The sequence below is a fragment of the Podarcis vaucheri genome (assembly GCF_965113315.1).
Source record: "Podarcis vaucheri genome assembly, chromosome: 13".
Lineage (NCBI taxonomy): Eukaryota > Metazoa > Chordata > Lepidosauria > Squamata > Lacertidae > Podarcis > Podarcis vaucheri.
Genome location: NC_138751.1, coordinates 11,165,928 through 11,277,443, shown reverse-complemented (window position 1 = coordinate 11,277,443; position 111,516 = coordinate 11,165,928). Strand labels below are relative to the sequence as shown.

General features: G+C 47.3%; 5 protein-coding genes and 1 pseudogene across 12 annotated transcripts; 3 read left to right on the top strand and 3 right to left on the bottom strand.

Moving 5' to 3' along the window:
• Positions 1-2,107: 2,107 nt before the first annotated feature.
• On the top strand, positions 2,108-12,753 carry SLC25A35 (solute carrier family 25 member 35). Of its 2 annotated transcripts, none has more exons than XM_082195859.1 (5): positions 2,108-3,531; positions 5,234-5,299; positions 7,113-7,265; positions 9,470-9,599; positions 11,123-11,284. In XM_082195859.1, the coding sequence occupies exons 1-5, from the start codon at positions 3,157-3,159 to the stop codon at positions 11,146-11,148; spliced, it is 750 nt and encodes a 249-aa protein (XP_082051985.1). In that variant the 5' UTR covers positions 2,108-3,156; the 3' UTR covers positions 11,149-11,284. The 2 variants fall into 2 exon arrangements, with proteins under 2 accessions (XP_082051985.1, XP_082051984.1); XM_082195858.1 differs by having other exon boundaries at positions 2,109-3,531; positions 9,470-9,604; positions 11,123-12,753.
• RANGRF (RAN guanine nucleotide release factor) lies at positions 12,656-27,328 on the bottom strand. 2 transcript variants are annotated; one of them, XM_082195870.1, is made up of 7 exons: positions 27,216-27,321; positions 25,512-25,663; positions 25,266-25,367; positions 23,457-23,573; positions 15,511-15,658; positions 14,331-14,425; positions 12,656-13,335 (listed from the first exon to the last, which is right to left on the bottom strand). In XM_082195870.1, exons 3-7 carry the CDS (start codon positions 25,355-25,357, stop codon positions 13,206-13,208), a joined length of 582 nt encoding a protein of 193 aa, XP_082051996.1. In that variant the 5' UTR covers positions 25,358-25,367; positions 25,512-25,663; positions 27,216-27,321; the 3' UTR covers positions 12,656-13,205. The 2 variants fall into 2 exon arrangements, with proteins under 2 accessions (XP_082051996.1, XP_082051995.1); XM_082195869.1 differs by lacking the exon at positions 25,512-25,663 and having other exon boundaries at positions 27,216-27,328.
• Positions 27,329-28,898: 1,570 nt separating this feature from the next.
• LOC309516834 (uncharacterized protein) lies at positions 28,899-52,191 on the top strand. Of its 4 annotated transcripts, none has more exons than XM_082195780.1 (19): positions 28,899-28,998; positions 33,665-33,723; positions 34,408-34,500; positions 35,474-35,601; positions 37,367-37,510; positions 38,388-38,462; positions 39,140-39,310; positions 40,459-40,555; positions 41,593-41,816; positions 42,321-42,474; positions 44,211-44,419; positions 46,772-46,889; positions 47,734-47,939; positions 48,048-48,165; positions 48,764-48,933; positions 49,615-49,712; positions 49,834-49,940; positions 51,218-51,283; positions 52,043-52,191. In XM_082195780.1, the coding sequence occupies exons 2-19, from the start codon at positions 33,681-33,683 to the stop codon at positions 52,129-52,131; spliced, it is 2,310 nt and encodes a 769-aa protein (XP_082051906.1). In that variant the 5' UTR covers positions 28,899-28,998; positions 33,665-33,680; the 3' UTR covers positions 52,132-52,191. The 4 variants fall into 4 exon arrangements, with proteins under 4 accessions (XP_082051906.1, XP_082051905.1, XP_082051908.1 ...); XM_082195779.1 differs by lacking the exon at positions 28,899-28,998 and adding an exon at positions 29,028-29,145; XM_082195782.1 differs by lacking the exons at positions 28,899-28,998; positions 33,665-33,723; positions 34,408-34,500; positions 35,474-35,601 and adding an exon at positions 36,088-36,181.
• A 3,209-nt stretch (positions 52,192-55,400) lies between these two features.
• Positions 55,401-102,683, top strand: PFAS (phosphoribosylformylglycinamidine synthase). Of its 2 annotated transcripts, XM_082195735.1 has the most exons (30): positions 57,323-57,480; positions 60,216-60,363; positions 60,590-60,725; positions 61,559-61,664; positions 61,793-61,979; positions 62,681-62,786; positions 66,452-66,592; positions 67,663-67,787; positions 68,008-68,136; positions 69,269-69,400; positions 69,601-69,729; positions 70,381-70,454; positions 71,020-71,176; positions 72,377-72,438; positions 73,220-73,381; positions 74,464-74,589; positions 75,783-75,914; positions 76,048-76,278; positions 77,754-77,934; positions 78,936-79,019; positions 79,765-79,920; positions 81,219-81,338; positions 83,790-83,935; positions 87,257-87,467; positions 88,296-88,387; positions 89,938-90,052; positions 91,018-91,176; positions 92,900-93,052; positions 93,872-94,082; positions 102,223-102,683. In XM_082195735.1, exons 2-30 carry the CDS (start codon positions 60,225-60,227, stop codon positions 102,605-102,607), a joined length of 4,287 nt encoding a protein of 1,428 aa, XP_082051861.1. In that variant the 5' UTR covers positions 57,323-57,480; positions 60,216-60,224; the 3' UTR covers positions 102,608-102,683. The 2 variants fall into 2 exon arrangements, with proteins under 2 accessions (XP_082051860.1, XP_082051861.1); XM_082195734.1 differs by lacking the exons at positions 57,323-57,480; positions 102,223-102,683 and adding an exon at positions 55,401-55,465 and having other exon boundaries at positions 93,872-94,556.
• Positions 99,580-100,087, bottom strand: LOC309515952 (histone H3.2; the record flags this gene model as incomplete). Its single annotated transcript, XM_082194278.1, has 1 exon — positions 99,580-100,087. The coding sequence occupies one exon, from the start codon at positions 100,085-100,087 to the stop codon at positions 99,677-99,679; it is 411 nt and encodes a 136-aa protein (XP_082050404.1). The 3' UTR covers positions 99,580-99,676.
• LOC309517894 (histone H2A type 2-C pseudogene) lies at positions 101,333-101,968 on the bottom strand (annotated as a pseudogene). Its single transcript has one exon. The product of its transcript is annotated as a histone H2A type 2-C pseudogene (transcript).
• Positions 102,684-111,516: the final 8,833 nt, after the last annotated feature.

Here is a 111,516-nt window from a genome sequence, read left to right as displayed (position 1 = left end):
AGGTTACCCTCACAAAAACCCAAAGGTAAAAGATGCAGGCAGTGGCGTAGCGTGGGGGGTGCAGGGGGGCCGGCCGCACCGGGCGCAACATCTGGGGGTTAGGGTTAGGGGGTGCAAATCCACGGGTTAGGGGGCGCAAATTCACTGGTTAGGGGGCGCAAATTACTTGCCTTGCCCTGGGTGCTGACAACCCACGCTACGCCACTGGATGCAGGCTCCAAGTGAAAAGAGAAGCCTTTATTGAAATACAAATGCACACAGGGACAAAATATTTTTTTCGATGTTCTCAGAACAGACGTTTACTACATACACTACCTAAAAGCAGGTAGTTCTGTACTGCAAAAGGTAGGAATGCACAGAAACCTTAGCATTTTCCATTGAAAACTTTATCCAGGAGAAAAACTAAATTATGACCAAACCTGCCACTCCCTTTAAAGTTTGGGAACAGAGTATGCAGGGAAGAACTAAGATAACTGATGCCAAGGGATTTGTTTAAAGCAGCCGGGCTAAGCCCACTTTCGCCATTTGTTTAGCAAAGCAGCAGCTGGGTTGCTCATACGCTGCCAGCGTGGATCGCTGTCCTAAGCAAAACATGATCCACTTCCTGCCAAAGACTAGTCAGAGTAGCGGGCAGCGACCCTCCACTGTTCCAGCCCAGTCTGGAAAGTGAACCTGCGAACTTCTGCATTCAAAGAAGATGCTCTAACAGAGCTAATGGCCTTTCCCAAAAACGTTCCCTGGCCCGTACGGGGATCGAACCCGCGACCTTGGCGTTATTAGCACCACGCTCTAACCAACTGAGCTAACCGGCCGGCCGCTGAGCTTTGGAAAGTGGGTGAGAAATTGTGCGTGCGGTACCCAAAAATGACAAATTAGATCAGCCCCCGCATTTAGAACAAAGATGAGAAACGTTTCCAACAGAAGAGGATCTTGAGTGGAGCCGAGTTCAGATCCTGATGTCATCCATGAAACAGCCACGTTTCTTACTAGGCGGCTTAAGTCTGGGGATTTCTTTCGTATCTCGTTACGCGAAGTCCGGGGTGGGACACATCGGGGGGTACGCTTCTCTGAGCGAGGTGCCCGCAAGCCGGTTCCTGCCACACGTGCCCCCGGGCCCTGTGCGGTAGAAGGCGCTCAAGTCGGCTCTGCAGGCATTGAGCACACCATCTCTTGGATCTGTGGATAAACCCCAATTCCCATCAGCCTCAGCCCCCATGGCCAATGATCAGGGATGATGGGAGTTGTAGTTCAGCAATGCCCAGAGGGCTGCGCAGCCTCCCCGTCCCTGCTTTAAATGCTTTGCATGCGTGCGCGTGTTTTGTATTTCGCCCAGCCCTCGGGGAATCACCGGGAGAGCGATTGCGAAGGGAGCCAATGCGGCGCCAGCAACTCCCATCAGCCCCAGCCAGCATGGCCAATCGCCAGGGATGATGGGAAGTGTGGTCCAAACCATCTGGAGGGCACCACGTTGGCTACCCCTGGCGGATCTCGGTTCCACCTTTCCGCCGCGGGGATTCAGGCCCCGGCATTTCCTGTCCATCGCTCCGGAACTCCAAAGGGCATGTGCCGTATGCAAGCGCGCCTTGCAAACTTAATCCAGTTTTAATTACTCACGCCCACCAATGCCCTTGAAAGCGACGCCGATAGGTGTACACTCGGGCCGTTTGCAGCATTCAGCCCTCCTGCATCGTCACTCGCCCCAACGAAAAATTTAGCATTTTGATTTAAAGGTCTGATCCTACGCGCTAAGAATTCAGTTTATTAAGGCCCATTGGACGCGGCACTGGGCTGACTCCCGGAGCAAGTCTGCCTGTCCTCATACCCGCATCGCTTCTGCAGAAACTGAGTTTGGCACAGTAGCTTCTACTATCGAGATGATCGCGGAAAGATAGACAGACCCGCCCCCACCCCCACCCCCAAGAAAAATCGCATTCCCCCCCCCCCCGCGCCTGTCCTGGTTTAACCCGCCAGGTTTTCATTCATAAGCCCTTGGAGCGCCCAGGTCAGGCTGGGCTAAACAGGCCCCGCCCACCACGGCTGTGCAGAGAAGGAAAAAGGAGGGGGCGCGTCAGGCATCGCTTCCCCGATTGGTGCACCAGAGGAGCGACGTCGTGGGAAGTGGCCGGCCGTTGGACAACTGCGCCGGTTGGGGGCGTGGCCCATCGCTGCCGCTGCGGGTATTACCTCCCGGCAAAGCCGGCGCCGGCTCAGATGGAGAGGAGGAGGCGAAGGGCGAAGGTGTTTGGTGGGAGCGCCGCCTTTGCGCACTGGCCACGTGAGGAACCGGGGATCCCGCTTCCCATCTGACAGCGGACCCCACCCCGAATTTCCCCAGATTTCTCACCCAATGCCCCCCACCCTGTCCTTAATTTTGTGATTTCCCTGGAAGGTTGCTCCCCAACACCACCCCTGGCTTTTCTGCAGTCCTCCATCCCGGCTCCCATTACTGGTGCAGAAGTCCTGCTCCTTTCTCTCCATCCATCACCATATTCTCTTTTAACTCCCACCCCCCAAAAAAGAACCCCCTGTGCAGCAGAATCCTCCCCAGAGACTGGATCCCAAATAGCCTGGGATCCGTTGGCCACCGATCAGCTGCTTTGAAAATAACATTTCCCCCTGCTAGCCTCGCCAAACCCAAATTATGCCCCTATTTGGACCCCTTTCAAATTAGCACCTCTCAAACCAGTACCTGTTTCCTCCAGCCCTTAATTCCCCAGTTCCTTGAATATCATTTTTCCCCACCTGGCCCCCAACCTGGAAAAAAGGAAAATCTAAAATCGCCAGTCACCCCGCTGCCTCCCACCCCTTCTGAACCCTCAGCGCCTGAAAGTTTCTGGGACCTTTTAGATTGCCTGTTTCCTCCTTTCTCAAAGCTGACCCTTCCATAAATGTATCTACTCCATCCTTCACAGCATCTGTTTCCCTCCATTTCTTATCTGCTAATGCCAGCACTAGTGCTGTTTTGGCCTTCTGGAGACCTATAACCAAGGTCCAGTGTTTTTTTGGGGGGGTATATCCCCCTAATCCATCCAGGTCCCTTGTCCCCCCTCTCCCCAACTCCTTATAACACCTGGTCTTCTTCCATAGAAAACCCACATCGCCTGCCTTCCCCATACCCACCCCAACCGTATTTCTTTCTCCCTCGGCTCCCCAACAATGGACTTCCTCCTCAGTGGGGTGGCAGCCTGTGGGGCTTGCCTGTTTACCAACCCACTGGAGGTGGTGAAGACCCGCATGCAGCTGCAAGGAGAGCTACGGGCTCCGGGGACCTACACCCGCCATTACCGCAACGTCTTCCATGCCTTCTACACCATTGGACGGGTGGATGGCCTGTCAGCTCTCCAGCGGGGCCTCATGCCCGCCTTGTTTTACCAGTTTGGCTTTAACGGACTCCGCTTGGGCCTCTACGGGATCGCCGACACGGCGGGCTACATTCACGCCTCCGACGGGAGCATCAGCCTGCTGCGCACCACCGTGGCTGGGGCATTGTCTGGGGTGGTCAGCGCCACCGTGAGCAGCCCCATCTATATGGTGGGTCACAAAGCGTGGGGAATCAGTACAGGGATGGATGGGGAGGGGTTGCAAGCCGTTGGGTAGGTGGGTGGAATTCCATCCTCCCAAATCTGGAATTCTGCAATCTGAGTGGCAAGAAAGTCAGGTTTGTGTGCTGTGTAGAACTGGGAGGGGTTGCAAGCCGTTGGGTAGGTGGGTGGAATTCCATCCTCCCAAATCCAGAATTCTGCAATCTGAGTGGCAAGAAAGTCAGGTTTGTGTGCTGTGTAGAACTGGGTGGTACATGAAACTTTGCATGTGTCTGTCCTGATGCGCAATGGAGACTGGTAGGGTGCAAGGCAAGGAGACCAGTAGTAGGTTCACCACCACAACCAATGGCAAACAGAGCCCACTGATTCTAGTTTTCTCCCCATCTGCCCCTCAGCAACACTGAGACTCAGGAGGAAGCTGATGGGCAATGCCACGCCTTGGGCTGGTTGTAAGGAATAATAGGCCAGTGGGGTTGGTGGCACAGTGCCCAATTTGCTCGAATGGACCAGCAGCCTCTGTTGCTGGAATGGCATGTATGTATATATATATATATATATATTTATCACTGAGTTCCAACTTGAAGTTCTTCTGTGGCTTTCTGTCAACGCAATCATTCATAGGAAAAGTCCCAGTTTCCCTTCAAGACGTACGTCTTGATTTGTCTCACTGGTCTTAAGGCTAGTTTAAGTTCATGGACAGTCTTGTCAAAAATGACTTTCCAATTACTCCCTTTTTATCCATCTGACAGCACCCACTGCTGCTAGCTGTTGGGGATTTGGCCAAGAGGGGATGTGGTGCCTAGGCTGAAAAGATCCTCCTTTAAATGCTACATACACCACACTAGTCCTCAGCATTTAAAACACAGAGAGGGACAGACACACACAGCTGTTATTTTTCTCTCATTTACAACCAACTGGGTCTTAAAGTCCCTGAGATCAAAACACTGTCATTATCTGTCACACAGTGTCAGATGTTGACTTTCTGGACATCTTGTCATTGTGGTCCATCCATTTCTGCATCCTCCTCCCTGCCAACACTGGCCAACAGCAAGATGCTACAGGACAGCCTTTGTGTGCGTTTGTGTAAGTGTTAAGTAACACACTCTGTTTTCCTATACTTGGAAATATTGGACAGCCTTGAATGTAGGCGTTTGAATGCCCTGGTTCATGGAACAAAGTTCCACCTGAGAAACACTTCCCTGCCCTGGAACGGAAGTGTCGTTTCTAGTTTTCGGAGATGGCATTTCTCTATAGGGAGGCATATCCTTATTTTTATTAATAGGCCCCTTATGTTGTGACAGGGATGTGGGTGGCGCTGTGAGTTAAACCACAGAGCCTAGGGCTTGCCGATCAGAAGGTCGGCGGTTCGAATCCCCGCGACGGGGTGAGCTCCCGTTGCTCGGTCCCAGCTCCTGCCAGCCTAGCAGTTTGAAAGCACATCAAAGTGCAAGTAGATAAATAGGTACCGCTCCGGCGGGAAGGTAAACTGCGTTTCCGTGCGCTGCTCTGGTTCGCCAGAAGTGGCTTAGTCATGCTGGCCACATGACCCGAAGCTGTACGCCGGCTCCCTCGGCCAATGAAGCGAGATGAGCGCCGCAACCCCAGAGTCGGCCACGACTGGACCTAATAGTCAGGGGTCCCTTTACCTTTACCTATGTTGTGACAAGATGTTTCTTTCATTTCCACTGCAGGTGAAGACCCACATCCAGGCTCAGTCCGCTGCTGAGATAGCTGTAGGGCACCAATACCAGCACCAGGTATGTGGGGCTCGCTCAGTTTTTTACATTGTCCAGAGTCAACTACTGGTCCATCTAGCTGAGCATTGTCTACACTGGCTTGCAGTGGCTTTCCTGGATTGAACATGGAACCTTCTGCATGCAGAGCTCTGCTCCTGAGCTAAGGCCCTTCCTTAAGAGCATTGATGATAGTTTTCAGGGGTCTAGCCAGGCATGCTGGCCCTTTAAGAACTCCCAGCTTGCTTGTACCAAGGGGACAGTATCTCCCATGAAAAGATTTCATTACCCTGGCAACCCTCAGGGTTGCCCAGCATCCAGGCCTCCCCGTGGGGGTCACTACCAGGAACAGCCAGCAACACTGTTGATGAAGTGTACTCAGTGGCCACAGAGGATGGCTGGGTTCCAGAGAGACAAGGTGATGTTCTCTTTTCACATTCACATACTTCAGGTAATCATGTGGAAATGGTTAGGGGACCTGCAGCGCTCTGTATGTTGCTGGACTCCCAGCTCCCATAGTTCTTGGCCATTTGCTCTATGGACATGGGCCATAGGCGCCGACTCCATGGGGCTTGAGGGGGCTTGAGCCCCCTCAAAAAATTTTTTTGGGGGGCTCAGCCCCCCCAATAATCTCGGGCGCCCTTCCAGCAGAGCGCCGCCGCCGTCCCCCGCCTCCTCCCCACCTGCTCCCTCGCCAGCCAGCCAGCCAGCCGCGCGCCCTAGCCGGAGAGCCCCGGCCGTCCCCCGCGAGATTAGGGAATCCCCGGGGGCGGGGGCTCCTGCCTCTAGCCCCAGGTTTCCCGCATATCAGCTGTTCCGGAGCTGATTAATAGGCGCAGCACGCTCTCCCCTATTCGCTCACGAGGGGGCGGCGCCACTTTATTTGCATATTCATGAGCTTATTTGCATATTCATGAGCTTATTTACATTTCACGAGCTTTCCCGGGCCCCCCCAATATTTTTTATAAGTCCGCGTCCCTGACATGGGCTGACGGGTGTTGGTGCTCAAAAATGTGAAAGGCCACAGGTTGCCCACCTGTGTCTTGTTCTCAGTGGGCTGCCCCCAATGGCAAAAATGTGTATTGCAGGATGGGGTTGTGTTACACCAGAGCAGGCTTCTTCAAACTCGGCTCTTCAGATGTTTTTGGCCTACAGCTCCCATAATCCCTAGCTAGCAGGACCAGTGAGCAGGGATGATGGGAATTGTAATCTCAAAACATCTGGAGGGCCAAGTTTGGGAAACTGTGCATTTCACACTCAACGACGGAATGTGTATGCCTTTTATAAGACATTTAGACTGTGTGCCCGCCAAACATTTAAGGGACATTTCAAGGACATGATTTCTTCTGAGAAGTGTAGTTTACCCCCTTAGAACTACAATTCCTAGCACCCTTAAACTACAGTTCCCATGATTTTTTTTGGGGGGGAAGTCATGTGCTTTAAATGGATGCTGTTCCTTCAGCCTTACAAGTGTAACAGAATAAGTCTCTGTATTCCCATGCTGGAAATGTCTTGGCCAGTGGTGGGAGCTTCTGGGATTCCAGATGTTAGACTGCTGTTCCCATCATCCTTAACCATTGGCCATATTGGCTGGGGCTGATGGGAGTTGGAGTCCAGAAGTACGAGACCTTGTATTGCGAACCATTAAACCAGGTGCCCAATTAATTGCAGCTCCCGTCGCAATATATCACAATATCTTCAACTGATTCCCCAGGGCGTTGGCCTGATGTAGCAAGCTCTTTATACGATCTAACTGGCTGCACGTTTCAGTCCTAACTGACCAATGACATTTCAGGAGGACATTTGGTTCTCGTTTTCTCTCTCTTCCCATGCTCAGGGGATGCTCCATGCTCTGGCCATGATCCACAAAGAGCACGGCGTGCTGGGACTGTGGCGCGGGTCCCTCTCAGCTGCACCTCGTGTCATGGTTGGCTCTTCTACACAACTTGCTACCTTCTCTTCTTCCAAAGAACTCTTTAGCCGACTTGAGGTAAAGAGGGTGCAGAGATGTAGAGGTGACTGGGCTTTGGTGTGTTACCATAGCAACTGCAACAGCATCCTGGGTTTGGATTGCAATGGTGCTGGTGGGATTTGGGGATCCACTCTGCTCTGATGGATATAGATGCTAGTTGTCGTATAGGTTCAATATAGCAGCCCACACCTGGCAAAGTTAGGTTGGTATGCATCTTTGGTTTATTTTGAACTCACACTCCCTAAGTCAGGTGTGGAGGAACTTTGAGTGCTCCAGATGTTGCTAAACTACAACTCCCATCATCCCTGACCATTGGCTGTTTTTCTGCTGGGGCTGATGGGAAATGTAGTTCATCAACATTTGGAGGGGCAAAGGTTCTTCATAACTGCCCTAAGTAAGTCATGGTGACATTGCTCTTTGCCCTCGCACCTCTGAGCATTCAAGCCCAAATAGTGTATTTCAGAATCTATCCATACAAGTGTGTGTTTTTGTTTGTTTGGTGGTTTTGTTGTACGTATGATGTCAACCTGCTAACCTTTCCTAGAGGGCTTAATTGTGTTTGCATTGTGATTTGCATTACGAGTTGGGCTTGATTTGTGCCAGGAGAGCAGCTTGCAAGTGGATTCTCTATTGCGTTCAGGACGGCTGAGGCCAGGATTGTGTGTGTGCTGCTGCCCATTTTTAAGATAATTAATACATTGGTTCAAATCTTATACCAACCTCCCCCTGCAAACTGAATACATAATGCAGACAAAAGAAATGTGCATCTGTGTGATTGCTTTGTGTAAATTTATTCTACTTTTGCCTGTTGTGGGGAAGAAAAAAATGGCTCTGGTGCCAAAGAGCAGAGTAAGATGCTGAAACTCTTCCTCCCTCATCTACTGGAAGTTTTTCTCTGCTTTTGAGATGCCACCAGGTACTTTGCACTTGGTGCTCAGGTCCAAAAGGGTTTGCATGTTTCATTTCAAAATAAAAACACGTGGTTCTCAGAATGCTCATTCTCTGCTCAGTTTAAATCCCTGAGCTTATGGGCTGCAAACCCATAAAGCATTCAGTTGATGGTTCCTGCACTATTCAGTCTTCTAGAGCTCATGACCACATTGGTCAGACCATTGGTCCTTGTAGCTCAGCACTGTCTACACCAGGGAAGGGGAATCTTTTGGTCTTGGTGGGCCAGATCTTTATATCCCCCTTCCACCCATTACGTAGGTGGGCCACCCACCTACTAATAATCTAGCAGCATAAAGGTAAAGGTAAAGGGACCCCTGACCATTAGGTCCAGTTGTGGCCGACTCTGGGGTTGTGGTGCTCATCTCGCTTTATTGGCCGAGGGAGCCGGTGTACAACTTCCGGGTCATTTGGACAGCATGACTAAGCCACTCCGCCGGAGCGGTACCTATTTATCTACTTGCACTTTGATGTGCTTTCGAACTGCTAGGTTGGCAGGAGGAGGGACCAAGCAACGGGAGCTCACCCTGTCCCAGGGATTCAAACTGCCGACCTTCTGATCAGCAAGTCCTAGGCTCCGTGGTTTAACCCACAGCGCCAACCGCGTCCCCTATCTGGCAGCATAGAATCATATAATTATAGAGTTGGACGTGCCCCTCGGAGGGTCATGTAGTCGAATCCGCTGCAATGCAAGTATCTCAACTAAAGCATCCGTCACAGATGGCCACCCAACCTCTGCTTAAAAGATTAAAAAGGAGAGTCCACCACCTCCCATGGGAGACCATTCCACCATTGAACAGCTCTTATTGTGTGATGTCAAGTGATTGACACATGGTGGACCTGCCTAGAGTTGGCCAACATGGTGGAGGAGATAGCGGCTAAGCAGGGCTGAACTATCTGCCCATCAGCAGATGTATGGAGAGCTCAATCCTCCATTCTGCAGGGCAGGACCAGCTGCATGAGCAGCCAATCAGCCCACATCTCTACCTGCCACACACCTGTCATCACATATAATGGCAGGTTGGCACAGTTTTGTGGAAATGGCCTGGTGGGCCACATCTGGCCTGGTTGCTGGGTTCCTCACCTCTGGTCTACACTGACTAGCAGTGGGTCACCAGAGTTTCACACAAGTGACTTTCTCAGCCCTGGCTGGAGATTCCAGGGATTGATTTTGGGACCTCCTGCTTGCCAAGAGCTCTGCCTCTGAGCTATGGCCCTTCCACCTGCTCCTTCTTGATCACTCACCCCATATCCTTCCCATCTCCCATCCCCAGATCTTCCCTAAGGACAGTTGGCTGCTGGCATTGAGTGCTGGAATGACGAGCAGTGTCACTGTGGCTGTCGCCATGACACCCTTTGATGTGGCCAGCACCCGCCTCTACAATCAGCCTGTAGGACCCCGAGGTGAGGTAAGCATGGCTTGGGAGAAACATGGTGAGAAAGCATGAGCTATTGGTATGTTTTAGTGGCAGGGTGGACAAGGGCGAAGATGGAAACCATGGGAAGGATCCAGGTTAAATTAGTTGCACTTGTGCACCATTGAAATCAGTGGGGCTTAAGTGTGTGTCATGAGTCACCTGGCCCATTGATTTCAATGGGACCTAAGTGCAACTAACTTGGTCTGGATCCCACCTTGCCCCCAGATCTACTGTTAACTCACCCCACTCATTCTCTGTCCATCTCAGATTTCCCAGTCGATTCCCGGAAGTTGGAAGCTTTCATTAACATTTTAGAATAAGGTTACAAATAAGATTTAAAAACTGGATTTCACTGAAAGCAAAAATCAGTTTGCAGGCCAATCCTATGCATGTTTATTTGGAAGTAAATCCCTCTGTGGGGAAATGTGCATATAGTTACATCTTTTAGGAAGCTGACTGTATCTCGAATCAAATCACTGATACAGTGGTACCTCAGGTTAAGTACTTAATTCGTTCCAGAGGTCTGTATTTAACCTGAAGCTGTTCTTAACTTGAAGCACCACTTCAGCTAATGAGGCCTCCTGCTGCTGCTGTGCCGCCAGAGCCTGATTTCTGTTCTCATCCTGAAGCAAAGTTCTTAACCTGAAGCACTATTTCTGGGTTAGCGGAGTCTGCAACCTGAAGCGTATGTAACCCAAGGTACCACTGTATTGTCATCGCTGATTTCCACGGTTTTAGACTGGGGACATTCTTAGCCCCCCACATGAAACCTTCTGCCTGCAAAGCAGATGTTCTACCGCTGAGCTGCAACCCTTCCTAAAAAGAATTCACAGCCTATACAGGGATCAAATTCAGAGTTTTGGTGTCATTAGCATGGAGCGCTAACCAATTGAGCAATTCAAACATTCACTCATCAGAAACTGAAGTCCAGCCTCTCAAAAATAGTGTGAAAGTTCTCCCCTTCTGAATTTGTAAACCAAATCCATCTAAATTTAGATAAACAAGTTTCTGGTAAATCAGTGTCAAAACTGCTTTTGTTTGAAAATCCCCCTTCTGATATTATAAACTACCAATATTTGCCTGTTATCTATACACAATCAATTCCTTCCGTCTCCAGTACTCTCTTTTTGCCTTTAAATACATCCCTGGTTGTTGTCTTGATCAGTTTCCTGGTGCCCACGGTTTCTTTGCAAGTGCCACTACGGTAACTTCCAAACCGTACCTTTAAACCACAAGGCTTCACCCAAAGAATCTCAGGAACTATAGTTTACTCCTCGCAGAGCTACCATTCCAAGCAACTTTAACAAAGTACAGTTCCCAAAATCCTTTTTGGGGGGTGGAGGTGGGGGAGAAACCCAATTGATGTTTCCTGCAGTTCAGCTGTAAAGATTGGGTTTCCCCGGGGAAAAGTGGGAGAACGCAAGCTGAAGTCTGGATTGAGACCCCTTTTATAAGAATGGGGGGAAATAAAAACAGAGCTTGATTTTCTTCTCTCTCTCTCTGCTGCAGGGTCTGATGTACAAGGGCCTTTTTGACTGCCTCTCCAAAATCATCCGTTCGGAAGGTTTCTTTGGGATCTACAAAGGCCTAGGCGCTTCCTATTTCCGTATCGGTCCTCACACCATTCTGAGCCTCCTCTTTTGGGACCAGCTACGCCGGTCCTACAGCGGCTGGACACAGCAGAAGCGATGATGTCAGCTGCGGCGGCCGCTGCCGGCTGCCTACTTGAACTCCCCTCGCATCTGCAAGGCCAGGGTCGTCCTCCTGCGATGTTTCTGACCTTGGCTCCGGGGCCATGGTGAGCATTGCAACCCATCACGGGGCAGCTGAATTTGCCCGTGATTGTTCTCACCAGCTTGGACCTTTCTCTCTTTCGCTGGCTGCACATTTGGGAAGATGCTTTATATACATACATATAAATATATATATATACATATATGCCCACAAAACCCTTCCCCAAATAGCAAAGCTTGCGGCCGTAGCTTATCAACCGAGGAGACGCTTGTGTGAGGCGAGTGGATGGCAAGCGTGTTTTAGGATTTTTGCACCCAAAGCAGCCCCCTTTCCCCAGGCCAGCCCACCAAGGTGAAGGTAGCCTTCTGTCAGTTGCTTATTATGATATGCGGCTAAGTCCATGGCCAGCTGCCCAACAGCCCCAAGCAAGAAGCAATCAAAGAAAGATTTGTGGCTGGCCACGTTTTAGACAAAGAGGCCTGCTGAGCCTCACAAGGCGTTTCCATAGCAACCATTGTAGTAGGTAGGCCTCATAGGCTTCCTGTGTCCATGAGAATCCATTTGCAATAGGCCAGCCCCTGGGTGGCGCTAGAATGCAATATTTCTCCTTCCACTACTCCCAGTCTCAGCTAAAATTAAAATTCAATTGTCGGAAGATGGCAATTCAGGTTACTTTTTGATTCCATCCTCTCAAATCTGAGGAGAAGGGAGGAGAGTAACGGCTGTCCAAAGATGTAGGAGATCCAGGGTTTTATCACGATGGTGACTAAATCACGTTGTATAGCAACAAACCACACAAACGCTAAGAAAAGTGCTTTTACCACAGGTGTGGGAAACCTCTGGCCTGCCAGATGTTGCCAAACTGCAGCTCCCATCAGCCCCAGCAAGCATGGCTAATGGCGAGGCAGGGTGTGTAAATCTAGCTCAACTCATGCTCTGATAGCTGCAGCCCCAGGAAGAAGAGGTGGCAAGGTCTTTATTCCAGTTATCATTGGAGTAACATTTATTTGCAATCCATACACATCATTCCTTAAAAATGGACCTATGAATTCCAGTTAGCACTGAGCAATATATATGACTGGGTTTTTAATGCAAGACTAAGAAGTATATCTTTTTTTATATATTTTCAAAGGATGGTCAGTTACTGCCTTTTCCCAGCATGCCTCTGTGCAACTTGACACTCTAGCCCAGGGCAATATATAACCTGAAGAAGTCTGAAAGAACCACCTTAGTTGAAATATCGACAACAACAGGGGGATGAGGATGTGTAGGAAAGAAAAATAAAAGAAACGCCTCATAAACATCTGCTTTTGGTCCTCAAACCCAAGAATTTACTATGTATGACTTTAAAAGCTTATATTATAAACATTGGTTGGTCCAAATAAAAGGCATCTTGTATTTTTTAATTGACTCTGAATTTTGTTCTAACGGACTGATACACCAAAACACCCTTGTTGCAGGAAATTTAAAAGGCAGGTTGGAGAAGGTGGTTGATACATTGGCAAACAGGTGCAGCAACCTGGAAGGACAAGTCCAGCTTCCCTCCCTGAACTGGGTGGGGTACATAGTTGGAGCAGAGAGGAATAGACCCCCTTCCAAAGGCAAACGGAAGCATAGCAAGCCAATATCGTCCAAAGGCAGGGGGGAGACCTGAAACCACCTTCTGGGAGCGGAGGTACCACGAAACCGCCCTCTGCCATGCAAATGTCCTTTGGGCAATCGGAGTCCATGTCCAGAGAGCCGAAGCAGCAGATGGATGATCCAGACATTTAACCAGAAGTAGCCTCCTTAAGAGTCTTCACCCAAACAATTCTGGGATTGCAGAACAGATGGTATGCAGCTGCATCCTAGAGATGTCCTAACCAAAGATGCCGGGGTCGAGGAGCCGCACGCTGCGTACGAAGGTGTGGAAATGCTCCACTGTCCATGGAGGCTGAGAAGGAGAAGCTGGAACCTCTGTTCCTGGGGCTGCGCTGCTGCTTAGAGGACTGGCACCGGAGGGAAAAAGGGAAGGGGGTGTGTTACTGTAGGAGTACTCAAAATTCTCTCTCTCTCTCTCTCTCTCACACACACACACAGCCAGCCTCTGCCTCTTTACCACCACCTCTGCAAAGTGCCTTTCTGCTGTGCCCGTGTGTTCAAGAAGCAATGCAGAATTCCTCCATGAGGACTGGCACCTTTCCTTTAAGATGTTAAAAAGCCCTGCACCAGGAGCATAGCTGTCAACTTACAGATTTGAAAATAAGGGACCAGCAGCCTTGAAAATAAGGGATCAGCAGCCAAAATAAGGGATTTCCCAAGCGCAGGTATGTTCAACTTCTGAGCCCCTCCGAGCCAAAGGCAGGAAGCCCAGCCAGCAGCCAAACGAAGCCTCAAGCGGTGGTTCCCACAGCGCAGCAACCCAGCAAAGGGGATGCAGCAAGGGAAACCACCGTCACCTCTCCGCTGGGAAGCACTGAGCAAAGGTGAGTCCCCAGGCAACGTAGCCAATTTGATCGGCACAAGGCATGCAAGCTCCACCCCCCAGTCGTTCTTAGACTCCTTATTGGGTGAGCAACGCAGCCAAGCAACACAGTTGGAGCCTCCCTCCTCCCTGGCCGGCAGGGAGGGAGGGAGAGGAGCTGCTTCCTTTGAAACCCGGGAAATTTAAGGGACAGCATCAATAAGGGACAGCAGCGGGACACGGGGCTGGGATAAGGGACTTTCCCGCCAAACAAGGGACGGTTGACAGCTATGACCAGGAACCTACCTAGCAGAGCTCTTACTGTATCTATTTTAAAGCAGGAATGGGGAACTTCAGCCCTCCTTAGAGCCAAATGTTGCCCTTCCAGCCTCTCTTTCTGGCTCTTGAGACTCTTCCCCAATCACACCCTCCTCGAATATTTCTGCCCGGCTGGTCAATGCATCCTTGCTTGCCTGGATGAAGAAAAGGGAGAAGCGAATGTGGTCCTCAGTCTGCAAACAATTCTTCAAGTATACTCACTGGATATAGGTGGGGTTGTTGAAGGTGAGAAGCAGGTCTGTCCCGTACTGGGGCAGGCGCAGCAAGACCAAATGTAGAGTCACCTCGTTCTTGGCCTGTAAGCGAAAAGGGAGTCATCAAAGCCCTTGGGAACTGTTTTCTTGGCCTTCTATTTTCTGATCTCCTAGCATCCTCCCCCCCCCTCCAAATGCAAAGACACTACTCAAGAAAATGAGAGTGTAAAAAAAAAACCACCATGAGAAACGTAGTTTACCCATCACAGAGCTACAATTCCCTGTACCCGTAACAAACTGCAGGTAGAATTGGAAGAGGAATGTTGAAAAGAGAAGGCACTCTCTCCCGGCTTTTAAAAACTGGTCCTTCCAAATCCTAGCCTTCTCTGGCAGTCCTGGGGATTGAACTCAGCCACAAAAATGGGTAACGCCCAAGCAGGGACTTGAACCCTGGACCCTCAGATTAAAAGTCTGATGCTCTACCAACTGAGCTACCTAGGCTCTGGCTGAGGGGCAGGGAACCTGTGGCCTTCCAGCTGCTGTTTGGACTCCCATCAGCCATAGCCAGTGTGGCAAGTGATCTGGGATGGGGGTCTTGCAGTGTCTGGAAGGCCACAAGTTCGCTTTCCTACCTCTAGTGAAAAGAGAAAGAGAAAGGGGAAAGAGGAGGAAACGGAGTTTGGAGTCCCTCTTCCAGAAAGAATTCTAAGCAGACACCTTCTGTTTTAACCACTGAATGCCTGCTGGAAATTTTTCTATGCCATCGAATTTATGTAGGCAATTTAAAAGCATAGTTGATGAACTATGTTTTTTGATTGCCTATGTAAGTTGGATGGCATAGAAAAAAATTCAGCAGGCATTTAATTTTAACTTGTTGCATGTTTTTTATTTATTATATTGTATATAAATACTCTTGCTGTAAACCAGTTTGGTTTCCCCCCTCCCCTAATGTCGAAGCAGGATATATTTTTATAAATAAATAAGCAACCCCTCTGCCCCCCCCCCTGAGCAGACCGTGGAGAAAACCTGAGCAATCCTTGGGAGAAAAATTCCCAACTGATAACCAGGCAACACTGCTAGGGTAATTTATGCCTGAATTGGGGTGGGAAACCCCTGTCTCTATTTATGCCTATACTGATAGAATCAAAGTTCCTGATAAGTTCTATTCAGGCAGCCCTGATACCCACCTCCTCATCAAACTTGGCCACCAGCTGGCGGGCGATGAGGCCCCAGGCGCTGCTGCAGCCTTCCAGAGCTAGGAGATGGGGAGCAAACGTTTCCTGGCTCAAAATCTCAGCGCTGGCAGAAGCACCAGCTATGTCCTCAAAGTGATATCTGGTTGGAAAAGGGGAGGGGGGAAAGATGTGAACACCAGAGACCAACAGGTGACCTCCAGTATCTTATAGGTAAGCAGAAATCAAGCCTCACACTCCATCCAGCATTTCCCAGGCAGAGATTCGGCAAAACTGGAGATGCTGGGGATCGAACCCAGGACCTCATACATGCAAAGCATGCGCTCTACCACTGAGCTACATCCCCACTTCCTGTTCTTGCAGGCTGGAAGCGCTCTCATGGTTTGTCCCATTTGTTCCTCACCTTACACAAGAGAGTCAAGGTGAAATGAAAAATTGCACAGGAACAAACTAAATCGTTAAGTCTTTCATAATATGGCAACAGTGTGTTATTGCCCTAATGGGTATAGAGGGAAGAGTTCTGAGCAGTGACGATCAAAGGGCGATAAAATGCAGAAAGAACAATCCGATTAAAGATAAAACGTACGCAAAGTACCACAAACAACAGCAGCCATTTTGGTAATAACACAGTCACCCTAAGATGGTTAATACTTATAGTGAGACCATTGTCTCAATTCATGCCCATATTATGAAATCAAACTTCCTGTTATGTTCTATTTCAGCTGTTCCGCAGTGGAGTCTCCCTTTAAAGGTCCTTCACTGAAGAGCAGCAATTGAAAACTAGGAGCTTGAAATATTCTTCCACTGGTCCCTGGATGTTAAATGTCCACACATTGAAAACGGGGGTTTGCTCTTCCTCATTCTGTCTCTTTAGATGTTATCTAGAACAGGAGTGGGGAGCAGGGTGGCTTGCCACAGATCAGCAAGGATGCCTGACTCCCAATTGTTTTAAAAGGGCAGGAACAAATGGCAGCGCCCAACCCCACCCACCTTTTTTCAGATTAGGTTGCTCTTGAAAAGAAGAAAGAATAACCAGGAATGGGGTTATTCTGTGAAGGGACTGTGAGCTCAGCTCAGTTCTAGTTCTCAAAACAAATCCTGGTGTGTGTGTTTTTAAGGCTATGTCTTATCCACCCGGTTGACGGATCTTGGGGTTTTTGTAAAACACTTAGTAGAGCCTGCAAGCTTGAAGGCATAAAATCATAGAAGTGTGGAGCTGAAAGGGGATTCAAAGGGCCATCTAGTCCAACCACCATCCTCTTTGTACCCCATGTTAAGAACTCTGTGCAAACCCCCAAATTGTAGGAGGAAAGCCCCTAAAACTAAAGTTGTACTTTTCTATGCCCGTGAGACAAAGACTGCCCACAAATCTGGGACTTTGTCATTGCTATCTGGTTCATTTGTACGCTGCCAACCATTTGCTGTTTTTTCCATACTGCAATTTGGATAATTGTGTCTGGAGAAGTTATAGTTTTCTGTGTTTTGTAATTGTTCTTTTTTTGGGGGGGGGGACACCAGTTTTTTAAAAGGAAAGAAGAACATGGAGATGCTGGGGATTGAACCCAGGACCTCATACATGCGAAGCATGCGCTCTACCACTGAGCTACATCCCCTTCCTGATTCTATGAGGCCTCCACCAAAGCATCTATTGTTCAAGGAACTAAATGTGTCTCTGAGAACCCATTGTTGCCAGCTGGGTGAGGAAGGGATCATTAAGCCTCAGGTTACATTAAAACAGGAAGCTAGAAATTAGCATCTGTCTCTTATCAAAGCAGAAGGAGCATATTTATCTATGTGCCTGCCTGCCTGCGCAGTGGGACATACCCAGCTACAAACAGATCCAGAAACTCATTTATGCTTGACATTCATTTACCCTCTTAGGTTTCAACAAATCTGGATTCCACCAACTGAATGCAGTGTTCGAAACTCCCATTGTTCTAGGCACGTTTTGCGACAGGGAATCTCTTTAGTGCGAGCAGTTTCTGAGCTCTGGGTGCAGTACTGCGCCTAAGATTTCAGATTAAAACTGCAGAGTGGAAGGAAAGGAGGAGCTTTTTCCTGCCTCCCCACTTCCAGCTACTCTCTGAGGACTGGAGAAGAGACCCTCTTAAGAATATCAGGAGGGGTAGGCAGGGGAAGGACTAGAGACCATGGGTAGGCAAACGAAGGCTGGATCCGGCCCAATCGCCTTCTAAATCCGGCCCATGGACAGTCCGGGAATCAGCATGTTTTTACATGAGTAGAATGTGTCCCTTTATTTAAAATGCATTTCTGGGTTATTTGTGGGGCCTGACTGGTGTTTTTATATGAGTAGAATGTGTGCTTTTATTTAAAATGCATCTCTGGGTTATTTGTGGTGAGGCAAGGAAGAAAGGGCTACCCCTATGCTATCCATATAACCCGTTATCAATAATCAATATATTCAATATATATTCATATATGCTTACACAAATCAAGGATTACAGTATTTTATAATCCAGTTTGAATCAAAAGGGAAGCTGTGCCTTAGCTAACTGCAAACTGCTTGGAACAGCAAAGTTAGGAACCGACCTTTCCCCTACAAACATCCTTGTACCCTTACAGGGGAAGACATGAATCAGAGATTCTGGTACAAATTCCCCTCAGATACAGGCTAAATTAATCCACAGAACAGGAAGAGCAAAACCACAAAATGTCCAAGCTCCCTGTCCTGTCATAACTAGGGGAAAGGTTAGACAGAGCGTCACTACAAGCATCGGAAAGCAGAACTAGAATCCAGTGCTTGACCAGGAGCTGGTAGCGTGACAACAGCTTGCTGATTGGCTGATTCTTGCTGACAATATTATGAGTCCCTCATGATTGTCTTATGATCTATGATTTGCTGTGATTTGCTCAGGTATAAAGACCCCTGTATTTCTGTCGATCGGGGTCCCAGTTCTTTGGAAGATATTCCAACTGGGTCCTTATTGCCTGGCAATAAACGTCACCTTCTTATTCTCCATTGCTGCGTCTGTTTGAGCCTTATATTTGCACTTTGCCATAACCACTAACTTTCACGTGCAACAGTGGGGCATAGGAATTAATTCATTATTATTTTTTCAAAATATAGTCCGGCCCCCCACAAGGTCTGAGGGACAGTGGACTGGCCCCCTGCTGAAAAAGTTTGCTGACCCCTGGACTAGACCATGTGAAAAATGAACATAATATTTCAGCTGCAGTTGGTTCATTTTCAGCTTTGTATTCTTGTTATATATAAAAAGTGTGCTTAGACATTCCATTGTTGCGCCCATAACCTAGGTTTAAAGTGCCAATTATCTCCTAGCTTTCATATCTCAGTTTCTAACGCTGACTGAATGGTTCACATGAAGGTTCTTGTGCGGTTCCTTCCTTACGTTTCTCATCTGCCTGCAGAGCAAGGAGTAAAAAGTGGAGATGGAAGCCAGAACCGCATACATGCGCAGCATGCGCTCTCCCACTGAGCCACATCCCCTGGCTCCACAGTTGCTGAGTACTCTCTGGTTATTATTATTATAAATTATTAGATTTATATATTGCCCTTCATCAGAAGATGTCAGGGTGGTTCACAGAGACAAAAGCACAAATAGTTAAAACAAAAACAACTGAACTGTAAACCCCCACCCACCCACAAACACATTTAAAAGGCATTTAAAAGCATTACTGCCTCTGAGCATGGAGGCAGAATGTAGCCTCCAGGATCTATGGAAGCAGAGAAAGAGCCTCCATCCTGGCTGTGTTCAATTCTAGCATTAAGGACCTCTAGGGCAGTTCTAAGGATCACATCAATTCAAGCACCACAGTTCAAGAAGGACACTGACAAACTGGAACGTGTCCAGAGGAGGGCAACCAAAATGGTCAAAGGCCTGGAAACGATGCCTTATGAGGAACGGCTAAGGGAGCTGGGCATGTTTAGCCTGGAGAAGAGGAGGTTAAGGGGTGATATGATAGCCATGTTCAAATATATAAAAGGATGTCACATAGAGGAGGGAGAAAGGTTGTTTTCTGCTGCTCCAGAGAAGCGGACACGGAGCAATGGATCCAAACTACAAGAAAGAAGATTCCACCTAAACATTAGGAAGAACTTCCTGACAGTAAGAGCTGTTCGACAGTGGAATTTGCTGCCAAGGAGTGTGGTGGAGTCTCCTACTTTGGAGGTCTTTAAGCAGAGGCTTGACAACCATATGTCAGGAGTGCTCTGATGGTGTTTCCTGCTTGGCAGGGGGTTGGACTCGATGGCCCTTGTGGTCTATTCCAACTCTATGATTCTATGATTCTATGATCTCCTTCCATGTGTTTTAGGCTTTTCTCCCTGCACACGACACATTTAAGGCTGGAGTCCTGCATAGGGTCACTTCCCCTGGGGAAAAGCACCCCAAACGCAGTCTGGCGTACGCCCCAGAAAACCTGCCAAGGACCGCACTGTAAATCCTTTCTTAATTCTGCAATTTGAAGGCAGCACATATTTGCTAGAAGCTGTTAAAAATCAGATCGCTTTCTGTCCTGTCTTAACGGCCACCACTCCAGGGGTGCAGAGAAAGAACAAGGGAATGCTAACTGTGTATGCATGGGAATAGCCAGGATTTATGTTTCCGGGGGGGGGGGGGATGGCAGGGACAGAACACTCACCTGTCATCATCCTCTGCCTGGCTCTGTCTAGCAGATTCAGAATAAAATGTCTCGGCAAAATTACCTTTCTCTGGACCCCAAGTGCTCAGAAAAATCTGTCAAAACCTTTCTACAATTTCTGCTTTTAGTTAAGTATTTTTATTTGTTTACTTGATTTTCGCTACACCCATGTGTGTATGTGCTAAAGCGTTTATTTTTTTTAAAAAAATACAGTGGTACCTCGGGTTAAGAACTTAATTCGTTCTGGAGGTCTGTTCTTAACCTGAAACTGTTCTTAACCTGAGGTACCACTTTAGCTAATGGGGCCTCCCACTGCTGTGCTTCCGCTGCCGCGCAATTTCTGTTCTCGTCCTGAAGCAAAGTTCTTAACCCAAGGTACTATTTTTGGGTTAGCGGAGTCTGTAACCTGAAGCGTCTGTAACCTGAAGCATCTGTAACCCGAGGTACCACTGTAGTGTGTAAGAGTGTCTTCTTTAAAAAAAGAAAGAAGATTCTTGTGTTCCAGTTGCACTGGATGCACACAAAGCCACCCAGCAACAGGGGAAAAAAAACCACCCTGGAGATGCTGGGGATTGAACCCAGGACCTCATACATGCGAAGCATGCGCTCTACCACTGAGCTACATCCCCTTCCTGGGTCTGCAGTATCTGCACTAAAATATCTACCACTAAAGGAAATGAAAGAGAACCTCTGACAACACACTGCTGCCAACAAGGTGAGGAAAGGAATTATTTTTTTTTAAGCTTCAGCTTGTATTAAAAAGGAAACTATAGTTTAAAACTTGTCACTTATCAAAACATACCTATTGTTGCAATCATAGAATTTTAGAGTCATCTAGTCCAACTCCCTGCAATGCAGGCGATGATAGATAGATAGATAGATAGATAGATAGATAGATAGATAGATAGATGTTAGATATTTGTTTGGGGTGTGTGTGTTAAAGGATAGCGAAGAGCCTGGATGATATCTGTGGGTCACTTCCAGGCCTTTGATTCTGTAGCTGGTGAGGTTTGGAATCTAGTAGAAGCAGCTGCTGAACCCGTCAGACCAGTTCCCTTTGTTAGGCTGATCTCCTTAACAGCCCCTCAGTCATTTCCCTTGGACTACTGCAATGTGCTCTACGTGGGGCTACCTTTGAAGGTGACCCGGAAACTACAACTAATCCAGAATGCGGCAGCTAGACTGGTGACTGGGAGCAGCCGCCGAGACCATATAACACCGGTCCTGAAAGACCTACATTGGCTCCCAGTATGTTTTCGAGCACAATTCAAAGTGTTGGTGCTGACCTTTAAAGCCCTAAACGGCCTCGGTCCAGTATACCTGAAGGAGCGTCTCCACCCCCATCGTTCTGCCCGGACGCTGAGGTCCAGCTCCAAAGCCTTCTGGCGGTTCCCTCACTGCAAGAAGCCAAGTTACAGGGAACCAGGCAGAGGGCCTTCTCGGTAGTGGCACCTGCCCTGTGGAACACCCTCCCACCAGATGTCAAAGAAATAAACAACTAGTTGACTTTTAGAAGACATCTGAAGGCAGCCCTGTTTAGGGAAGTTTTTAATGTTTGATCTTTTACCGTGTTTTTAATATCCTGTTGGAAGCCGCCCAGAGTGGTTGGGGAAACCCAGCCAGATGGGCGGGGTATAAATAATAAATTATTATTATTCCCTGCTCAGAAAGGAGTAACAAAAAGTGGAGATGCTGGGGATCGAACCCAGGACCTCATACATGCAAAGCATGCGCTCTACCACTGAGCTACATCCCCTGGCTCACCCCCTGCTGACCATTCTCAGGTTGGTTGATCTATGCCACCACGTGGTCACTTTTCTCATTATTGGTCTGTTAGGGGCGCTAAGGTGTCGTAAGGATACCCTTTGCAGAGCTAAAATTCCCAGAACCCTCAACAAACTAGCAGTCCCAGGATTCCTTGGGAGGAAGCCACAACAATTAAAACGGCATTAGAGTGCTTTAAATCTATGGTGTGGATGTCACCTATACTTCCCTGCTGGTGGGATGTTTTCACAATCATTCTCTTCTCTCCCCCAGTTCAAATAAATTGCTAGAAGAGCGTAAGATGCCACGGACAACCTCCACTTTTGTCCTGCCTTAATAACCATCCAAAGGTGCAGAGAAAAAGGAAGGGAAATGTTTTAGCATTTCCAAAACAGCACGTTAAGAGCAGGGATGGGAAGATTGGTCTAGTTCGGATCTTTCCGTTTCTCATTTTCCCAATCTGTTTTTGTATGCAGTTCTAATGGAAACATTTTTGAGAGCAACTTTCCCTAACGGAATGCGTTTCTGTACACAATTCTCTCTATTGCATGGCTCTGTATGCACACACATTCCCCGTATATATGCATTTTCCATAAACGACGGTTGGTTAGAGGACTACATCACAAAGTGCAGATAAAATGGCTGTGTTCGGTTCTCAAATTGTTTCAGATTTGATAAGATTCAGCTTTAAACGTAAAGTGAATCAAACCACGCAGCCCTAGTAAAGTCTTAAAAGGGGATTTAGAAAAAGAAAAAGCAGCACACTTCAGGGAAGCTGTGCTGAAGAACAGATGTTTCTTCCCTCCTCAAAATATCTGGAGATGCTGGGGGTTGAACCCAGGACCTCGTACATGCGAAGCACGCGCTCTCCCACTGAGCTACATCCCCTTCTCCCGTCTTTGTTACTGCAGGCTAAGAGTGGCCTTGCATGGTGATCTGCCCGACATATTATTGCAGTTATTATTGCAAAATTGCTTTGAGACGGTTTCTGGGAAGCGATTCCTGCATGGAATGAAATAAACAGGCTTCCCTGCTTGTTTTTTTAAACTCATGCAGAACTACATCAGATAAATGCCCAAAGGAAGAAAACGTTTTATGAAGGTCTGGAGGGAGATATACAAGTACAAAACTCATGATTTCCCCCCCACCAGTGTTGGGAATCAGCCCTCTCTACGTGTGATGATAAGAGCGATTACTCTGAGCAGGTGAAGTTGTACAGTGGTACCTCGGGTTAAGTACTTAATTCATTTTGGAGGTCTGTTCTTAACCTGAAACTGTTCTTAACCTGAAGCACCACTTTAGCTAATGGGGCCTCCTGCTGCCGCCGCGCCACCACTGCACGATTTCTGTTCTCATCCTGAAGCAAAGTTCTTAACCTGAAGCACTATTTCTGGGTTAGTGGAGTATGTAACCTGAAGCATATGTAACCTGAAGCGTATGTAACCTGAGGTACCACTGTATTTAAATCTCAGTTAGTCAGTTTAGGATTAGGGTTCTTCCTGCAAAACTTTACTCCATTTCGCAACAAAAGGACTGCAATTCCCATCACAAACCTGGCAGCATTTTCGTCGGGGACATCTGCCTGGTACTCCAGAAGTTCTACGATGAAGCTCTGATCCGTGCTGGGGTGAACAAAGACTTCCTGGTTATCAGGGACCTGGCGCATCTCACTGGAAGGGGAAAAGTTGGGTCAGATGGGAGAATCAAGTAAGACTGGCCTGACTTTGCTAAGGTTGGGCAGGTGGGCTAAAGGTATCAGCACCCTTTATGAGGCTTCCCCATCGCTCAGCCTGGACACTGAGGTCCTCCTCCGAGGGTCTTCTGCTGGTTCCCTCACTGCGAGAAGCAAAGTTACAGGGAGCCAGGCAGAAGGCCTTCTCGGTAGTGGCGCTCTCCCTGTGGATGTCAGGTAGATAAAGAACTGCTCCAACAGAGCCTAACCAGATGGCCCCAAACAGACCCCAATGATAACAGCCACACTTTGCCACTTCCTCCCAGCACCTGGTAATCTGAGGTATATTGTGCCTGCTTATGGATGCTACATTTATCATAATCATGGCTGATAGCCATTGATAAGCCCATCAAGGCAGAGGGCCTTCTCAGTTGTGGAACACCTTCCCTTCAGATGTGAAGGAGATAAAGGACTACACAACATTCAGAAGACATCTGAAAGGCAGCCCTCTGTACTGGGAAGCTTTTTTATACTTGATGTTTTACTATGTTTTATATATGCTGTCAGCTGCCCAGAGTGGCTGGGGAAACCCATCCAGGTGGGCAGGGTATAAATAAAATCCTCCTCCTCATAATCTTCCATGATTGCATCCAATCCTTTTTTTTAATTAAAAAGATGGCAAGGGGAGGGGGAGACATATAAGCTATAAGTTCGCACAATCTCTTAGGCCAATTAAATCCACAAGCTAATTGTGTATTGTATTTTTTAAAAAATGCAAGGGATTGCAGGAAAGACTTTACTTCCCTCTATCACCCTCTCTTGATGGCAGAAAGTGAGGAGGAATTAAAGAACCTTTTATTGAGGGTGAAAGAGGAGAGCGCAAAATATGGTCTGAGGCTCAACATCAAAAAAACAAAGATCATGGCCACTGGTCCCATCACCTCCTGGCAAATAGAAGGGGAAGAAATGGAGGCAGTGAGAGATTTTACTTTCTTGGGCTCCATGATCACTGCAGATGGTGACAGCAGTCACGAAATTAAAGGACGCCTGCTCCTTGGGAGAAAGGCAATGGCAAACCTAGACAGCATCTTAAGAAGCAGAGACATCACCTTGCCGACAAAGGTCTGTATAGTTAAAGCTATGCTTTTCCCAGTAGTGATGTATGGAAGTGAGAGCTGGACCACAAAGAAGGCTGATTGCAGAAGAATTGATGCTTTTGAATTATGGTGTTGGAGGAGACTCTTGATAGCCCCATGGACTGCAAGAAGATCAAACCTTTCAATTCTGAATGAAATCAGCCCTGAGTGCTCACTGGAAGGACAGATCCTGAAGCTGAGGCTCCAGTACTTTGGCCACCTCATGAGAAGAGAAGACTCCCTGGAAAAGACCCTGATGTTGGGAAAGATGGAGGGCACAAGGAGAAGGGGGCAACAGAGGATGAGATGATTGGATAGTGTTCTTGAAGCTACCAGCATGAGTTTGACCAAACTGCGGGAGGCAGTGGAAGACAGAAGTGCCTGGCGTGCTCTGGTCCATGGAGTCACGAAGAGTCGGACACGACTAAACGACTGAACAACAACATCACCCTCTTTTCTTAGCTTAGGGACAAAGCAAAGGGGAACTCCCTGTTGGAAGAACTTAGGTGTGAGGATACCCTCCATCAAACTGCTGCCCCCAGGGTCTGACGTACCTGACATCCAGGCTTCCAGGAGGGAGGAAAGCAGAAAAGGCTCCCCCAAAGAGCGGGTGGCCTTGCGGCTGTGGACCCACCTCATTGTCCATGGCCTTCTGCCTGCAAGAAAAGTGGGGGGGGGGGAGATTCATTTGAGTGCACCGATATTTTGGAAAGAATTTGAAGCTGAACATTACAGGTGTCATCACCTCCAATACCCCAGCTTAATTTCTTCAGAGAATATGTAATTATTTGATTTCTTACCTGCCCTTCACAAGATCCCAGGGCGCGATACAACAATATTGAAAACAGTTTAAAACAAATCACTGTCACAGGAAAAGCTGAGTCCTAATATATAACTCAGGCATCCAAGGTCAGGATATAGAGGTGCCTCTTCAGCATACGAAGGACAAAAGCTGTACGATGATGCGACACACGAGGAAAAGGGGAAAGGGAGGGAAGAGGAAGAAAAATCAAACTCAGGCACCTGTTCTTAAGCAATGTATATGCTGACAGCCACGGATTCACTTCTTACATATTCTCGCTCTTTTACACACACAACCTACAGCAGATGCCTACAGAAATGTACACAGGGAAGGGCCATAGTTTGGGGAATGTCTGTGGCTCAGGGGCTGAGCATCTGCTTTGAACGCACTGAGCATCTGCTTTGAACGCGGAAGGTCACAGGTTCAATCCCCGGCATTTCCAGCTGAAACCCTGGAGAACTATTGCCAGGCAGTGTAGGCAGCTCTGAGCTAAGTGATGGGACTTGGTAAAGAACACAAGGATGTTCCTAAGAACATGAGGATGGCATCAAGATAAACACGGGTGTGGCCCTTGATTCTGACAGCTTGGAAAGAGAGTTAGACAAATCCATCATGGACAGGTTTTTTTAAACCATTTCTTCAACCTGGGGTACCCAGATGTTGCTGAACTACAACTCCAATCACCACCAATTAGCCATTGGCTAAGCAAACATCTGGAGATCCAAGGTTGAAGAGTCACCCTTGGGACGCGGGTGGCACTGTGGTCTAAACCACAGAGCCTAGGGCTTGCCGATCACAAGATCAGCGGTTTGAATCCCAGCGACGGGGTGAGCTCCCGTTGCTTGGTCCCTGCTCCTGCCAACCTAGCAGTTCAAAAGCATGTCAGAGTGCAAGTAGATAAATAGGTACCATTTCCGTGCGCTGCTCTGGTTCGCCAGAAGCAGCTTAGTCATGCTGGCCACATGACCCGGAAGCTGTACACTGGCTCCCTAGGCCAATAAAGCGAGATGAGCGCCGCAACCCCAAAGTCGGCCACGACTGGACCTAATGGTCAGGGGTCCCTTTACCTTTACCGTAAGCAAACATCTGGAGATCCAAGGTTGAAGAGTTAATAGACCCTCTAGGTTCAGGAGGGTACCCCTGAATCTGGAGGGTCTACAGTATTAACTAGTAGCTTATTGATCCTCCAAAACAGGGATGGCCAATGTGGTGCCCTCCCAGAGCTTGTGAGACTACAACTCCCATCATCCCTGACAATTGGCCACACTGGCTGGGGCTGGCGGAGCTGGAACTGAACAATGTGGCGGGCACCACTCTAGCTACTCCTGAAAGGCGGTGGGAGGGCTGTTGCTTTTAATCGTGTCCAGCATCATCTGACCAGTCACAGTTGGAAACAGGAGACCGGGGCTAGATGGCCTTTTGGCCTGATCTAAAAGGGCAGTGCTCATATCAAACGGGAGAAGAGATGGGCAAGGCGGGCCGATGGGGACAAACGACGAAGAGTCCAGTGGCACCTGGAAGAGTGACGACTTTAATAGGGCGCAAGCTTCCGTGGACCACAGGTCGCTTCGTAGCTACGTCATGGGAAAAGGGGAATTCCTGGAAATCGCACGGGGGGTGGGAAAGAAGTAATTCCTTTTATTATTTTAAAGGCTCCCTGCTTGATTATTAGGATGGCCCACTCTCCCTGGGCCAGGCTCACCTTCGAGTCACGTTCGTTTCTAGGGCTCCGGCTGCTGCTTCCCCTTTAAATCGTACCCCGCGAATGAATTGCCCGCCCAAAGGCGGAAGGTTTCGCATGCAAACCAACCAATCAGAAACTACGGATTGGACTCTGCCGCGCCTTCGCTCCGTGCATTCGATTGTGACGTCCTCAGAAGGTGGTGTGATTGACATGCGCTTCGTCCAATCGCGTAGGCCGATGTAGCCGACTGGTTTCGAGCGACTGGCTCTAGCAATCTAAGCCCCCGCCTAACTCCAGTGACGCTCTGAAAGGCGGTGAATGATACGCGTAGCAGCGAATGAATGAGCTTCCCCTTGTGCCTGCATGAGAAGCGCTCTGTGTGACTCAGAAGCTGACACATTTCCTGCCCAATCCTATCTCTTACGATACTTTCCCTTTTTTTTACTATTTCATTTAAAAATAATTAATTCTGATAAAACTGTGGCTGCAATGCTCTACCCTTTTACCTGGATCAATGGGACTAACTTCTGAGTAGCCACATAGAGGATTGCTCTGCGTATTTAACGGGGAAGCGATTGCTTTGACGTATTAAACATAATTCTATATCGTAGAATCATATCCACGATTATAATTTCATTTCCGTATCATTCCCCACCCCCACTCCAGTAGCTACGCACAATGTGGCTTCTTTGGTTTAACTTTAACTGAATGGGGTGATTTGTTTTTTTTAAATGCCAGGGCTATTGCACCTTTAACAGTCATGCAGAAGCTGGAATTAGTAAATGTAGCGTGTCACCTGTTGGAATTTCTTCTTCTGGACAACTATTAAAGAAGCAGGTTCCCTGCCCTTATTTCTTTTTCTTTCTTGTTTTTCCACCTGGCCAGTGTAATTTTTATTGTGACGGGTCATTTAATTTTTAAATTGTTGCTGTTTTAAAGACGCTATGTGTTGTTGCTATTTTTACCCACTGGTTTTATATTATAAACCAGGTTGCAATTATAAGCTGAAGCACAGTTGAAAAACACCATACATAAATTAATTAATATTTATTGCATGTGATATACAGTATAGAAGGGTCAAGCTGGAGCTGGTTTTTTGCCATCACAGAGATAACAAAACTGCACCTGTTGGATGTCTGTCTGCATTGCCACTATTCAAGGCACAGACCTGCTGACAGAGCTGATGCCTCCTTATACTACCCTAATATTTTTAAGCATCTTACGGATTTATTGTAGCAATTTATATGCTGCTTAACACCATAGTCAGTACAGTAAAGTTTAAAAGCCACAATAAAGATAAAATCAGTTAGAAGTACTGTAAACTTTTTTTGACATTACTGTTTTATCTTCTGTAAGCCAACTTCTTTTCCTCGTAAGCGCTCCCATGCATTTAATAGACAGAAATTCAGCAGCAGAAGCTTTTCCTGAGCTGCATCTCAATGCAGGGGGAAAGCTTTACCTGCTGAATTCCTGTCTGTGAAAGGCACAGGGCAGGAGGTTCCCCAGGGAGAGGGAAAAGAAGAAGTCACAAGCCTATAAGCAGAAGTTTTGTAAATTCCTGAAGAATAAAAGAAGTAGAGAATGTGGGAACAGGAGAAGGCAATTACTACTTTTACCACTGAAAGTCAAAATAGACACCTAAGCTGTTCGCAAGGTATAAAACCCAATTACACAACATGTAAAAATGTAAATCCGTACATATCTCCTCTTGAGTCACAGCATGCTGTTAGTCCATTTAGTTCAAAAGGTATGAAATTAGGACAACCTCCCTAACAGCTCCTGATGGTGTGACTAGGAGCAGGTGAGATACGCTGTTTGGAACCAGGAAACAATATAAAGTGTTCTCATCATTTGCAAGTGAGAGGCAACTTGGGTGGGAGGCTGCTTGGGGAAACTCTCAGGGGAGAGAGTAGAGTAATAGAATCATGTCTTCCCCATTCTTTGTAGGGTAAGTCAATTTTATTTTTCTTAGTACATCTTTGGGCATGGGGGCAGTGTTGTTTGTTTTCTGTAAGAGAGGTCTTCATCGTAAAAAAAATCAGGTTGTGTTCTAGATTAGAAAGGTTATGTAAATAATTATCTGGTGTAACAGCATTTTGCCCTACTGGTACTTGATCTATTGGTAGGGAGAGGACACTTAGGGACTTTTTATGCTCATGTAGTCTTTTAACTGCCTAACTAGGGGAGAGTTCCTGTCCCCCTGGAATTTGTGGGTGCTATAGTATAGTGGCTATCATGCCTGTTTTACATGTGGGTTTGGGGTGTGAGCCCAATGGAAGCCAGTTTCATTTTATGAGGAAAGGGTAGAGCATCAATTTCTGGCACCTCCAGGTAGGTTTTGGGAGAGGCTCCTACCTGAAACCCGGGAGAGCTGCTGCCAGTCAGAGTGGACGCTACAGAGCTGGATGGACCAAGGTTTTGACTCTGCATAATGCAGCTTTGGGACGCGGGTGGTGCTGTGGGTTAACCCGCAGAGCCTAGGACTTGCTGATCAGAAGGTCAGCGGTTCAAATCCCCGCGACGGGGTGAGCTTCCGTTGCTCGGTCCCTGATCCTGCCAACCTAGCAGTTCGAAAGCACGTCAAAGTGCAAGTAGATAAATAGGTACCATTCTGGGAAGGTGAATGGCGTTTCCGTGCGCTGCTCTGGTTCGCCAGAAGCAGCTTAGTTAACACGACCCGGAAGCTGTACGCAGGCTCCCTTGGCCAATAAAGCGAGATGAGCGCCGCAGCCCCAGAGTCGGCCACGACTGGACCTAATGGCCAGGGGTCCCTTTACCTTTACTTTACTGCAGCTTCATGTGTTTCCTATGGAGTTTGAAAATCTGCTCACTTGACCCCCAAAGTTTTCTAGTTCCTCCTTGGAGACAGCCATACTTGTTAAGTAAACAATCACGTCACTTAATCGGGGAGAGAGAGAGAACGGGTCTGTAATAAAAAGGTTGTGCTGTGGATCAGAGCATTCTTGCGCTGCATTTCCTAGTCATAGAATCTTACAACTGTAGAGCTGGAAGGGACCCCGGAGGGTCATCTAGTTCAACCCCCTGCAATGCAGAAATCTTTTGCCCAATGGTCAACATCCTGAGACCCCGAGCATGCTCAGTGCCTGTTGGGTTGTTATTAGGGGTGTGTGTGTGTGTGTGTGTGTGTGTGTGTGTGTGTGTGTGTATATATATATATGAGTATTTCTGCAAACCTTAAGGTAAGGTTGCCATATTTCAGAAACTGAAAATCCAGACACAATAGTTGAGTTTTTTTTAGCCAAAGTTGTTGAGTTTTGGGGGTTTTTTTTTGGAAAATTGCAAAAAAAAGATGTTTCTGAGCTATTTTCACTGGCGTAGCGTGGGGGGGTGTAGGGGGGGCCGGCCGCACCGGGCGCAACATGGGGTTAGGGGGCGCAAATCCACGGGTTAGGGGGCACAAATTACTTGCCTTGCCCTGGGTGCTGACAACCCACGCTACGCCACTGGCTATTTTTAAGGAAAACCAGCAAAAACAACATTGCTGACATGGGTTGCCGTATGTCCTGATTTGCCCAGACATTTTGCCGATTTCTGCCCGGACACTGCTTCCAACTACAGTATTCTGTGTATGTATGGGAATTTCTGGAAGTATGGCAAGCCCACGTCGGTGTAGACATCACTGAGCTAGCTGCACCAATGGTCTGACTCAGTATAAGAAATGCACGTAACAATCATTTTATTCAGCAAAGCTGAAATCATGAAATATACCCTCCTACTGACATGCACACTTGTCATATGACTTCAGCTGACTCTCTTAGAGAGGGCTTTTCATTATGAGGCGGGCGTGTTCTCTAACTCTCTAGCAGCTTTAAAAATAGAAATAACACAGGAAATTCAGAGTGCATGTGAAGACTTGTATTTGCAATACAAAGAGGGGCTTCTGCAAATCGCATTTCAAGCTGTACACTTCATAAAGGCAATAAAAGAAGCCACTGAGACTGCAAATCTATACTGTATTCATTTGGGAATTATTCCTACTGAGTTTCTTGTATTTATATCCCGTATGTACATGGTTCTCTATTTCCCTCCCTGCCCTTTCTAACTCCTGCCATCACAGCTGACTCTCTCAATGGGATTTTATTCTAAGGCTGTGTACACACAATAACTTTAAAGCACATTACTTTCCTCAAAGAACTGAGCACTGTAGTTAGCCTCTTAGTATTGCAATTCCCAACAAACTGCAGTGCTCGGAATTATTTGAGAGGGGAAATGGGCTTCAAATGGGCTTTAAAGGTGTAGCGTGTACAAACTTGGGGTTCTGATGTTAGCCCAGGTCTTGAAATTTCAAAATGTTGCTTACAGTCTTTCTCTTCTTTGAATACTCTGAGATTTGGACACCTGGCATTTTCAATACTGTGCTCAACTCTTCCTCTAGAGAAGGAACATTAGAAATACTGTAAACTGTTGGGTTGGGTGGTTTTTTTAAAAAAAGGTTTCTTTCTTCAAGCTTGAATGCCTTTTTGAACCTTAAACCTGAAAGTTTCCCAGCCTGAGGTGTGATTTTTGCTTTGGACTACAACTCCCATCAGCCACAAGCAGCAGTATGGCTGCAGCTGATGGAACTTGTAGTCCAAAACATCAACATCTGCGAGACACCAGGTTGGAAGAAGTCAGTTTTATAGGATTTTGTCCTCTTCCCTTCTGCTGTCCTTCACCCCAGAATTGGCCCTACTAAACATCTTCCAAGACAATATTTACATTTCCATTTACAGCACAAAGAACTCATAGCCCACCTACTTTCAGCAGCCAGAAACATCATAACCAGACACTGGAGAGACCTGTCAGGAGTAAGCATGGACCAATGGTACCAGATAGTATGGGAAAGAGCCCTACTAGAAAAATTAACCAATAAACTGAAACTGACACGGGGACAAATAGAAGAAGACTCCTTCACCCCGGTATGGCTCCCCTTTATCACATACACAGCCCAACAAGACAATGATAACAACCACCTGACATTCAGAAGACATCTGAAGGCAGCCCTCTTCAGCGAAGTTTTTAATGTGTGACATTTTAGTGTATTTTTGGTCTTTCTTGGAAGCCGCCCAAAGTGGTTGGGGAAACCCAGCCAGATGGGCGGGGTACAAATAAATCATCATCATCATCATCATCAATATGGCTAACCTGATCCAAAACAGCCACCCACCCCAATCACACATGATGATCACCACAGCCAATCACAAATGAACAACCACACCCTAGGCCAGGGGTCAGCAAACTTTTTCAGCAGGGGGCCGGTCCACTGTCCCTCAGACCTTGTGGGGGGCTGGACTATATTTTGGGGGCAGGGGGAAATGAACGAATTCCTATGCCCCACAAATAACCCAGAGATGCATTTTAAATAAAAGGACACATTCTACTCATGTAACACGCTGATTTCCGGATAGTCCGCGGGCTGGATTGAGAAGGTGATTGGGCCGGATTCGGCCCCTAGGCCTTAGTTTGCCTACCCATGCCCTAGGCCAGGGGTCTGCAACCTTTAAGACAAAAAGAGCCACTTGGACCCGTTTCCGAAGAAAAAAAACCTGGGAGTCGCAAAACTCGTCATTATAAAAATAACTTTTTTGTCACTTTTTATTATTTCTTTGTTTGACCCCTCAGAATTACTCCTCCTCATAGAAATAAACGTTAAATTAACAAGTTACCTTTGTGTGTGTGTGTGTGTTCTTCACTCCCCTTCAAAACAGTGACCAGCGTACATGCCCCCTTTCAATGCAGTGACCAGCGTACATGCCCCTTACAATGTAGCGGGTGGGTGGGCGGGCGGGAAGGTGACGTCGGGACAGTGCGTGACTAACGCACGCACCACCCCATGCGACGTCACAGCCAGTACAGCGCCCGCCACAGTGGGGAGTGTCGGGGCACACAATGCGCCTCCTCCCCTCGCTAGTATCCGCCCCGGAGCCGCAGCAAAGGTGTAAAAGAGCCACATGCGGCTCCAGAGCCGCGGGTTGCAGACCCCTGCCCTAAGCGAATCCCAACCTCTCTCACCACCAAAGGAACACAAGTGAATAGCAGAGAATCTGCACAAGCGACACTGACACAAAACCCCACATATATTAAGTAAAATAGAAACATCGCCACCCGACCCCACCCCCACTCACCTTTCCCCCTTTTCTTCCTAATGTCTCAACAAATGAAACTGATCTGTAAAAAATGTTACTTGAAAAAGAAAAAAGAAAAAGAGAGACATTGCGCATACTTTTCTAAACCAAGAAAATCTTTAATAAAAATACCTTCTGCCGTCCTAAGATCCTTGGATCTTTCCATAGGTTAGAGGGGGCTACGCATGCATACAGCTAGAGATCATATTACTCAGTTGCTGATTTTGCACCCTTCCCTACTCAAATGGGGCTGTGGTGTGTGATGCTCTCATAACCTCTGTCCTGTGTCTTAAAGTAAAAGCCAAACTGATTCAATTTCTGTCTCTTGGTTTCCTTATTTAGGTTAGCCCTGCTTTGTATGTGTCTGTCCCAAGCGGTGGAGTCGATACCCTTCCCCCCAGGTGAGCATCAGGTCTTTCTGCCAATGCGCTTGAGAGTAAAACGAAGAGGGAAGGGTGTGGGTGGGTTGGCAAATGTTCTTCATTCTCACCATCTCCTTTGTGTGGTGCAAATATCGGCTTCAGTATTCAGTGTTTCTCAAACTTGGGTCCCCAGCTATGGTCGGACTACAAATCCCATCACTCCTAGCTAGCAGAACCAGTGGTCAGGGATAATGGGACTTGTAGTCCAACAGCAGCTGGGGACCCAAGTTTGAGAAACACGGGCTGTATTTTGGGAAAAAGCTACTTTGGGCATCTCCCCAACATGTCTGCTCAGAGTTTCTTGAACAGCACAGCTCCCTAATGCAACAATTAGCATTAGTCAGTGGAATTCAGTACCCTTTGATACTGTTTTGTCAACCCGTATGCACTTGGATCTGCTGGTCTGTGACTGGATTCCTGTGTGTATAGCCCTGGCGGTAGTGTCTAAAGCAGAGATGAGAGACCTGCGGCTTTGTCGAAGTGGTCTGTGGAGGGCGGGGGGCGGGGATCAGGATCCAGCCTACTGACCAGATCCAGAACTCCACTCCTAAAGCGGATGTGAGGGAGGAGTGTGTTTGCCTGCTTGTTGGGGCAGAAGGGCAGCTGGAATAAGTAGTGTCTGTGGGCCTTTCCTTGATAGAGAAACATTTTCTTTCCCGGAAGGTGCCGCGCGGACAGAATGTCGGGGCCGTTATTTCTGGATATGGATGGACAAGGCTGCCTTGGGCCAGAATTTGTGGCATTACAGCGTCTTCAGTAAGTGCGGAGTGTTTCCCTTGAAAGGGAGAAGTGCTAAGGCAGCCGCCTCTTGATATCGTGCTTTTGGGTCCTTTGGACTACAACTCCCATCAGCCTGAGCCAGCATGCCTGCTGGGAGTTGTAGTCCAAAAACATCTGGAGTGAATATCGGGGAAGGCTGTGGTCAAAGGTTCACTCCTGATCCCAGGCACACGAAGGCTGGCTGTGATTTCCCTGTGGTAGGAAAGGAGTTCTCTGCACATGCTCAGAGGCACTCTTTACTTCCCCCCCCCAAGCTAACTAGTGGCTGAAACTGAACCCTGGAAATCACAAGTAAGTGGTATCTTGGGGTACCAGAGTAACTTCTGCCATATGGAATCAGCCCCTCCCCCAGTGGATTGCCAAGAGACTGAATCGGCTGGTTAGCGGCACAAGAGGAGGAAATTCTGCCAGTGCAAATTTTCTTGCTGAAAACCGTGTCAACTGGGGCTGGCGAACCTCAGGCTCAGGGAATTGGATGTGGCCCATTGGGCATCCCTGCCTGGCCCTTGGGGCTCTCTTCGGACCCCCTCCCCTCTGTTGTACCCTCCTTGAGTGTTTATTGCCTGGCGCTGAATTCTGACGATGCCTCTTGCCTTCCTGGATGGAGCATAGGGAAGTGTGTGTGTGTGTGTGTGTGTGTGTGTGTGTGTGTGTAGAAATTCACCTACCATTCAGAGCTAAAATGTGCATTCTTTACTCCACCCACCCATACCTCTGGCCCTGCCCACCACTCACATGTGGCCCTTGGAAGGCAGCCCTGAGGCTTCCCTCAGACTCAAAATGTTTACCCATCCCTGTTGGATGCCTGAAACAGGGTACTCTGTTCATGCACCCCTGCTGAGGCATGACGCAGGGAGGTCTATTGGGAGGGTGTTTGTGTGGTGTGTGTGTGTGTGTGTCCTGATTTTTTTTTACCCGATAGAATTAACCTCCTTCCTCTTCTCCATAGATGAGCAGAGACAGCACGTCCCCGTGACGGGGCATGTTGCCTCTCAGTGTGGCTTCACCAGTGGCACCGACTTGTATGGCAACCCTGAGATAAGAGTTTCCTTCCTGGCCTGTTCGGTCCGCAATTCGGTAAGCAGGTGGTTCACTTTCGTGTTAATGGTGTCTTTGTAAACTTGTTTAAAAAGCAAACTGGCATGCTTAAATCGTGCGACAGCTGGGGCACAACTAATGGTGCGGGATACATAATGCACTTTATTTTTATTTTTTAAATCTTACTCTGCTGCTTCCCAGGCAGGTAGTCTCAAATTCAGTCTGGCCCTGGCAGGCAGGAAAACTCTGTTACAGGATCGGCTATGCTGCTAAACCCTTCGGAAGGGGCAGGGGTCAGGCTGTAGGACCTACAATGTGATCATGGCAAAATAGGAGTGGGGAACAGAGGGAGCGGCCTTATTCCAAGTCAAACCATTGGTCCATCTAACACAGTGTTGTCGACACTGACTGACAGCAGGAAATGGGCAGGACTTGGGTTTCATCCTATTGCCATCGTCTCTCTTTGTGCAGCCTGATAAGTACTGGTACTTTGCTGGGTGCGGCTAAAGTTAACCCTGGTCTAGTGTTGCTGGTGTCAAATGCCAGCAGGCAGGAGAGAATCTGTGCACCTCTGAACCTGCCATGTGATTTGTCCCCCTTTCCCATCTGTTAAGCCAAGGTGAGGCCCAGGATCCAAATGCGGCTCTCTAATCCTCTTTAGGGATGCGGGTGGTGCTGTGGGTTAAACCACAGCGCCTAGGACTTGCCCATCAGAAGGTCGGCGGTTCGAATCCCTGTGATGGGGTGAGCTCCTGTTGCTCAGTCCCTGCTCCTGCCAACCTAGCAGTTCAAAAGCACGTCAAAGTGCAAGTAGATCAATAGGTACCACTCCAGCAGGAAGGTAAATGGCGTTTCCGTGCGCTGCTCTGGTTCGCCAGAAGTGGCTTAGTCATGCTGGCCACATGACCCGGAAGCTGTACGCCGGCTCCCTCAGCCAGTAAAGTGAGATGAGCGCCGCAACCCCAGAGTCGGCCACGACTGGACCTAATGGTCAGGGGTCCCTTTACCCTTTACCTTTAATCCTCTTTATCTGCCCCAGAGCACCACCACAGATCGGCCATTTTTAAGGAGCATTCTCGCCTGGCTGAAATGTGCTTAAACTTTGTAATGTTTCTTCCTGGATGGAGGAACCAGAGTATGGGTCTTTGTGGCCTGCTGAAGAAAGGTGAAATTTACATTTGTAACCAGGGCTTTTTTCAGGTGGAACTCACCGGAACTCAGTTTTGGCACTTCTCAGGTAGGCGCCATTGCCATTCAAAGAGAAAGAGGTGTTCATGGTGAGTTTTGGCACCTCTTTCTCTAGAAAAATAGCACTGTTTGTAACACAGAAACTTAATAACAACAAAACAACAAACAAAAAAACCCCAAAACATGGCAGTGCCCACAATGGTGATTTTGTCGTTCATGCGGAGATAAAAAGTTCAAGAGTGTTAGGCCACGTTCACACCGTACAAGCTGAGCACTATAATACCGCTTTAAATAGTCATGATTTCACCCACAGGATTCTTAGAGTTGTAGTTCCCTTCACAGAACTACCACTCCCAGAGTTTCCTGTGAAGAGGTTCTGACTGTTAAACCGCTTTGGGAATTGTAGTACTTGGAGGGGATGAGGGGTCCCCTAAAAACTCTCAGCACCCTTAACAAACTACAGCTCCCAGAATTATTTGGGGGAAATCGTGGCCATTTAAAATGGTATCAGCGTGCTTTGAATGTTATGGTATGGATGCAGCCTAGGGCAGGCAATTGCTACTGAGGGGACGAACTTGAAAAGTGGGGGAGAAAATGAGATTTCCTTTCTGTCCAGTTTGACCAGGAGTTCAGCCTCCAGCTCCAGGTGGAGGTAACCAGTCCAGCGAACTTGACGGCCACTTACGACGTCTTTATGAACTGCCCCCTTGGTGCCCCATGGAGCCCCCGCGAGATCGTCTGTGAGGAAAACTACATGGAGGTGAGTGGAGGTGGAAGGAAGACTGATTTTGAGTGGCAAACTATTGAGCTGGCTCCCTTGCTCCTATCTATTTTTATTGATAGTTTTAAGTATTGCAAGGACAAAGCTCTTGCATAAGGTAATTAGAAATGCAGTATATTGCATTTCAATAAACAATCATTTAAAGCAGCAGCTTAAGCGCAGCGCACAGACTTGCAACATACCACTGTGAGCTTCCTGCTGCCATTTTAAGAAAAAAGCATTTCAAAAAAGGTTCCCCCTTCCCAAGACCCTTTTGAAAGCCGGTAGCGAAGTAACAGTGTGCAAATCACTTGAGAGGAAGTTCATGCTCTTTAGTCTGTATAGCCCTTGTACAACTCAGAGAATGAAACTGGATGGCTTGGCTGGTTAGCGTGGTGCTAATAATGGCAAGGTTGCAGGTTTCATCCCCTTATGGGGCAACTGCATGTTCCTGCACTGCGGGGGGGGGGGGGCTGGACAAGCTGGTTCTCAGCCCCCCTTCCAACTCTACAATTCTATGAAAACTGGAATTGGTTGGCTCTTCTATCATTGGTTCTGGATTCTCCTATTCTTGGCCTCCCTGCTTTCTGCCCTACTGGTTCCAAATGGGCACCAGCAACCACTGAAAATGGGGCCACCACCGAGAAGGCCCCATCTCCTGCCTGCACAGCTGCTTGATCTTGCAATTGAGCTTATGAGCAGGGTGGAGCTATTCATAAAAGTGCAGGCGGGGGATGTGTTAGCGAAGGCAATCTTTCAGATCTAGAGAAGAATGGTGCTCCCAGATCTGACCATCTCTGTCATGGCTCTTGGGAACTGCACCTTGAGAGTTCTGTACTGGATGCTCTTATGGACTAACACAGGGCTGTGGTTGCAGGTCTCCGTCCGACGGGCAGTCCCAGGAATAGCTAGCGAGGCTCTGAATGAAGACTGGATTGCAGTGTGGCCTGTGGTAAGGATTTTGAGGGACGAAGGGGGCAGTAGAAGATACTCTTGATAAGGGAGAAGCAGAAGAAGGCTGGATGGATCTCTTCAGGGAAGTAAATAATGAGCTAGTGTTGTCCAGAGTCAGCCCTACCATTAGACCACGTGAGGTAGCTGCTCTTTCGGGCAGCAGATGCCGAGAGGTGGAGAATATTTGCAAGGTATTGGACGACAGAGCTGTGGGTGTGTGCCAGGCTGTTGGCCATGCGCCCTCTAAGCCAGCTAATGCCCTCTGGGGCAGTGAATGGCTCTGCCCTTTTCCCAGCCCAGCCAAACAGTCAACCTGGTCAGCTTCTGTGGGGAGGGCACTATCTTGTTTTCTGACTTAGGCACCAAAATGTCCTCCATTGGCCCTCTCCCATTGGGTATGGGGGGACCCTTGAGATGCTGGACTACAAGTCCCATCATCCCTCACCATTGGCCAAGCTAGCGGAACCTCATGGGAGTTGTGGCTGGCATCCGTCTGTCTCGAGAGACAATGGAGTGCGCTTCCGGGGGTGAAGGCCGGCTGCTGTATTAGCAACACCAAAGTGACCTTTCTGAGGTACCTGCCCCAGCCCAGAGGCCCTGTGTGTCATTGGGAAGGCAAGTGGGTTGATTCCAGTCGCTGTTTAAACTCTCCCCACGTGGGTTTGCCTTTTGTAGGCCCAAGGGGCTGTGAACCAGGTGTGGCAGGTGGCATTCCACTATCAGAACGGCTCCCTGCAGAACATGATGGCCACCGAAGCACATGCCTTGGGCTACGGCGTCAACACCACGGCTACCCGCGTCCTTTTCCGCACTCCCTACGGAACCCAGCAGACTGAAGTATCCCTGGTAAGGAAAAAGAGAGAGAAAACATCTGTGTCTGTGTTAGGAAGGATTAATGGCTACCAAGCAAACTGCCTAACTATGGTGTGGTGCTCAGTGTTTGGTGCCGGAAGGGAGATGGCATTCCTTAGTGAAAAGAACCAGACTAGCTCAGATACCCTTGCCCTCTGGGTCACTGCGATTCACATTCCTAATTAAATAATTTTCCACTTAACTTGCATCAGCAGTGCACTCGCAAAAGAGCGCAGCAAGTGCTCTAAAGCACTTTGTCCCCCCCCCACAAAACGAAACAAGAACATCCGTTTAAAGAAGATTGGAAACGTTTATTGAATATATGGGAAATAACAGTATGCAGCTGAAAATGCTGGCAGCATTAAGATAAATTCAACAGTTTTTGATGGATGCAATAATGGAACCCTCCACATGCAGCTGCTGGGTGACCTTGGGCCAGTCACATTTCTTTGAAGTCTTTCAGCCCCACTCACCTCACAGAGTGATTGTTGTGGGGGAGGAAGGGAAAGAAGAATGTTAGCCGCTTTGAAATTCCTTTGGGTAGTGATAAAGCGGGTTATCAAATCCAAACTCTTCTTCTTCTTCTTCTAAATACTGAATGGTACCGTTTTTGTAAAAGATGCAGGGACTTTATGTTGTGTAAAATGAAACATGGAAAGAGAAGGGAAGTCATTGATATCTTAAGGATGTAAAATGAGTATTTTAAATTCTAAAACAGAAAATTTAATAAAAATTATATATATAAAGCATTTTGGGGGTTTTAAGTGAGTCCATACAATTATCAGATCTGGGGTGTGGAGCCTGTGGCCATCCAAACATTGCTGGACTACAACTCCACTCATCCCTGGCTATTGGCCATGCTTGCTGGGGCTGATGGGAGTTGTGGTTCAGTCGTGTCCAGAGGGCTGCAGGTTCCCCAGCCATGCGGCCGGTTAAGAACTCAGCATCTGGAGGGCTAAGGGTTGTTTTAAACCATTTTTAATGTTGGATTTTAATGCTGTAACCCACCCTGGGGCTGGGGAATGAGGAAGATAATAATGACAAATGAAGTCCTTCCCTAATGGTGTTGCTGCCTGCCTGCCCTGCTAGGTTTCAGTGCTGGAGCTTTAACCGTACATCCTTATTGTCAATTTCCTCTGCAGGTCGAGGGCCTGGAAGTGGAGGTGGCACGGGCCACAGTCTTCTACAAGCAGGCCTGGATGATCCTCATGGTAGACACCGCTCTTGCCTGCCCCATCAGTGAGTCTCTCTGCTTTTGCATTGCCTTCGACATTTAACACTGGGACTTAGTCAGGGGCCGGATCTGGCCCTCCAGGCCTTCCTACCTGGCCCTTGGGGGACTCTTTGCAGGTCATGCCCCTCTCACCAGCTGCCTCGTGTGTTTTTTCTGGGATGGGAAGTAACCTTGAGCAGTGATGTCTCTTGTTTGTCTGCTACTATGGAGATATATATGTACCTGTAAACCTCTTTTGTGTGTGTATATGTGTGTGTGTGTGTATGTGTGTGTGTGTGTGTGGCAAAAAACACAGTTATCCCTGTTCCTCCTCCTACTCCTGTCTCTGGCTCCCCCCCCATGTGGCCCCCAGAAGGCAGTATATAAGGGAATGCGGCCCTTGCCCAGCTCTGTTTTAATGGATTAAAGATGACGGCACTCTTTTTCAATAGACTTGTCCCTATTCTTAATGTCTGGCATCGATTCCAGGGCATTTACCTCTGCTTTGCATGCTGCTGAAGATTCTCATTTTGCTGTGACTATGTGCTCTGTCTGCAGTGGCATCAAAATCTGGGTGCAATGGATACGGGGACAGTGAAATCTATTTGGATGTTAGAGCCGAAGCCTGTTGGCTGAGCTGGGTGAGCAAATTCCCCACAGGATCAAAGGCAAACTCGCTCTGCACAGCAAATGACTGAAGAAAGCAGGCTTAGACAGTGTTTCCTGAACTCAGGTCTCCAGCTGTTTTTGGACTACAACTCCCATGATCCCTAGCTAGCAGGACCAGTGGTCAGGGATGATGGGAATTGTAGTCCAAAAACAGCTGGAGACCTGAGTTTGGGAAACCCTGCTTTAAAGCATCATGCAGGGCTCTTTGGAAGCCCTGTGGGGTGCTTTGAAGTCCCAATTTCGGGGGACTTCAAAGCATCTAATCAACTGACCCCATTGTGACACCAGGTGATTGCGAGGTCCCTCCCACCTTTCAAATTTGGCTCACATCTTTGGCGAACCCTTCATGATGTGATGCAGTGCCAATAACAAAGGGAATCTCTGTCTCTTGCAGATCTCCCAATTTTCACCACCACCACCTTAAGGTGGGGGACCCCGCGGATTTTGCCATCCCTGGTGAGATTCCCTAATCTGTATAGAGATGAAGCTGTTGAGATGGGCTTGGATGGGCGTGTGATTGACGCAGCCACCATCCTGACAAATGGATACAGCTTCCTGGCGGACACCAAATTCTTCAGCATCACAGTGCCCATTGGGGCCCCAGGAGGTCTCATGGAGGTCAGTATCTGCTGTTTTGGAAAGGGCTATAGCTCAGTGTTAGAGCATCTGAAGGTCACAGGTTCAATCCCTGGCATCTCCCCTTTTGCAGAAGAAATAACCTTTTGAGAAATTGGAGAATTTATTATTATTTTTGGCACAGCCGTAGCTAATATTCTTCCAACGAAGAAAATCTGGCTGCCCTCCAAGGAAGACTTCTTTTTGCTCTTACGCCATTCCTTAAACTTTCTCTCACCGTTAAAATGTTTATCCTAATGTCTGGCAGCAATCTGTCCCTGCAGCATTTTGCAAGTCTATCTGCAGATGGTGAGTGGGGAGGTTAATAGACTCTGGGGGTGGGGGGATTAATGCTAGGGTTGCTTCTAAAGGGTTGCTTCTTATACAGAGCTGGTACCGGACTCCATCTAGTTTAATATTGTTCCCACTGACTGGCAGCAGCAGCATCTTCTCTAGCGTTTCAAGCAGGAATCATTTTTAACATCCCCCTCCACTTTTTGCTTCCAGAGTGACGTGATTGACAACCAGTATGGCACCACCTACAGTATAAAGCTGCTGTTGGACCGCAGGTGGCAGGGAGACGAGAGTGACCGGACACGCCACCGCAGCTTCAAGGCCATCCGCACACCGTTTGCTCCTCATGCACCTGTGCTGACTGACAGTAAGCTGAGGCCTTGTTCTTCCTTCCTCTCGGAGCTTGAAATATGCCCCTGTCTAGGCAAGAGAAATCGCGTTCACATCTGAAATCCTAGTTGCGTCCTAGCAAGCTGAACGTTGCCTTAGCCATCCATCTCACCCTTCTTTGCTTCCTGATCCTTTGCTTGTCCGCTTTTTAGTGTGTCTTTTAAAAAAGCACCACATAAAATGAATGCACCCATCCATACTCAATGCAGTTTTAGAGGTTCCCTCCAGATGTCCTTCTTACTGTGCATTCGTGATGATCTGCACTAATGACAGCACCGGGGTGGTTATACTCGAGCCCATGTTGTTCGCACCTGCAAAAGCCTGAGGGCAGACATGATGTTTATATGCCATGCTATGAAGCCCTGTGGGGTTGTAGTCAATGTTAGCCCTACTCAGAGTAGGCCCGTTGAAATGAATGGCTGTGGCTCAAATAGGTCCATTAATTCCAGTGGGTCAACAAACACTAGCTTAGGTGGATGCAACCCTATTGGTGGGGTAGGAGAGCTGAAAATAATGCCAGTATATTTCACAAATAGCACACCACCTGACGTATATTTTGATCTAGGAGGCTTAGTTTGGTCAGAATCGAGTAGTATGCATTTCCAGAGGTAACACTAAATACTTCTGGTAAATGAGCCCCCATAGCTGCTAGAGGGCTGTGAAAATTTGCGTACCAGGCTTTTTAGACTCTTGTACCCCTGTACAGTGGTACCTCTGGTTACAAACTTAATTCGTTCTGGAGGTCTGTTCTTAACCTGAGGTACCACTTTAGCTAATGGGGCCTCCCATTGCCACTGCACAATTTCTGTTCTCATCCTGAGGTAAAGTTCTTAACCTGAGGTACTACTTCTGGGTTAGCGGAGTCTGTAACCTGAGGTGTTTGTAACCTGAGGTACCACTGTACTATCTGAAACCAAAGGGGCGCATTGGTTGCCAGATGCTTTTCTTTCTTTCTTTCTTTCTTTCTTTCTTTCTTTCTTTCTTTCTTTCTTTCTTTCTTTCACAGCTCTCCTCCCCCACAATATGTACACAGGGGGGAACAGTGAACATTGTGGTACAAAGAATGGGCCTTGGCAAGGTTTCTAGAATATTCCCAGCCAACATGGCGCCCATCCTGACTTCAGCTCCTATTGACTCTGAGGACTGGCCATGCTGATGGGAGTAAAGCACATCTGAAGGAACCATGTGGGCTACCGTTGGTCATAAGCCCTTGCAAACTTTCCTTCTCTTGGGGGAAGTGGAGCTGTGGGGGACAATTTTTCCCAGTGTTAGAAACTGAGATATGAAAGCTAGGAGCTAAGTGGCACCTTAAAGCTAGGTTATAGGTGCAACAATGGAATGTCAGGCACACTTTTTTTATATAACAAGAATACAATGCTGAAAATGAATGAACTGCAGCTAAATATTGTGTTCATTTTTCACATGGTCTAGTCCTTCCCCTGCCCACTCCCCTAATATTCTTAAGGAGGTCTCTTCTCCAGTTTTCAGAAAGTAGCTGGAAGTGGGGAGGCAGGAAAAGCTCCCCCTTTCCTTCCACTCTGCAGTTTTAATCTGAAATATTGGGCGCAGCACTGCACCTAGAGCTCAGAAACTGCTCGCACTAATGAGATTCCCTGTCACAAAATGCGCCGGACAATGGGAGTTTCGAAAGCTGCTTTTGTCTCCGCCTCAACTTGACGCCAACTACTACCCAATGCACCATCTCTCTTCCAGACACAGTCGCTGAGAGAGGTTACTTTGACATCAGCCTAGGCAACTTCCTCCCAGACTTGGAGCTGGTCACCATCACGGTTGGCGGCAAGGCCTTAACGCCCGCAGAGCTCAAAGGGCATGGTTTCGGCCTGGGAGAAGCCCTCAACCCCAACAACACGAGGGTCTTCATCCTGCAGGTCCCTTTCACTGACCCCCTGGTGGAGCAGGAGGTAGGGGCCTAACTTGCCGTCAGCTTTGAAGGATTGTTTCTGTTGCACAGGCAGCCAGGGTGTGTGTGTGCAGAGTATAGTTTTCAGAGGCCCATGATAAGAGACTAGTCCTCATTGCTGCAAAGTAGATCTTGAGCAGGGAAATTACAGTCTTGTGAAAGAGAAAGACTAGAATGTGTGTGTTTGCTGAGCTTTTGAGGCAAGGTGTAGCAGTTCTTCCATTCAGGGAAGGTAGTCAAGGACCTTTTTGCATTTACTCTGGGCTCTTGTCCTTTAGCATTCTCCTTCTGAGCAATCTTGATGAAGGTAAACTTTGCCTTGGTACAGCAGCTTCGTTTCTACTACGCCCATCTGTCCTCTATCCAGGAAAGCAGAATTTAAGTACAGGATATTCCAGCTAGACAAAAGCGCTTGGGGTATAAGGCCTGTGAAGGATGTGGCATGGATTGCTGAGGGCCACGTTCGGCCCCTGGGGACCTGAGGTTCCCACCCCTTTTCTAGAATAGCTTACATTTCTTCTCCATCACACAAACAAACAAGAGACCTTCCCAATTGTAATTTGGCTATCCATAACCATAGTAGAGGGACGCGGGTGGCGCTGTGGGTAAAACCTCAGCGCCTAGGATCGCATGGTCGGTGGTTCGAATCCCCGTGGCGGGGTGAGCTCCCGTCGTTCGGTCCCAGCTCCTGCCCACCTAGCAGTTTGAAAGCACCCTTAAGTGCAAGTAGATAAATAGGTACCGCTTTATAGTGGGAAGGTAAACGGCGTTCCGTGTGCTGCGCTGGCTCGCCAGCTGCAGCTTTGTCACGCTGGCCACGTGACCCGGAAGTGTCTTTGGACGGCACCGGCTCCTGGCCTCTTGAGCGAGATGAGCACGCAACCCTAGAGTCGGACACGACTGGCCCGTACGGGCAGGGGTACCTTTAACCATAGTAGGTAAAACACTAGTTTTAACAAGAAGTTAAACCAACTATTTTATTTACAAGTCTGCTTATGGGCCAAATACTGGTTTAAACAAACATGTATTTGCCTGGTAGCAGAAGGCATGGGGAAAGGCCTTAAGTCAGTAGCAGAGTAACTGTTTTTCATGCAGAAGGTTCCTGGTTTGAATCCTGGCAACTCCAGGTAGGGCCCTCCCTGAAACCCTCAAGAGCTACTGCCAGTCAGTGTAGACAGTATTGAGCTGGGTGGAACCACGGTGTGACTCGGTACAAGGCGACTTCCTACAACTGAACTAGCAAAGCCTCTCATGGCAAGGAGTTGCAGAGCCTGAGAATAGCCACTGAGAGGGTCCTCTCTTGGTAAAGGTAAAGGTACTCCTGACCATTAGGTCCAGTCGTGGCCGACTCTGGGGTTGTGGCGCTCATCTCGCTTTATTGGCCGAGAGAGCCGGCGTACAGCTTCCGGGTCATGTGGCCAGCATGACTAAGCCACTTCTGGTGAGCCAGAGCAGCGCACGGAAGCGCCGTTTACTTTCCTGCCGGAGCAGTACCTATTTATCTACTTGCACTTGGACATGCTTTCGAACTGCTAGGTTGGCAGGAGCAGGGACCGAGCAACGGGAGCTCACCCCGTCGTGGGGATTCGAACCGCCGACCTTCTGATGGGCAAGTCCTAGGCTCTGTGGTTTAACCCACAGCGCCACCTGCATCCCATCCTCTTGAGTTCTTGCCAAATGAGCCTCAGATGTTGGTGGGAGAGGCAATATTATTATTTATTTAAAAGATGGCCTTCTCCCAAGCAGCTTAAACCCAGGCAGGCTGCTATGGGAGAACACAGTCTTCCGAATAACCTGTTCTCAAATTGTGTTTGTAGAGCTCACAACCCATACTCTGAATCGTGCCTGGGAACTAGCCAGTAATCGGTGAGGCTACTGTAGCGAGCAAGTCACATACAGTCGTACCTCGGCTCCCGAACGCCTTGGGCGTCAAACATTCTGCTTCCCAAACAATCGAAAACCGGAAGTAATTTTTCCAGTTTTTGAACGTTCCTTCGGAAGCTGAACATCCGACAGGGCTTCCGATTGGCTGCAAGAACTTCCTTCAGCCAATCGGAGGCTGTGCTTTGGAAGTCGAACGGACTTCCGGAACGGATTCTGTTCGACTTCCGAGGTACGACTGTGCTCCCTATAAAACCAGTCCCGGTTAATGTTTTGGCTGCACCACCTGAAGTTTCAGAATGCCCTTCAAAGGTGGCCCCATGTAGAGTGCATCACAGTTAAAAAAAAAAAATAGTGTCATGCTGATAACAAGCTGGATGGAGAGAATGATGGGAGATTCGAATTCGTAACCTTAGGGGTGGAGGGGCTTCCAGCTTTCTTTGTGCTGTGAACAGGCCCTTCTCTTCTCCAGTACCTGTATGACAACATCAGAAGATACACCCTGCGGCTAGAATACACCTTCAACCTGAACCCAAAGGGCAAGCCTTTCACCTACCCTGGGGTAATTGAATGTGATGTCCCTGATGTTGGTGAGTCTGCTGGAGCAGAGGGAGGGGCTTTGAAGTATCTGTCTTTCAAAGCAGTTTAAAATATATACATGGGAAGGAATGCAGTGTTGCTCAGTCAATCTAGTACGATTGCCTATCAAGTGTAAATTACATCTGTACAGATATTCTTAGAAATAAGCAATAGTTTGGAAATATTTGAGCTGTGTACGCACCATATGTCTGAAGCACATTTCAAGCATGTGGTTTCCTCCCAAAAAGTCTTTGGAACTGTAGCTCACCCTCTCCGAGGGCTACATTTCCCAGCACCCTTAATGAACTACAGTTCCCAGGATTCTATCAGGGAGCCTTTAAATGTATAGTGACAGCCTTGTTCCCTCATATGAAACCTTTTTGCTTTTAGGTTTGTGCTTATCATCTGTATGTTTTAAGCCCTTGAAATAAGAATAGGGGCCTCTGGCCTCCTCACCTTGCAGAACTGCTCTTAAGTTATTTCATGCAGGTGTGCCCAAAAAATGCACAATGTAATTGCAAGCATTATAATAGATTAGGGATACCCAACATGGTGCTCTCTAGATTTTGGACACTCCTTGGCCAGCATGAACAATGGTCAGGAACCACAGGAGCTGTCGTTGACAGCGTCTTGAGGGTGTCCACGTTGCCTATCGCTGAAAGAGACCACAAAGATTCCTAATAAAATGTATTCAATTAAGTCTGGAATCTCTGTGGAGAAGATGGCCCCTCTCGCAAGTAAATCTCAGTTGTTGCAAAACTGTGTGTTTTGGGAGAGGCTGTGCCTTGTAACATCTTCTGTATATGTAGCAAGATATATTTGGTGATGCCCTCTTCCTCACCTACCATTCTTCAGTTCTTCCAACCTTCGAAGGCTTCTGTGAGACGGGGAGGATTGGACTGGTAATGACCCGTGGAAACTTGGATCGCTACTGGGTCCCGTATGTGGGGAATTTGCAACTGACAAATGAATTGGCCACATCGCAGAACTACACTGTGCAAGATGACGGCAGCTACTACTACCTCTCAGTCCCCTTTTTGGCACCTGGCTTAGTGTATGAGGTAGGCCTGAGCTGGGGGAAGGCTCCTGCCACCACTTTTGGCCTTGAGTTGACGCGGGAGCCGACCCGATAGGATATGTGTGATGTGAGTTTGTGTGTGTCGCTGCAGGATATCTCCCTCCAAGGACTAACTGCCCGGCTCGACTTCACCCTGAGGGACAACAAGACGTCGGCGGTACTGGTGGCGTTCCCCATTGGCTGTATTTTCCCTACTGGAAAACTGCTTGGTAAGGAATTTGGCATGCCGGTTCCATTTTGTGTAGAGTAAGGTTTGTTTGGCAACCTGTTTCAACCCAAGGCCCACATTCCCTGATGGAAGCAGGGTGGGCTTGTAGCAGGCAGGGCCAGGGGCAAAAGTGGAGAGATTTCTTGTAGAAAGTGATGAACAATAATTTTGGAGATGGACCTTAGCTTGGTAGAGTATCTGCTCTGTCTGCAGCAGGGGCAGGGAGCGGAGTTCTGCCCCTCATAATGTTCCCCCAAAAAGCTCAACAACTTTGGCTGACCCCTCTCTAACAAAAAATTACCATGCTTGGTAAAATGGTGCCCTGTGTGAGGCCAGTCCTCATGCCACCTTCCCAAAGCCAGATGTAAAGGAGGTGTTGGGCTTTGGGAAGCAGGCATAAGGCTCTGGCAGGGTCCTAGAGCCCTTCTTCCTCCATCCCAAAGCTGGGCAAGTGCTAACCAGGCTTTGGGAAGGAGACAGGAGGACTCTAGGACCCTGTCTGAGGTGTGAGGGTCAGTGTTGACAATGCTAAGTCAGATGGACCCAATGGTCTGATTCAGTAAAAGGCAGCTTGCTGCATTTTCTCTTTCTTCCTGCAGTGTGTCTCCCCAATGGAACCATAATGGCCACGGTCCTCGGCCTGGACACAAAGCCAGATTTGGACCCCAGGAAAACCCACCTACGGGACAAGAATTGTGGGCCAGTGGCTGCTGATGAGTCCAAGGCCCTCTTCTCTTTCCCAGTGGCTTCTTGTGGCACCACAAGGAGGGTAGGTAGCTCCTAGGGCAGGGAGCAGCCGTACCACCAGCTCCTGACAGAACTCTACAGCTTTGGACAAATGCTGAAGACACACTTCTTTACCTGGGCCAGATACACTTGAGACACATGTTTTCAATTCCTGTCACTGTAATCCATGTAAATTGCTTTTAATTGTAAATTTGTAACCTGCCCTGGGACCCACTGGTGGAGGGCGAGTAACAAATTTAGTAGCAAAATAGTATTTAGTAATAATACTATTTAGTAGTAATAGTATTAACAGTATTATTAACCACCGCCACCAATGTTGAGGCACCTCCTCAACACCTTCCTTGGGGCTGCTAAAGACCTGCTAAAGACCAATAATGGTGGCAGAAGCAAAGGAGCCACAGGCCAAGGAAAACACATACCATTGGCTCCCATTTGGCCTGGGAGGACTCTCGTCATTCTTCGTTTTATTGAGTGGTTTTAGTGTAAATCGCCTTGGCTGGCAGAAAGGTGGCTTATGAGTTCAACAACAACAGTAATAAAATTACCTACAGTCAAGAGACCAGGGTGTAAAGGGGTGCGTCTTCAGATGGAAACAACATAATGAAGGGGCCAGACACACCTCTGTAAGGGAGACAATTCTGCAACTCGGGGTTCCCCAACTATGGAGCCCCCCCCTGCACTGAATTTCTTCTCTGCCCTTCAGTTTGACGGTAACTACTTGGTATACGAGAACGAAGTGACCTTCAGGAGAGAGTTGATTCCGGAAGCAAGTCCAGTTATAACCAGGGACTCCCAGTACAGGTGAGGCGGCTCTGTGATTAAAATGTTCCACAAGAGATGCTGTCCTTTTCTTCTTCTGGTGGTGGTGCTGGAATGGACCACATGGCTTGTGTAAGAGTACAGGTCTGGCTTTTCTCTCCAGGCTGACCCTGCGCTGCCGTTACCCCCTCAACGAGGTGCTCCGGGTGTGGGCCCGCCAACTGCAGGGGGGGCAGGTGACATCTCAACCCTACGCTCTTGAAGCCAAAGGTAAGCCGGTCACTCAGACCGTTGGCATGTCCTTCCTGGATCAGGCAGGCATTCTGCCTATCCAGGAGAAGTTTTTCTCCCTTGTAATGCAAAAACCTCGGTGGCATCCCAGCGAATGCAAATTATGGGAGGGATGTGGGTGTGCGTTTGCCACAATGGCTGTGTTTGGTCTCCACTGTCAGAGTGACTCAAAAACTCTGAAAACCTGTTGCTGGGAATTGCAGTTGCGGAGAATGTTCCTGTGCTTTTGGGGCTTCCTGTGGACATCTTGGGTGGCCTCTGAGAACAGGATGCTTGGTATATGGTATGATGAACTCACAGTACAGTGGTACCTCGGGTTACATACGCTTCAGGTTACAGACTCCGCTAACCCAGAAATAGTGCTTCAGGTTAAGAACTTTGCTTCAGGATAAGAACAGAAATCAGGCTCCGGCGGTGCGGCGGCAGCAGGAGGCCCCATTAGCTAAAGTGGTTCTTCAGGTTAAGAACAGTTTCAGGTTAAGTTGAAATTGTTTTGATTGTACATGTTAAAAATGTTGAAACTTAATAAAATGTAATTGAAAAAGAGAACAAGATATTTGACCTGATGATGCCTTTGGTCAACTCCTAAGGGCTGAGGTACCTTCGCACACCCCCAAATAATATTTGAGAGGGCCGGGCCTCCCTAAAATGGATGGAGATTGCCATTCAAATGGTGATTGTTTGCTGTATCTTGTGGTTATGTGGGGTGGGGCTTACCTGCCCCCCATATTTTATTCGACTTTGCACCCCTGGACTTGAAAAGGGCTGTTTTCACTTCCCAGAGATACAGGAAAACCTTTCTACCTCCCCACTTCTTGAAAACATGGCTTCTGCTCAAATAATGGTCCCATTTCTAAGGACACCAAAGTGTTATGCTAGAACAGGGGTCAGCAAACTTTTTCAGCAGGCGGCCGGTCCACTGACCTTCAGACCTTGTGGGGGACCGGACTATAATTTTGGGGGGGAAATGAACGAATTCCTATGCTCCACAAATAACCCAGAGATGCATTTTAAATAAAAGGACACATTCTACTCATGTAAAACCATGCTGATTCCTGGACTGTCTGCGGGCCGGATTTAGAAGGCGATTGGGCCAGATCCAGCCCCCGGGCCTTAGTTTGCCTACCCATGTGCTAGAATGTAATGTGGACTTAACACACATCATCTGTGGTGGTGGGTGTAGGAACAACTCCATTGTTTTCCTCTTGTGTAATGTTTGATTGCTTCCTAACAACCGGGGTGTGCCTGTCTTTCAGCATATCAGCGGAAGAGGTCTGCAGATCACCATGCTGTATCCCAGATAGCAGGCCACTCTTCATCAGGTAAAGCCTCGGCCATCATCTCAACCTGTGGAATGCCACTTTGACAGGAATAAGTATCTGGTCTTCACTGGCCCAGATATCACAGCAGGGACTGTGTGTTGCGGGAGAGGGAGGTTGGTAACTTTGGGTAGATACCAAGGATCCAGACCATGTGGAGAGAAGAAGGTGGGATGGGGAGGGGGGTTGGCATCTTCAGGCAGATACCAAGCGTCCCAGCTGGCAGCTAGAGTGCTCTGCTGCGGGTGACACACATTTGTCCCATGGGCTGCTGAAATTTTGAACCAGCCTTGTCTGCAGGTACTTGACTTGAAATCAGGGCATGCTGAAAATCATCTTCTTCAAAAACAGATTAAAAACACACTCCAAAAACCTTGCCACTGTTGTCACCCCCAAACGTAAAGTAAATGCTAATAATACAACCTGGAATTGGTAACGTATAAACTTTGGAGAGATTGTGTTTCATGATAGTTCATTGGGGAGGGAATAGAACTCAGTGGTGAAACACATTTTGCATGCGCAACGGTCCCAAGCAGGTTCCGTCTCTGGTCTCTGTCTCCATTTAAAGCTTTGAAGAGCAGGTGATGATTGCAGAGATCCTCTGCCCTAAGATGAGCTGCTGCCAGTCGGACCTGACAACACTAGGCTAGATGAACAGTCTGTCTTCCAGTATAATAAGACCACTTGCTATGTTCTTAGGGCAAAGCCTTTGCACCCATGAGTCAGCTCAGTAGACACTAACTCCTTGTTCCTTTGTTGCAGGAGCAGCTGCAAAAGCCGTCTCCATAGCTCTGTTTGGGGTAGCTGCTGCAATCGGCATGATCCTCCCTGTTGGATTAATTGGTTGTTAAAAACAATATTCTGAAAATGTTAGGTGTCCAAAAAGAAAACAAATAAAAGGCTTCAAACGACTTATGAGTTGGAGTTTTTCAGTATAGCCTATAGGTCTCAACTATGGGACGACAAACCAAATCCCCGCATGTAGAAAATCAGCATGTCAGGGAAAAGGCTCGGCTTAGAATCCTCCTTCCTGACCTGCTAGTAGCCAGCTGTTACGGGTATGGATGTTTGTGTTGTTCTACAGTAATATACAAATTGATTTGAAAATCTGCACCACTTTCTTGGCACATGCCTAATCATCTTTCAAAAATCTCTCGCTTGAGGCTAAGTAGCCACAGGTGTGGATATACTCAATCTTAGCTGAAAGTGGTGGATGGCATCAAATACATATCCTAAACAAGCCCACATAAGGAACCCGCAAAATTATTTACTAGCCTGCTGGAAGACTAGCAACATGGAAATGCAAGCCCCTAGCTTCATAGCAAGCTAGTTAAAAAATATTGTCGCCTACCATACAGGGGCAGGTAGCTTGGGTACCAGGCTAGTTGCAAATTGAAGGCAGGTGAGCAGATTGACTTGCCTGCCCTCCATATTGCCTTTGGGCAATGTTGTTGAATACAAAGCTGTTTCATGCTACTTCTGCTCTAGGGAGACGGTCACATAACCCAGGGACATTGAACTGATGGATCTCTGAATGTTGCTGGACTACAAATCTGTTGAGCCAGGTCTTTCTCCCATCCCTGCAGGCAAGAGGACCACACACCTGTCAGGTGAGTGGTCCTCCTGCCCACCTGTCAAAGTTGGCCCATGGGGAGGGGCAGAGATGCTGCCCTAAGCAGGATTGAACTGACGTGTGGGATGTTCACTCCAGCCTCCTGCTGCTGTGTCTCTACTTGGCATCGCATTGGGTGTGACTTCGTGAAAACAGGCCTTTGCGGGACAAATGGGGAGGCCTGCAAGGCCAGCCCAGTGGCCAGCAATGCCGGCTGGGCCTGAGGGGGAGCTGGGAGTCCAGCAACATGTGAAAGCAGCCACAGATTCCCTCTCCCTGGCACAGCCCCAGACTCCTGCTGGCCTGCCCGTCAGCTCATCTTAGGCCCTGGCTGGGACACAGTGTCCTCAAACTCTCTGCAACACACTCTGAGCTGCCAAAAAAAAGCTTTATGCTTACGGTGGCTTGATTTGGCCTGTTTGGGCTCTTACAAGAGGCCCATGGATGGTGTGTGGGGTTATGGCATCCCCACCCCCTTCCCTCTCACACACCCATGGCCTTGGATGAGGCATTTTGCTGCTGCTATGACGTCAGCAGAGCAACCAAAGGAGAGGTGGCAGTAGCTGCACATTTGCTCTGCTGAAGGCTTTGGCTCAGCAAGCGCAGGAGCTTTCAAGTATGGGAATTCATTTATATAAATGCTACATTAGGTTAACTACAGTAACATTCCCCCCCCTTTTTTTGGCAATGTACACTGTCTTTTTTCTCTGTTTTGTTTTCTACGTGGGTACTATTTCCTGTTTCTTCTTTCTTGTTTCTTGTCTTACTCTGTGTGCTTCTAATTTATCAATGAAGAATAATAATGATAATTGTTATGTACTGAGTTGAATAGGATCCAAAAGGCAGCAGTCTGATTTGTCCCAGTCCACCTGGAGCCACCCAATCCAGCTCCAGGTGGAAGGGAATCCACAACCTGATTGGCCTACAGGAGAATCCTGGAATTAGCCCATTGTGTAAATACCGTATTTTTCGCTCTGACGCACCAGACCATAAGACGTACCTAGTTTTTGGAGGAGGAAAACAAGTAAAAAAATATTCTGAATCCCAGAAGCCAGAACAGCAAGAGGGATCGCTGCGCAGTGAAAGCAGCAATCCCTCTTGCTGTTCTGGCTTCTGGGCTAGCTGCACAGCCTGCATTCGCTCCATAAGACGTACACACATTTCTCCTTACTTTTTAGGAGGGGGAAAAGTGAGTTTTATAGAGCAAAAAATACGGTAATGTATATAAGGCAGACATTCTGGGTGAACTTATTCCTCCTCATCACTATGAGCTGAATAAAGAGCATGAAATCCACTCTAAAATCAATAATAAAAAGTACAGGAAACGACCACCCTCCGCCGTTAAGTTTCCCTACATCCAGCCTGATCTGTTGGCTCCCACCTCAGCAGCGTGATAGACAAACCCCATCTGCAAAAGTTTGCATTGTTAGAATCCCTTCCTTTTGCTTGTCCTGAATGAAAAGAAGCCGCCTGCGTCAGGCCACTGCCCCAATCTAGTCCAGCATCCCATTCTCACAGTGCCTTCCTCCTGCTGAAAGCAAACAAGCAAAAGTATTCAGAAGCAGCAGAGGTAAAACCCAACCACCAAGATTAGTACCCACTGACAGCTTTATCCTGCATGAATTTGTCTAATGTAATAATTCTCCCATCAGTACCTCATTTGTCTGTCAAGAAGGAAGATGAGCTTCAGTTGGTAAAAGAAACAAGCAATTCTGGCAGAAGGCCCTGGATAGAGAGAATTGGACCCTAACTGTCGGAGGCTGGTTTTATAGTTAGTTGCTGAAACTCAGGCCTAGGGCCCAAATAATAGAATTGTAGAGTTGGAAGGGACCCCAGCGGTCATCTAGCTCAACCCCCTGCCATGCAGGAATCCTGCCCACAGCTGTTCCTGGATGGGCTCGAACCACCAGCCTTCTGGTTAACAGCAAGACACACTGACCCATTGTGTCCAGCCGTCTCTAGCTGGCCCTTGGGACTCTGCCCAAGTCATACCTATCCATAGCTATCAGCCATTATGGATAAATAGAACTGACATGTTCAGTGTACCTGTAACTATTTATTTATTTGGTGTGGCTAAAGAACAGCGTTTTCAGAGCTGCTGCCTCCGGACTCTGCTGCCTGCTGAACCAGACTGGCGGTCTGATCCCAGATGGCTTTTTCTGTATTCACCAGGAGCTGGTTAATAATAGATCTGGGAACTGTTAATCGCTGACATGCCAAAGGTTCAATGACAGGAGGGCATCTGCTTATCCACCCTGGGGAGGGTCACTGAATTCCACAAAGGTAAAAATGATCAATTCCATCCCCCCAACCCCAATTAATTTTGGGAGACTTGGGTCTTAGCTAGTTTAAACCTGATCATGATGTGGCAGGGAGCAATAGTTTCTAAAGAATGGTAAAAGTGCCTTTGTGGTTGGATGTCGAAATGCACACTCTGGCTCAAATCTGAACTTTGGTCACTATCTGCACATATAAATTTAGAGTGGGCTGAGAAGGGAAGGAGCTCCACAAGCTACAGGGAGCCGCGGGTGGCAGAGCCTAAACTTGGGCGACTTAAGTAGCAGAGCAGAGGGGTAAGTACAACACCCATTTATTTTATTTATCAAAGCAATAGCTCTGGCTAATAAGAGCGCAGTAAAGGCACTGTGTGCAGCAGAAGCCAAATCCTACAATAACTTAGAATCAGAATTGGGGGAGGCCCCGAGGGTCATCTAGTCCAACCCTCTGCAATGCACGAATCTCAACTAAAGCATCCATGACAGATGGCCATCCAAACTCTGCCTAAAAACATCAAAGGAAGGAGAGTCCATTTCCTGTGTTTCCTGGTTCATGCTAACCATCGTTTGCTGTGAAATCTGAAGGGGCGGCGGCGGCACAACAACAACATATCACTGTAGTTCGTTGTGCAAATCACCCAGCACCCCTGATTGACTTTAACTGCAATACCTTAATTTGTTGGTATGTGACTGAATCCCACCAGAAAACAGCAATATTCTGGATGTGCCCTGGTCAGGTTTTCGAGGTAATCGACCTACGGTTTTGATTGCTCTAATAAAATTGTCACTCTAATAAGGACTTTGGAATTTTCCTTTCTTTTTGTGCTTCCCCCTCCTGGCATTAGACTTAGCTACTAGTGTATATCCCTAGTTATAGGCCAGGCATCCAAAGTCTGTTTCGGGGGCCTAATCCAGCCTGCTGATCGATGTAATCCGGCTCCCGTTGCAGCATATGTCCTGGGGTAAAAATCCTTCAAAAAGCTCAAAAGTTGAACCACTTGGGGGTTAAATCCTAAAAAAAAAAAAAAAGCTCAATAACTTCAATCCTTAAAAAAGCTCAACTTTGGTTGGCCCTCACACATGTTCAGATAATCAAATCTGGCCCTCATTGAAAAACGTTTGGGCACTCCTGTTACAGGCTGAATGTAGACACATCAAAAATGTGAATCAGTTAAACAGGTTGTAAACTTCATACAGGGAAATCCCACTGGCGAAAGACAACCATCTGGTGTTACAGTGTTATAACGCATATAAAGTGCTTTATCTTTACGAATGTAGCTGAGTCCATTATATAGTTACTCTGGGCATACTGCTAGTCTGTATCCAAAGAAACAGAAATAAGTTGCCATATAATGCATCAGACTTTTTGTCCATCTAAGCCAGGACTGCTTGCACTGGCTGGCAGCAGCAGCCTTCTGTAGTCTCTTGCCATTGCTGTTGGATCTCAATCAAGCAATCAGTAAAAAAATCTCGGACAACCAGTGATGGATTGTGAACCCATTTTGCCTGCAAGCGTGGGTTCTGCCCACAAGGGCTCTTGCAAAGCTTCCTTGTCTTCACACAAAAAATACCAAGCTTTAGGTTCCACCGAGATTTGAACTCGGATCGCTGGATTCAGAGTCCAAAGTGCTAACCATTACACCATGGAACCTTACACAAGAAATCTCCCTGGTTACGAGACAATTAGCTACCTGGCTCTGCTACCTCGTAACCTCCAGAGAGCTAAGTAGTTTGGAGAAAGAAAAAGACAAAAAAAGTTTCTGAACGACGCTCAACAAGGGGCGCGGGGAGAAGAGCGCACTCTCTGCGCGGGAGGGGAGGAGAATGAGCTAGGACTCCTGGGTTCTCTTCCTGGCTCCGATCGCAAGAATAGGTTATTTGGGGGTAAGGACTGCATTTGGGAGGCAAAATGTCGAGGTGAGGGGTGGAGATAACGACTCTCTATAGGGAAATCATACGGAGGAAGGGGATCAAGATTCCTGGGTTTACCTTCCCTCCGCCCTCCCCTCCCCCAGGCAACAAAGTTTGGCCATCGCCCCCACGTGCCTCCATTCAAGGCCGGGAGGCAGAAGGGAGGCAGGGGGATCGGCCAATGGGGAGGGCGCTGCCTCGAGTCGCCGCCTCCCCCGCGGCACGTCCCCCTTTTCTCCTCCCACCGAAGGGGCTGCGCGCAGTAAACTTTTCCCCCTAGCGCAGCGAAGGCAGGCGCTCCTCTTTTCGCCCCGTGATCGAGGGACCGCCGGGGTAGAAGATCGCGCTGTTGTGGGGCTCAGAGAGCGTGTGAGAGAGGAGGCACCCCGCGAGATCCACAGGTAATCGTTATCTCGATGCCACGCGGGGAACCAGCGTGGGAAGGCTGGCTGGCGAGATCCAGGGGCGCGTGAATCCCAATCATTTGCTCCGCGGCCGCGCGCTACGATCTGGTGGGGTAGGAAGTGCTTCTGCGCGGGATTCGAACTCTAGACCGCTGCGGACATGTTGGGTATAACTAGCAGAGGCTATGTGTGGCGTGCGGAAGTTGTTGGTGAGTTTCCACTTCGCAGGGCTGAATCCAATCCTTCCCGGGATTGCTTCCAGGCCGCGGAAGCTCTTGCAACAGTTCATCTTGAAGGTGCTACAGATTTATTATTTTTTGTTCCTGCTTATGTTAATTTTCATATCGCAGTCAGAAATAATACCGAACCCGCGTGTGGGTTGTTGTCCACACGTGATGATTCCTCGCTTGTAGAAAGGGCTGGTGAACAGAGGCATGCAGACGCAACCCTGTGCCTAGAGAGCAACATGTGATCCAAACACGACTTTTTTTTAAAAAAAGGGGGGGTTAGGAGAGGCCAGCCCACGATCATTTTTACAAATCAGCCCGTATGCCCCCTTTCACACAAATGCTTGTGCACGTGGAGAGACAGTGTCTACCCGCAGGTTGTGGCTGTAGTCAGAACGTGTGAGCAAGTATACAGTACAATTTTATTTTCTAGTTACAGGATTTCAGCAGGCAGTTGCAGGGCATGTGCAAGTTGGAAAACTGCAGAATATCTGTGCTGAACCTTTTGCAGCAGCAAACAGTATTGAAAGTGGGAGCGCATAATGTTACATTAATGAGCACAAATAATAATGAATGCACAATAAAGAGGATGTCTGCAGAGGCCCTTAGGCACCAATCACCTATTTCTCTTTAGATATCTTTATGGGCGACTGCATGAAGTCCTCAATCTGCTTAAAATTAGCCAAGACTAACTAACCCTTAGTCTACATCCCTGAATTAAATGCATCCTCCTTCCTTGATTATACTTGCCTCCATTTCCCTAGTGCCTCCTTGAATTTTAGACTGTAGAGTTTTTGGGGGCAGGGAACTGCCGTCTTGCGCTTCTTAAAATACCTTGGCGCTTTGATGAGAACATTATTAATCATCAATAAGAGCATCAACACTTTAGTCAGGACTTCACTGATGGCAGTGACAGTGAAGTCCCAGTTAACTTTAGCTAGATGGTGTGAAAAGAATAAAGGATCGAGCCACATTCACAGAGCCAATCTCTGCTGGTTGCAGGCGGTGTGTGGTTTGCTGTTTTGTTCTCAGTTGCCGTTGGAGAGGTGGAGATTGGGGGATGTTCCCTGAGCCTTTGAAACTTGGACGATGAAGCAAGAAATGTGATTCGGAGGCCACTGACCTATTTGCTGCTTCTTATCTCTGGGATATTTGGCTCCAGTGAGCTGGCCTTTGGGACATCTGTGATTAGAGCAAGGTGGATTCTGGGGTGGAGAGGGACATTGAGAAAAGGGGGCGGGTGGGAAACACTATGATTGATTCATCCCACTCAGGGCCGGCTCATGCGTGAGGCAAGGTGAGGCAACGGCCTCAGGCGGCAGAATGCACAGGGGCAGCAGATCTGTCCTCCAAGGAATGCATTGCATACAGTAGTGCCCCGGAAGACGAATGCCTCGCAAGACGGAAAACTCGCTAGACGAAAGAATTTTCCGTTTTGGAGGTGCTTCGCAAAACGAATTTCCTATGGGCTTGCTTCGCAAGACGACAATGTCTTGCGAGTTCCTGCTGGTTTTTTCCCCTTCCCCCCTTTTTCTAAGCCGCTAAGCCGCTTATCAGCTGATCCGATCAGCAGATAAGCCGCTAATAGCGCAAATCCGCTAATCCTTCGATGGGCTTGCTTCGCGAGACAAAAAAACCGCTAGACGAAGAGAATCACAGAACGGATTCTTTTCGTCTTGCGAGGCACCACTGTACTGCTCTTGCCACCTCTACAGCGGCCTCTTGGTAAAGAGGAGGTGCTATTGGTCTTCTCCTACCCTTGTTCCCAATGGACATCTTCACCCTTCTTCCCTGGTGAGGATAGCACCATTTTGTGGTTTGCCTCAGGCGCCAAAATGTCTTGGGCTGGCCCTGCCACCAAAGCCTCTTCATCTGTTGGCAGACACACACTGGTAAGCTCTGTCTGTATGCTCACCCCCCTGGCATCTTGCTCAGTGTCTTATGCCAAGGATGGGCAAGCTCTGGCCCTCCAGAAGTTGTTGGGCGACAGTTCCCACCATCCCTGGTTGCTGGCTGGGGCGTGGAGTTCAACATCCGGACGGCCAGCCTTTCATGCCTTGAGCCCTGCTCCCTCCGTTACTGTGGTCCTTCGCCTGCCATGGGTCTCTTCCTGCCGTTCTGTGGCATCTGCTCCCTTTGCCCACCCTTCCTGTCCCTGCATGGCCTGGGTAGACCAACCTAGGAAGCTGAGTCAGACCCTTGGTCCAATTAGCTCTATGTAGTCTACACTGGCTGGCAGTGACTCCAGGGTTTCAGACCCACAACCCTACCTGGATGCACCTTTTATGGAGGAGAGCGCTGTCAATGGCTACTAGATGGGCGTTCGGCCTGATGTTCTTATTGAACCTTCTACAGGCAAGGCAGTTTTACTGCCACTGACTTACGTTCCTTCCGCCATCGAACCTTCCATCTCATTTTGTGTTTTTTTAAAGGAAAATGGAGGCCCCTTGCAAAACGCCATCCCAAGCAGTCCCTCACTGTTGCTTTCTCTTCTTTCCTTGGCAGGACTCCGCCATGGGGGTCCTACACTACTACCAGCGGCCCAGCGAGGACGACACTGAAGTGGCCACACTTCTGCGTTCGGCTGAAGCCATCTTGGGTAATGGCCTCGAAGGGGTGCAGAAGGAAATATGTTTCAACGTCAACTGGACAGGTACGAAAATGGGACACGGACCGTGTCTGGATTCTGATATGAAACGAATGGGGAGGTATGGAGGGAGGTGTCCATATTGATTCTTCTTTTCCTTTTTGAGTGGGTAGAGGTTTGGCGTGGGGCTGCCCCCCACCCCTTCTCGTCGCAGAGCCAGTTGCCTGTTGGGCGATTGCCCTGTTGCATTGTGGGTAGCTATAATCGTTTCTCCCTTCTGTTTCCTCGCCAGGAGGAACATCCCCAAACTCTGAGGAGACAGAGAAGCTGCTGTGGATCTTTGGTTGCCCTTTTGAACCCGGCGACATCGCACCCAAGTCCTTCCTTAGCGCAACTCCTTCAGATCTGCTGATAGAGGTCGGGCCTCGGTATGTCCTGAGCTGAGGGAAAAAAGGCCTCGAGCTTATACAATTGTAGAGTTAAAAGGTACCCCGGAGTCATCTCCCTTGGAAGTTTTTCAGCAGAAGTAATCTGGACGGTAATCTGTCATGGATGCTTTGGTTGAGATTCCTTCTTCGTTTCCTGGTTCACGCTAACCATAGTTTGCTGTGAAATCTGAAGGGGGGATGACAACATATCACTGTGGTTTGCTGCCAAACCAGAACTGGAAACTCTTGTTCAAGAACCATGGTTTGCAATTTGTGTTTGGTGGCAAACTATGGTTTTGTGGATTTTGATGTCAGGGCAAACTGGTTACTGAGAAGCAGGGTGGAAATCAGAGTACGTTAGTAGGAAGGAGTGTTCCCCCCCCCCCAATGCCTGATCACAACAGACAAACCATGAATTAGTTGTGATGTCTGAAACTCGGCCTTTACAGCTGAATCCAATGTTATATGAAAGCTTTCATTTGCTAACTTATGCTACTTAACCAACAGTGTTGTTTATTTGTAGGCCACTTCAAAATAATTTCACATAGTTGGTTGTTATAAGCCATATGAAAATGTAAATAGTTATAAAGGCTAACAAAAACATCTATTAATGAATGTACAGTAAAATTGAACTGTCTGCTAATAATTCAAACTAAATCTTGACCTTAAACAACACCCTCCACCCCAAAGGTCTGCAGGGATCCCAAACTGCAGAAGCAGGCTTGTCTCTGGAGTCAGACAGTGTTCCTCACCTCCCAAGCCAGGTGAAAATAGACTCCCCCCCCCCAAAGGAAGGAGCAGGTTTTGCTGAAACAAATGTTTTATGCTTGTAGGTTGAACTTCTCAACTGCGTATTCCACAAATGCAGTGTCGGTGTGCTGGGCAGCCGGACTGGAAAAGATTGACCGAATCGAATGTTCCCGTCGATACCTTTTCAAGGTGACTGTGGGTGGGTCTAAACACAGGAAGAAAACTGCTGTTAGATTCCTTATGTCAGCACATACGCAAGAACCCCATAGGGATTTGGAAACGTTTAACCCGATGGCTTCGACATCCTTCTCTTTCAGTGTGGGCAGCGCCCATCGGCACCCCAGGAGGCCTCCATAGTGTCTACGCTGTATGATCGGATGACAGAGCAGTGTTACCCAGAACCCATCAGCAGCTTTGCTATAGCCACCCGCCCTGAGCCTGTGTTCCATGTCGATATTTTGGGAGAAGGGAGACCTGCTCTGGTCGAAGCCAACAACCAGCTCGGTATGAATCAGCAGGGCAAAGCTGGGCTTGGATAGAGATGGAGGACCTTCAGTGGCTATGCTCTGATTCTGAATGCCAGTTTCTGGAAGCTAACTCTCAACTTATTATTGTCTGACCCTAGCTTGCATGAGCACAGCTTTGGCAAATATCTCATCAAATCCTTTCTTCTCTCCTTTTCCCTTGCAGAGACCCACGTGGATTTAGAGCAGTGTTTCCCAAGCTTGGTTCTCCAGCTGTTTTTGGACTACAACTCCCATCATCCCTAGCTAGCAAGACCCAGTGGTCAAGGATGATGGGAGTTGTAGTCCAAAAACAGCTGGAGAACCAAGCTTGGGAAACACAGATCTAGAGGGATTCAGCCTTCTGGTCTTAAAGGGTTTTGTAGAATTTTGGAGCTGTGGGAGGGACCCGAGGGTCATCTAGTCCAACCCCCTGCAATGCAGTAATCTCAACTCAGGTATCCATGGCAGATGGCCATCTAACCTCTGCTTAAAAACCTCCAAGGAAGGAGAGTCCACTGCCTTCTGAGGGAGGTGATAAAGCTGTGTTCGTCCCAGTCAGAGCGTATTCTGGCCCTACCTCTGAAAGTGGAACTCTGTTCTGTCCCAGTTTCCCTTGATTATGAGAAACAATATTCTTTATTTGGCCAGGTTTGTGTGTGTGTGTTTAGGATAAACTATAGACGCTTCTCTGCCTTACAGGTCTGGCTTTTGATTCCTGGGATCTGGACTTCTACACTGACCTCTTCAAGAAACTTGGGAGGAATCCCACCAGCGTGGAATGCTTTGATCTCGCTCAGTCCAACAGGTTTCTGCTTGGCTATGGGGTGCAGAGGGGTGGGGCGGGAACTGGGAGAAACCTTCCTGCTCAGTTCCCGGGGCGGCCATCTTACAGCATTGAGTTCCGCAGATTTTCACCATGTTCTGGTGAGCGGTATGCAAAGTTTTTATAAAGTAAAAGTTTTTAAACTGCAAGTTGCCTTGTGGGTGGGGGAGAGGGCCTTTTTTGGGTCAAAAGTGAGAGGGCCTTTTTTGGGTCAAAAGTGACTTCATTTTTTAAAAAAAACCAAAACAAATAGGTGTTGGATAACCCTGTGCCAGAGGCTTTCAAAAGTCCATGGCTCCCTTGACGAACCGCATGCTTTCTGCGGCCCCCATGTGGGGCTCAGGAGCCCAGTTATGTCACCCCTTGCCTGCAGAGCTGGCAGCCTCTCACCCTTTTTTGAACATCCAATGCAATTCTGGGCTGCATCAATAGGAGTATAGCATCTAGATCAGGGGAAGTAATAGTGCCACTGTATTCTGCTCTGGTCAGACCTCACCTGGAGTACTGTGTCCAGTTCTGGGCACCACAGTTCAAGAAGGACACTGACAAACTGGAACGTGTCCAGAAGAGGGCAACCAAAATGGTCAAAGGCCTGGAAACGATGCCTTATGAGGAACGGCTAAGGGAGCTGGGCATGTTTAGCCTGGAGAAGAGGAGGTTAAGGGGTGATATGATAGCCATGTTCAAATATATAAAAGGATGTCACATAGAGGAGGGAGAAAGGTTGTTTTCTGCTGCTCCAGAGAAGTGGACACGGAGCAATGGATCCAAACTACAAGAAAGAAGATTCCACCTAAACATTAGGAAGAACTTCCTGACAGTAATAGCTGTTCGACAGTGGAATTTGCTGCCAAGGAGTGTGGTGGAGTCTCCTTCTCTGGAGGTCTTTAAGCAGAGGCTTGACAACCATATGTCCGGAGTGCTCTGATGGTGTTTCCTGCTTGGCAGGGGGTTGGACTCGATGGCCCCTGTGGTCTCTTCCAACTCTATGATTCTATGATTCTATCCTCCCTTGTGACGTGTTCCCTCAGCCTCCTCTCCTCTCTCCTCTGCTTGGGAATCCCCTGGGCAACCACTGCCACCACCCCTAGTCTCTGATCTCCCCCCCCCTGCCCCAGAGAGGTGCCTCCCCACACTGCCCCACAAGCACCTCAGACTTGTCTGTCCATTCCCAACAGCACGGGCTGGCATACTGGCTGGCTGGGCTCCCTCGCCCGCTTGCTTGCTAATTCACTCTGAGGCCACCTCGGCTCCTGGCATCAGCACCCCCTGGCCAGCCCCAGAGCCACTATTCTCCTGCGGTACTTGTAGCCAGGGCTGCTGGAACAAGCAGCCGTACAAGCCTTTGGGAAGCAGAGATGCAAGAGGGCATCAGAGGAGGGAAGGAAGGAGAGAGAGAGAGGTCAGTGTTGCCTGCGGCACCCCTGACCATCGTTCAAGTCATCCCAGGGTGCCACGGCACACTGGTTGAAAATGTTGGCATACAACCAAGGAAGCGGGGGCAATTGGCAGGCCCCCAGCTGGCTCCGTCCCACCGGCCAGTGTACCGGATGAACTCCAGTCCTTGGTGCCGCATGAATCAGTGACCCGAACTTCAAAAGCTAGGGCACGCTCGAATCAGCAGAGATAATGCTATGCAACAGAAGTGCCAAGAGAGTATGTGAAAGCATATTTACAAGCAATTTATTCAGCATAAGGTAAAGGGACCCCTGACCATTAGATCCAGTCATGGCCAACTCTGGGGTTGCGGTGCTCATCTTGCTTTATTGGCTGAGGGAGCCAGCTTCCAGGTCATGTGGCCAGCATGACTAAGCCGCTTCTGGCGAACCAGAGCAGCACATGGAAACGCCTTTTACCTTCCTGCCAGAGCGGTACCTATTTATCTACTTGCACTTTGACGTGCTTTCGAACTGCTAAGTTGGCAGGAGCAGGGACTGAGCAATGGGAGCTCACCCCGTCGCAGGGATTCGAACCGCCAACGTTCTGATCGGCATGTCCTAGGTTCTGTGGTTTAACCCACAGCGCCACCCGCTTCCCTTCCGTTTACTTTTCATCATGACAAAAGGGAAAACATTTCCGATGCCCTTTGTGTCCAAAGCAAGACAGCATAAGCAAAAGCTATACACAAACGGAAGTTCCCAGCAAGCTGTGCTGGAGTGTAAACAGGCATGTGACACACAACAGTCATGCCTGTTCCTTAAGGTGGAATGGAATATCCCAACAGAAAACCACTGCTCTGTCTACCTCTTAAGTCCAGAGGAGCAAATGGTGAACACTTGATGGGGAATGATAACAGGAAGGGGCTTATTTCAGCTTCCTATAGGCATCACTCTGGGAAACAGGATGCTCAACCATAGAATCATAGAATTGTAAAGTTGGGAGGGATCCCAAGGGTCATTTAGTCCAACCCCCTGCAACGCAGAAATCTCAACTAAAGCATCCATGGTAGATGACCTTCCAACCTCTGCTTAAAAGCCTCCAAAGAAGGAGAATCCACAAACTCCCAAGGGAGTTTATTCCTCTGTCGAACAGCTCTTGCTGTCAAAAATTCTTCCTGATGTTTAGTTGGAATCTCCTTTCTTGAAACTTGAAGCCATTGGTTCGAGTCCTGCCCTCTGGCGCAGGAGAAAAGCAGCTTGCTCCATCTTCCATGTGGCCGCCCTTGAGATATTTGAAGATGGCTATCGTATTTCCTTTCAGTCTCCTCTTTTCCGAGCTAAACATGCCCAGTTCCCTCAACCATTCCTCATAAGGCTTGGTTTCCAGACCCTCGATCTTTGGTTAGACCCGGGATTTTTTTTGATTTTTTTTGCAAAGAACTGTTAACAAGTTCATTAAAATGGCTTTCTTAGCCCCCTTTCCAAAGCTTAAGGTGCTATTTAGTGGTGAGTAGAAGAAAATAAACCTGGTTGCGGTGGATCATAAGAGCATGGCTCAAACAGAACACATGCTTCAGTCCCTGCCACTAAAGTAGGACTCTAAAGGCAAATAGTGGGCATGGAAGATCTTTATCTAGTTGAGATCCTGCAAAGCTGTAGGCCATGCTGGGCTAGATGGCATAGCTGTCAACCGTCCCTTATTTGGCGAGACAGTCCTTTATCCCAGCGCTGTGTCCCGCTGCTGTCCCTTATTGATGATGTCCCTTAAATTTCCTGGGTTTCAAAGGAATCAGCTCCTCTCCCTCCCTCCCTGCTGGCCAGGGAGGAGGGAGGCTCCAACTGTGTTGCTTGGCTGTGTTGCTCACCCAATAAGGAGTCTAAGAACAACTGGGGGGGGGGTGGAGCTTGCATGCCTTGTGCCTGGCCACCTTGCCTGGGGACTCACCTTTGCTCAGCGCTTCCCAGCGGAGAGGGGATGTGGTTTTCCTTGCTGCATCCCCTTTGCCGGGTTGCTGCGCTGTGGGAACCACCACTTGAGGCTTTGTTTGGCTGCTGGCTGGGCTTTCTGCCTTTGGCTTGGAGGGGCTCAGAAGCTGAACATACCTGTGCCTGAAAAATCCCTTATTTTGGCTGCTGATCCCTTATTTTCGAGGCTGCTGGTCCCTTATTTTCAAATCTGTAAGTTGACAGCTATGCTAGATGGTCCAATAGCCTGACCTGGCACCCAGCGGCTTCCTGTCTCCCTAAACCCGCCTCTTCTTCCTGCAGCGAGCACAGTCGCCACTGGTTCTTCAAGGGGCGCCTCCTGGTGGATGGGCAGGAGCTCAAGGAGTCCCTCTTCGAGTCCATCATGAAGACCCAGGAGCGGAGCAACCCCAACAACGTCATCAAGTTCTGCGACAACAGCAGGTGGGGGTCTTCGGGAACTGGCGGGAGGAGCGGGTGGCCTGCAAAATGGCGGCCTCAACCCCCTGTTGCCGTCTCGGGAGCAGAGAAGAAGCAATGGGGCAGGCCTAGAACAGAGGTGGAAAACCTGTAGCCCTCCTTGATTCGGTTGAACCTCAACTACCACCATCCCTGACCTTTGGTCAAGGCTGAGGGGAGTTTGCATCCCACATTGTCTGCAGGGACCCAGGTTGACAACTGCTTTTGAGCCAACTCCTAAGGCCTGGCTGAGGAACTCTGATCATTCCAGATGTGGACAGACTCTTAACTCCCATCATGCCTGACTTTTGGCCTTGTTGGCTACAGTCAATGGGAGCTGGGAGTCCCTTCCCATGTGTGGCTTTCGGTGGCTGTGTGGCTTCTTCCTCTTCCTTTTTAGTTTTTATTTATACTTTTCAAATTTATTCATTTCGTTAATTTTACAATCCATTCAACATTTCAAAATTTGACTTCCTTCCCCCCCTCTTCCTGCGTTTCCTTAAATTTATTTTTTCATACCTTCTGCATATCCAAATTCATTTAATTTACTCATTTAATTATCTACTGTAAATAGATACTCTTATAAAACTGCAGTTTATTACACTAATCCTGCTAATGTTTTTATCTGTTTACAATTTAACTGAAAATATTCAATGAACCATTTCCATTCTTTTATAAAGAGTTTGTTACCTTGATTTCTTATTCTTCTGGTAGGTTTTGCCATTTCTGCATATTCCATAAGTTTTTGTATCCATTCTTCCTTTTCTGGGACTTCTGCTTCTTTCCATTTTGGGCAAGTAACATTCTTGCTGCTGTAGTAGCATACATGAATAAATTTCTATACAATTTAGGTAGTTCTGTCCCTATAATTCCCAAAAGGAAAGCTTCTGGGGTTTGTTTGTTTTTTATAAAAGTTATTCTGAACATCTTTTTATAACTCATTATATATCATTTCCCAGTAAGCTTTAACCTTACCACATTTTCCCCAATTTACTTGGCAAGAAGCCGTGTGGCTTCTTGAAGCTGAGTGTGTGTGTGTTGTCTTCCCAACACAGTGCGATCCAAGGGAGAGAGGTCCTTTCGATGTGGCCCAGCGACCCATCTCGTTCCAGCCCCTTTGAGAAGCGGACGTCCACCCGGCACATCATTTTCACAGCCGAGACCCACAACTTTCCTACTGGTGAGTGGATGGGAAAGGGGGCATGGTCTGAAGGGCAGGGGGCTTATTTCTAGTGCATCGTAAATTCCCCTGGCAGGCAAGCACCCCTGTGGACAGCTACTGCCTCAAACAAATAACAGGCTTCTTTGCATTGACGGAGTCGATGAATAACCTGTCTGGGTGCTCTGCGGAGGGAGTGCGTTTGTGTGGGTTTGACGTTGCTTTTAAACTCTCCTTGCAGGCGTTGCTCCCTTCAGCGGTGCCACCACTGGGACTGGCGGGCGGATCCGCGATGTGCAGTGCACAGGCCGTGGGGCCCACTATATCGCTGGCACTGCTGGCTACAGTTTCGGCAATCTGCTCATACCAGGTTAGTAGCGGTGGCTTGGGCTCAACATACTGAAAAGGCAGCTGCAGAAGGATGTTTTGCTTGGCAACAAATGGATGGGTGTTGTGCAGGTTTCTACCCCCACCCCAGATTCCTGTCTCCCTCCCGTCCGAGTCTCCACCCCCATTGTTCATGCCCGGACCCAGAGGTCCAGCTCTGAGGGTCTGGTGCTTCTCACATTGCGAGAAGTGAGGTTACAGCGAACCACACAGAGTGCCTTCTTTGTAGTGGCGCCCTCTCTGTGGAACGCCTTCCCATCAGTTGCCAAGGAAATAAACAGCTGTCTGACTTTTAGAAGACACCTGAAGGGAGCTCTGTATAGGGAAGTTGTTGTTTTTTAAATATTTGAGGTTTTACTGTGGTTTTATAAATTGTTGGGAGCTGCCCAGAATGGCAGGAGCAATCCAGTCAGATAGGAGGCATATAAATAATAAAATTATTATTATTATTACCAGTAGAACTGTGCTTACTGCATGCCAGTGAGGCGATCTCTCCCATTTGCCACAAGAAGGTAGAATCTGCTGAATAAATCACTCCAGTCAAATGCATTTGCATAACTTTGACCAGCTGAGAAGCAAAGCCCAAGCACTGAACGTTTGCTTTCTAATGATTGGAAGTTGTCTGACTTCTGAGATTTCATGTGGTGCCTTCCTTGAGAACTAGAGACATCATCACGGGTTAGGGGGCGCAAATCCACAGGTTAGGGGGCGCAAATTACTTGCCTTGCCCCGGGTGCTGACAACCCACGCTACGCCACTGGCCCAACATTTGGGGGTGGTGGCGTCTCATGTGTATGACACCACATGCACGATGCCTGTCCCCCAGTCAGGCCACGTCTTCCGGGACGCACAAGCATCCCTTTGAGGATTGCCAGAGTGCTTTGTGATTGTGGCGGGAGATCATGGAGGGTGAAAACCGCCCTCTGCGCCACCCAGCAAGCCACGGGGTCAGCGGGGGATGGCGGCCCCCTCAATATGGGCGGCTGAAGGCCCTCCTGCCCCCTATACCCGGTGCCCCTGTCAAGGCAGCAAGGTGTACATGCACAAAGGTGATTCGAAGCAGCCCTAGGCTATGGGAGAAATCTGTCCTGTTCTTTTCCCATTCCTCACTGCAGGATACACATTACCCTGGGAAGATCCGTCCCTGCTGTATCCGGAAAACTTTGCCCCGCCTGTGGAGGTTGCCATCAGAGCCAGCGACGGAGCTTCAGACTACGGCAACAAATTTGGGGAACCCGTTCTGGCAGGTGAGACTTGCGGCATGATGATATTTGGCCCCTTTCTTGCTTTTGAGGTTCAGCGTCCGGCTGGTTGGTTTGTTTCTCTCTTTGAAACCACAGCATCCTTTAGCGACAACTTAGGGCAGCTGAGAGGCCAAAGCAAGGGAGAAAGAGGAAGGCTGTGTGTTTGGAAATGTGAGAAAATCCCCCCCCCACCTGTCTTCCAGGCTTTGCACGTTCTTTCGGGCTCTGTCTGGCAGATGGCGAGCGGCACGAGTGGATCAAGCCTATCATGTTCAGCGGTGGGATTGGAGCGATGGAAGATGCCCACGTCCGCAAGGAAGCCCCACAGCCTGGTAATTTTTATTTAATTTAGCCTGTTTGGGAGATTGCGCTTGCTGTGATATGCATCTAATACACATGCTCTTTATTCCTTCAGCGCTGATGCATTTGCTCATGCAAAAATGATTCATTGATCGATTGACAACGATGAATTTACCACTCTATTATTATTATTATTAGTAGTAGTAGTAGTATTTATTAAACTTATTAGTCGCTTTTTTAAAAAAAGACGTAGCTTAAAGGGACTTACAAAAAGAATTGGGGGGCCATCACTGAAAAGTCCAGTTCTTGCGTTCTTTGAACTTCCCATGAATGGGGCACCTGGAGAAGGGTCTCAGATGATGATGACTGCAGGAACCAGGTCAGTTCATAATAATAAGTGCTTGCTTATTTTGCAAAAATGTGTTATGGTACCTCTGTTGAGCTTGGGGAAGTTAAAGAGCTGCTGAAGCATTTGCTGCTGTGGAAATCCCACCCTCCCATCACTTGCATTTTGATATTTTACTAGATGCTCCCAAGGAGTCATGAGGACTAGAGCCTTTTTTTTAAAAAAAGAAAACAAATCACAGTTGAGATTCTCAGAATATTGAATTTGGACCAGATGTTAGATTCTTTCTTTCTTTCCAACTGTACAATTGCGACTCAAGTTCCCATTTCCTTCTCAGGTATGAATGTCGTGAAGGTTGGAGGCCCCGTCTATCGAATTGGTGTTGGGGGAGGAGCTGCTTCCTCCATCCAGGTAAGTTGGGCGTTGCCTTCTGCTCCTCACCTTTGCAGGTGAAGGTAGCATCTCCCTATCAAAGCCTTAAGGCGAAGGTTCGGAGATGCAGGTACCTTTTAGGAGTCCTGGGCAGCAGAGATGTAGCAAGGTGGGTGCGGTTTGCCCCGGGTGTCAGCTCCCGGGGGTGTGTGTGTGACAAAATGCTGTGTGACACTCAACGTCTGTGAGAGACGCTGTGGCATGTGCAGGCTTCCTTCTGATGAAACTGTCCACCCACCGGCTCTACCTCAGCTATAAAAAGCTCAATAACTTTGGCTCTGCAAAAAAAATATGAAATAAAGTCAAACCATTTTTGCAGGCAAAAAATAAATCCCAATGTGCGGGGTGGGGTGTTACAAGCAATTTTCCGGCCCGGGTACCACGTGACCTTGCTATGCCACTGCTGGGCAGCAGGCAATGATGGCCCTGCTTATTGGCCTCATTCCTTGGCCTTCTTCTTAATTGGCGATTGCCCGTTGCCGACAAAGCTACCGCTTCCCTCCGCGAAGCCCTTCACACCTGCAAATGCTCCCCATGTGCGCAGGTGCAAGGGGACAACGCCAGCGAACTGGATTTTGGGGCGGTGCAACGTGGCGATGCTGAGATGGAGCAGAAGATGAACCGGGTGTTGCGAGGGTGCGTGGAGAACGGGGAAGGCAATCCCATCTGCAGCCTGCACGACCAGGGCGCTGGAGGCAACGGTGAGCGGCTTGGAGAAGGCTTTTGGGAACGTGGCTATAGACTGAACCATGTGTGCTCTCCCTTTTCCCCCTCCTGAGTGGTTTGATTTGGGTCACATGCCGCAGCTGAAGAGCATTTGGACCTTACGGTGAAGGGGAAGCTTGCAGGATGAAGAGCAGAACGGTTTCTAGTGGTTCAGATGTACAGGATATTCCTTTGTGATGTTGGGGGACCAACCAGGGAAGGGCTGTAGCTGAGAGGTAAAACCCCCTGCTTCGCATGCAGAAGGTCGCAAGTTCAATCCCCGGCATCTCTGGGTAGGACTAGCGATGTCCCTTTGCCTGAAACCCTGGAGAGTTGTCACAACAGTTCTGAGCTAGCTAGACCAAGGATGTGACCGAGCTAGATGGATCAAAGTACGGACTCGGCAGAAGGCAGTTTCCTGTGTCCCTACGTCCCTAAATGTCCCATTTGACCACAAAGGTTATGGGATGACCTTAAGACAAACCACCCCCTGTATCATAGCCGACTTCACTATAAGAATTATATACCTGCTTGGTACATTAACTGGCTCATTGGCCTAAGGGTTTGATTCTTGCTTTGGGTGCAAGAGGTCCTAGGGTCAAATCCTGCTTTCTGGTTTCCCACAGGTCTCTTAATTGGCCACTGTGAGAACAGGATGCTGGATTTGATTGGCTAGCAGGCTCTTCTTATGTTTACATTGCTACAAAGATATTATGTTAACTAAGCGGCAGTAAATGATTTGTGAATAGCAATGGTTTTGTGGCCTAGGAAGAGGAAATGGAAGATGAGAAGGTTGTCTTTGGCCATCAGGGGTTCCCCCAGGGAATGTATGGCTGTGGTTAACCATTCCCTCCACCTCCAAAGATAGAGATGGTCAACTCTACCTGGCTGGATAAGGACAATGTTCTTCAACCTTGGGTCTGCAGATGTTGTTGGACTACAATTCCTATCATTCCTGATCTTTAATGTTATCTATCAGGGGTCGGTGGCAGTTGTAGTCCAGCAGTATCTGAAGACCCAAGGTTGAAGAACATGAGATAAGAATGTTTTGAGCTGAGTGCGAACAGTAGGCCATTGACGGTTGCTTTTCTGGGTGAGAATAAGTTTGGAAGAATTATAGTAGCTGCTACTTTCAAGGATGTGTGTGTGTGTGTGTGTGTGTGGCCTCCAAAGAAACTCTTTGCTTTCTGTTTTAGGGAATGTGCTGAAGGAACTGAGCGAGCCAGCCGGGGCTGTCATCTACGCAAGCCGCTTCCAGGTCTGTTTCTCATTTGTGACTTTCCTACAGACACCAAGCTCTTTGTCTTCTGGTCTGCTGTCCTTTATGTCTATCGATTACTTCCCCATAGATGTTTCCCTGTTCCTAAATGCACAGAGCAGGGAGCAGTAGATTTAAAAACAAACCCATGCAAACAAAAATCTTGGAAAATCCCAAATTAAATCCACATCTGGGTGGAGAAATTCAGACTTGAAGGCTAGAGGTGGCCCTCCAGATATACCGTATTTTTTGCTCTATAAGACTCACTTTTTCCCTCCTAAAAACTAATATGAAATGTGTGTGCATCTTATGGAGTGAATGCAGGCTGCACAGCTATCCCAGAAGCCAGAACAGCAAGAGGGATTGCTACTTTCACTGCGTAGCAATCGCAATCCCTCTTGCTGTTCTGGCTTCTGAGATTCATTTTTTTTTTCTTGTTTTCCTCCTCCAAAAACTTGTGATCTGGTGTGTCTTGTGGTCTGGTGCGTCTTATAGAGTGAAAAATACGGTATTTGTCTGGGCTGCATCTTCTCTTTCCCACCCGGTACGTCTGGCTTAGCACCCTCCTTGAGTGTTTGCCTGGCTGGAATGTGCCCGTGAATTCTTACAGCATATATAAAAACATAGTAAAACATCAAGCTTTCTGATACAGGATTGCCTAAAAGTTATGTAGTTCTTTATCTCCTTGGCATTTGAAGGGAGGGTGCCACCGCCAAGAAGGCCCTCTGCCTTCTCAGTCAGTTCTTCGTCCCTCAGTTTCTCTCTATCTTCCTTTTCCCAGCTAGGAGACCCCACGCTGAGCGTTCTGGAGATCTGGGGTGCTGAGTACCAAGAATCCAATGCCCTCTTGCTACGCCCGCGCCATGCAGATTTCCTGCGACGCCTTGCCCGCCGTGAGAGGTGCCCTGTCGACTTCGTGGGCAAGATCAGTGGCGATGGACGGGTAAGACAGCAGAAGCAGGGGAAGGGGTGGAGAGAATGGCTGAAACAAACCATGCAGACTGCCTTGATGTGGGAAAACCATGGGCGTTATTTGGACATAACAATAAACTACACTAGTGGCCAAAATTGTGGAAACCTTTTGGGAAAAGTTTGTTTCTGAGGTTTGATGGCTCATAACACCACTTTATAAAAAAATAATGCCTTAAAATTATATATCAATGGAGAGATAATTTAATGAAGAACGCAATGCAACAAGGTTTGTTCAATTGTCTGTATTCTATAAAAAGTTATAGCCAAATAACCAGAAAAAGGAAGCACAACGTGCTTAGGTTGATATGCAGTACCTTTCCTTCATTTGAATGTAGCCAGTGAGCAGGAGTGTTTAGAGAGCCAATCAGGTGTTATGAGCAATCAAACCTCGGAAATACACTTTCCCCAAAAGGTTTCCACAATTCTGGCCACTAGTGTCCAGTTGTGGGAACTAGCTGCAGCCGAGAATCTTGGGGTCCTGTATTTCTTCCCCTCCTTCTCCGGTGAGTGGGAGTTTTGAAGCTTCCGCTTCCATTTTTCATGGACGTAGTTTAGCATTCTGTTCAAACCTTGACTTCATATATATATATATACAGTGGTACCTCGGGTTACGTACGGTGCTTAATTCGTTCCGGAGGTCTGTTCTTAACCTGAAACTGTTCTTAACCTGAAGCACCACTTTAGCTAATGGGGCCTCCTGCTGCCACTGCACCTCCCCCACCCGATTTCTGTTCTTATCCTGAAGCAAAGTTCTTAAGCTGAGGTAATATTTCTGGGTTAGCGGAGTCTGTAACCTGAAGCGTATGTAACCCAAGGTACCACTGGAGCGAGAGAGAGAGAGAGAGAGCTAGATTTTAGGAGTGCAAACCTTCACTGTGATGGTCGGTTTTCTGCTTCTGGTGTGGGGCAGACATTGTTTGGGCCTGGGAAACTGGGGAGAGGTTAAAGTTGAGTGCCAAAATCCAAGAAGGGAGAGAAGGGATTGGGAAGCTTTGAAGGCTGAACAGTTTGGGAAGCGGCTGGTCTGTAAAAGTGGCTCCTCTTCCTCGACAGATTGTGCTAGTTGACGACACAAAGGTCCCGGCGAGTGACGTGGAGCTGGAGAAGGGGCAGGTTGGAGGGAGAGCCACACCTGTGAACTTGATGCTGGAATGGGTTCTTGGCAAGATGCCACGCAAGGTATGGCACACCTGTGTGTGTGTGTCCTCCCCCTGCCCTGCCACCCCCAAAGAAAAATCTTGGTAAAACATCTGTTTAAAGGTGTCCCAGTAGACCAAGGGTGGAGGAACCTGTGGCCTTCCAGACGCTGAACTACGGCTCCCATCTTCCCTGACCACTGGCCAGGCTGCCTGTGGACTGATGGGAGTCGGAGTCCAACAACATCTGGATGGCCACAGGTTGCCCCCCTCCTGCAGTAGATCTTGATGCTTTGGAGCTGGGCATGTTTAGTCTGGAGAAGAGGAGGTTAAGGGGTGATATGATAGCCATGTTCAAATATATAAAAGGATGTCACATAGGGGAGGGAGAAAGGTTGTTTTCTGCTGCTCCAGAGAAGCGGACACGGAGCAATGGATCCAAACTACAAGAAAGAAGATTCCACCTAAACATTAGGAAGAACTTCCTGACAGTAAGAGCTGTTCGACAGTGGAATTTGCTGCCAAGGAGTGTGGTGGAGTCTCCTTCTCTGGAGGTCTTTAAGCAGAGGCTTGACAACCATATGTCAGGAGTGCTCTGATGGTGTTTCCTGCTTGGCAGGGGGTTGGACTTGATGGCCCTTGTGGTCTCTTCCAACTCTATGATTCTATGAATCTGTGATACTATTATTATTTATTAAAGTTGTATACCGCCCTTCATTCGTAGATTTCAGGGCCGTTCACAGCATAAAAACGTGAGACAAAAACACAAAATACATAATACAAAAGGAAAAGCAAAACAAACCAATCTCTCTCCCACAAACACATTTGAAAAGCCATAGACTGTTAATCAGCCAAATGCTTGGTTGAAGAGAAATGTTTTTTGCCTGGCGCCTAAAGATTTATAGTGAAGGCGCCAGGTGAGCCGCCACAGAAAAAGCCCATTCTCGTGTCACCACCCTCCCATCCCTTCTCTAAAATGCTCTGGCTTGGATTCCAATATCCTGTGTCCATTATTGTTAATTCCTTCAGCTGGTTAGGATCTGTCCCTTTTATACTTATTGGACGAATATTTTCAGGAACTTTGTTCTTTTGTATTTGATATAGAGTTGTTGTTTTCATTTAAAAAAATGTGTTCTCAAGCCGTTTTGCGGACTTGTCAGTTGCTTTGAGACATTTTCTTAGTGGTGAGGACGTGTCATAAATGAACAAACAATGGTGATGATTTCTGCCAACCAGGAATTTGTTTTGAATCATGTACACCGAGACCTCAGGCCTCTGTCGCTTCCCCGTGGCCTTAGTGTGTCGGACGCCCTCCAGCGTGTGCTCAGGCTCCCATCCGTGGCAAGCAAGCGCTACTTGACCAACAAGGTAAATGCCTCACAGATTTGCGCCTCTGGGTTCTTTTAACCCAGCCATCTTTTTTAAAAATGGAGGGAAGGTATCTTTTCTGCTGATTTGTTTTTCTCCTCTTTTCCCCTCTGCCCTTCTCCCTCTGGTACAGGTCGATCGCTCAGTGACTGGCCTGGTGGCTCAACAACAGTGCGTCGGCCCCCTTCACACCCCACTGGCGGACGTTGCCGTGGTGGCCCTCTCCCCTTTTGAGACGGTGGGAGGAGCCACGGCCATTGGGGAGCAGCCTATCAAAGGGCTCATTGACCCTGCAGCTGGTGCCCGATTGTCTGTGGCAGAGGCCCTCACCAATTTGGTCTTCGCTCGGGTTACTGACCTTAAGGTGAGGCAGTCCGCACCCCACCCCATCCCACCCCTGACATTTCCCCTTCTTGCCTTAATACAGTGGTGCCTCGCAAGACGAAATTAATTCGTTCCGCGAGTTTTTTCGTCTAGCGAATTTTTCGTCTTGCGAAGCACGGTGTCGGAAAAGTTTTGGAAAAGCTTCAAAAATCACCAAAAACCTCAAAAAAGGCTACTACACCGCGTTCTATGAGTTGCTCCTCGAAGTCAAGTCACAACTGTATTAACGGTGTTAAGAAAAAGGAAACAAACTTGCAAAAAACGCAAGACGTTTTCGTCTTGCGAAGCAAGCCCATAGGGAAATTCGTCTTGCGAAGCAGCTCAAAAACCACAAAACCCTTTCGTCCAGCGAGTTTTTCGTCTTGCGAGGCATTCGTCTTGCGGGGCACCACTGTACAGTGGTACCTCAGGTTACAGATGCTTCAGGTTACAGACTCCACTAATCCAGAAATATTACCTCGGGTTAAGAACTTTGCTTCAGGATGAGAACAGAAATCGCGTGGCACGAAGAACAGACTTCTGGAATGAATTAAGTCCTTAACCTGAGGTACCACTGTATCTCAGTTTTCCCTCCTCTCAGTTTATCCAAGGTGGACTAGGCTGAGAGAGGGTGACTAGCTTTTCACTCTGCAAAAGTCTTCTCAATGCCCTCATTTTACTAGAAACTGTGGTATTTTGTGGTGTTTTTAGTTTTAAGAAAGGCTGCTTTCATTATATAATTTTGTGCAATAACCAACATGGCTGCTGATTGGTTTTCTTTACTACTTATCATATTACTTTATTTTATGTTGCACACTAGCCTAAAGGGGCCAGGAAATGTTAATATCTGTTAATCTGGCCAACCTGAGGCCCTGCAAATGTTTTTGTGCTGCAACTCCCATTTGCGCCATACTGGCTGGGAGTTGTAGTCTACAACATCTCAGGAGAGTGGGCAGGGGAGCAGGTTGGCAAAGATGTGTTAAATCTTAATAATACACAAACACTCAGATAATGGGTTGCCTCTGATTGGGCTGGGTGATATATCAACATATTGTCCCAAACCGGTTTGAAGTCCATATCGGTTTCGTAATTTTTGCCCTGGCGAATCGCGAATCGTGATGTGTGTGTTATGTAAACATTTTTAAATGGGGGAAACCGTGAAGCCAGCCAATGCCTCTTCACAGCGCCATCCTTATTCCAGACATGGTGATATATCAGTATATCGTGGTGTTTAGCTTGGTGACATATCACGATGTTGAAAACCAGATATCGCCCAGCCCTAGTCTCTGATCATATTCTGTGTAGGACCCTCACTGAAATCAACACATTTCTCTTATGAAACCTCTAAGCGGTTTAAATATAAAACATTAATTTGTGTGCTAGAGTTGGAGGCTAGCCGTACGGGCAACCACCTCCTTCCCACTGTTGCCTAACCTCTCTGTATATGTGGCGGCGGCAACATTTGTGTCCTTCCAGGATGTGAAATGCAGCGGGAATTGGATGTGGGCAGCCAAGTTGCCTGGCGAGGGGGCTGCCTTGGCGGAGGCCTGCCGGGCCATGTGCTCTGTGATGGGTGAGCTGGGCGTGGCTGTGGACGGCGGAAAGGACTCCCTCAGCATGGCAGCCCGCGTTGGCACGGAGACCGTTAAGGCACCTGGTGAGGAACAGAAAAGCTGCCAAGGGATATCGTGGTCGCCCCCTCCCTCCAAAATAAAAATGCTCTCCTCAAATTCAGAGGGTTCTTTTATCTGAGGATCTGAGGCTTGCTTTGTCCTTTTTTTTTTTTTTTTTGCATTTTCAACTCCTCCCTTGCCCTTTTCATATTTTTGTTGCCTTTCCAAGCCATCTCTGCTACTTATTTTGGAAGGAGCGGCTTCTGATAGGCATTCAGACAACCTTTAAGATATTGTAACCAAATTTCGCCGGATGATTCCTGAGCTCAAGGAGCAGATATTCATCGGCGTTTAGATAAAATTGCAAGCCCTTTTGAATAAAAGTAGTGAACTTAACATTTTGAAACTGCACCAGTTTAACTGCTGACTTCAAAATTGCAGATTTCTTTAAAAAAATATCTTAGCACTTCTGAGCAATGCCAGGTATGAGGTTGCTAGTGTGCTTGCGCTATATATATATATATGTGTGTGTGTGTGTGTGTGTGTGTGTGTCTGTGTGTCTCTCTCTGTGTGTGTGTTTCGCATATGTGCACAGATGCACAAACATTTTCCAAATCAACTGAATGTGGATTGTAACTATAGAGGCATAAACTCAAGTCTGCAGAAACACTTTAGAAAGGGAGAGAAAAAGGTTAGGCTCTAGCTTTGTCTAGTCTCCCGGGAAATAGATCTCCCCGCTCCTTGGGCCGATGGGACATTCTGTCAAAAACACAGGAGCTAGAGGCAGCTTCTAAGTTTTCCCTGTGGTTGCACCTTGTCAAACAAGCTCAGAAAAAATCCCCTGTGGCTGCTTGACTTTTGGTCCCCCTGGACAGGGAGAAGAAGGGTGTTGCTATTTCCTAACAAGCTGTTCTCCAGGCACCTTGTAGCTTGACTGCAGGCGACTTTGTATGTTTTCCTAGCTCTCAATAAATGTGCTTTAACACTCTGCATATTTTCTCCATTTCCAACTCTTCTCCCTCCACCTTTATCCTCCTTTTCCCAGGAACACTTGTCATCTCAGCTTATGCTGTCTGTCCAGATATCACTGCTACGGTGACCCCTGACCTCAAATGTCCAGATGGAAAAGGTAAAGTCAAGAGCTGATGAGAAGAACATCTTTCTGCCACTCTTGCCATCTTCTCCTACCTCACCACTGTGGCACATCACACCCTTTGAGAGCCACTGCTTTAGGGAATGACGTGTAGAATATTTGCTAATATGGTAGAACCTTGGTTCTCGAACGGCTTAGTTGACAGACAAATCAGCTCCCAAATGCCAAAAACCCGGAAGTAAGTGTTCTGGTTTTTGAACATTTTTCGGAAGCCAAACATTTGACGCAGCTTCCGCTTGAGTGCAGGAAGCTCATGTTGCCAACTGAAAGCCGCGCCTTGGTTTTCAAACGGTTTCAGGAGTCGAACGAACTGCAGTGTTTTGTCTATTTTAGCTATTCCAGAGGGTGTGATGTCAAGCATCTAGTGTAAAATTTTGGGCTTCTTTTCCATTCCGTCGCAATTACTGCTTAAGATCAGATATGAGACCAATTCTTTTGGCAACGGATCTACATTGGCATAATCAAAAATATTCAGTAACATCCCGTTCAGACAAGAAGCAATGGCTTTTTTAGTAGTATTTAACATATCTGTCAAAATCAAATTCCAAAAACACTGCACCAACTTGCCTTCCCACCATAAAGGATAGTATGTACTAAGTGCTGACAACAATTAGATCTCTCCCCCCCCCCGACCCCTTTTTGTAGGTGTTTTGCAGTGGAGAGAGAAAAAACCAAGACAGTCATTTTGTCCTCTTTGCTGATTTCTTGGGCATTTTTTCAGGGACCCTTCTTCACGTGGCAATCTGTCCTGATCGGCACCGCCTGGGGGGCAGTGCTCTGGCCCAGTGTTTCTCTCAGCTGGGGGATGTTTCACCAGACCTGGATAACCCCAGCACCCTTGTTTCCTGTTTCCAAGTCACCCAGAGTCTGCTACAAGGTAAGCATGCGTTGAACGAGGACGGGGTCACCCCTGGCCTGCCCACCCCCACCCCCAGACCCAGCGCTGCTGGTCCCAGTCCCTGGTACGACATACCTAAATATTTGCTTATAATTCCCCATTGGGTAAAGGCACTCTAAACACACCTAAATGAAAGGCAAGCACTCCACCTCTGAGCCATGGCAGAAGGCAGGAGGAAGGTGGAAAGAAGAAGCAGGTCCCTTATACTTCTGTGATGGGAAAGAGGATCTGGGAGGGCAACCTTGTGCATCAAGGTAATCTGAATTCTGCACCAAAGAAAAAGGAATACTCTGTGACCCGGGTAAACTGAGCACAAGTGCATTTATGTGCTTATTAATGCATTTTTAATCTTTTGTTGGAAGCCAACCAAAGTGGCTGGAAAAACCCAGCCAGATGGGCAGGGTCTAAATAATAAATTATTTTTTTTATTATTTTGCATAATTAATCCTGCTTCTGTTTGCCATAAGGAAGGGGCAATTTGTAGAATTTGTACAGTGGTGCCCCACAAGACGGAAAACTCGCTAGACGGAAAACTCGCTAGACGAAAGAGTTTTCCGTTTTGGAGGTGCTTCGCAAAACGAATCTCCTATGGGCTTGCTTCACAAGACGAAAATGTCTTGCGAGTTCCTGCAGGTTTCCCCCCCCCCTTTTTCTAAGCCGCTAAGCTGCTTATCAGCTGATCCGATAAGCCGCTAATAGCGCTAATCCGCTAATCCGTCAATGGGCTTGCTTCGCAAGTCAAAAAAACCGCTAGACGAAGAGAATCACAGAACGGATTCTTTTCGTCTTGCGAGGCACCACTGTACTGTTAAAACGGAAAGGGGTCAAACCATTGCAAGAGGTTTTGACATTTTGGGAGGTTAGATAGTTACAATGGAATGGTTTTGGGAGTAGGGTGCACATATTCCATTCCATTGTAACTATCTAACCTAACCTATTCCATTGTAACTATCTAACCTATCTATATTATTACTTTGTCAAAAATAAAAATAAAATCAAGGGGTAACAAGGGGTAACAAGTTTTGCAGGGCAATGAAGTCAAGCTTTTGCAGATCCCACTCTGACCTCGCCTAGCGTTGTGTACAAGCCAGCTTCCTATCCATACTAGAAACGTGCTTTTCAAATTAAATAAAAGATGAGGTTCTCAGGATTGCAGAAGCTGCTGCTCCAGTAGCAAAGTCTCTCTTCTGTGTGTTTTTAAAAAGCTGAGGACAGTACTCAGTCACACAAACAATTTTCTTCTGCCACACAGATGAATTTCTTTCTCTCTCCCACAGACGCAGTGATTTCCGCAGGGCATGATGTGAGCGACGGTGGCCTCTTGACTTGCATGCTAGAAATGGCCTTTGCCGGGAACTGTGGTGCCCACATCGAACTGGGGGCGCCTGGAGTCAATGGTCAGTGAGTTAGGGAGAAGAGGAGTTGTGGCATGGGAGTTTGAGGGTGGCACTGAGCTTGGGTTGCTGTCAGAGATTGGCTGATTTGGAACAAGATATTCAGTGGGGAGAGAGAGAGCATCAAAGGGAAGTCCTTGGCAAATGAATGTGCTGGGCAGGGGTAGCTGGGATAGTGCCTTGAGATCAAAGCATGAGCGGGAGAGTTGGTCAGGGGTAGAAAAGAAGGATGCTTTTGAATTATGGTGCTGGAGGAGACTCTTGAGAGTCCCATGGTCTGCAAGAAGATCAAACCTATCCATTCTGAAGGAAATCAGCCCTGAGTGCTCACTGGAAGGACAGATCCTGAAGCTGAGGCTCCAATACTTTGGCCACCTCATGAGAAGAGAAGACTCCCTGGAAAAGACCCTGATGAGACATGAATAAACAACAACAACAAAGCAGGGCATGGAGAACATTGGGCGGAGAAGGATGAAAAGGTTTCCTTGACCTGGATCTGAGAATGCAGCGGCAGCTGCTGTCCATTGGGTCTGATGGGGTGGAAAGCTGGGAGCTGACAGTAGGTGGCGCCAGAGCCCAGAGCAGGCAGAGCCAATTCTGTTCCCATCTGCCTCCCTGTTGAGTTCTGCAAGAAGCAACACTAAGACAAAGGAGGAGGCACTGGTAGTCATTGCAGGCCATAGGTGTAGCAGCAATTGGCATTCAGAGAGGCCTTGGAACCTGGAAGTGGTATATATCAGCCATCCTGACTAGCAGTCACCGGTAGCCTTATGCTCCCTGAAATTTACAAAACTCATTTTGTAAAAGCCGTCTGAATTGATGGCTGTTGCCACTTCTTGTGGCTATAGTGAATCACGTCCTTTGACTATCAGACTCTGGCCCAAGATATCTTTGATGCCTAGGGCAAAGGACAAGATGGCGCTCCCTTCCACGTTCAGAAAGATCGAGAGCTGATTCAGACTTCAGCTCCAGCAACAAGAGAGCAGCACCACATCTAAGGGTTGCTGGCTGGGTTAGGGGGTACAATGCTCTCCTGATTTTGAGGGGAACAGCCAATGAGGTACTGCTGCCACCCCTCAGCTTCTGCCGCCTGAGGCGGTTTCCTCCCTTTGTCCTATGGTCGCGCTGGCCCTATTTGACTAGGCATTGTGTCTCTTCTGAATCTTCCAGCATTCAGCTCCTGTCAGGGTGCTGCCAGCAGCTCCCGGCTGGTTGCCCAGGAAAGTATAAAGATAAGGAAAAGTTTCTTACAGTCCTTTTTTTATTTCAATCTTTACAGAGAGAGATTATAGAATCCAGCCTCTTGGATAATGGCATTGACCTGAGTGAATCTCTATCCTCCCGTCTCTCCCACCTCCTCTTTCATCATCATAATCATCACCTCTACGGGTGCCTCTGTTTTTGAGCTCTTTGCTCTCCTACTTTTAAGGCTCGCCAGGTTCTGGGCGATGGAGGGTCTGGAATGCTTTCTAATGACAACGTGTCAGCCAGGTGTTGCTCTGGCTCTCCCATGATTTCCCAGCTTTCCTCCTCATCTGCCTCTGAGCTGCGGCCTTCCACAAACCTCTGCTGTAAATCTAAACTGTCTTCCTCTTCCTCCTCCCTGGAAGGGTCAGGATGGGGAGGTAGTCTTCACCATTCCTCCTTTGCCCAGTCCCTGGCAGTTCCATTGTCCTCTATAATGTCCTGGCCTCTTTACTTGCCTTCCCCCCCCTTAAATTAACTAGCACCCTTCCCTGCAACCTTCTGTAGCCTTATTGGAGTTCACCAATTGGGTCTGCGTTGCTCCGGGACAGGAGGAAGGAAGTAAAAATGACACCGAGTTGGTTCAAAGAAAGAGTTTATTCTGCTCTCCGGATAGCAGAAGGCACTTGCGTGATCCAGTCTACAGCAAGTCCAAAGAAATGACAGGCTTCATGCAGTTTATATATCCTCCAGGCACCCTCTCACTCCTCCCCTAGGAGCCCAACCACGTTGGCGTACGTACACAGGTTGACATCACATATGTTCCTGCTCTGGTACTCTCAACCATAAAAGGATCTTCCTTCCTGTACTTCTGACCATAAAAGGATATTCCTGTTCCTACTCCTATCTTGGAGCAAGAGGTCACTACTTCCGAGAACATGCTCTGGCGTTAGTCCCAGACTTGGGTCTCTGCGTCATTTGTGGTCAGGACATAAGATATGTCTGTGTCTGTTCTACTGGTAAAGTCAAGGCCAGTCTTGCTGTCAAACTGATAAGGGAGAGAGCTGTGTTCTCGTTTTGCATTTGCTCAACAGCTAAAGTTTATGCATTTTAGCTAAGGAGAAATGGGGATTTTGGTGCAGTTTAAAAACTGCCTGCACAGTCAGTTTTGGGGTTTGGGAAACCCATTCCTTCACTTCCCTTGTTGTTTCGCTTGTCCTTTTCCAGTTCCCTCCCCCTAACACAGCCGCGCTTCCTCTCTTCCCTTAGCCCTTGATGTCCTCTTTGCTGAGGAACTGGGCCTGATGCTGGAGGTGCCCCGTGCGGCGGCGGCCGACGTCTGCCAACGGTACCGGCGGGCTGGTGTGCGGTGCGTGCCAGTCGGGCATTCAGGCCCTCGGGGCCCTAATGCTATGGTGAGTGTGGACGTGAGCCCTGGGGGGCAGCAGTGGGGCTGGTGGGGGAAGAATTGCTTAAAGGGTTGCTGTTAGATATTATTTCCAGGCCACCTTTCAACCAAGAAAGACCCTCCGAGGCAGCTCACAAAGGACACCACACAAGCACAACCTTCGAGTAAAAAAACAAACAAACCCTTTCTAGTTATTTACTGCATTTATATCCAACCCCTTTTCTTCCCCTCTTCCTCCTTTTATCTGCACAACACGCCTGTGAGGGTAGGCTAGGCCGAGAGGCAGTAGCTGGCCCACGGTCACCCAGTGAGCTTCATGGTTCAACTATGGAACTCACTCCCACAGTGATGGGGAGCACAATTCCAATACGTTTCTGAGCACAATTCAAAGTGCTGGTGTTGACCTTTAAAGCCCTAAACGGCCTCGGCCCAGTAGACCTGAAGGAGCGTCTCCACCCCCATCATTCTGCCCAGACGCTGAGGTCCAGCGCCGAGGGCCTTCTGGCGGTTCCCTCATTGCGAGAAGCAAAGCTACAGGGAACCAGGCAGAGGGCCTTCTCGGTAGTGGCGCCCGCCCTGTGGAACGCCCTCCCATCAGATGTCAAAACGATAAACAACTACCTGACATTCAGAAGACATCTTAAGGCAGCCCTGTTCAGGGAAGTTTTTAATGTATGATATTTTAGTGTTTTTTGGTTTCTATGGAAGTCGCCCAGAGTGGCTGGGGATACCCAGCCAGATGGGCGGGGTACAAATAATAAATTATTATTATTATTATTATTATTATTATTATTATTATTATTATTATTATGGCCACCAACTTGGATGGTTCTATTATAAACAATATAAGATCTGTAAAATTTTATTAACTTTATTACAATTTAGAATATTCATTTAGACAACCTTAAAATATCAATAACTTCTTCTCTTTCCATCGTTCATTTTGCATACCATAAATCCCTGCATATTTTATATAAACTAAACCATTCAGTATTCCGTTATTACTTCCATCAAAACTTACTTACACTATTGAATTTATCCTAATGCTGCCAACGTTTTCAAGTGTACACAATTTCCCCCCATATATTCAATAAACATTTTCCATTCTTCTTTAAACGTATGTTCTTTTTGTTCTCTTATTCTATAAGTTAGATCAGCAAGCTACCCGTATTCGATCCGTTTAAGTTGCCATTCTTCTTTAGCTGGGACCTCACTCATTTTCCATTTTGGGGCTAACAGAACACAGGCCGCAGTAGTGGCCTACATAAATAGCCTTTCTTGACACCTGGGAATTTCCATCTGAATCATCGCCAACAAAAAGGACTCTGGTGTTTTTTTTGGGGGGAAAGGTGCTTTTAAACATTTTCCCCCAATTCATTATACAGTGGTACCTTGGGTTACAGATGCTTCAGGTTACAGACTCCGCTAACTCAGAAATAGTACCTCAGGTTAAGAACTTTGCTTCAGGATGAGAACAGAAATTGTGCTCCAGCGGCGCGGTGGCAGCAGAAGGCCCCATTAGCTAAAGTGGTGCTTCAGGTTAAGAACAGTTTCAGGTTAAGAGCGGACCTCCAGAACGAATTAAGTTCTTAGCACGAGGTACCACTGTAAATTGTTTCCCAATACTCTTTTACCCTTTCACAGGTCCACCACATACAAAGTGTTCTTCCAACTTGGATAATTTTAGAAGGGAATTAGACAAATTCACGGAGGAGAGGGCAACTGATAGGCCACTAGTCACAATGGCTAGGCTCTGCCCACAACAGTTGGAGGCAGCCGTTGCTTCTGAATACCAGTTGCTGGAAACCACAGCAGGGGAGAGGGCTCTTGCATTCAAATCCTGCTTGTTGGTTTCCTGAAGGCATGTTGTGAAAACTCCTGCAGCATGCTTGGCTTGATGGGCCTTTGGCCTGATCTGGGAGACTCCTCTTGTGTTCATGGCCAAGCAGGGACTTGGTCTTCCCACTTACTCCCCTCTTTATTTTTTAAATTTGCATTTTATTTATTTGTTAACATTCTTACATTACACCGGTAAACGTTGTCATATTACATTACAGGACTTACTACAATATAATTTCCAACATGTATACAAAAATTACTGTATTTTTCGCCCCATAAGACGCACTTTTTCCCCTCCAAAAATGAAGGGGAAATCGGGGTGCGTCTTATGGGGCGAATGCCTGCAAGCCTCGCGCGCCCGGCAGGAGGTCCCACCGGGTGCGCGAGGCTTGGGGCGGCAGCCTGTCGCCCGAAGCACGGGGAGCCCTCCGGAGGGCTCCCCCTGCTTCGGGCGAGTGTCTGCAAGCCTTGCGCACCCGGCAGGAGGTCCCACCGGGTGCGCGAGGCTTGGGGCGGCAGTGGACTGCTTGCGCGCACCTAGAAGCTTGGGGCGCGCTGAGCTCAGCACGCCCCAAGCTCCTGGTGTAGCGCAGCGATCCGCTAGCCCTGGGAGAGCCCCGCGGCTCTCCCAGGGCTAGCGGACTGCTTGCCGGCACGCAGAAGCTTGGGGCGCGCTGAGCTCCGCACGCCCCAAGCTCCTGGTGTAGCGTAGGGCACCTGGGGGGGAAATAATTTTTTTTCCCTTTATTTCCCCCCCAAAAAACTAGGTGCGTCTTATGGGCCGGTGCATCTTATGGGGCGAAAAATACGGTATATACAAATTTTATATACCGTATTTTTCGCTCTATAACACGCACCCGACCATAACACGCACGTAGGTTTAAGAGGAGGAAAATCCATAGGCATGCCACCCGTAGGCATTCCCTCCATAACACGCACATACATTTCCCCTTACTTTTTAGAAGGAAAAAAGTGAGTGTTATGGTGCAAAAAATACGGTACCTAGAAAGAAAATTAAAAAAAAAACAAAGAGAAAAAACAAAAACAATCCCCCCCAAAAAATCATATACATACCAACACACTAGACTTCCTGTCTATCCCGTTGTATATTCCTTTTTTACAAATGTATGTACTCTTATTATTGTATATTTCTTTGCAGTTTATCTAATACATTCCTATATCAATATGTGCTCTTAGTCTTATTTCTCAACTCCGTCTCACTCCAACGTCAATCAAATGCCAGCATAGATAGCGAACCTTTACTGTATTTTTGAACATATGTTTTATATCTATCCCACTTTTCCATAAATTTTTGTTTTGAATTGCCTCTCAGGGTGTTTGTTAACTGCGCCATTTCAGCAAATTCTTGTATCTTGTAATGCCAGTCCACTTACTCCCCTCTTTACGGTTTTTCCATCTCCCACTGACAATGCCCCCTGCTTTTGTTGTTGTTGTTGCTAATTTGCTGCCTTGTTGTGACGCTTTGCAGATCCAGGTCACCGTGAACGGCCAGGAAGTGTTGGCGGAAAAAGTGTCCACCTTGCGCGGCTGGTGGGAAGACACGAGCTTCCAGCTGGAGAGGCTGCAAGCCAACCCAGACTGTGTGGCCCAAGAAGAGGCAGGGCTGACCAAGCGCACGGAGCCCAGCTACAGCCTGACCTTTAACCCCCAGGAAGAACTTCCCCTGCTGCAGGAAATGGGTATGGGGCAGACCAGGGCCAAGAAGAGGGGTGGGGAAAGGGGGAGACCGCCTGGTACCTGAGTAAAGGTTGTTGACACATTGAAAGGAAGGAGCCTCACTTACCTAGGCAAATGAACTTCAGTTGGTCTACCCTGAATTGGGCTAGTGCTAGATACCATCCTGAGAAAAAGGAAATAGAGCTGTTGCCTGACCTCTTAGCACATTAATTTTAGCAAATTAATTGATTGCATTTGCATTTGGGTAAAAACAGTGGCGATGAAGTGAGAAGTGTATACTTTATTAGCTTTGGATAACACATGCATGAGTCCTGTAGCCATGATCTTAGGAGAGACATCCTTTTGCGAGAGGAAATGGGGGGTTCATTTTCTGAGATGTGATATTTGTAAGTACAGTCAAACCTCGGTTGTTGAACGTAATCCATTCTGGAAGTTCATTTGGCTTCCGAAATGTTCGACAACTGAGGTGTGGCTTCTGATTGGTTGCAGGAGCATCCTGCTCTCAAGCAGAAGCTGCGTCGGACGTTTGGCTTCCGAAAAATGTTCGAAAACCGGAGCGTTTACTTCCGGTTTTTTTGCATTTGGGAACCAAAATGTTCCAAAACAGAGGCATTCAGGAACCGAGGTTTGACTGTACCTGTATTAAAAATTACGTTTTAAAAAAACCCTGCCCATTTAATCAAGAACACTTTTTGAGTTGACTTAATCAGTAAGGCCACTTTTTTTAGTTGACTTTATTTTGAATTGTGAAATTGATGAATTGTTCATGGTAAAACCTTGCAGCCTAATCGTGAAGGGATGACAACAAACCGTGTCTCTTTTCCCCACAGCCATTCCTGCCCCCCGCGTAGCCATCCTTCGCGAAGAAGGGAGTAACGGGGACCGTGAAATGGTGGCGGCGCTCCTCATGGGTGGCTTCCAGGTGAGCAGAGCAGTGTGGATTTAGTGAAGGCATCCCCCACACGTGCTTTGAGATGAAGACCTCTAACCTAATAATGTCAGGAGAGCCCTGCAGGATCAGGCCCCAGGTCCAACTCCTCCAGCATCCTGTTCTCACAGCGACCAAGCCGATGTACTCTTCCCTCCTGTGATGGCACTTAGAGGCATAAAATGATCTCTGGCACTGGAGGTGGATCTCGGCCATTGGCTAGTGGAATAACTATGTCTTAGTTCAGCTGGAGTAAAGGCACAAGTCAGTTGTTGGTCATCAGGTGAGCTGTGCATAAGCAAGCTGCCAGCTAGCTCTGCGGAGGCTCTTTTTATTAGCACAATCTGCAAAACCAGTCAAATACATTCTGGACTGTGACCTTTACACATCTTCCAATCCCGAGATCGAGGGGTGGTACAAGGTTATTTTGGCACTGCGTCACTTTCCCCTTGCACAATGTTTAATCAAAAGAGACAAAGGTCACAGACAGGGCACAGCAGACTACTAAGAGAGCAAAAGGTTAAACAGAGGGCATGATGTTCAGACAGCTGAGGCCTGTCTGCAGGTGGAAGTGTGCTCCACACCTAGCGATCATTCCTTCATTCAGTGGTCGGCAAACTTAGGTCCCCCTGGGTTCTGGATCTGGCCCGTGCCGCAAAGCCAGAACCCGCCACGAAGCCGAGACTCCCGGCGATGGCGACGGGAGGAAGAGGCCGAGCAGCGGCGGCGGCGGCTCTGCGAATCAAACGCCATGCCTGGTTAACTCAGCGGCATTTGATTGGCAGAGGCGTGGTGTTTGATTGGCAGAGACGTTCTCATGCTGCCCTGAAGTAAACCAGGCGTGGTGTTTGATTGGCAGAGCCGCCGCCGCTTGGCCTTTTCCTCCCACCGCCGCCTCCGCCCTGGTGCTCCTGTGGGCCAGAGAACGGAGCGGACGAGCTCGCTCTGCCTACTCAGGAGAAGCAGTGGCAGTGGTGGCAGCCCCTGGGAAGGTAAACACAGTAGGTGGGGGTGGGAGGTGGGGAGGAGGACTACTTGCCCCCCTTGCCTCTTCTTCCAGCCCCCCCCCCGGTGCCACTTATACAGCCCTCCACAAGGTCTGAGGGACAGTGGACCGGCCTGCTGCTAAAAAAATTGCCGACCCCTGTCTTATTGATTTATTACACTTAACATACCATCTTTTCCTCTGAGGAGCTCAAGGTTTATATTCGTGGTTGTCCTCTTTCCCCATTTTATCCTCACAACAACCCTGTGAGGCAAGTTAGGCTGAGTGACCAGGCTGAGTGTGAGCTTCGTGGCTGAGTGAGGATTTGAACCCTGGTCTCCCAGCTCGTAGCCTGGCACTCTTAAGCACTATGCCACACTACATGGAGTAGGTTCGTTTAGATTAATGGACACAAGTCATTTCAGCGAGTCTCCTCTTGGTAGGACTTTAACATTGGATTTCACCGAAAAACTGAAGGAACACGAACCTCGCGCAAGGAGTTGGATCTCCTACCCGTAAAGGCCTCCTCTTTATTGTCTTCTCTCTGCCCTCACTTCAGGTCTGGGACCTCACCATGCAAGACCTCTGCTCGGGCGAGATGACGCTGGACTCCTTCCGTGGCCTGGTGTTCGTCGGAGGGTTCAGCTACGCGGATGTTTTGGGCTCTGCCAAAGGTCAGCCTGCCTCTAGCAAGGAACGGGGCCGTCCGCTTGCCTCGGGTCGAGGAATCATAGTATAGAATAGAATCATAGAGTTGGAAGAGACCACAAGGGCCATTGAGTCCAACCCCCTGCCAAGCAGGAAACACCATCAGAGCACTCCTGACATATGGTTGTCAAGCCTCTACTTAAAGACCTCCAAAGTAGGAGACTCCACCACACTCCTTGGCAGCAAATTCCACTGTCGAACAGCTCTTACTGTCAGGAAGTTCTTCCTAATGTTTAGGTGGAATCTTCTTTCTTGAAGTTTGGATCCATTGCTCCGTGTCCACTTCTCTGGAGCAGCAGAAAACAACCTTTCTCCCTCCTCTATGTGACATCCTTTTATATATTTGAACATGGCTATCATATCACCCCTTAACCTCCTCTTCTCCCGGCTAAACATGCCCAGCTCCCTTAGCCGTTCCTCATAAGGCATCGTTTCCAGGCCTTTGACCATTTTGGTTGCCCTCCTCTGGACACGTTCCAGTTTGTCAGTGTCCTTGAATTGTGGTGCCCAGAACTGGACACAGTACTCCAGATGAGGTCTGACCAGAACAGAATACAGTGGCACTATTACTTCCCTTGATCTAGATGCTATACTCCTATTGATGCAGCCCAGAATTGCATTGGCTTTTTTAGCTGCCGCGTCACACTGTTGGCTCATGTCAAGTTTGTGGTCAACCAAGACTCCTAGATCCTTTTCACATGTACTGCTCTCAAGCCAGGTGTCACCCATCTTCCACCCAAGCTTCCACCCAATCTTGTGGCAAGGGATGGCGGCCTTGTTGCTGGGGTTTTGGCAGGGGATTCCTACCTGCCTCACGCTCTTTGGGAGATGCTGTTGCCGCTGATGCCACGATAGCTGTTGGGTCTTTGGCGTGCGGTCCAGAAGCGCTTGCAAAATCCAGACAATTCATCTCCTTTTTTCTTGCTTGCAGGCTGGGCAGCTTCGGTGACCTTTAACCGCAGGGCGCAGGCTCAGTTCCAGGCCTTTCATCGGCGCAGAGACACCTTCAGCCTGGGCATCTGCAATGGCTGCCAGCTGATGGGACTGCTAGGCTGGGTGGGGACCAAGAGCGCTGATGTGCAAGACGAAGGTAAGCGAGTTGGTAGTGGAACGGACTCCCTTGGAAGATGGTGCCCTCTCCTTCACTGGGGGCTTTGAATCAAAGATTGGATGGCCATCTGTTGGGGGCTTTTTACAGTGGTACCTGGGGTTACATACGCTTCAGGTTACAGACTCCCCTAACCCAGAAATAGTACCTTGGATTAAGAACTTTGTTTCAAGATGAGAACAGAAATCACACGGCGGTTGTGCGGCAGCAGCAGGAGGCCCCATTAGCTAAAGTGGTGCTTCAGGTTAAGAACAGTTTCAGGTTAAGAACAGACCTCCGGAACGAATTAAGTACTTAACCCGAGGTACCACTGAAGTTGTGATTCCTGCTTTGCAGGGGTTTTGGGTTAGGGGACCCTTCATGATTCCAGGATACTTGGAGTGTCGGTATCCTTGCTTTGCACCCTGAATGATGCTCTGACCAGAAGTGGATTGAGGTAAGGTTACCAGACGTCCCTGTTTCCCGGGGACAGTCCCCCGATTTACAAATCAGTCCCCATACAAAATCCATTGAAATTGAAAAGTGTCCCCGGATTCATTGAAAAAAAATCTGGTAACCTTAGTTTGAGGATCCTGGGAAACATTGGCCTGCAAGTGCTCCAATTGGAGAACAGTCTTTACCAAAGGTGTCACTCAAACTCGGGACGAAAAGGAGAAATGCGCTAAGAGGAAGGCACGCTTGGAAAACCCTCACCGTGATCAACTCCCACCCAGAAACCTATGTCCCCACTGTGGAAGGATGTGTGGAGCCAGGATTGGCATCCACAGTCACTTACGGACTCACTTTTAAAACTGTGTTTGTGGAAGACAATCTTCCTCGGCTACGAGTGATCGCCAAAGAGGTTTGAGGATGGTGCAACTGGTTCGGCCGCAACGGGTACCGCACAACAGTAATGCTGTAGAACGGAGCACAAAAGGAAGGGCCGGTGCTGAATTTTAGCATTGTAGAGGATGCCCCTGAAATCTGAGAACTGCCACTGCTCTGGTGTTGGCACGGGTGACAGATCTTGAATTGTGGCATTTCCGGTTACAATCCTAACCTTGTCTGCTCAGAAATAAGTGGTGGCTGGTGCCCCTTGGTAGAAGGCAGAGAGGCAAACTCTGTGCAGCCAGCGCCAGTGGACAGGCAGAGCCAGCAAATTCTAATTTTGACCCCATCATGTTCCCTGCTCCTTGCAAGGGCAACACTGAGACTCAGGAGGAGGAGGGAGCTGAGAGCCAGGGGCGCCCCCTGGACTGTATGTAAATAAGGAGAGGGGCAAGTGGGGGCAGAATTTGTTTGGTTGGGCAACACCCTGTTTGCCCTAATGGACCAGGGAAGCGAGATTAGACCTGCAGCCTTAAATCTGTAAGAAATCAATTTTTTTTGCGTGCACTTTGGAACTCCTTGCCTCATGATATAGGCAGGCAGCTTCACTGTACTCTTATCCGTGCCTGCTAAAAACTTAAGTGCTTTGGCAAGCCTCTCCAGGTATGTAGAACATTGACACATGTTTTAATGTTTCCAGCTTATTGCTGATATTAATCATTCTTTTATTTTTAAAAAAATACTTGCTTCGGCTGTTTTTTACTGACAATGTCATTGTTTTATTTAAACCACGTTGAGATTTGTTTGGGGTTTCTTTTTTTACAACCAAGCAGTATGTAAATCATATGAAATAAAAAAAAAGATATAAAAGTTTTCTTGATCTTGGTTATTATTCCAGGTGGCGCCATCCAGCCAGGTGTGCTGCTGAGTCCCAACAATTCTGGGCGCTTTGAGTCTCGTTTTGTGAGCGTCGGCATCGAGGAGAGTCCGGCGCTGATGCTTCGGGGCATGGCTGGTTCTACCCTGGGCATCTGGGTGGCACATGGAGAAGGTAATCCTTTTTAAAAAAAATTGAGTGGGGTGGGGAGAGGGTTAATAATTAGGTTTAGAAAAACCTTCTTTGCAAGTACTGGAAATGGGGATAAAGCACCAATGATTTCTGAAAAGCATAAAAAAAATTAAGGGGTTATACAGTAATATGTAAAATGACAAATTATATTTATTTTAGAGACAGGAATTAAACATGCTTGATTGATAGATAAAATGTTTGCAGTTTTAACTGGCTATCTGTAATGTTTGAAGAAATGTATTCAAAATGTTGCCCTTAGAGCTCTGGTGCATGTAACAGCGTTGACTTTTAATAACATAATTACAATAATTAATAAGCTTCAGTACTGGGAGCTGGAGGACGCCTTTTTCATTTTTTAAACATTTCCATTTTTTAAGAGAACACAGAAGCATGCAAATATGAAAAAACCAAGACATAAAGCTCAAAATGCAAGAAGCTAAACAATGCACACTCTTTATCAAGAGGAGCTATTGGGAATGGGGTTAAGAGAAAAGAAACCTTTTTTCAAGTCCAGTGATCCCTCTGACTTATGCTAACACCACTGCCAGACCTTGTGTGCGTGTGCATGTTTTCCTGGGGAAAATTCTATTCCAGTAAGAAATCCCCCCTGGTTTGTTTGTTTTTAGAATTCAACACAAAGCATTGAGAAACCTGCCTTGTTCATGTGGCTTTGTGGCCGCATTTGCAATTTCCTACTAGACTGAGAGAAATCTAGGCTGGTCAATGGAGAGAGGCTGCCGCATAAATATTGTGAGAGTCCACGACTCATCACTCACCTTTCCCCCCTTCCTCTTCCTGCAGGTCGGATGCGATTCCGCTCAGATGAAGTCCTGGACCAAGTGCGCTCTGCCCGCTTGGCGCCTCTCCGCTACGTGGATGACCAGGGTTTGCCAACTGAGGAGTACCCTATGAATCCCAATGGGTCTCCACTGGGCATTGCGGGCATTTGCTCTCCCGATGGGCGCCACTTGGCGATGATGCCTCACCCTGAGCGATGTGTCCTTCCCTGGCAGTGGCCTTGGATGCCCGCCTCCTGGCGCCAGTCTCTGAAGGTCTCCCCGTGGCTCCGCATGTTCCAGAATGCCTGCGAGTGGTGCTTGCGCTATCCCCAGGGCCAGCCTTGACCTTGCTTTCCGCTGCCTTTCTGAAAACTTTCTACACCCACTCACAAGCTAACACTGCACCATCAATTGCAAGCTGGACTAGACTAGATTAGACACGGTCCCTGTGCTGTGGATGCAAAACTTTCCAGTGCTGTTATCCTCATACATAGTCTAGGTCCCTAGCCCCCCCCCCCCGCCCGCAACACATTTGAATGAACTTAGGGAGGGGGTCAAGGAAGAATGTATGTGCAGTCCCTCCAGTGGGCACAGGGGGGCGACATTGTGCAATAAATAAGTTGGTTTGTACCAATCCAATTGTGGAACAACATGGGACCAATGGAGTTTCTATATTGCCAATAAAAGCAAATTTGAATTTAGAAATACGCACCTGTGTGTCTGTGGCCTGTTTTTGTTTTCCTTTGTAAACTAGAAAAGAAAATCCCAGATGTGAGTATGAGTGTACTGAATTGTTTCATTTACTTGAGTTAACTGCCCAGTGGTCCACAGCATTCATCTATTAATTAATTAATTAATTAATTACCGGGAAATAAATATATATTAAATTTAATGTTTAGTAAACCAAGGTTTACAGGCTAACATGCCCACTGCCATTTGAACCCAGTCTTCTAGCCACAGGGTTCCCCCCGTTCCGCTCAATCAACAGTCTAACCCTCTGAAAGGATATTGTCAAGGTTGGTGGAAAGTCAAGTGGCAAAATGAAGCTGTTGGCTACAACTTCTCACTCCCAAAGGCAAAATACATGGGAAAATCTGTAATATAGGAAAAGGCATAAATCTCAAATTACCAAATTAAAAAAATAAAAATAAAACACACATTTTAAAAAATCAGTAATGCCGAAGAAGGGAAAATGCAATGTTACAGTGAGATGCATAGTAGCTGAAGTCGAAATAGGCCATTTATTGGATCTGTTATAAGGCACTCCTTTGTTAACAACAAAAGAATAGCTGCACTGGATCAGGAATAAGATCCATCTAGTCTAAAACTCCATTTCCATTGTGGCCAGCCAGATGTAACAGGAAGGGCGGTAGAGCATCTTCCTTGCATGCAAGAAGTCCCAAGAAGTCAGTGTGGACAATACTGAGCTAGATGGTGGTCTGACTCTCTGTAAAGGCAGCTTCTTAATGTTTCCATGCCACTTAGCAGCTCATGAGGAGGATGTGAAGGCAACAGTCCTCCACCGGTGTCTGTTGGCATTTGACCACAGGTTTTTGAGGTTCTATACAGGAATCTGGTTCTTCTCTCATATTATTTGCTGTTCCTGTGCTCAGAAAGGAAAAAATCAAGCCTTTGAAGGACCAAAGCCCTCAATTTCATGCAGAGCTTCTGATCTCATAAATCAGATGTACATGGAGCAAAGGCACAGAGATCCCAAGAAATCCAGTTAGTCATACACTGAAAGGCCTTGGACCAATCACTCCTTAATGTTTCCGGCCTCGACTGGTTGCTCCTCTGCAGGTGCTTGACTGACTTCTTTGTGGGGTTTTTGTTTGAAAACAAGGAGCCACAAATGGAAGAGAGGGCAGGTGGAGGCAAATGAGGGTTGGACAAGTATGGATGAATGCCGTCCACCCAGGAGCAAAAGAGACAACTCGGCTATGAAGCTCACTGGGGGACCTTTCAGCCCTAACCTACCTCACAGGGTTGTTGTGAGGATGAAATCAGGGAGAACCACTATAATTGTGGAGGAAAGATGGGATATAATTGAAATAAACACCAGTTCAAAACGCCTTGTAATTATATAAACAACTACCTGACATTCAGAAGACATCTTAAGGCAGCCCTGTTCAGTTTTTAATGTGTGACACCTTAGTGTCTTTTTTGTCTTTGTGGAAGCCGCCCAGAGTGGCTGGGGAAACCCAGCCAGATGGGCGGAGTACAAATAAATTATTATTATTATTATTATTATTATTATTATTATTATTATTATTATTATTATTTGCAAATACCTTAAGGGTTCTTTTTTAAAAAAGGGGGGTGAGGTTGATGCTCTCCCCTAGAAGAATAAATAATATTGAGAGCAGGCCAGAAATAAAAATAAAACCACATTATAAACCCATTATTTCCCTAATCTGACTGAATCAGACCTCTGCAGGGACCCTCATAGGCGATGGATGGAGGATCCAAGCGTGCTCAACCGACGCACCGCCGTCTGACTTTTACGCTGCTAAAAATATTTGCAACTGCTAAGCACATTGAGTGTGTATATTGTAGTATGTAGTTATGGGAGCTTCAAAAAGCAAGCGGCCGGTTAGCTCAGTTGGTTAGAGCGTGGTGCTAATAACGCCAAGGTCGCGGGTTCGATCCCCGTACGGGCCAGCTGTGATTTACCCTTTTGTTAAAATAAAAAAATGCTACCTTATGAACTTTCTCGTCATTTCACAGTAGGAAGTTGTACCCTTTGATGCAGTTCCAAAGGTGCTGGTAAGCACTAAAGTGGGGAGAGAAGGGATCGGAGCGTTGGGGTTCATCGTCCTAAAATGTAGAATACTGTACTGCATACAGATTATTGCTCTTTTTCCATTGCATATTCTGTTTCTTCCACGTCGCTTTGAGTTAGATCATAAAATTCTGGCGAAACAACAGTGTCGCTCGTGCATTATACCACCTGCTTTAATTGCTGTGGAACTGGAAAAGCAGAAAGAAGTCGTTGTTTGTAGCTTCCACACGTACTTCTCAATCTTCCATCCCCTTTGACTTTTTCAATCAATTTCAATTAAAAAAGACAGCGCTTTGGTTCCACTGGGGCTCGAACCCAGGACCTTCTGCGTGTAAAGCAGACGTGATAACCACTACACTATGGAACCCATGACAGGAAGAAAGGTGGTATTTTCCAACTTATAAGAAATGTTAATGTTTTTAAAAGGGATGATTGCAAAGTTGTAGCAGCTGACTTAGTAAACAGGCTTCCCAGCTGATATCAAATACAGTAATCACAAAGACATGACACAACCTTAGAATAAACACGCGGCTGTTTTGAGCAAAAGGAAGCATCCCGAGAACTCCTACCGGAAGAGACGAGGTGGCCGAGTGGTTAAGGCGATGGACTGCTAATCCATTGTGCTCTGCACGCGTGGGTTCGAATCCCACCTTCGTCGACGCTGGTTTTTCCTTTTTTGCTATTTCTTTCATTTGTCTGTCATTCCCACAGGCGAAACCATTCTGAGCTCCCGCCCGCCCCGACTTTCTTAAGCAAACCAACATAAAGGTTAGAGATGTTTTCCTGTGTGGTGATATGACTTTCCCTTCCCATAAATTTCGTTATTTGGGCAGTGATGTCTACAAAATAGTCAACGTGTTTATTTGCAGCCCAATACCAGAATTGGAGAAGACACGGTGAATCTGGAGGCATGCTCTATGCCTGAAATTTGTTCCTGATTTGTTACAGTTCTCTGTATGTGCTCAGAGAACTTCTCACCTCAACTGCTAAGCGCAGCTGTGACTTCTGTTGATCATGCATCAGCAAGCATCACGCAAATGCAGTTTTCAAACTCTTGCTCTGCCTTGCAAGTATAATAACTATTATTATTATTATTATTATTATTATTAATAATAATCCCTCGATTCCAAGGGAGCCCAGATCATAGCAAGTTAAAAAGATACAACCACGTGGAGATGGTGTGATGTGATTTAATAAAAGCAGCAACCATCACAATAGCAATAGATCGATGTCTTCAACGGTGAATGTAAAAGGCAAGGGCAAAGATGGGATTTTTACACAGGCAGAGCTTCTCTTTAATGGAGAAACGATAGAGAAATGACGTCCCGCAGCGCCCGCAATGTTACAGAAATCTAATAAACTGCGTGCACAGGCCTTTCAAATTGCCGCCGCGCACACAAACGTCATGACTTTGTAAGGCTGTCTAAGGAACGTTACTTCCACAAGCAGAGTGGCGCAGCGGAAGCGTGCTGGGCCCATAACCCAGAGGTCGATGGATCGAAACCATCCTCTGCTAAAAGTAATTTTTACTTAAGAAAAAATTGGATGAATTTAAGTTGTTGCAATTCACAGGCTTGTCTTCAAGCTTCAAAATCGTGTGTGGATTTATGAGTCATCGTCAAAGGCTATAAGGAATTTGCTAAACTCCCGTTTACCCTGCAGACCATCAATGCACTTAAAACGACCTTTTCCTCTTTCAGCCCTGCTTAGATTTTATTTCACATCGAAATGTCTGTGCTATTCTTAACAGCACCGAAAGTTGTGGCAGCCTAAAACTCTCCCACTTCTTAGAAAGACCATCCTTAGCCTCCTCCTCACGAGTGTGGGTGACAATGAATGATGCTCTCCTCTCTTCTATGAAGACGGAAAAGTCCTCTGCACGTGACCAATGAACTTTTCCCATGTTTATTTACATGCATTGCAGCAGGGTAGAAAACTGGTCCTGCTTCTTCAGCAATAACCCATCGTGAAGCATTTTAAACTATACAGCGCCACCGTGTGGGCGATAGGTTTCCTTCATTGCGATAGATTTCCCCTCCCCACGCTGGGGACTAAATGGCTGCCGCCGCCTCCTCCGCAGATTAAGGGGAAAGGAAACTGGGGAAAGAAAGACCGTTTTCACAGAGGGTGATTCTTGCTAACAAGTTGATTTATCAGCTGATCCTCACTGTTGTAACACATGACTCACTATCTATCTTAAACCAATGCATTATTATGTAATATACTTTCTTCAACAAAGAAACCCCCTTTCTTAAATAGTCAGGATGGCCGAGCGGTCTAAGGCGCTGCGTTCAGGTCGCAGTCTCCTCTGGAGGCGTGGGTTCGAATCCCACTTCTGACAAGCTAGCTTTTATTGGTCAGATATATTACGGGCAATCAGGACTCACCAGGTTATTACGGCATTTAGGGGACGATATACAAGACATTAATGTTTTTCACCTGGCATTCCTCTCTGCATTACATTGCCATGCAAAACGCCGGATCACTTCATGAGAGGAATGTGTGCTGCTCTCTAAAAGGAAATAAATGTTGGCATTACAGCAGTTATAGTTTTAAAGCTGCCCATGAGTACTTATGCCTGTGAAAAAGAGGCTGCCTTGAGCTTCAAATCTACATTGGGGTGGGGAAGCCAGGAACTGCTTTAAAATTGCAATGTTTCCACCCTGAGCCAATGTTATTTATGTAACCGCTTATTTAGCTTCCTGCAATTAAGCTGCTTAGCGTGTTTACTTTAGTGTGTTTAGCGTGTTAGAAAAATGGAAAAAAGCAGGGCGGTGGAATTTACTAGCTTAAGAGTTCCATAGAGGCTTGAAACTCCTAAATGCACTGTTTCAATGTAGTGCATAGTTACTAAAGAGAACTAGAAAACCCAGATTATTCAAATTATTGCAACTAAAGATCAAGAATCGAACAGATATCCGACAGTGGCAAGAGGTAATTTAGCATCGTGCGAGCTCTTTTCCAAGACCATGTGGTGGCTCTTAAAAGAGCCTTTGTGGTTGAAGCAGAATTCGTGTTCTGGGGACGCAGGCGGGCGGACGCTTCTTAGGCTCTCTCTCCGCGGATGCGCCTGGCGAGCTGGATGTCTTTGGGCATGATGGTGACGCGCTTGGCGTGGATGGCGCACAGGTTGGTGTCCTCGAACAGGCCCACCAGGTAAGCCTCGCTCGCCTCCTGCAGAGCCATCACGGCCGAGCTCTGGAAGCGCAGGTCCGTCTTGAAGTCCTGCGCGATCTCGCGCACCAGGCGCTGGAAAGGCAGCTTGCGGATCAGCAGCTCCGTCGACTTCTGGTAGCGGCGGATCTCGCGCAGCGCCACGGTGCCCGGCCGGTAGCGGTGGGGCTTCTTCACTCCGCCCGTGGCCGGCGCGCTCTTCCGGGCGGCTTTGGTCGCCAGCTGCTTGCGAGGCGCCTTCCCGCCAGTCGACTTGCGAGCTGTCTGCTTCGTGCGGGCCATCTTCTTCTTCACACGGGTAGAAGCTCTTCAGGCAAGAACGAGAAAGAAATGAAGCCAAGGGGTCTTTGGACCGTCTTTTTATAGCCAGCGGCTGCGTCCTGATTGGCTGAATGAGGTCAGGGGACCGTTGCAGAATTTGAATTTCCCGGGCTAGGAATTGATTGGATAGACTTTGCAGCACCGCCCTTCGCCCTTCCGCTCCTTCCCAAGGTTTTATTTCCTAGATGGAAATGCAATGCTATAAGAAATATAGGGATTAAAGTGGTTTATTCTTTTCCTCCTCCCCCACCCCGCTCTCGGAAAACATCTTAAAAGTAGGGTTTTCAAAACATGCCCACCTCACCGCAGCACTTAGCCGTAAAAATAGGTGAAGTGTAGGACCCGGAATGTTAAACTACAGTGGTGGATTTCAGTAGAGTAAGCTTGATACGGGGCATTGCATAACATACATCGAAGACTGATTGGATGCCTTAATAAATTGGTGAAAGCTGTTGTGTTGCTTTGCACGCTTTCTTAGGAGTAAACTGCACTGGGCTGAGCGAGACTTCTCCATAGACATTCAAAGAATCGGGCTCCAAGTCTTTATTGCAGCTCGTCTGCAACCCTATACCCACTTTCCTGGGAACAAAGTTCATTGACATCGGGCACTTTCTTCTAAAGACTGAATTGCTTTAGCCTTACTAAAGAAACTGAGTTGCCAGATAATCTACCCCCTGTTAACGGATAATTTGAAAGCCGCGCCTTAACGTGTGATTGGCTACTCAAGGGCCCCCTCCCTCAAAATCCCGCGGGGTTTCTTTCATTTGAAATTGCCGCCAAAACGGTTTTATGCTTTCAAAACGTGGATTTCACAATTGTGTTCGTCTCGTAATCCTGCAAGTCTGCGCAGTTGCACAATATAACATCTCCATGATTAGGTTACTCACAGCGGAATGGGTTAGGTTTGCAACTACGCTCATGAAATTCGACCATGAGTGGAAGCTTTCATTGAAGGGAGAATTTAAGTGGCAAATTCAAAAACATTTTATCCTTTCACTCACAACAGCCTTCTAGTAACTTTTAAGAGTGGCATGTGATATAGCAGAAGCCTACATAGTTCTAGCTTTCTTTTCACTGCAACAGAGTAGCGCAGATCATATTATTTAAATTGTATCATGTGTATTGGCCTTGAAACATTTTTCTACACCTGCTTAAGACAAGGACGCCCGGTTTCAAACGGCAACAGTAAAAAAACCTAAGTTTCATATGATCAAAGCTCTTTATGAAATTGTGGGTGGCTCTTAAAAGAGCCTTTGTGGGGGTTTTTCTGCTGTAGTTCCGATGAAACGCGATCTATTTTCCTTTTGCCTTGTGGCTCTCGGTTTTCTTGGGCAACAGCACAGCCTGGATGTTAGGGAGGACGCCTCCTTGAGCAATGGTGACTTTGCCCAGCAGCTTGTTCAGCTCCTCGTCGTTGCGAATGGCGAGCTGCAAGTGGCGAGGGATGATCCTAGTCTTCTTGTTGTCCCGGGCAGCGTTGCCGGCCAACTCCAAGATCTCAGCAGTCAGGTACTCCAGCACAGCAGCCAAGTAGACGGGCGCTCCGGCCCCGACGCGCTCTGCGTAGTTCCCTTTCCGCAGAAGACGGTGCACACGACCCACGGGGAACTGGAGCCCGGCACGAGAAGAGCGAGTCTTGGCCTTGGCACGAGCCTTGCCTCCTTGCTTTCCACGTCCAGACATGATGCTAGTTTCAAAAGAGTATAAAGCTCACGATTCCCAGTAGACAGAACACAAGCTGAGAAACAAGTGCGCTCCTCGGCCTTTTATTCAGTCCTGCGGATTGTAAGTGCGCATTCCCATTGGTTAGCTTTCGAGTTTCACCCTATCTGTCCAATTGGAAGGCCGGTGCTGTTTGCTACCCAATAGGCAGACGACATTTATGCCATCCAATAGAAATCAAAGTTTTAGAATTCTACTATTTGCATGTAACAATCTAATCGTCCAATAGGCGTCTCTGGTTTCTGAGCCAATGAGAATTCGAGTGTTTCAATCCCGCGATTAGCATGGAAGCCGTATAAATACAGGACGCTCAGCAGCTGCCTTCATTTCTTCTCGAATTTCCGGTTGTTTCGCCTGTGATTGAGTGAGTACAGCATCATGCCTGAGCCGGCCAAGTCAGCTCCCGCGGCCAAGAAGGGCTCCAAGAAGGCCGTCACCAAGACCCAGAAGAAGGGCGACAAGAAGCGCAAGAAGAGCCGCAAGGAGAGCTACTCCATCTACGTTTACAAGGTGCTCAAGCAAGTCCACCCCGACACGGGCATCTCGTCCAAGGCCATGAGCATCATGAACTCCTTCGTCAACGACATCTTCGAGCGCATCGCGGCCGAGGCTTCCCGCCTGGCGCACTACAACAAGCGCTCCACCATCACCTCCCGGGAGATCCAGACCGCCGTCAGGCTCCTGCTGCCCGGAGAGCTCGCCAAGCACGCCGTCTCCGAGGGCACCAAGGCCGTCACCAAGTACACCAGCTCCAAGTGAATTTCGCCTCCTCACACATACCCAAAGGCTCTTTTAAGAGCCACCCACTTTTTCATAAAAAGAGCTGTTACGACTACGTATTTTTTAATTTTGTTCTTTAATTCTTTTAATTGCATTTCTAAAGTGCAGGGTGGTTTACAATATAGCAAGGTAACCAACAGTTCCCCGCCGCAAGCTTTAAAGGCCATAGATTTCTTCATTTGTCAAAAAGGGCTGAAAAAGCAGCTATGTTTTTGCCTGCAGCCTAAACAAGATAACTAACAAAGGTGGCGGGCGAGCCTGAGGGCAGCATTGAACAAACGTATCCTTACAGTAAGAAGACTTTAAGGAGTGTTGTGCCGCACATCAGCTAATATCTTAATAGGAGTTTTAAGAGTGAGAGTCGGGACCTTGTCCCTCTCATTTTAATAAGAAAGCTGATTTCTATATTCCTCATAAGTTTATGGCTAGGCTATGCTGCAACTTCAACGAATTTGATCTTACAGTTAATATACTACAGCCCCTTCTTATTTGGCTATATTAATGGCAGATAATGGTATCTACTGCACTTCCGCATCAGTGGCAGTCGACAGTCTAAATCCCAAGTTGCTGGGGAGCAGCGTAAGACAGCGTTTAAAATGCATTCTGTCTCTTTAACCATGGTTGCAGTAAGTTGCCAACCCTAGAAAGAAGCATTAGGGCCGGTTTATTTGACAACCCAGTAAATAAGGCTTGGTTAGAGACGTTTATGCTTATGACATAGTCATATCCGCTTTGGAAAATTCGTATCCTTCCTCTTCTCTTTCATCCTTTCTTTTGATGAGGTTTCAATGTCACGCTTCCGTGTTACGGAAAAGCGCTGCAGTGATAAATTCGCATATGGATAGCTCTATTCTCCAGAGACGTTAACTGTACAAGGAGTACAGAGTTACAGCAACACGTGACTATTGCAGATTAATTCCTTCTAGTTTGGGTCTGCCACAGATACATATTGGCCGCAAATTGAGTAGCCCTGCCTGGTCTTTTTTCAAAAAAAAACACCACCATGTTGTTGTGTGGTCTGCAAGCTTGCTAGAGACCTTAGTTGTGGGAGGGAGCACGATTATTATGTCCTTTGCACACCCTAACTGGAGTGTTTTATTTTTCCGTGAAAAAACTCGAGGCAATTTCAGTTTCAGTGAATATTCTTGGTATCCCTGCTGAAAGGCGTCCAATTTCCTTGTTTCTTGTCTTTTGGCGCCGCCTTGTGATGTGATTTTCAAAAACAAGGCGCAGGATGTAAGAGCGTTTCCACATGGAAAGAATGAGCAATGTGCAGCTGGCCGGTTAGCTCAGTTGGTTAGAGCGTGGTGCTAATAACGCCAAGGTCGCGGGTTCGATCCCCATACGGGCCACAACATTGCATTTTATATATGTGAAGCGTCGCAAGGCTAATATAACAGCAAACTTGAGCATATATATATTTTCCAATGGAAAGTGAGGCCTTTAACTTTAACCCAAAGCACTTGAGCATTCTGGAGAAAGTTATACATCATGCTAATGCTAAATGTGTTAATAACGTTTAATGCTAAACCTGTGGGGGGGAAATATTTTGCAGAGAAGCTACTAGTTTTTCTGTCCTCACAACAAGCTTAATACTAGGGCACTGAAAAGCCCAAACCAGATGTTTTAAAAGTCTTTCACCTCTTCCGATGAATGTTGAAGATGTTGGGGAGTATTGAAAACAGTACATCTTTTCATTTGTGGAACAGCTGCCAAAAATGCACCTCTGGATGGATGATTGATAGTAGCTTCCCTGAGACATAGGAACCTGGAGTTTGTAAAAGAGCCTATGCTACACAATTTCTACTTACTTGGCTGAGGCCCCTTAAGAGCTTGAGTGATAGACTGTCATAATGCTCAGTTCCATAGGCCAATGACCCATCTAGTCCATCACCCTCATTCTCACAGTTGCTAACCAGATGCCTGTGGGAAACCAGTGAGAGCAGATCATGAACGCAAGAGCCCTCTCTCCTCTGGTGGTTTCCAGCAATATTCAAAAGCATTGCTGCTTCCAAATGTGGAGGCTGAACATAGCCATTATGGCTAGTAGCCACAATGCATCCTTTTATCATAGGAGAGTGAGTCACAATGCTGGTAGCCCTTTTCTGAACGTTTTCCAGCTCGACAATATCCTTTCGAGGTGGTGTGAAACTGTACACAGTGCCCCACCATAGATTTGTATAGCAGCATTATGATACTGGCAGTTTTATTTCCAGTTCCTTTCTGAATGATTCCTAGCATGGAATTCACCTTTTTCATTGCCACTGCCAACTGGGTCAATATGGTCACTAAGCCATCTACTATAGTTTTACCCAAAGGTCTTACTCCTGGTCCATCACCTCCAGTTCAGACCCCATGAATGCGTGCGTAAAATTAAGTTCTTGTTTTGCTCCAACATACATGACTTTACCTTAACAACCCTGAACCATTTAGTGTCATCGGCAAACTTGGCCATCTTGATTGCTCAGTCCTAACTCTAAATCATCGATGAAGAAGTTAAAAAGCACAGGTCCCAACACTGATCCTTGGGCACATTGTACCACCTGGGCAATGGCCAGGAAAATTGGCAACATTATATATGTTTAGGTAGCTAGTACCAACCGTATACATAGCACTTACAGTATTTTTTGCACCATAACACTCACATTTTTCCTCCTAGAAAGTAAGGGGAAATGTCTGTGCGTGTTATGGAGCGGGTGGCGGGGGGATCTACTGCAGTCGTGAGCAGAGGATCCATGGTTCCCCTTCCTTCCCTCCTCCGTGGTTACAAAGCATGGATCCACATGGATCCTCAGGATTTTTGCATTGGGCTACTCCAAACTCACTGTCAGATCACATGTCTGTGGCCACAGCATGAACCACAAAAATCATATATCCACTATTTCGTTTAGAATATTTTTTTTCTTGTTTTCCTCCTCTAAAAACTACGTGTGTGTTATGGTCTGGTGCGTGTTATAGAGCGAAAAGGTATACAGCTGACAGAGACAAGTTGCTGCTCCAAAGCCATTACAATCTAAAATTTTACAAAGAGAAGCTGGAAAAGAAAGATAACTGTGTAACCTATGGAGGTGTTCTAATCTAAGGTCACCCTTTTGGGCTCAAAGACTCTTTCAGGTTGCATTCCCAGTGAGTAGACAATGACATCCACACCCTGCCCCATTCATGATGCATTAAAAGTAATGGTTGTCTGGCAATCTAATCTGGGTCATTTTGCTTCAGTTGCATCAGTGGGCACTCCCAGTCTGTTTTTATCTTTGGGTGTGGTTCAATAAGATACTGGCATTTTCAGGCTGTGCATTTAAAGTTGTTTGGGAGGTCTTGTGCAACAAACCTGCAATGAGACAGCAATGAGGAAATGCACTAGAAAGTGCAGGATAACACTTGATTTGAAACAACTTTGTTTGGCCTCCTAGCAAACAAATCTGAAAGTCTTTCCTGGGGCCAGATGAATCGGATGCTTCAGTATGTGGCCTCTGAAACCCTCAACACATTAAAAGAGTAATGTTTAGTAGATTTTGAAGACTTGGTTGCTAGATCTGACAGTCCAGTAAATGCTTATGTTATAAGAAATTGAAGGTGTTGTAAATAAAATGAATGTTCATAAGTGCACAAGGTAAACACACATGCGTAAGTGCATAAACCACATGTCTGAAATAGTACAGAAGAGCAATCCTGAAGCCATATTGAGTCTTAATGATGCCAAATATTATTATGCAGAAGGAAATATATTGGCTAAACCTCCCCCTATGGTTCTTTTCACTTACAAATTCTTTTTAAGGGAATATTTTGTGTATGAATAGGCTAGGCCTATGACCTGGATTCAAGAACTAAGGTATTTACCATCTCAAAAGAAGAAACTAGACTTGCCAGGTAATGCAATCAGTGGCCATTATCAAAGACCTTGTCAAACAGGAGATAAGCCACACCCTAGAGAGTTGGACTGTAAAAGCCAACCCCATTTCCCCCCCCCCCCATTACACATGTGAAATAAATAAGGCTTCTCTTCAGTGGGGTGAGATTGATTCCAAAAGCACTCCTCAATATTGTTTTCATCCTTAACCACAGAAAAGGCCCTCTCCTTAATTACCCTCAGTTCATCTCTTCTAGTAGGGAAGGGCCTTTGGTTATAATTAAAAGCCAGGATACATCTGAGCATGCTCTGAACCTAAAGTGCACTCAGAGTACCTTTAAGGTCTTTTTCAAACATCCCAGGCAAAGCAGTATTGAAATACCTTTGCAAATTCCAGGAAGACTTTAACTGCAGATTAATTTCAGCTGTGTGTGCTTCACAGCTGCAAAAGTTACAGATAGGTAGCCGTGTTGGTCTGCCATAGTCAAAAAAAAAAAAAAATCCTTCTAGTAGCACCTTAAAGACCAACTAAGTTAGTTCTTGGTATGAGCTTTCGTGTGCATGCATCTGAATGCATTTTCGTGTGCATTGTGTATCTGAAGAAGTGTGCATGCACACGAAAGCTCATACCAAGAACTAACTTAGTTGGTCTTTAAGGTGCTACTGGAAGGAATTTTTTTATTTTAGCTGCAAAAGTGTCTTGCTAATATATCAGGGCGTTGTTTGGTTTTCCAAATGAAGTACCTTTCTTTTTTCTTTTTTCTTAAAAAAATCCAAAGCAGAACAAAGTTATTTTACTGCAGGAAAAACAGTAATAAGGCTTGTGGCATCTTAAAGATTGTCAGATCATTCCTGTATGGTAGAAATTTTGTGGCCACAAGCATCCTGCAAAATAGGTTCATGAAAGCTATATGGCATAAGAAATAAAGTTGTTTATATCTAGGAAGCTTCAGGACTTGTTTTTCTTTAAAGAAATCATCTTACAATTGTGATAAAATGAACACATTGTTTTTGTACATTTATTTAACCTGGTAATGCAGTAGAAACAAAAGAAGGGAAAAACAAAATGTGGAGATGAGCTTTGAAGGATCTAAAAAAAAAAGTAACTGCGTTGGCCGGGAATCGAACCCGGGTCAACTGCTTGGAAGGCAGCTATGCTCACCACTATACCACCAACGCTTTTGGTGTAAAGCTGGTTATTTTCTGACTCTTTATGGCTAAGCATACTATTAGTTATGCCTCTGAGTTTCCACATGGTGGCGCCATCCACTAAGGATTTGAAAGTTGTGGGTCGCTTCATATATTTATGTCGAAGTTTTTCAAATTTCACTCCTTGAGGGGGAGGGGAGTCCTTTTCTCTACACCTCCACAACTATAATGAAAGTTAAAACTATTTCGAATGTTAATTCAGTATCGAAACACACCGTGCCACCTTTTTGAAATGTTTTTTTCTAGTTCCATGGCTCAACTTCAAATCTTTACGCACCTCTGCTGATTCTCTAAGATTAATGAAAGCATCGGTTGTTGATCTGGGACGCAGGACGGAACAAGGACCCTTGAAGGGTCTCGGGAGTAAAATTTATGCTCCAGGTGAGGCTCGAACTCACAACCTCGGCATTGCTTTCACAAGTACTGCTGTATAAGTACCGCGCGCTAACCGATTGCGCCACTGGAGCCGCTGCTCCACAAGCCTCTGCCCAGTTTTCCTTGTGTGGCTCTCAAAGTTTTCGAAAGTAGTGTAATTTTTTTAATAAAACGACAAATCTAGCGGCACAGAAAATTCCACTTATTTATTTTAATGAAGGACAGACATGCGTAGCAAGGATTTCAAAGTAAATGGGAAAGATTTTCCTGGAGTATTCTTCAGTCACAATCACATCATGGTGTGCCTGACTTTTTAAGACCAGGCCGCCCCGGGAAGTGGTTTTGCCCCACAGAACAGTTAAGTTGGAATAAGCATTGAAAAAAGGATTATGTTTTAAAAGCACGGGGTAATCTTTCGAGCTACACAGAACTCTTTGTCAAGGGGCGTGTTCAGAAAGTAACTTGAAAGAGTAGAAGCATCCAAGCCACGTGAGCACTTCAACTCCACGCCCCTGTCCTTGAAACTACAGGATTTTTTTTAATGGCAGAAGTACTGTACTAACAGAAGTCTATGTAATAAAAAATCAATCTTGTCAGAAGTGGGATTCGAACCCACGCCTCCAGGGGAGACTGCGACCTGAACGCAGCGCCTTAGACCGCTCGGCCATCCTGACTTCCTGAACTCCTACTCCCCCTCCCCACGTATTTGCAGATTACGGTAATACATTCTCCCCTCTCCCTCTTCCTAATGTAAACCTTTTGCATATTATAATAATGTAAACCTTTATGCTTTATCATTGCATCATCATATATTGATTTTTTTAAAAGGTATACCTTCAAAGTACGAATTTCAATAAGATTACGAAGGAAGCACCCTCATTGACGAAGGCAATAAATTGCTATACAGTACATCCAGCTGCGCGACTACAATTTAAGGAACTTCAAGGGTGCTGTCTCAAGGTATATTATGGAAGCCTTTGGGAGTGCTGCCCGCTTTACGGATTGGTTCTCACGTGCAAAGTCATCACGTGGTTACTGGACACTTGCGCAGGATTCACACATGAAGCATTCACAAGTGTAATTATCTGTTTTTTTGTATGTTTGATGACCGGCCACTGAGCAGCGTAAACTGGCTGGACTGAGAGATCCATCGTGCGTTTGTGTTGATGTGGCGGGGGCCAAAGGTGTGCCGTAACTTTGTTGGCCCGTTCCCACAGTCACGGTGTTAGTCTTTTTAAAAGAGTGGCGGAAGAGGAAGCTCTCTGCAGGCTGATGATTCGGGTTAATTTAGAAAACACAGTCCTGTGGTGTTCGGCGAGGAAAATGTACCGACTGGAAGTTATTAAGTATGGTCTCAGTTGCTAAGCTCAAATGTCACCTTCCGTGACATCAACTTGCCCAGAAGCAGACTGAAATCGCAGCTCTTTCCATAGTATGAAAGGTTGCAGGGGTGTTTATCACTTCGTAGTCGTGGCCGAGTGGTTAAGGCGATGGACTAGAAATCCATTGGGGTCTCCCCGCGCAGGTTCGAATCCTGCCGACTACGCGATCCGTAAATTTTTTTGTTTTGGGATCTTTAAAACCTCGCTTCTTTTGTTGTGGTTTCCTCCATTTTAAAATAATATTTTCACACGGTAACCGACCCTTGGGCTGGAGAAATGGTGCCTGCTGTTTGCTAGCTGTGTCATTTTACGCAAACCGCGCAACACTCACGATAGACGGGTAAGAGAAACTGGGGTTGCTGTTCCTGTCGCTTAGAGTGTTTCAAAGGATGGATTCAGCCTCGATGGTGGTGTGTGTACTTTTTAAATGTCCCGCCTGGTCGATTCAGTCGTTTACATTTTAATTTCTGAAAAGCAGATGTGCAGGAAGCGATTGAAAAAGAAAAAGTTTCCTCAGCCCTTCAAACCTGGATGGATGCTGGATTTGTTTGTTTTTCAGCTGGTAAGGGTTACGCATTTTTTTATATGCTTAGATTATACACTATTTCCTGGACGGTTAAATTTCGCAGGCACCTAATACTGATGATCTCTGGTTACCTGACCATACCTCTCATTGCGCTTTGCCCTGAGAAAGCGTTGGTTAACTTTGCGCACAACATTTACAGTATGTGCATCAGGAGGGAGACAGTCAATTTGCTTCTCGTTCATGGCTTGTCACAATTGAAGTATGCTGCATAGCAGGGAGAACTCACGAATCTTTCTCTTGTAAGCGTTGGTGGTATAGTGGTGAGCATAGCTGCCTTCCAAGCAGTTGACCCGGGTTCGATTCCCGGCCAACGCAGAAAGCTTTTTTAAATAAAAATATTATATTTTTATTTATTTTTATGGCTGTTTTAAAAAACTATTAAAATACTGTTTTCCAGTTTTCGTTTTCAAAACAATTATTAAACTTTCTGTTCAGGGAATAAAGGAAGAAGAGGAATGAAAAGGGAGCATGTTGTTTTTGTAGAAGAATGTGCATGCATGGACAATTTTTTATCCAACCTGCTCTGCAGCATCTTCCTTCCTTCTTCCTTTCTTTCCTGAATGAGTCTTTTCCTTGAATAAAAACTTATTGCAGTTCTGCGTTACGGTATGTTGAGGCTCAGGATTGGAAAAACTATGCATGGTTTTGAGGAGATAATTGAACTATGGCAAAATATGTTAATATAAAAGTTTGTAAACTACTTCATTTGTAGTAGCTATTTCTATCCTTGTGAAAAAGCTCGCACGTAACCAGGTCCTCGTTAGTATAGTGGTAAGTATCCCCGCCTGTCACGCGGGAGACCGGGGTTCGATTCCCCGACGGGGAGGTGGTGATAATTTTTTCCCCTCATTTACTTATAGGAAGGGGACTAAAAATGCTCCATTTTCAAAAGCAATTATAACGCTACAAACTAAGTGCTATGGATTTGAATTACAGTGTATGTATGAAGTCTTATTAACTTAATGTTTAATGTGCGAGTCTAAACTTAGACGCAGACTGCTCACTGATCTGTGCCTTACTTAATTTCCAAAATATTGGGCTCACTGCCCCAAACTAGCTTGGAAATGTTATCGTTTCACCTGAAAAGCCTTTCCTTCTACGCTCAGCAGACTGTGATTGTAGCACAGGTGTAAGAAAGGAACGTTGTACATGTTCAAAGAACTCTTTCTTTTTCCTTGGCCCGCTCCAGAGTAGTCTTAGTCTTATCAATGAAATAGGTTTTGGGAACCCGGAATGACCATGTCCCTAATTAATTAAACTGCATTTAAAAAAAAGCAAATATACCTTTTATGTAATAGTTTAGGGAAGTAGTTGTTTCTCTTTCAATCCATCTCCAAAGACGCCTGTCTGCATTTCATTTTATTCCACATTATTTAAGAAAATAATAAAAATATTTCCCAAATAGCTTTTTCATGAAAGTGTTATTTTTTAAATACTCTTGTTATGAATGTTTTCCTGCTTTACAGTAATTGCTGCGTGTGTGCAT

Bases quoted from the DNA above. Each gene is read 5' to 3' on its own strand.
- PFAS (XM_082195735.1), top strand. From the start codon at position 60,225: ATGGGGGTCCTACACTACTACCAGCGGCCCAGCGAGGACGACACTGAA. The intron at 62,787-66,451 runs GTTTCTGCTTGG...TTCTTCCTGCAG, and splicing joins GATCTCGCTCAGTCCAACAG to CGAGCACAGTCGCCACTGGT. The intron at 69,401-69,600 runs GTGAGACTTGCG...CCTGTCTTCCAG, and splicing joins TGGGGAACCCGTTCTGGCAG to GCTTTGCACGTTCTTTCGGG.
- RANGRF (XM_082195869.1), bottom strand. From the start codon at position 27,313: ATGCGAAACCTTCCGCCTTTGGGCGGGCAATTCATTCGCGGGGTACGA. The intron at 25,368-27,215 runs GTGAGCCTGGCC...CTTTTCTTGCAG, and splicing joins GAAACGAACGTGACTCGAAG to GCAGAAGGCCATGGACAATG. The intron at 13,336-14,330 runs GTGAGTATACTT...CTCCGGTGCCAG, and splicing joins AACAACCCCACCTATATCCA to TCCTCTAAGCAGCAGCGCAG.
- SLC25A35 (XM_082195858.1), top strand. From the start codon at position 3,157: ATGGACTTCCTCCTCAGTGGGGTGGCAGCCTGTGGGGCTTGCCTGTTT. The intron at 5,300-7,112 runs GTATGTGGGGCT...TCCCATGCTCAG, and splicing joins GGCACCAATACCAGCACCAG to GGGATGCTCCATGCTCTGGC. The intron at 9,605-11,122 runs GTAAGCATGGCT...TCTCTGCTGCAG, and splicing joins CTGTAGGACCCCGAGGTGAG to GGTCTGATGTACAAGGGCCT.
- LOC309516834 (XM_082195779.1), top strand. From the start codon at position 29,123: ATGTCTTCCCCATTCTTTGTAGG. The intron at 33,724-34,407 runs GTGAGCATCAGG...CTTTCCCGGAAG, and splicing joins GTCGATACCCTTCCCCCCAG to GTGCCGCGCGGACAGAATGT. The intron at 49,713-49,833 runs GTGAGGCGGCTC...TTTTCTCTCCAG, and splicing joins ACCAGGGACTCCCAGTACAG to GCTGACCCTGCGCTGCCGTT.